Source organism: the organism of the source record quoted next, unplaced genomic scaffold, assembly GCF_019419815.1.
Source record: "Pyrus x bretschneideri cultivar Hongxiangsu unplaced genomic scaffold, Pyrus_bretschneideri_v1 Contig51, whole genome shotgun sequence".
NCBI lineage: Eukaryota > Viridiplantae > Streptophyta > Magnoliopsida > Rosales > Rosaceae > Pyrus > Pyrus x bretschneideri.
The window spans coordinates 895,816-1,037,324 of record NW_025999789.1 but is presented as its reverse complement, the minus strand read 5'-3'; the positions used below and the strand labels follow the sequence as shown (position 1 = coordinate 1,037,324).

At 36.6% G+C, this 141,509-nt stretch overlaps 13 protein-coding genes, 1 long non-coding RNA gene and 2 pseudogenes across 36 annotated transcripts; 9 read left to right on the top strand and 7 right to left on the bottom strand.

The window, feature by feature from the left end:
- The first annotated feature begins 3,075 nt into the window (after positions 1–3,075).
- Positions 3,076–5,637, top strand: LOC103940969 (non-structural maintenance of chromosomes element 4 homolog A). Its single transcript, XM_009351144.3, has 7 exons — positions 3,076–3,539; positions 3,641–3,721; positions 3,975–4,212; positions 4,328–4,418; positions 4,543–4,759; positions 4,877–4,968; positions 5,124–5,637. Exons 1-7 carry the CDS (start codon positions 3,338–3,340, stop codon positions 5,370–5,372), a joined length of 1,170 nt encoding a protein of 389 aa, XP_009349419.1. The 5' UTR covers positions 3,076–3,337; the 3' UTR covers positions 5,373–5,637.
- A 284-nt stretch (positions 5,638–5,921) lies between these two features.
- LOC103953997 (enoyl-[acyl-carrier-protein] reductase [NADH], chloroplastic) lies at positions 5,922–9,682 on the bottom strand. Its single transcript, XM_048570025.1, has 13 exons — positions 9,477–9,682; positions 8,626–8,939; positions 7,977–8,086; positions 7,827–7,882; positions 7,654–7,738; positions 7,521–7,568; positions 7,294–7,368; positions 7,112–7,223; positions 6,978–7,029; positions 6,840–6,891; positions 6,691–6,748; positions 6,471–6,569; positions 5,922–6,382 (listed from the first exon to the last, which is right to left on the bottom strand). The coding sequence occupies exons 2-13, from the start codon at positions 8,900–8,902 to the stop codon at positions 6,228–6,230; spliced, it is 1,179 nt and encodes a 392-aa protein (XP_048425982.1). The 5' UTR covers positions 8,903–8,939; positions 9,477–9,682; the 3' UTR covers positions 5,922–6,227.
- A 1,367-nt stretch (positions 9,683–11,049) lies between these two features.
- Positions 11,050–14,691, top strand: LOC103954070 (protein NRT1/ PTR FAMILY 7.1-like). Of its 2 annotated transcripts, XM_048570116.1 has the most exons (6): positions 11,050–11,227; positions 12,014–12,136; positions 12,256–12,391; positions 12,542–12,759; positions 12,857–13,416; positions 13,612–14,691. In XM_048570116.1, the coding sequence occupies exons 3-6, from the start codon at positions 12,256–12,258 to the stop codon at positions 14,561–14,563; spliced, it is 1,866 nt and encodes a 621-aa protein (XP_048426073.1). In that variant the 5' UTR covers positions 11,050–11,227; positions 12,014–12,136; the 3' UTR covers positions 14,564–14,691. The 2 variants fall into 2 exon arrangements, with proteins under 2 accessions (XP_048426073.1, XP_009364152.1); XM_009365877.2 differs by lacking the exon at positions 11,050–11,227 and having other exon boundaries at positions 11,322–12,136.
- Positions 14,692–15,280: 589 nt separating this feature from the next.
- On the bottom strand, positions 15,281–16,342 carry LOC103954071 (AP2/ERF and B3 domain-containing transcription factor At1g51120). The gene has a single exon (XM_009365878.1). It carries the CDS (start codon positions 16,340–16,342, stop codon positions 15,281–15,283), a length of 1,062 nt encoding a protein of 353 aa, XP_009364153.1.
- A 3,643-nt stretch (positions 16,343–19,985) lies between these two features.
- On the top strand, positions 19,986–23,609 carry LOC103940971 (zinc finger CCCH domain-containing protein 14-like). The gene is made up of 3 exons (XM_009351146.3): positions 19,986–20,217; positions 21,279–21,339; positions 22,528–23,609. The coding sequence occupies exons 1-3, from the start codon at positions 20,130–20,132 to the stop codon at positions 23,285–23,287; spliced, it is 909 nt and encodes a 302-aa protein (XP_009349421.1). The 5' UTR covers positions 19,986–20,129; the 3' UTR covers positions 23,288–23,609.
- Positions 23,610–30,528: 6,919 nt separating this feature from the next.
- Positions 30,529–37,403, top strand: LOC103965577. 21 transcript variants are annotated; one of them, XR_007252971.1, is made up of 13 exons: positions 30,552–30,940; positions 31,073–31,104; positions 31,254–31,380; positions 32,119–32,199; positions 32,357–32,449; positions 33,329–33,415; positions 34,119–34,286; positions 34,409–34,489; positions 35,189–35,273; positions 35,777–35,816; positions 36,230–36,276; positions 37,072–37,108; positions 37,221–37,403. It is a non-coding gene; the product is annotated as an uncharacterized LOC103965577 (long non-coding RNA). The 21 variants fall into 21 exon arrangements; XR_007252967.1 differs by having other exon boundaries at positions 30,539–30,940; positions 35,189–35,816; XR_007252962.1 differs by adding an exon at positions 34,622–34,696 and having other exon boundaries at positions 30,544–30,940; positions 35,777–36,276; positions 37,072–37,403.
- A 3,695-nt stretch (positions 37,404–41,098) lies between these two features.
- Positions 41,099–45,941, bottom strand: LOC103940972 (nucleolar complex-associated protein 2). The gene is made up of 12 exons (XM_048570093.1): positions 45,833–45,941; positions 45,668–45,716; positions 45,440–45,552; positions 44,955–45,026; positions 44,311–44,865; positions 43,578–43,880; positions 42,853–43,182; positions 42,556–42,762; positions 42,281–42,367; positions 41,842–41,936; positions 41,632–41,760; positions 41,099–41,541 (listed from the first exon to the last, which is right to left on the bottom strand). The coding sequence occupies exons 2-12, from the start codon at positions 45,684–45,686 to the stop codon at positions 41,262–41,264; spliced, it is 2,190 nt and encodes a 729-aa protein (XP_048426050.1). The 5' UTR covers positions 45,687–45,716; positions 45,833–45,941; the 3' UTR covers positions 41,099–41,261.
- Positions 45,942–68,202: 22,261 nt separating this feature from the next.
- On the bottom strand, positions 68,203–69,392 carry LOC125470704. Its single transcript, XM_048570126.1, has 3 exons — positions 69,137–69,392; positions 68,692–69,001; positions 68,203–68,472 (listed from the first exon to the last, which is right to left on the bottom strand). Exons 1-3 carry the CDS (start codon positions 69,377–69,379, stop codon positions 68,354–68,356), a joined length of 672 nt encoding a protein of 223 aa, XP_048426083.1. The 5' UTR covers positions 69,380–69,392; the 3' UTR covers positions 68,203–68,353.
- Positions 69,393–69,594: 202 nt separating this feature from the next.
- On the bottom strand, positions 69,595–73,764 carry LOC103954000 (putative E3 ubiquitin-protein ligase LIN). The gene is made up of 6 exons (XM_048569956.1): positions 71,902–73,764; positions 71,293–71,595; positions 71,181–71,208; positions 70,451–71,093; positions 69,973–70,117; positions 69,595–69,633 (listed from the first exon to the last, which is right to left on the bottom strand). The coding sequence occupies exons 1-6, from the start codon at positions 73,459–73,461 to the stop codon at positions 69,595–69,597; spliced, it is 2,718 nt and encodes a 905-aa protein (XP_048425913.1). The 5' UTR covers positions 73,462–73,764.
- A 3,667-nt stretch (positions 73,765–77,431) lies between these two features.
- On the top strand, positions 77,432–93,732 carry LOC103954001 (callose synthase 3). Its single transcript, XM_009365800.3, is given in 45 exon segments — positions 77,432–77,580; positions 77,699–77,735; positions 77,859–78,126; positions 78,843–78,943; positions 79,393–79,514; positions 79,615–79,708; positions 79,890–80,000; positions 80,074–80,190; positions 80,340–80,432; positions 81,206–81,297; positions 81,665–81,791; positions 82,063–82,200; positions 82,423–82,499; positions 82,625–82,721; positions 83,229–83,351; positions 83,435–83,552; positions 83,956–84,290; positions 84,391–84,443; positions 84,554–84,614; positions 84,834–84,915; positions 84,999–85,048; positions 85,142–85,228; positions 85,817–85,951; positions 86,042–86,136; positions 86,259–86,346; positions 86,420–86,580; positions 86,724–86,847; positions 86,931–87,028; positions 87,115–87,253; positions 87,342–87,493; positions 88,582–88,691; positions 88,805–88,930; positions 89,050–89,118; positions 89,246–89,435; positions 89,514–89,670; positions 90,503–90,622; positions 90,825–90,943; positions 91,035–91,118; positions 91,355–91,467; positions 91,550–91,779; positions 91,896–92,693; positions 92,794–92,844; positions 92,958–93,030; positions 93,033–93,142; positions 93,276–93,732. Coding segments are annotated over 43 exon segments (5,874 nt in total). The 5' UTR covers positions 77,432–77,580; positions 77,699–77,735; positions 77,859–77,921; the 3' UTR covers positions 93,525–93,732.
- Positions 93,733–94,850: 1,118 nt separating this feature from the next.
- Positions 94,851–115,835, top strand: LOC103954004 (callose synthase 9). Its single transcript, XM_009365807.3, is given in 53 exon segments — positions 94,851–95,009; positions 95,181–95,385; positions 96,181–96,278; positions 96,478–96,641; positions 97,233–97,329; positions 97,786–97,896; positions 97,977–98,102; positions 98,634–98,723; positions 98,935–99,032; positions 99,156–99,273; positions 99,890–100,015; positions 100,147–100,223; positions 100,296–100,374; positions 101,144–101,266; positions 101,619–101,721; positions 101,888–102,011; positions 102,130–102,319; positions 102,437–102,489; positions 102,805–102,865; positions 102,994–103,075; positions 103,513–103,562; positions 104,344–104,430; positions 104,531–104,616; positions 104,748–104,772; positions 104,939–105,033; positions 105,119–105,200; positions 105,330–105,490; positions 105,599–105,719; positions 106,537–106,634; positions 106,721–106,811; positions 106,913–107,073; positions 107,159–107,268; positions 107,784–107,918; positions 108,172–108,240; positions 108,467–108,653; positions 109,322–109,436; positions 109,913–110,032; positions 110,404–110,478; positions 110,480–110,520; positions 110,607–110,690; positions 110,781–110,893; positions 111,394–111,446; positions 111,523–111,699; positions 111,987–112,034; positions 112,460–112,618; positions 112,965–113,078; positions 113,160–113,248; positions 113,401–113,559; positions 113,640–113,742; positions 114,423–114,542; positions 114,743–114,793; positions 114,897–115,079; positions 115,332–115,835. Coding segments are annotated over 52 exon segments (5,721 nt in total). The 5' UTR covers positions 94,851–95,009; positions 95,181–95,183; the 3' UTR covers positions 115,569–115,835.
- Positions 115,836–118,206: 2,371 nt separating this feature from the next.
- On the top strand, positions 118,207–121,820 carry LOC103954003. 2 transcript variants are annotated; one of them, XM_048569993.1, is made up of 4 exons: positions 118,207–119,741; positions 120,684–120,876; positions 120,963–121,050; positions 121,397–121,820. In XM_048569993.1, exon 1 carries the CDS (start codon positions 118,268–118,270, stop codon positions 119,723–119,725), a length of 1,458 nt encoding a protein of 485 aa, XP_048425950.1. In that variant the 5' UTR covers positions 118,207–118,267; the 3' UTR covers positions 119,726–119,741; positions 120,684–120,876; positions 120,963–121,050; positions 121,397–121,820. The 2 variants fall into 2 exon arrangements, with proteins under 2 accessions (XP_048425950.1, XP_048425951.1); XM_048569994.1 differs by lacking the exon at positions 120,963–121,050.
- A 107-nt stretch (positions 121,821–121,927) lies between these two features.
- Positions 121,928–124,383, bottom strand: LOC103954072 (annotated as a pseudogene).
- Positions 124,384–126,185: 1,802 nt separating this feature from the next.
- LOC103954005 (probable plastid-lipid-associated protein 12, chloroplastic) lies at positions 126,186–129,226 on the bottom strand. The gene is given in 12 exon segments (XM_009365813.3): positions 126,186–126,433; positions 126,543–126,631; positions 126,633–126,651; positions 126,735–126,814; positions 126,910–126,963; positions 127,132–127,218; positions 127,313–127,396; positions 127,562–127,753; positions 127,933–128,052; positions 128,420–128,494; positions 128,803–128,856; positions 128,957–129,226. Coding segments are annotated over 12 exon segments (1,197 nt in total). The 5' UTR covers positions 129,212–129,226; the 3' UTR covers positions 126,186–126,345.
- Positions 129,227–130,426: 1,200 nt separating this feature from the next.
- On the top strand, positions 130,427–132,939 carry LOC103954073 (annotated as a pseudogene).
- A 4,033-nt stretch (positions 132,940–136,972) lies between these two features.
- On the top strand, positions 136,973–138,766 carry LOC103954074 (peroxidase N-like). The gene is made up of 4 exons (XM_009365881.2): positions 136,973–137,197; positions 137,335–137,517; positions 137,646–137,811; positions 138,342–138,766. The coding sequence occupies exons 1-4, from the start codon at positions 136,973–136,975 to the stop codon at positions 138,764–138,766; spliced, it is 999 nt and encodes a 332-aa protein (XP_009364156.1).
- Positions 138,767–141,509: the final 2,743 nt, after the last annotated feature.

Sequence of the window (141,509 nt, the reverse complement as noted above, 5' to 3'; positions counted from 1 at the left end):
GTTGTATACAGTTATTTGAAATTTATTACATATTACTAAATTGATCATTTTCATATCCACAATAGTCCAACTACATTAATTGGATTGACACACCCCGATCGAGATCAGGGCATGCTGGCCGTCACGTGGAAGTGACGTAACCATGTGCACAATGCGAAGCTAATAAAATAGTAATGTAAATAGTACGAAAAATTAAAAACTAGTGTTACACAAAGTAATAAAACAGGTGCAATGAGTGTAAAACCTAAGTTCAGAGTAAGAACGCCTAATGCAGTCCAAAAGGAAACAATACAACAAAAGCACACCCGAAGGTGGCCCTACACTGGTGGTCGTCTGTCAGATAAGCCGAAAAAGTCCTCTGGGAATCCACCAAACTTGCTAGCAACTAGAACCTGGAGGGGTGCAAAACAAAAGTGTGAGTGGGAAAAAACAAAGCTTTTCGAAAACCAATTCAAATAAATATATTCTAACCCCTCGCCGTAAAACCTGTATACTTTCCAGAAAATAGAATATATATATATATATATATATACATATACCAATCATGCCCAAGAATATGCCATGCCAAAACCTTAAAATGAAATGCAAGTGCTCAGGCATAAATCATATCAATAACATATAATCTGGCAGCCGGAGTCACCTAACGTGACCTGTACGGCTGAATCTAGAGCTCAAATCTCAATCTCACTAACTGGACCTGCACACGAGTCGGAACCACCTAAGGTGGTCTGTATGACAGGCCTGGGTGTAACACATATCTACGCTCAAGTGCTACGATCACGTGAAGGCTGGGCGAATGATCGCGGGTCACCTATGAGTCGGAACCACCTAAAGTGGTCTGTACGACATGACTGTGCACCTAACTTGGATCCAAGCTGAGCGTGTGGTGCGGGAGGTGAACATCACGTGAAGGACTGTGCCCTACTCTGGGCAGGAGCACTAACACCGGGGGTGCAGGTTATGAGCTCTCTAAGCGTCTCAAATCACTACTGGAAGTAACATGAATAACACTTACCTGGTACTTACCTGTGCGTCCACAGCACCCAAATATGCATATATATATATATATATATATATATATATATATATACGCCTAATAATGCAACCAACGATGCATAAACAACGGTAATATAATGCATGGCATATGGCAAATAACAATTCAAACCAATTTCTGGGAAAATATAAGTATATAGGTATATACGGAAAACCAAAAGCCCACTCACTGGTAAGTGGAAGGGTCATAGCCCCCCTGCCTCGAGTGACCACTCTCGTCCTCGGGATACGTCTCACCTATATGCGAAACAACTATAAAAACGTTAGTTTTAAAGTACATAACCAAACCTTAGAAATAACTTCTCATTCATTGCTCAAATGGGGTGTATGAATACACCAACGTGATCTACTCAACCTCAGGAACATCCCCATATTTTTAAAATAATTTTTCACCGCCGCACGCGCCCCCACGCGCCGGCCAAGGCACGGCCACACGCGCCGGCCACGCACAGGCACGTGCCTGGCACGCTGACGGCATCAACTGACGCCGTTAGGAATATTCCGTTATTCCTAACGGTAACCGTCAACGGCGTCAGAAATATTCCGTCAGACTTGACGGAATATTCCGTCGTCTTCTCCGGCGAGCCTCCGGCGCTATCGCCGGTGCCGGAAAACTGGGAATTTTTCAAACGTTGATATCTTCTTCATTTTTCATCCAAATTTCACAAAATTGGTACCAAAATGAAGCTTAAAACTAGAGGAACACAATCATACCACTTTTAAGTGCTAAAAACCACAAAATCTCACTTGAAAAATCAACCTAACTCCGGCCAACTTCGAAACTAGTGATCCCGACGTCCAAAACCATCAAACGAACCACCCCGAGCCTCCTAGAGACCTCACCAAGCTACCTACAAGCTTGAAATTCCCTAAAACGTGAGAAATCACGTGTGCATGAACAGTACCTCAAATCGGACATTGTGTATTCGACGTGAAAACGAAGGTATTCATACCTGAAATGGGTATGGTTGGACTCCTACAAGCCTCACGAGTCTGAATATATACTTGGATTCTTCGATCTGTGAAGGTTTGATGGGTGTGTGGGTGTGTCCGTACGTTTCAAAGGAAATGGAAATGGAATGGGGCTCGGGACAGGGTGCAGGAATAGGGAGGAAAGGTTGTGGTGTGTGGGAAGGTGTGTGTGGCTCAAAGCATGCCAACAAGGCCCAAACATAACACAAAACGTAAAGAAAATGCACTAGGGGCAAAACCGTCTTTTCACGCGTACGTTTTTAAAATTCCCGGGACGGGCTGTCACATGGATGCTACTACAATATCATAATTATATTGCTTCCTTAATAAGTACTTTTTTTTTAAGTAAAATTTATAATACTTGGTAATTCTTGGTGATTTATATTGCTTGGATTTCTCGACCTTGAGACATTGTTAGTATTTTTTTTCCTAGGCTCTTAACAATGTTTAAAAAAAATGAAAAATTAATATTGTACAAATTATACGTTTGTCTTTAGCATATACAAAAAATAAATTATCTAAACTACATATTATAAAACACTTATTATCAATTAAAATATGGGCAAAAAATGTACATGAATAAGAAATATGGGCAAAAATGTAATTCTACACAACCAAAATTTGGTTTTTTTTTTTTTAAGCCTCACCTACATGTAAGTCTAATATATCTCTAATTAAAAACTAAAAAAAATAAAATTCTCTCCCTACTCTCACATTTTCTATCACTCTCTTCCTTTGCCCTTCTACTTCAAAAACAAAAATAAAAAAATTTCACTCAGACTTTGTGTGTGCCATGCTCGTATCTAATGAAGTTTGGTTATTTTAGATACGATAAGGCTAAGAGAAGGAAGTGGCATTTAAACAGAAAAGCAAAATATTGGTTACATGGGGGTTAAAATGTATTTTTAATACACATCCATTTTTCAATTTTATCATCAATTACAATATGCATGGTTAAACTATGTTAAAGTATTGTAGTGATTTATTGTATTGTAGTGTCCTAATACTCATATAAATCCCAAACTCAAAAACGAAATCGAAATCAGCATTTGAGAATTGAGAGTGGAGCGGGAAAGGCACCACCGCCTTTTTAAAAACTGTTCCCAAAAATTCCCGTTTTCAAAAGCAACTCAACATCATTTCAATTTACTGTTCGCACTTTCCTTCCCTAATCTTTTTCAAAAATTTCCAAAGCCCCTCTTTCTCTCTCTCTCTCTCTCTCTCTCTCTCTCTCTCTCTCAACCGACCCTTCAAATTTAGGGTTTTTCTCAGAGCGTCGAAATCCGTTCGATTCTCCGTGGATTCCGGCGCGATGCCGAAGTCAGCGAAGCGCGAACGGATCGCGAGTCGAACCCGAGGCGTTGACGATGCCGCGCAGCTCAGAGCCGTGAAGCGCGAGAAGGTCAACGCCGGCGACCGAGTGGATGACGAGTCGTCTCGCCCGAGTGAGCAGGACGCCGTTCGGCGGCGGGCGCTCCGGTCCGACTACCTCGCCGTCAAGAACCTCATCAGTGGTATACAATTTGAGCTTATCGCAAATACAAATTATTCTGAATGTAATTAATTTTGAATTTTTAAATTTTAATACTTTTGAAATTTATTTATTTATTTGCAGAGAAAAGGGATGATTTGATGTGCCCGGATTCGGAGAAGTTCGGACTTCTCATCAATGAAGTCGAGAAATTGCATGAGCAAGGTATTTTATTTTATGTTTAATTTTCTGAGAATTCCAAATTTTGAATTTTGAATATCTTTAAAATATATGTTCCTTATAAGAAAAATTATTACTTTATTTTATTTTTATTATTTTCCATTTTTTTGTATTGCTGATTACTGAGAAGATTGACTATATTGTGAAGAAAAAAAAGAAATGAATTTTCTGTATTTTTTGTGCTATAATTTTGGTTTCTGATGATAAAATTTGGATTGCCCATTTGGGCATTTTTCAGTTCAGAAGCCAAGGGAACAAGTAGCAGATGCAGAGGCACTGCTGGACATAACTAACACATTGTGGACCTCTGTTAAGTCACAGTCCAGTGCCGGAATTAGCCCGTCCGACTTTGTTACTGCTTTGCTTAATGATTTTAGCCAACCGAGAGGAGGGGATGACCCTGTCTCAGTTAATTGGAAGGAAATTGGGTTGGCTGTTTTGCCCATTTTCAAGAATGCTCATGGGTGTTGCACTATGTGAGTTACTTGTTTCCAATGATTGCCCAGTTGTATAAGAATTTTTGTGTGTTGTCACATTGATTATACAAGAAATTCTAGTTCACTCATGGTTATGTTACTTTTTTTCTCTTAGGCTTGGACCCATGAGTACTGAGTTGAAGCAAAGGAAGGCAGTGGTTCGCAGTAAACGTGTAAAGCCTACCACAACGGATCGGCCTGATGAGGTAAAGCTCAAATGGTTGTACAGCTGATATAGTTTTGATTTTCATTTGTTTTAGGAACGTCTCCTTCAGGTTGTATGGGTGTTTCTGATGATATTACTCCTTTGTGGTTTATGCCATGGAACAGATAGATGATACTCAGACGGAAGAGAAAACTGATACTGACAAGAACATGTCAACGATATTTGACATTCTAAGAAGGAAAAAGCGGGTTCGACTTGAAGCTTTGATATTAAACAGAAACTCTTTTGCGCAGACGGTGGAGAACTTATTTGCTCTGTCGTTCTTAGTCAAAGATGGCCGGGTTGAATTATCTGTGGATGCAAATGGTTTTCATACTGTTTGTAAGTAGAATATAACAAAGCAAAGATGGCCGGAGTGAAATAACCATTCTCTAGTTTACATTTGTGTTTTAATTTCTATGCATTTGGCTTATTCAGTCATTCTTTCTCTTTTTTCAGCACCTAGGAATGCTCCTTCTGCTGAGGATGTGGCATCACGGAAGGTGACTTACCACCATTTTGTGTTCCGATTTGATTACAAGGACTGGAAGGTATGTCATAGTGATCGGAAGTTGAAATCATCTTGTCATATTATAACTATCAGTGGCCTTCTCTCGGGTCTTGTATTTTGTGTACTACTCTCGTATTTACATCCTTTTCATGCTCTATCTTGTGTCCTTAAAAGACATACTTTCTTGCTTTGCAGGTAATGATGGATAGTTTGCCTGTTGGTGAGGAGCTGATGCCTCATAGATCACCCGCAAACACCATACCTGCCTCTCAAGAGGAACAAGCAGCATACGATTCCCAAACAGCCTTACCCACAACCCCGATTCGAAAACTCTCCAGAAACCGTGGTCGTGTTGTGCAGGAAGAATCTATTGTAGAAGAATCCCCTGAAAATGATGATGCTACTGGATCTAACGTCTTTCGCAGGTCTAAGCGCAAGCTTTAATTCAGAAATAGATTTTGCCCCGATCACTGCCAGTTTTATGCAGGATTATTTTGTTCAGTTACATGCTGAATATCTGTTTGTGTCCAATATTGTATATTTTGGATAGGAAGATTAGAATTCGATTTAGAAATCTGTCGTGCAGTTGCACTAATTAAGTTAGGTTTTCACACTGCTGTGTGATCAATTATCAGTGTTGACATTCCGCTACATTCGGATTGTAGGAATGTATGGCTTCTTGTATAATATGTTCCGTAACATTTCGACAGAAGAAAAGAGTGATGGAATCAATTGTGCATGCGCGTGCGCGGTGATCTTGCGGTGATCTTGGTTGTTCTTGCGTTGCAAGTCTTACAAGTATGAATAACCAAGTGTGGTAATCTTGGTTGTTCTTGCGTTGTGAGTCTTACAAGCATGAATAACAAGATCGTGCCATATGCACGTGTTTATCCGTGTATTGTGCCTATCCCTAGTGGCACATGCTCAATGTAGATTATCGCTCTTAAAAGATAAAGTGGTGCATGCGTATTGAAAAATTTACACAATTGCATATGTAGTACAAAACCCCATGAATTTGAACTGCTCAAATACCAAAAGCGGGTTCGATTTATAGACAAGTACTAACAAGCGTAAACCAGTATCAAACACAATTTTAAGCTAAACACGTATCAAATCAAGGTTTTTGTTAACTGTTAACGTCCCTATGGTAAAATTTCTCTCATGCCAAAATCGGGCCGTTGGCCACGACATCGGTGATTCAGCGACTCGAGGAAGGGTAGCACAAGCTAACTGCATTTAGTAGCCCACGGTACGATGCGTCACTTGGGATTACCGCTCGGCCAGCCAGCCTAACCATCCTCAGTGCTGAGCCTTCGGAATGTTGAGGTTCTCAAAAATTGGGCTGTCAACTCCGACACCCATTGCATTCAAACCATTGTCTACGTATATAACACCGCCTGTAATGGCAGAGGCCAAAGGTGATGCCAAGAAAGCAGCTGTGTTTCCTACCTCCTCTGTTCAACGAGATTTGAGACTTCAGTATCTATAACCATGGAAAAAACGAAAAGGTACAACAAAACAAAGAGGAGACCGGCAAATTACCTGCAGATAGTTCTTTTTCTAGAGGTGCGTTGGCTGATGAGTAGTCGATCATCATATCGATGAATCCAATCGCTTTTGCAGCACGGCTTCTTAGTGGACCTGAAGTTAATAGAAACAGAACTTGAAGCTTAAATTGGTCATCTTAACAGTGTATGTAGACAAACGTCGTTGATCCAAATGCATTCCAGTATTAATGTAATCCAAAAGAAATGTATGGTACCAGCAGATATTGTGTTGACTCTAATTCCCTTTTTTCTTCCCGCTTCAAAAGCGAGCACCTGAGTAATGCCAAGTCATGTCATAACACTTCTTGGAAGGATATGAAAGTGGGATAAATTATATGTGCAAGTGCATGGAAGAAAAACTCACTCGAGTATCACTCTCAAGAGCAGCTTTTGCAGAGCTCATACCTCCACCATATCTGCAAAAGATAATTTAAGAATCCATCATCGTAAAATATTAGGAAATGTAACTCCATACAAACGGTGATATGCCTAGAAAAGATACCCGGGAATGATCCGCTCGGAAGCAATATATGTAAGAGAAATTGAAGAACCGCCTGTAACCAAAAAGATTATCTTAATTTGAGTAAAACACAAGTAAAAGAAAAAAAATAGTGGATAGGTGACATGGAAGCTTGCCTGGATTAATTATTGGGAGGAAATGCTTGAGTAAAGAAACATAGGAATAACTCGATGCAGAAATAGCGGCGAGATATCCTTTTCTGGATGTCTCCAATAGAGGTTTAACAACCTATTAACGAGATAACTTAGTACGTGTCAGAAGATAGAGAATAGAAATTCTATTATGGTTACTACTGTACCTCTGGTCCGTTTGCAAGCGAGTGCACAAGAACGTCAATGCTGCCAAAATCATTTTTCACACATTCAGCAGCTTCCTGCAAACATAAACGCCAGATTCAAGAAAAAACATGTCGTTTAAAAAAGTCTCTGATGTGTACATTAAGCTGAGAACTGGTCACAAGCTCCAACATGCACGTAAATTTTTTTCTACAAACATTTAGAAGCAAATATGAAATTTAATTTATACCTGGACAGTCCAATTACTGGATCCTGCGTAGCGCTTATTTGTTTTGATCTGCATGAAATTACGCCCAAAAACATTAAGTATATGAATCCAATTTTATTTTTCATTAATATTAACTATATATTTATCTCCTTACCTCCTCGGGGACATCCTCAGGGTTGTCAAACACAGCATCTAGGGGATATACTTTGGTAATCTCCATCAAAGAACCATCTGGTAATCTGTGGTATTAAATATCTTGTTAGAAACTTGGAAACTATTCGTCAATTTTACCAGCTAACAGGATTAAAACCAGATTAAACATCTTACACGCGTGATTCATCAAACTTTCCACGTCGCAGGCTGGACTCAAAAATGTTCAAAGCCTGCACATAGACTCATCATAGTCAGTAAAACATATCCAAAATGTAGAAGATAAAGGAAGATATAAAGTCCTAGCGATCGGGCCAATCAACTTACAGGCACCCATGTTCCCACAAGAATTTCAGCACCTGCAGCAGCTAGAGATTTTGCGATTGCCCAACCATACCCATTATCATCAGCTACACCGGCAATAAATGCCCTCTTTCCTGCACAAAGCACATCCATATTTAGTTGGAAAGGTATTTGCTCACCAAAACACAAGTATTTAATTGGCATATGGACCTGGGAATATATGCAATATTCCAGATGAGAAACAATCTAAAAGCTAACAATTAAAGGAAAATTTTCTGCATATAAACCATCACCGGTTAAATGTAGCTAAACAAAATCTAATACATCATCTTGAGAGTAATGTTATTCCTCCAAGTACACTGGCTATAGCTACAGTCAGCTATTCCAAGTGGATGCATCCGAGATTCCGAATCAAGAGTAATTATCTCAGTAGGGAACCAAAAGCTTCTTTATGATAAGTAGGTACTAACTTTCCGCTTTCTTTATTGCAAAACATTTTTCATTTGGAAAAAGTCCATTACCACAAAGTATGACATAAAAGTGAATTACAAGAGAGAAATCACCAATATGAGCTTCGACAACAAGAAAACACTAGTGAAGAGGAAGAAATTAACTCAAAACAAATAAATACTGAGCAAGCGTGTAGAATCAGATAGCTAGAAAGAATATTAACCTTTCAAATTGATTGGTAACCCCGAGACAGGTTTGTTGTCACTAACCCCAGCCATTGCCTTTGTAACAAACTTATCCAATTTCATAGATGATGAAGTAAAGCACCTCTGGAAAGATTGTACAGATGATATGTGGCATGCACACGAGAGTTTAGTCCATGAAGCCACCTTAAAATTGCCATTAAGCATTGCAGTGCTCAACCCGAAAGCTCTATGAGAAGAGGAAATGCAGGGTCTGGCAGTTGCCATTTGCAGGCTGGAAGCAGCAGTTGTTGCCATCTCCGATAAATGCAATCTCACGAAGGAGAACAGAGATCTACACATTACACTAAACCATAATTAACATCCATAAAACCGCGAAAGTAAAGTAACAATAGGTTCTCGAGAACACAATACTTTCGTACATTATAAAGGAATTCTCTTTTATCCTGATTTGGAGCAAACAACATTGATTTTCGACTTTTATCCAGCATTTCCACCAAATACTTATATTTTTACACTAAGATAAACAAAACCCTTTTGCGGGAACTCCCAACCCATGAAGGAAATCCCATAAATTTGCCTAAATTAAGCTGAACCCAGAAAATATAGACGCATATATCCGCCATTGAAGCTAAATCCAGAAACTTTGGGTAAAAAAAAAAAAATCATAAAACCAGAATAGTAAAACCCTTCTCCACCTTAAACCCCAGTAAATTTCAACACCATCATCTCACATCTGAGGGGGAAAATTTTCCAAACTTCAACTACATTTGACAAAAACCTCAGCACCCAAATAATTGATCTGAACCAGCAGCCCCAACAGCAATACCAGTAACAATTTGAAAAGATGAATGCAGCATAAATTTCTTACCTTTGTGCAATTGGGAGCGCCAATGTGGAGAGCGCAAACAGCAAAAGCTGTGTATTTTTTAATTGGGAAAGAGAAAGGGGAGTTGGAATTTGGAAAGATTCGTTCTTATCAGCTTTGCTCGTTAGAGAGAGAGAGAGGCGCTGACATCTATGATATGCTTCTCAGTGAGGGTGAGAAGTGAGAACCCTCGAGCGAAGAGGAAGTCGGTGGTGTCAATTGTCAAAGAGACCAGAAAAGGAGTTAATTGTAAATGTGGCCCTTGAGCTTTAATGGGTTTTCCACTTTGATCTCCAATTTTCTTTCTTCACAAATTGGTCTTTGAACTTTTCACTTTTCAGAGAAATGAATTGTCATAACCCCATTTTTGCCGCTTACACATTCTCTCTTTATTTTTCGATAAAGCATATCAAAGAAAAATCAACAAGCATAAGTTGGTATAGGAGCGTGCAAAAAGAAAAAACAGGTGTGTAAATTTATTTTCCCTTTTAAACATTTGTTAAATGAAGACAATCGTTACGTAAATTACAAAAAAATTAGCATAATCAATGGTCGGTGCATTTTGATTTGGTCGATTTTTGGTTGTTGGAACGCTGCGTGATGATTTTGGTGGCACGTTCCTTGCCCTGCAATTGGTCCATCTAGATGACTTCCTAGGTCCTATTTGTAGGACTAGGATCTCTAAGTGTTTCTTATCTGTCTAATTGATTGGAGTTTGTGTATCTAATTGTAAAATTGATTAGCCACTAGCACTATGCTTTAGTAGTATTACTGTTTTTTTGATAATGAGATCTCAAGTTCGACTTTCATGCATAACGAGTTCGGTACGTAATTATGATTGACACATATTATTTAGTCCAATTTCCACCCGAACATCTTTATATATAAAAGAAAATGTATAATCGGGCCTTGCTTCTGCAATGAATTGTTTTTTTTTTCAATTTTCTAAGAAAAAACTGTCACAAATTTTTGAAGACTTGTAATACTTTTTGTGATAATTATGTTACGTATAGTGATTAGTTACATTAAACATTTTAATCCTAGTTCTTCCAATTTAATCAATTTTATTGCCGATTAAAAAAGAGTTTGCACAATAGAAATGTTGTTATTTTATAACCGAAAACCAAATACCTGAAAATCATAAATCATATCAGCTAAGAGGGTTAGTTCACTCAATCTCTTTCCTTACTTCATCTATTTCTAAGTTCTCTAATTTTTTATCGCTCTCATTCCTGTTAAGTAAAATGTAAGAAATCGAAATCACAACAACTAAGATGCCCAACAAATTTCCTTATCGTGTTTTGTTTTTGGTCATTCAAAGGCCAACCAACTCTATGTCCATATGTTGGAGTTTCACATGTTCCATCTGGACACGATGAAAAGGTGATCAGCAACGTATAGTAAATTGTTCCGGACTTCCATGCAATCCAGACACGACTAGAATTGTCTGTAATTAATGCAGTTTGTGGCCAATTTGGAATCTCCAACCTCTGTGTGTGTGTGTGTGTGTATAATTGCTGTACACCTGTAAACAACCCAAATCAAAATCCTCCTTTTTCTCTTTCTTTTGGTGATCTTCTTGGAATGCATCTCTCAAAAGCTCAAAACTTCACATTATATATATATTGCTATACACCAGCCAGCCAGAGCTAGGTACGGAGCATCAGAGATAACTCAGATAAGCTTGATACATTTTGGTCCGGTGGTCCTAAGCTTTAAATTCTATCAGTTCCCTTGAAGAGAATGGTATTGAGGTACTGTTTCCTTCGTGAAATCAATTAACAAGAAAAAAAAGCATAAATTAAAATTTATTTTCTCCTCTATTTCTTAACTTTTATAGGTTTTTTTTTTAATATATTTTTCTTAAGTTTTGGTAAATAAATATATATATTTTTTTTAAGGAGGAAGAGAAGAATATGTGGAATAGAAGAGTTAGGGTGCCACCGAAATGTTGGGGATTTCACAATCATTTTGTGGTTTAGAATTTATAGTTGTGAAAATTCTCTTTTTGTTATACTAAACAGAAGCTGAGTCGTAATGAACCTGTACTTGTTCATGAACTTAATTAATAAAAAAATTAAGCATAATAAATCTCCTAATTTTTTGGTCTAAAATCTAAGATCCGAAACTTCAAACTAGTCAGAGATAAGAAATAAAAGCATCTGAATATTACTAGGGAAATTCGTAACTGAAGCCTGAATATGCGGCACTTGTCATCACCAAGCCTTCAAATATATAAGTCATTTGTTACACTCTCACATATCACATGCAAAAGCTTCGAGTCTTTTGATTCTCTTTGATCAAGAACTTTCTCTTTGTTTCTCTTGCGATCGATATATTTTCTCTGTTATACAGTCTCTCTATATAAGCTGCATTAGGGTTTCAGTCTGATTATGAGTTTTCGAGGTTTTTCGAGTAGTTTGGATTGAGATTTTGGGTTGAAAGAAGGGACTAATTAGCTAAAGGGCCATTGTTTGGGGTGAAATATTCTTGTTCAATTTTCCACCATAAATGACAAAAGGGTTTTTCGTGTTTTCTAGTTTTCCGGCAACTTTTGTGAACTGGCCTACTACATTGCTGTTTGTGATTACCGGTCCACGCTCTTCCTCATCACCGGAGTCCGGCTCAACAATTTCAAGAGCAGTGATTAAGTTTCGTAAAAGGTTGGTATATCCAACATATTTCAGCTAGCTTCATCATATATTGTGTAATAATGTAGCCTTAAAGTTAATTTGTTACTAGTAGCACAAAATTAACTTAGTCTCTCGTACAAAATCGGCAGATGATAAGCGAAGCCCCTAACCGAGACATTGAAGGAGCTGAAGTTGTGGATACAAACATCCATGAGATAACTCAGGAGTCCAAACCCACTGTCAAAAAGAGAGTAGGAGGATGGAAACTTGCACTTATCTTGCTAGGTACTCATCATCGATGATATTCACTTTTCCTAGCATATATAGATTTTTCAAATCAAGATTATTAATTTGCCATATCTCTCCAAATAGTATTAGGGAGAATGATATACATTTTTCTTCAGTTATATTCATGTTACGTCTTATTCGGTGCAGCGAACCAAGGCCTAGCAACACTAGCTTTCTTTGGTGTAGGAGTGAACTTGGTTTTGTTTCTGATCAGAGTTCTTGATCAAGAAAGTGCCACTGCGGCAAACAACGTTAGCATATGGACTGGAACTGTTTATTTGTTCTCTCTAGTTGGAGCATTCCTCAGTGACTCCTATTGGGGTCGTTACTTAACCTGCGCAATCTTTCAAGTCATCCTTGTTCTGGTATAGTATATACTTAGCTTTTTGAGATTTCCTAGTGAATTTTTTGAATTGTTCTTCAAAGATACATGTACAACAAAACTTAATGTTCGTTAATCAGGGCTTGGGGCTATTATCCTTGACGTCTTGGCTGTGGCTGATCCATCCGCATGGTTGCGGTGGTGTAGGCAATTACTGCCAGCCAACATCCAAAGTAGGTGTGGCTCTCTTTTACCTATCAATATATCTAATAGCACTTGGATACGGTGGCCACCAACCAACTATTGCAACATTTGGAGCAGACCAATTCGACGAGAGTGATCCCAAACAACAATTTTCGAAAGCAGCTTTCTTTGCTTACTTCTACTTTGCACTCAACGTTGGGTGTCTTTTCTCAAACACCATATTGGTTTACTATGAGGATAAAGGTTTATGGACTCTGGGGTTTCTGGTGTCATTAGGATCTGCTATCTTAGCCCTAGTGTCATATTTGGCAGCATCACCTGGGTATCGCTACATAAAACCATGTGGCAACCCGTTGCCACGCGTGGCTCAGGTATTCGTGGCTGCCTTTAGAAAATTGAGTGTTGCTCCAACCAGCCCGGATAATCTTTATGAGCTGGAAGGAACAAAATCTGCAATCAAAGGGAGTAGAAAGATTCTCCACAGTAATGAGATTTTGTAAGTAATATTGCACTTTAACTGTATATGAGTTAATTAAGTTTACTGTTGTTAGCTCTTAAACAATGTCATCCTGCACTTTTATCCTTTTTATTTTATCATGCCAGGAGTGCAAGATGGCATCTTAAGTGTAATAGAAGCTCTCTGGTTTAATAGTTTTATTGGTTTCCTAATATTTCAAGTTCTTTTTGTTAGGTTTTTGGACAAGGCAGCGACAATAACCGAGAAGGATCAAACTGCAGACGAAACGAATCCATGGAGGCTTTGTACTGTAACTCAAGTTGAGGAAGCGAAATGCGTACTAAAAATGCTACCTGTTTGGCTTTGCACCATAATTTACTCAGTGGTGTTTACACAGATGGCTTCACTTTTTGTGGAGCAAGGTGATGTGATGGAATCCCACATCGGAAAGTTTCACCTTCCGGCCGCCAGCATGTCTGTATTTGACATATGCAGTGTCTTTATCTGCACAGGACTTTATCGCAATTTCCTTGTGCCTTTAGCCGGAAGGTTAAGTGGGAACCCAAAAGGCTTATCCGAGCTTCAAAGAATGGGTGTAGGGCTTATTATTGGATTGTTGGCAATGGTTGCGGCCGGTGCCACGGAAATTGCTAGGCTCAGAGGTGTTACACCAGGTGAGAAGGTAAGCTCACTAAGCATATTTTGGCAAATCCCACAATATGTTCTTGTTGGTTCTTCAGAAGTTTTTATGTATGTGGGACAACTAGAGTTCTTCAATGGACAAGCCCCGGATGGGATTAAAAGCTTTGGAAGTTCATTGTGCATGGCGTCGATATCTCTCGGAAACTATGTGAGCAGCTTACTAGTTAACATAGTAACGCATATTACAGCTAGAGGTGGAGACCCTGGTTGGATCCCAAATAATCTGAATGAAGGTCATTTGGATAGATTCTACTTCCTCATTGCAATTCTAACAGCTTTGGATTTTGTGGTTTATTTGTTTTGCGCTAAGTGGTATAAGGGCATCAACCTCCAAGGCTCCGAGCAGGAGATTGAGATCATGGAAGATCAGAAGGGCAATGATCTCCAAGGTTCTGAGCAGAGAACTCAGATCACGGAAACTCAACATGGAAGTTCATCAAATCAGGAAAAATCACAAGATGAGGCAGCGCTCAACATAGTTTAGACCTTAAGTTTTATGTTCCTTATTTTATGTTCTTTTGTGGCAGTCTTTCCCTTGTTTTGTGTTTGAATGTAAGCTGAAGTTTTAAAATAAAGATATTGCAGAGTAGAGGATGACTTCTCCTTTTTTCACTTTAAACCCTAGCAATTTCAACACGAGATCGAGTCACACTTTGGAACATTTAGTAGTCAAGCTTCATAAAATGCTTTCCAATTAATGTGTTTCGAAAACAACTTGGTACAAGTGCTAAGTGCTTGTAGTTCTATGCTTAAAAACGTTTACCATGGGCCTGAAGTTCTGTATTCGAATTCTCCTTCTCTAGTATCGCTTGTCGGATACTAGAATGGTTAGAGTCCAACTCAAACTAATGACAATAAGATTGATGCCATCAAATGTTTTTTCTTGTGGGCTTTGTATACTTGATTTGAATTAGAAATGGACATTATGTAGGAGCAGAAAGCAACATCATGTATATATATTGATGAGAGTAATATATTACCGAGAGAGAGAGAGAGGTAGGGGTCTTGGCTGGGACAATATATATACACACACACAAGCTATAGCAACAATGAAACTTTTGATGGATCGTGATGAAACTTACATTCCAAATTGGTGAGTTGACAGCCTAAAATAATCAAAAGTATTAGGACCCAAGAAATTAAGGATAATTTGGAGGAAAGAAAAACCCTAATAAAATGATCATCTTCTTCTCCAAGACAGTTAATTAATATTCACACCAAATAGCCTAATTCCTTTTTCCTCGGCTATGGATGCCCTGTGATCTTCACTATATTTACCTTCACCTTTTTGAAACTTGTAGCTGCTACACTCGCCCAAATTTAGTTCCAATTTTACCTGCAAATCCTTACACTTATTGGCCTCCTCAACCAAACATAATCTCTTGCTTTCACCTTCACTGTGCATTACATCAATTAACCAAAATGTAGTACTTTCTCTATCTTCCTCTCTTATCACTTGACCATCACTCTCACATGCATAAAATGTGATCACATCATTTGCCTTCAAATTGTTTTCCTTCACAAACCTATTCCAACCCCTTGTGAACACAAAGCTTTGGCTACTCCTCCAATAGCAATACCTAAACTTCCAAACCCTCATGAGCTTGTCATAGAAAACTAGCTCAATGTCCTCAGTCACATTGTCTTCCACATTCTCACAAATACAAGGGAAATACTCGACTGCGTATTTCTTTGGAATCACAAGCCTATTGAGCTTACCCACATCACTTGGAGTAAGTTCTTTTTGGAAGAGTTGCCGACACAGAACTTGTCCATCGCCATGCACTCTTATTGGGTTGGTGCCCTTGCTCATTTCCTCAATTCGAGATTGTGTTTGGGACCTCACAAAGGCATCAAATTTGGATGGATAGGAACCATCCCTAATCATTTTTATTATTGCATCTGTTGTGTAATGGTTTTGGAAATCAGGCTCTTGAATGGTGAAGTTGGTCCAAGGAAAATTTCTATGCAAATCTTTACCATTTCGAAGCTTGACTGCCGCACTATCGTAAGCCATGGCAGCTTCCTTCTCAGATTTGAAGGTGCCAAGCCAAATTCTTTGGTGGTTTGCATATATTTGTGCACCCCAGTGACCATTTTGTTGTGGCACAACCCCTTTGAACTTTGCAAATGAGACATCATTGTCGTGCCTCGCGCGCTTATTCTGATGTAGCAGCGCAAAATCGGTTTCGTTTGAATCTGAAGTCTCCAAACCCACATTTCTTTGGGCACTTGAGATCATGATTGATGCATCTTCTGCCATTGTGAATGATCTCAAGGGACACGATAAGCACAATATTGACATGGATGTGAAGACTAATTGATCAAGTATTACAAAACTGCAAAGTGATCAATGGCATTCAAGAAAAGCACGATGAAGGAAACTTTTAACGTTGCAGACATGGTTAACTTTGGGAGAGTTTTTGAGGGAGAGAATCTGAAATCAGAGATTTGCATATGCTTCCGTTGCATGAACATGGTTTATATTTGAAAGGCTGAGGGTTCAAAATATTAAACTGAATTAGGCAAGTAACAACCAAATTAAGCACATTATTCTAGAAAAGATAAACCAAATTTTCGAGTGAAAAGCCAAGGATTAATCGAACAAAAAATGAATTGAAGCGGCTTTATCTTAATTTAGGAAAATTAATTAGGTGTCACAGCCTCAAACTAAATAACCCATTTTGTTAAGCATATGGTTAATTACAAGTTACAAGTAGATAGCTAGGTGTTTCTTATGGGGGTTGGATCGAACATATGGGATAGCTGGCTAACATCAGAGAGATGTTATAAGTTATCACACGAAGTTTCCGATTATAAAGTCATTAATTGGATAAAAAATAAAATTTAATTCATTAGTTAATCACAATTTATATAGCCGACCTTACTTAGTGAAAAAAAACTTTTGTTGTTGTTGTAGTTAATCACAATTTATCTGCTAATTATAGAAGAAAACTGATGATGTGTCAGATGCTGTTCATATGTATAGCTGGGATACATAAGAAAATAGAAGTGAAATGCAGATTGCAAACGCAAGCTGTTTGTTCCACTTTCATTAACAAAGGATCCCGAGTATCTGCATTTAGTTAACAGGAGTGTTCGATTTCAGTCGAGTAAATTTGCAATATATAAGAATAAGACACGCCACAGTGATAATTGCTTTCATTCTCAACAAACAAATATCCCTAAATAGGGATTATAGCTTCTAAAATTCCGCCTACTGTAACCACGCGTGATGAAATCCAACTTTGGAGATTTTTACCTCCTAGCTGCTAGCATGTCTGCTTTTGACATATGCAGCGTTCTCGTTTCATTTGCACCGGAATTTATCCCTCACTTCTCGTGCCGTAGTCAGAAAACTAAGGGGAAACCCTAAGGTAGCGTTTGGTACGCAGACGAGACAGGACGGGACGGAACGGGACGGGACGGGACGGGACGGAACGGGACGGAACAGATGTTCTGTGTTATGTTTGGTACGCGCAGGATGGAATAAGACGGTTGTTCTGTCCTGCGTTTGGTAGCACATGGACGGAACGGAACCAAAAGATTAAAATGACTAAAATACCCATGTCAAGGTTCTTCCTGATTCCCTTCAACATTCGATCCTGCAACGCTCTTACCCTCTTCTCATCATACTCCATTTCCTTCTTCGCAATTTCGCAAGCCGCACCAAACCCTACCACCAATGACGCCCTTGACAGAGATGTTGTTGCACTTGGTGGCGCCGGAGGTAAAGACGATTTCTTTGGGGGAGGCGCCGATTAAGTCGGCGACCTGGGCGCGGGCGGTCTCGACGGCGGAGTCGGACTCCCAGCCGTACATGTGGGTCCGGGAGTGGGGGTTTCCGTACCGGGTGAGGTAGTAAGGAAGCATGGCGTCGACGACCCTGGGGTCCACCGGCGACGTGGCCTGCATGTCCAGGTACAGAGGCCGGCCAGAAATTTTGACCCCTTTCATTGAAACTCCATCTGGGCCGTCGTAGGTTTCGGTGACGGCGGCGGCGGTGGAGAGGGTGCGGACGAAGTCGGAGGCGGTGGAGGCGGGTTTTGTGGTTAGGGTTTGGCGGCGGATGAGCAGGAAGGTTGCGAAGGGGAAAGGGATGCAGAGGTGAAGAGAAACGGCTGAGAAGAAGAGATTTTGTTTTTAGGGTTTGTTAACTGATTTTGAAGTTGTAAATTTTGAAAAAGACCAAGGGCATTTTTGTCTAAAAATATTGGAAATTTCTGTTCCACAGACATGGAACAACCCGTTCCAGGGTGGGGGTGTGGAACAAAAAATCATCCAAAATCTGTTCCGTGGAACAGCGCGTTCCACTCATTTTAGGCGCACCAAACGTGGGACGGAACGCCTCGTCCCACTCTGTTCCGTCCCGTCCTGCGTACCAAACGATACCTAAAGGTTTATCTGAGGTAAAAAGAATGGGATAGGTCTAATAATTGGAATGTTATCGATGATTGCAGCTGGTGTCACAAAGATTGCAAGGCCCAAGCATGTTCGGCTGGTGAGAAGATAAGCACTCTAAGCATACTTTGGCAAATTCTGCAGTATCGTTGGTGCTTCAGAAGTTTTTATGTATGTTGGTCAACTGGAGTTCTTCAATGGTCAAGCCCGAGATAGGATAAAAGCTTTGGAAGTTCACTGTGCATGGCTTCAATATCTCTTGGGAATTATGTGAGCAGCAAGCTGGTTAAAATGGTGATGGGAATCACAGATTCACAGCTAAAGGCCAAAGCCCTGGTTGGATCCCGATGATCTGAAAACATGTCACGTGGACAGATTCTACTTCCTAATTGCTGCCCTAACGACTTTCGATTTCATAATTTATGTGTTTTGCAAAGGGGTTACAAGGGAATTGACCTTGAGGGGTCTGAGATGGAAATTCCGATCATGGAATGTCGAGAAGATGTGGTGATTAGAAGAGTTTAGACCTAAGTAGCTGAAAGATGAATTTGGCATAAGTTTTTGAATAAGCTAGCTTATATCTTGCAGAAGATGAGAGCGATGGTCTCGTTTGGTATGGATAGAATTGGAATGGGCATGTTTTCATCTTGAGTAACCAATGTCTTGGTCTCTTAATTATTTTCATTTATTCCTCTACTACACTTTGAAAAGTAATTTACTGATTCCAATCCAATCATCTGTATCGAGTGAGCGCTACATTCTCCAACACCCAATTACTTTAAGGGATTTTTTTTTTTTTTTTTTTAAAAAAAAGTTAAAGTTAAAATTGTGTTTGGTAAATGAATTTTTTTTTTTTTTTCAAAATCATGAGTGTAAAATGGCAGGAAGCAGAAACAATTCTACTCATACTTCTAAAAAAGAAAATGCTTTTTTTTTTTTAGGGGGTAGGTGAACAGTACCAATTAATGAACTTTCATATTAACAATCCTACACCATCATTTTTTGCTAAAAACACTTTTAGCACTATAGTTTACCAAACACTTACCTGCTTTTTTCACAGTTGTTTATTCTCATAGCATAGCAGCAACAATTTAAAAAAAAAAAAAAATACAACAATCCCAAACAAGTCCTAAGAATATTAATTTACCTACAACATGTTGCATGTAAATTAACGGTGAGAAGAGAGAGAATCTGTCATAAGTCACCTCATTTTGTATATTAATCTGGCCCAGCCCAGGTTTAAATCAAACCCAAACCTATGAGCCCCTCTATAGTTTCAATGCAAAGCCCGTTACAAAATTGGTAAAAGCCCAATAATTGGATGCACTATGCCCCACCTGGGAGATTCGGATACCAATGATCAAATGATAACGTCACACGAGGCACACGTGACTATCTATGACGGTTTCACACATGACAGACAGACAGTCGTTGCAAAGATAAATCGCCAAAAAAAAATAAAATATATATATACACACTTGCAAATTATTAACCGCATTTAAATTGCCATTTCGAGTCCGCGTTTCCCCTCTTTCGCGAACCCTAGACAGCTCAATTCAATCTCCCTCTCTTTCTCTCTCTAACTTTCTCTCTCCTAGGGTTCCGTTTTCTACAACTTTCTCGTGGTTTCGGGCTCTCTGTGAGCGGTAATGGAGTTCGGAGGAGGTGGCCGGAAGAGAGGCAGGCCGGAAGCTGGGCACTTTAATGGCAATGGCGGCTTCAAGAAATCCAAGCCAGGTTCGTCTTCCCATTGCTTTCAAGCTTCAATCTTTTGTTCGTGTGTTTCCATATTTTTGTGTCATGTCGATATGCATATGCGTATGTATGTAAGTTGTATGCATTGAAGTTAGGGTTTGGTGCTTTGATGTGCTTGTTCTGCTTTCGTGCATTTAGCTTTTTTTTTTGTAGTCGATTTCGATAGTTCAGAAGGTTGGATAAAGTGGTTAAATTAAGTTAAGAAAGCTTCCAGCTTGTTAAGAATGAAGAAAAAATATTTAAAGAACATTGAATTTTGCTGTCAAGTTTGAAAATATTGGAATTTTAGTTCATTTGAGTTTACGGGATATTCGAAGAGCGCGGTCTCTTTGTTGCTATCTCATGTGGGCATTCATATTGGGTTACCCAACTGATGATCATACTGTTTCTTCAAAAGATTGTGATCTTTAATGTCTTCAAGAAAATTGTTTGCTTGTTGGGTGAAATGTAATTGAAAGTTAGTTATGAGTCTTTGTGGTATCTATTATCTTCGTTTTTCAAAGCAGGACTTTAGTTGTAGTATGATTTGTGTAAAAGACACCCTTAAGACAACATGTTAAAATTATGGAATTTTCTCTCAAGTTGTAAGCCACTTGCATTTTGCCCTCTTGGTTTTGGTTTTACTTGAGCTATCTGTTATTGCATTTTGGTGATGTTATTCAAGTCAAAGATGGAATCCGCTGTTTTAAATATTATTTGCTAATGACTGACGAGGAGAGAAGGAGATGAAGAATCCTCTGAGAATCGAAGCATCAACGTTTTGATTCAAAGTTAATAGATTGAAAACCATAATTTTAAACTATCTTTTTGTTTCCTCTTTGTTGGTTTAAAAAGTACAGGGTTTAGAGGTCTGTTTTTATTAGTCCGTATAATGGGGTTTGATCTTACACTACTTTGATTCTGCAATGAAATTGGTGTTTTATACATATTTTTTTTCTGCTAAAAATGGCAACATGGTGATGAATAATACATTGTTAAGGTTTTGAAGATTAATAATCCACTGTAAGTGTAACTGAGGGAAATTAATTAATGTTCTGCAACAGAAATGGAGTCCTTTCAACCTGGTATAGGAAGCAAATCGAAGCCATGCACAAAGTTTTTCAGGTTCTAATCTTAACTTATCTAAAATGAATAGCCTAAATGTAATCATGCATATTGACAAGTTTAAGAAAAAGTTTGTTCTTCAATTTTTGCTAGTAATTTGGACTAATGAAATGGGCCATCAAAGCTTTGATACAGGTTGAATCATCTGTTCTAATCATGATAACAAAGACTGAACAGATATCGTTGAATGACAACAGTTCGATTAAGTACTTACTGGATTCTATAACAAAGACTGAACAGATATTGTTGAATGACAACAGCTTGATTAAGTACTTGCCGGATTCTATCTAGTTTATCATGGTTATATGGGATGCAGAAGTTGTCCTTCATATCATGGTTATCTTTCTTTCTTGCTTTTGAAATCAAAGTTATCTTTCTTTCTTGCTTTTGAAATCAAAGTGACTGAAGCTACAGGACTGGTCGCAAAGTTTTGAAACGGTTTCTTTATGTTCAAACTATGCAAAAAGTAAAATGAATTAAGAATTATTAGCGCGATGAGGTCAAGGCATGTTTTCTTTCGAAACTGTCTGGGACTCCTTGTGCAAACTCAGGGGGATATGTAACTTCTTTTTCAATTGTGACTTCATTGATCGTTTTCAAAAAGTTCCTGGTTCTCTTTCAATTTTTGTATTGGGTGAGGTCTAAGTCATGGTGGCATTTTTATATTGTAAACAGAGCCTTATTGCGAATTATGTACGTTTCCAACCTCAGACTTAACTCTTAAGAGCTGTGATAGTCCTTTATGATAGTGAACCATATGCAGTGTTAGTATGTTATTATTTTCATTTTATTATCAGGTAAGGGTGGTAGTGATCTAGTTGGATAATAGAAGATTGGCCTCGCATCATCTTTTGGAAGAAAGCTATTCCATTGCTAATGAAACATGATTGCCTGAAATATAGTTGACTAAGCTTAAAAATTCCATTTAGTTTCACAACTTCTAGGATCTTGATACATTTCTAAGAAACCATATGTTTTTAGCCCGTTGGGCAGTGATTCTGGTGAAGAATCTATTTTAAGTTTCGTGTTTTTTGTTTTCCTATATGTTCCATAACACAACCTTTCTTCAACTGAGCTTATGTATGATATTTTCTCTTTGGCCCATTTCTGATATATAGTTTCAGGATTCTGTGACATTTTCTGTCTGTCATATTTGGGCTCAGGAATTTTTGTTTTATTTATATGCAGCACTTCTGGGTGCCCTTTTGGTGAGGGATGTCACTTCTTGCATTATGTTCCTGGTGGCATCAAAGCGGTGTCTCAGATGACTGGTAGCAACCCAACTCATCCTCCTCCTCCTAGAAATTCAGCAGCCCCACCATCATTTCCAGATGGTTCTTCTCCTCCAACTGTCAAGACACGGTTGTGTAACAAGTACAACACAGTTGAAGGTTGCAAGTTTGGGGATAAATGCCATTTTGCACATGGTGAGTGGGAGCTTGGTAGGCCCACTGCTCAATCCTATGAAGATCCTCGTGCAGGGGGAGGATTTTCAGGCAGGATGGGAGGTCGGATGGAGCCTCCCCCACCAGCACATGGAGCTGTAGCAAGTTTTGGGGCCACAGCCACAGCTAAGATCAGTGTTGACGCTTCACTTGCTGGAGCCATAATTGGGAAAAACGGTGTGCACTCAAAGCAAATTTGTCGCGTGACTGGAGCGAAGCTTTCTATAAGAGAGCATGAAACAGATCATAAGCTGAGGAACATTGAGCTTGAGGGAACCTTGGACCAGATTAAAGACGCCAGTGCCATGGTTCGTGAGCTTATTGGGAACGTGAGTTCAGGTGCTGGAGCTCACAACATGAGGAACCCTGCTATATCAGCCTCATCTCCGGCAAGCAACTTCAAGACTAAGCTTTGTGAGAACTTTACTAAAGGTACGTGCACCTTTGGGGATAGGTGCCACTTTGCACATGGACAAGAAGAGTTGCGCAGGTCGGCAATGTAATTTCTTTCAATACCTCTTTCGTGTTCTCTTACCGTTCTGTCGTAGGATACACTTATTACAGCATTAATTTTGTGTTTGTTAAATTTTTCCAACAATGCAGTTTCCTTAGTTTTCTAGGGTTTAATATTCGGAAAATTTAGTAGTTTTTCCACCTGTCTTTCGGAGTCAAGTCGAGATCTCTTGGTTGAACTAATCTAGTGAATAGTGATAAGTACAGGCTGCCGGTTAGCATCTGCAGTGGCAAATGCTGATCCTGGCTGCTTGAATGTGTTCATTTTGTTTTATCAAATTAAAGGAAAATGAGATGTTGATTTTGTGCTCACATCTGTTTGGGGTTATTATTTCAAATTTTTTTTAAGAATATTGTTGCACCTGCAAAAATGACTCGCCGAATTCACAAGAAAATATTTTCCTACACCTTTCAAACTGTAATATTTTTCTTTGTTGAATATAGAAAAGATGATAAGATTGGGGCAAAAGACCCTGTACTTGTCAACTAAATCTTTTAGGCCCAATAAAGTTGTTTGGTGGTGTATGTCAACTAGAAATTAGGAGGTTTTAGGGTTTTCTTCTTTAAATCATGATTTCAATACTAATTTATGACTCATTGTGCGGATTAACTAAAATCGCTAATCCCTACTATTGTTGCACAAATAAATATAAAACAAAGAAAGAAAAGAAAATGAAATAACACAAGGGAGCTGTATTGGCACTCTAAAGAATTCGTTGTGCACTCTTGTAGCAAAAATATTAAGGGTGGATTGAGTGCGTGATGACTTCCTTTCGTTAATAACAAATCCCTAAAGTGGATCGCATTAATAGTATTGCTCTTGGAGAAGAATTACTAGTATTTAGAGTAGATAAAAGAAGATTGCAAATATGCAAATATGGGATAAGTCAGTTGGTCAAGACGGCAGTGTTTCTTCTCCCTTGTAGCCAAGTTCAAATCTCTTTTTTAGAAAGATGAATGCACTCAACAGGTGACTCGGCCCTTTTTCTTTTTCTTCTTTTAGTCAATTGATTCAGCTCATGTCACTTCTATTTAATTAGAAATTCCTAGCTTATCGGTCGAAAGTTCAAATCGATGAGATCAAATCATCTGCACTAAAAAAGAGTTATGGCCTTTCAGTGACCTTCCGAAACACTTGTCCACGCAATTACTAACCGTAACTCTCTTCGTTAAGTCCTTTGCACTCTCACGGATTTCCCTTCTCGCTTTGGCTTCTGAGATTTTCGGCTCTCGTCCAGCCTCCATGTCCAAGCACTAAACCATAAAATCATAATCATTATGGATAACCAATTCATTTTCAAATATAGTTGGGAGACTCTACCCAAGAAATGGGTAAAAAAAAAAAAAGGAAAGATCAGGGAATAAGTTCTTCCAACTGCAGAGTTTGCCTATAAAAACGATGTGATTCGGCCAATGTATAGAAATGGACGACGTCACTTCGAAACCTCCACAAATCTCCGAAAGATTTCACAAATTTTCTCTGGCTTTCAAGACCAAAACTTTCGAGTTCTTCACCGAGGAGGAAGCCGACGACGCCGACAGCTTCGGGCTGAAGGATTCTGCCGAAGAGGTCATCATGGACCTGAAGGTCGTCGTCATCAAACCAAACACAGTGGCAGCGAACAAAACCAAAAATCAAAAATAATTATGTAACTAATCAGCAAATTAGTATCAGATATAGGAGAAACAAAACCAAAAATCCAAAATAATTAACCTTAACTCGAAAAGGGAAAATCCATTATCCATGGGTAAATTTACTAATCTCATCCCATATTATTAAACCCAAATTATTAAAGCTTAAACTGTCTTAAGCTCATCCATTATTTTTAACCCCAAACCCAAATTCTTAAGGCTTTCATCTCAGCTGCTCTCTTTCCTTCTTTTCCATCTCCTCTTTCATCTTCATTTTCCGGTAACGGATTCCGCAGCGGTTGCAGAGCGACTGCAATAAAAAATTTCCACTTAATTATAAACGCTTTTATATCAGTTAAGTTACCCATGAAGAAACGTTATGCATGCATGCATGTACGCATATAAAAAATATAAAGTTAAATTTTCTTTTCATAAACCTATCGGGCACGAAGTGCTAAATGGTGCTCTATGATCAATAGAGCAACGCCAACAAAGGAAACAGACAACCATTTACTGTGTGCAAATTTAGAGGTGGCAAATTAACCTAGTGAAATGTTAATGGGTATCCGTTAAGACCCGTTTAGTTTGACATCACCATAATATAGAAGTGAGAATGGTAGTGGTGATGATGATGTAAGGTGAAATCAAATTAAATAGGTCATAATGAGTACCATTAATTAACAACTCAATGGATTAATTTGTCACCTTTAGATCCAAAAGACACAACCCAATGCCTAATTGTTATAGTAAATGGTATTATATGGTATTATAGAGTTGTTTCTCTTAGTCGACATGCCGATAATGATATGCGTATTATATGGTATTTAAGAGTTGAATTATGAAATAGATTAATGATTCAAAAATGCTACTCTTATAATCTAATTGTATAACCATTTGTATCATCTCTTTAATAGAGATAGGATCCACATACGTCGACGGGTCATATTTCTTAGGGCCTAGAGAACCTTTGCGCCAGTCTAATAATTTTGAAAAACAAAAAAACAAAAACAAAAACAAAACTTGATAGAGTGGTGTGAACATACTTTAGGGCCCAGAGGACCTTTGCGCCACATTGGCGATTTGGTCACGCGGCAGTTAAAATTAGTGCATATTAGGTTTTCATCCGGCTGGACAGTGCGGACCTTCGTCAGGTTCCTTTTGCGGGAGCCGCCGGTTCTCGATGTTTTGTTGGTTATGTCGATGTCGCAGTAGTCATCGGGTTTTGGTGGCTTTGGGACATTGTATGCCTTTGAAGTAGTACCGACAGCAGGGTTGGTATGGTTAAACCTGAACTGGTTACTGGCCTGTCAAACAACAAATAAGATGGAGCAACGTTAGTATTAATTGACCATGCATACATGCTTGAACCCACGTAAATATATGAGCACTCGAAATAACAGAAAGAAAAAGAGGGGCAATCGAAAATTTTGGTGGTATTTATCACACTGTTACAATTATATATATGCACACATGCACACATACGTATATATAAACTAAGAACAGTGATATTGCAAGCCCCTTTAAGATGAAATTGCGTTCACCTTCTAAATTTCTATCTTTTCTTTTAGTCAATGAATTGAATAATCAAAGAAAAATTAAGTAATAAGCCGTGATGGTTTAATTCCCTTAAGCGCGGATAATCACGTTTGCTTTTGGGAGGATATATAGGGGTACTTTATAAATATTGGATTTTGCGGGTGACACTGACGACTATCTTTATTAAAGAATAGAAAAAATTTAGCGAGTTTTAACGAAAAGCCCACGGTATTGTTCATTTTAACGAAAAATCACATTTTTATTCTAAAAAGTCAATTCAAAAACCAATTTTTTCACTAAAAAGTCAATCATGGTACTATTCAATTTACCTTTTATTTTGTTATTATCATTAAAACTCAAAGTTTTCAAACTCTTTTCATTAGTTTTCCTAAAAATTTATACAATGGAAACACGTAAATGGGGGCATCATATGGAAATAGCACATTACTCTAATAGAACAGTATTTCTTTTGACGGATGTTCTTATCTGACATTTCAAGTGAGAATAACAAATATTTAATTCGGACTGATCCGTGGCACTATTTTTTTTTTTTCACAACTTTTGACACAAGGTTTATAAGGTCCATTTCGTAATATATTTCAACAATCTGAACTGTTTATATTTTAGGTCTTCTTTAACAAATTATATCTACAAAAAATCACTTAAATCTAAAACCATATATATGACCATTGGATTAAATTTAGTTTTTCTTTGTAGATCCGTATTCGTTAATTTCCCTCTCTATAAATGGATGTCTTAATGATTTTGAATTTGTTTAATTTTTTGCAAGGATGATCTAGAATGATGTTTTAAAAGATAGACGGTGATCAAATAGTTAAAGTACATTACATTACAAAATGAATCCTACAAAAACTTATATCCAAAATTGTGTTAAAAAAATAGTATCACAAATCCGTCTCCATATTTAATAGCATAAATAGTGTTATTATTAAGGTTCATAAGAGAGTGCTACCTACTACTACACTCTAATGCGAGAGAGTGTACTCTACTATTATACTTTATGAGAGAGTGCGAGCGAATAGCTCTCAAATAAAAACTTTGAAGCACTCATTTGATACTTTCATCAATTAAATGATGAATGGTTAGCACCCCTCAATCATATCTTAAACAAAAACAACGGGAGCGGAAAATTAAAAGCAAAATGATTATCAAATAAGAGATTGCACCTTACAAATATCGATATCAACTTTGACAATTAACAACCATTTCTACGTAAAATAACTGAATAATATATATATATATATGTATATATATATAGGTATATAGGAAACAATGAAAGGTGATTTACTCTATAGCTATTGCTAGAATAAAAGGGTAGAGAAATACCCGAGGCAGTGCTTCATTGAGGTATGGGCGAAAATGATCTCCACCATGGTTGTTGGACGATAATCCCAGTCGCAGGGTTAGGTCCAAGCCAGAACCCGTGCCTTCCATATTGAATTGATTTTGTGGAGCAAAGTTCATCAGTTGAGATCGGTGAACACCTCCGAAACCCATTTTTCTTCTCCTGGAAATTCTACATATCAGATATCAAAGTCAGTGATTATGGATACACATATGTAACAGTACAGAGAGAGAGAGAGAGATTCATGCATGAAATTTTTAAATGAAGAACATGAAGGCGGGATAACACAGAATCATCTGGAAGGTTGACAAACAACAAATAAACAACAATTTTCATACGTAGTTAAGAAGGGAAAAACATCACTGAGACTGCAGAGTTTGTGAGAGAGTGGTTGTGTGTGAGAGGGATCAAAGATCAAAACGATGATCTAAGATCTCTCAAACATCATGAGGGAAACCAACCATATATGTTGATCCGATCTTGTCCCAAATTATAAACACATACATACAAGATTAAAAGTTTATTTGACGGACATCTTTGTAGGGCTCACTAGATACTGTAGCTTAACGATCCGGATTGTTTAGGGCTTCTCTAAAATATCAACTGCGAGAAAAAATAATAAATTTAAAAACTTGAAGTAGAAAAACATTAACCATTTGAATAAATGGTAGTCGTTTTAGTGTTTTTCGGAAAACCGGTTTTGTCTATTTAATTCATTACAATTAAAAATCTCAATATATGATTTTTCAGTAAAAAAAAAAAATCAAGAATGTTCTATGAATGAAAACGCAGAAAATTGGACGGTTCAAACCATTGAAGCGAAATCTTAGCAAACCAACACAAATCGTTGATTGCCTTGATCAACGATTCAACCCGTGGATCATGAAAAACCAACATATACATAAATAAAAGTTAAAAAATAAAAAATAAAAGGGGACCAACAGGTAGTTTTGCCACGGCAATCCACTCTTCCGGTGGCCGGGAAGACTCACAGAGCATTTCAATCTCCCCTGCCACCATCATGTGATTCACCAGTGCCAGGAATCGAACTTAGGACATGCCATATAGAATACAGACGTGAAATTCGTCCCTATTTGACAAAAATAAACCAAAACTAACAAATAAAAAAAAAAAGAAAAATATAAAACATTTTCACAAATAAAAAAAATTAAGAAAAATACGCCAAAAACACAAGCTTTTCCAAAGGAGATTATCATGATCAAGATAAAAATAAATAAATAGATCTCCCCTTTTCCTTTTCGATCTTTATTTATGTATGAAACACATACACATAGATCTGATATTAATATAGATCTTTTCATACAACATAGAGAGAGAGAGAGAGAGAGAGAGAGAGAGAGAGAGAGAGGGATATGATCATGGGTAAATTGATCTCCTCTCTTCGACTCTCAAGATCATCAGTCATATATGGGTAGCTAGCTAGATAGCCGACATACACATGAAGAAAGACATTTGCACACCCAAGGAGAGATGAAAGATCAAAGTTTCGGGGATGGAAGAAAGGAGAGGAACTTACAAAGGGTAACTAGGGCACTGCTCAGGTAGTAACAAATGATGATTGAAAGATACACACACACATATATATATATGTTGGAATGACTATAGAACACTAAAAGGGAATAGGATAACTTTTATGGGAAGTCCAACAAAAATATTATTGGAAATTTATTATTTAAAATCTAGTAAGCTTCACACATATAATTCTACTATTTTTTTTTTTTTGGGGGGGGTTGCATATTTACCATAGATTAAGCTAGCATAGTACCCTACATATATCACCGTAATTTGGAATTTTGGACCCTTTTTTATGTGAAGTGTAATAAACCAAATGGCTTAATCCCTTCTAGACTGTATTGTGTGAGAGTTGGTGTGATTGTTCATTTCATATATGGAAAAAGGGCGGGACAATGTGCCCGTACATTGTACCTTCATCGTATGTAGACTGTTCTTATATATCTGGAGGTTCATACCTACCCTATTAAGTAATTGCCTTCATCCCTATATGGTAAATAATCCCGTGTAACACGCGATAGAGCGGTAGAATAATGTTAGGTAGAGTGCGTTGTAAAATTGTCAAATTTTAAGTGGTAGGACCCACCAATATAAATAGGTTTCACTTTTAATCAAGAGGTAATACAATGTAGTTGGACAATTTATCGATATGTTTTATTTATATTTATACACAAATATATAAACTAAATTGTACACATACATACATACATACATACATATATATATGAAGGATTCATTGTGAGACACTGAGACACGTATAAATTTTGCATGCAAAAATCACCTATTTTTCCTGAAATACGTTCACTCTATTTTAAATTAAAAATTAAAGAAGCCAATTGATAAGTTAAAAGAAGTCAGCTCTCAACTACAACTACACACGCACGCACGCACGCACGCGCGCCCACACACACACACACACACACTACAAGAAAAATGAGCTATGGGTACAAAATAAAGGACACCATTGAGAATTTTGTGCCTGTTTGACCATCAAAAGACTGAAACAGTTCCCATTTCATAGAGGGCACCATTGATTGTGCCTATTGTAAAACAAAATAGGCACAAATACATTTTCTGACAGCTTTATTAAAAAAAATGGACTCTAATATATTATTTGTGCCCATAATTAATTTATACATACTAAAACCCAAACTTCTGGTTACTGTTCTAGAGCAGTGTGCGGACCAAAATGGCCCTCAATTCGTTTGTTAAGTCAATTTTTTGCCATCTTTGCTACAGTGAAATGGCATCGCTACCCTCCTTTGCCACGCGTTTGTCGTCGATGATTTCAGAAGAGGGTATCCCTTCTTCGTGGACTTCAACTTTTCTCTTTTCTGGACTCTTCTTTCCAATTCTATCTCTGTCTCACAAACCTTCTCTCAATCCTGGCCTTGCTCTCCCATCTCGAGTTCTCTCTGTGTCTCGCCTTTTTCCAAAAAATGGTTAAGTCAGTAAAATTTGTTTAGATCCTTTTGTCGGAGGCTGCAGACGACAACCCTCGCTTGCTAAAAAATAGTCAGTTTGGTCTCGATTTGCAGAAAATTTGGAGCGGATCACGTTTCCTGCTGCCGATTTGGTATGGGCTTTGAATGTTATGTGCTTGGGAGTGTAAATTTGGATTTATAAACGGGTTTTTCATTTAAATTTTTTGGTTGTGATTTTGGGAATTTTGGCCTCAGATTTAATTTGGTTTTCTTTTTGGTTTCAGGAGATCCGGTTTTTCGGGTTTCTGACATTAAGGTGAGGAGTTTTGAAATTCTACGTTTTTTATTCGACTTCCAGCCTGAGATGTAATTTTAAAGCTGAAATTTCCGTCTTTTTTTTTATTAATCTTAAATCAGATTAGTTAATTATAGTTAAATAATTTTTTTTGTCTTTCTGTTACGCAGCTGAAGTAACTAGAGTTGAGAAATAACAATTGGAGCTTAGAGTCTTTGCATATGAAAGTTGAATATGAGCCTTTGAAAGGCTTTGTAAACGTGTTCTCAATTGTAGGGCATTGGATAGCAATTTTGGGTGAGTCTTGATTCCCCAGTGCACATAATTTTGTTTCAGTTCATTTGTCTACTTTTGCATTTCTGTGGAATTTTTTGGAAACCCCAATGATTCAGAATTGAAATTTATGTGTAAATTGATAATTGTGGGTATGTCTAACAGAGTAAGAGCAGTAATCCAGTTTTGTGATCAGTTCGATTTAGGGGTTTTGATTCAGTAAGGGGTATGGATAGTGTGTGGACAGAGATTAAGCTCTGTGGTGGGCAGAAACTATAGTGTGTCTCCTACGGGGTTGTCTTTTTTGGAATCTCATTGTTTAAATCAGTTGACAAAGTAATTATTGTCCTCACATGTCTTCGTAAACTACTCATGAAATTAACATTGGGACAATTATGGGATCCTCTACTTTACACCTCTACTTGCACATTTATTTATTCGTATTTAGAGTGTTGATGATTTAGTCAAAGAGTTAGTCAGTGCATGGTCTTAATATGCTTAAATTCTTTTTTTTTTTTTACAATAATTTTTGTTATTCTTTTCCGTTTAGTTCATTTGAATTCGTTTTTAAAGTCCATTTGATCAATAAGTGTAAAAACTGAACAGCTTTTCTGAATGTATTTTATTGGACTTTGGTGGACAAATGTATCTTTCTTGATCAATCTTATCTTTGTGTGGTCCTTCTCTTGATGTTATAAATATTCAAGGCTGCAATTTTTTTCTATCTTTGTGATATTAATTTTTTTTTGGTCATGATTGCAGGTTTTTATAAAAATTCACTTTCAAAGATTGAGTAAAAATATATAAAGGTTGTTGGTGATCGGTATAAAGACAATAAAAAAGGTATGAATAAAATGTTTGAGATTATATGATTTGATTTGATTTTGTAATGTACAAAATTCTTTTTATATTTTTCAGATTAAATAGGTTTAGGACTGTATTGGTTAAATCTAATTAAATTTTTGGAATTTTCTATGAACAATATTTTGTTTCATTACAGGGATTGGTGGTTCTACTTTGGGTTGAGAAAGGAAAAAAAAAAAAAAAAGAAGACCATTTTGTTGGCAATCAATATAAAGACATAATACAAAAGGTATTCTTTAATGATATCATTTGGTTTCAATTTGTGACCTATGATTTGCAATATGAATTAATAATCTGAACAAAATTTGTTCGCGCTTATTATCTATTCTCTTCTTTCCATATATATATTTTTTTCCATGTTTGATTTTGAATAAATTAACATTTGTTTCTGATGTAAGCGACAATTTATAATAGATCTTTATGTCCTGTGTTTCTTTTTAGGCTGAATTTTTGTTAATCATATAGTTGGTTTTCTTTATAATTGTCAAGATGATGATTTAATTTATTCATTGTTTTCAAGGCATGGTATACATATTTATATTCTTATTATCGATTTATTTCTATGTGTGTAGTTGCATGGGCTTATTTAGAGAAGCCTGTATTTATCATTTGACAATTTTTTATCAGTATTTATTTGCCCTGTATTAGACGTATTTTACAGCATCTGCGAGTTATTGTACAAAAATGGGGTCCATATGGTTTTGTTTTGTATGGAAATCTGAATAGTTTGATTCTAACATACTAATGCTGACTCATTTTTATTTTTACATTATATCTCTATATTACATAGAGACACCAAACCAAATATATCTGATCCATCTTTCTAGAACTTTCTTTTTTCGTTTTTTTGGCAAAAACAATGTTTTAGAACTAACTACCAATTGATAATATTAGATTACATTTGACCAAAGAAACAATAATATATTATCACTGTCAATGATATCCATTGTGAGTATCTTTAGGAGGAAAAGAGAAGAGGAGAAAACACGTACATATTCTTCCTTTTTCTTTCTATGTGTTTTTGCGTGGAGGATATGAGAGATTGTTGGTGTTTGGCTTCTGTGGCTATGTTTGACTGTTTTTGTATTGATATTGTTATTCCTTTCAGGGTTGAGAGATCAACACAGAAAGCGTAAGAAATAGATGAACAAAGCAGATTGAGCTGAATAATCTCAATCAAACAACAATCATAATTGTGAGCTCAAGAGTAACTGTTTTTGTGTTAGTTGCATGTCTTAGTAGTTAGCAATCCTTTCCTTTACATTTGATGAAATCATTTATGCATTACTGAAGCTTTGTTATGCACCTAGCTCTTTGCTTCTCTTGCCTACTATCGTTTTCTACTATTGAAATACAACTTTATACATGTTTTATAAACTTTTAAAACCCGCAGCAACGCGCGGGCTCTATTACTAGTATATACTAAAACTCAAACTCCCTGGTACTGTTCTAGAGCAGTAAAATGGCGAAACAGCCCCTCAAAATTTTTCGTCCTCTCCATTTTGGTGTTGCCTTTCTACAGTAACAAGACCGTTTTGCCCTTATGTTTCTACGTGTCTTTCATCACTGGGTGCTTTGGCTTCGGTTGTTCTAGATATTTCTTTCCGTTTTCCTCTCTTGCATACCTCGAGTTAGTTTGTTTGTCGCCGCCTATTTCTCTTCGCCTGGGATTCTATTTTCTGTCGTTGTGCTGCTTCGTTGATTTTGTTGTTCTTCGATTACTTATCAGAATTGTTAATTTCGGCCTTTTTATGGTTCGATTGGAATTATTTTTTGGCTGATTTGATCACTGTTTGCAAGTAAGTGTTGTATGTTTCTCACCGAACTAGGTTTCAATTTTCTACGTTTTCTTAGATGGTTTTTTAGAATATCTGATGTGGTTTGGTTTTTGGTTTCAGAAATTTGTACCAATTTGGTTTCGATTGGAATTTCTGGGCTCCTCTAATCCAACATTTCCAGGTGAGAAAGTTGCTTAAATTTTGATCTTTATTGAACTCAGGTAAGCATCTTCAGTATTTCAGATTGATTTGAAGGAATTTTTTGCCCAGAAAAGCTAGGGTTTTCTGGTAAGTTTTTCAAGTCTTACATCTTGGGGGTTTTGTTTTGTTCAAATATGGGGTTTTGTGATTTTGGATTTATAAACGGATTGAAATTTCTTTTTTTTTTTTTTATTTCTCCTCCCACTCAGAACCTGATACTCGGTGACCTTTAGAGCAGCTTCATTCTCTCTTCTTCTCCGACCATGGTTGCTGATCCACAGGGCATCAAGGTGAGTTTGATATTGGCCATATTTTTTAGCTTTGTCAGTGCATCTAATTTATTTTTTTGGATTGGTGGTTTTCAATTTGGGGATGAATATTGTGTTTAAAGCACATGTCGTTCTGACCTTTTCGTTTATGAGGAACAAACACGCTTGCTTATTTAAGAGCCAAACTGTTTAAGTTGCTGAAGGTGCTGACCAAGTGGTGTTAAAAAGGTCTTCCATTATAATTCCCGCCTGATTAATCTTATTCCATCTTGAGATTGGATGTCCTGTTGTAATGTCCATGAGATTGAGTCAAAAGCTCCACCATTTCAAATTATTTCCCATGTAAATATTGAGAAGAAAAGAAAACAAGTTAGAAATTTTGTTGTAATAATTGGTGAGAAAATGATATTAGAAAGTGTGTAATTTGGGAGAGAGGTCGCAGTTGGTAGGAATAAAAGGAGATAAAAAGAGGTTGTAGTTGGTAGGAATAAAAGGAGATAAAAAGATTAAACTTGATGATATTTACAGTGTAAAAAAAGAATTGGTTTTGCTTACAAATGAGGAACTTAGTCCACTGGTGTCAAATGCAGTAAAAATGTTTTTGATGGGAATTAGCAAAATGGTTAGGCTAAATCTAGAGAAAATTTGAATTTTTTTTGGTATTTGGCAGACATTTTTAAGTGATTTTTATGGATTTTTTTATTGTTGCTGCAATTACAGATCATTTGATGAGTATGAAGGGTAGAAGTTGCGTAGAACCAGTTCAAGCTCTAATCATTTAGCAATCAAATATCTTCAGTCATAGGTTTGGGCCTTACCATCTGTATTTTAATGTTTGTTTTATACCATTTCCTACATTGTTTTGTTGTTTTAGGTTGTAGATGAAATGTAAAGTGTTATTTATTCCAAGTAAAATTAAAAAGGAAACTAGGTCCCCTTCAAAATGCATGGAATAAGCCTATGGGTTATTTATTATTGTTTATTTTCTGTGTGCACGTCACTGTTTACTCACTTGGAGACTCGCTCCTATCGTACACAATTTTCATGTACCTCCCTGTCTCTCTTCTATCAATTTTTGTAGTTCTACATTTGTGTGTTCTGTTTGTTGATCAAATTTAATGAATTAGATCGATGGTTTTAATTTTTTAATACTAGTCATGACTTTGGCAATGAGAGGTCCAAATGTTGCATATATCATCCAGATTAGTTCGTCTGTGGAGCTAATGGAAAGATAATGTCATAACAATGTTGTATTGTTTTCTTGGATGGAGAGTTGATTGCCCTGTTTTTATGTGTTTGGTAATGCAGATATGAGAATGTAATTGTGGTGGAGAATATAGAGAAGATGGTAGGATCTTATTTTCCAACAGATAAGGGCAGTTTTTGGTTTTGGCATTTAAGATATTTAATTAGGGTTTCTCTTGCAATTGTAGAATTTGTTAATTTTGGAAGCATGAATTAAATGTTTGGGATTAACTTACAATGCTTCCTATCAAAACCAATCAAAACCATTTTCTGAATCTAATGTTACAATGTTGTGCACTCTCATTGATAAGCAGATTTTCATTATGATGAATTTTCAGTCTTTCTCAAAATCTCCATAACTAAAATTCATGTGGCATTCGGTGTGAATTTTGTCGGATTTGTCTCATTGCATTGTATTGATTTCTTGTATTGTTACCATGCCCATCAATTTTTCCTTTTTATTCCTAACTGTTTTCACTTTCAAGGAAAAGAGGTTTCTTGTTTGATGCCTTGCAGGAAAGCTGTGGTTTTGACAATTAGGGCAAATAAACGTCACTTATGAAGTATGTTTGTTACTTGTTTCATTATTAGCAAATGAACATAAATTTAATTTGTTATCTTCATTTAACTTCTTGATGATCACATTATGTTGATAATAAAAGGTCAAGATCGGATTTGAGTTTCCACTCCCTAAAACACTACGATGTCTAATAAGGAGTACATTTCTTACTGGATGATTTTATTGTTAGAAATGAACATATGCTATTGTTATGTTGTAGCTTCTTAACTGTTTATACACAACTAATAGTGGGGAAGGATTTTAGAGGGATGGACTATATATTACATTGGTACAGCCTACAAGTACCCACTTGAGGGCTTTGTTGCAAGTTTTTAGTTGTAGTTAAGTGTTTAGGTTGCTCTTAGGAGAGACCGAACAGTGAGGAAACATACAGTCTTAAGAAACTAAACAGCTCCATGAATCTTATCTTTCCGTATGGAAACATGGAAGACTTCACTAAAGCTAAAAATTAGATTTGAAAATACTTATTTATTAGCTTGTGCGTTGTAGAGCCTATAAGGTTCTTAGCAGTTTCTATCTTTCTTAGAAATTAATGTCATAACAATGATTGTCCAAACTTTTATTGTTTTGTACATCTTGTTTGCTGGTAATGATGGTTTAGCTGCTTAATTTAGTTGCATATTTTGTTCACTGTAATTTGGTATAACAAAGTAGCAATGCATCACTGCTATTGAGTTCTTAATGCCGATTGAAAGTTTTGGTCCTTGAACATGACTGGAAATAGGTCCTTTCTTTGTTTATTTTTTTAATTTCATTTTCACTTTCATTTGGATTTCAGGAGGATGATTGCACCATCCACCAAGTTGGAAAAGGAGGTGAATCTTTGATATGGCAGATCTGGAACTTTTACGTATTGATTTTAACCAACTCCTTTTTAGGTGTAATTTTGGACTTATTTTGTTTTGAAGTCGACTATATTTGTTTTAGCTTCTGATGAGGTGCAAGGCTTGCTAGGGAAGATGCATTTGTCCAAAAATGTCTGCTTTCAAGTTCTTTTTGCATTAGAGATGAAATATGTAACATTACAATATATGTTTCTGAGATTGAGAATGTGTTGTAGGCTTTCTACATTTTATGAAAATTAAAAAAAAAAAATAATAATTACCTCAATTCAGTTTCAGTTTTTTCAATTTTGATTTTTTTTTTAATATTTAATTCTTGTTGGCACAATTATAATATAAGTGTCAATATGGCTGGAAAAGGTCTTTTAATAAAGTTGTCAGAAACAGGCACAAATAATGGTCCATTTGTGTCTGCCTCTTTGAGCACCAAACAGTGAATTGTGCCCTTTTAGCAATGGTGACGCCCATAGAGGGCACAGATACAAACTTAGTAGCTGCACTGTTGCTATTGGTCTATGGGCACATGTCTTGGTGCTCTTTGGCCTCAAAGGGCACATATAATTTATTGTGCGCAGTGCCCATATTTTTTGTAGTGACACACACATATATATATATAAACAACATTTTATACCTATTAATTTGGTGGTTTATTTGTTAAATTGTCGAATTTTAAGAGGAAATTAATATTGCCACTTGTAGAACTCAAAACTCATTAGTGCAATTTATAAATAGAAAAGCTATTAGAAAAAACAAAAAAAAACTGAACTAAAAAAGTAACTAATTTACTGCCTCTGTCTTATTTTGGAAGAATATTTAATCGCTTAGATGTAGTCTTAGAGACAATACACCATTTCCAAATTTGCTTAAAGATGGTTATCCAATTAATAAATTTCATTTATTTTTTAAAAGAATAATTAATATTTTCTATAATTACTTATTACTATAACAGTCTTTTTTTTTTCTTTTTTGCTTTAATAATTACTATAACATTTGGTGAAATTAAGCTATCCAATGTCATAGTTTTAAGGGTGTGCTATTTACACATATTTTTTTACTTCTTACACACCCTTCTCTATTTTTAAACGTCAAATCAAATAAATTGAGAAGATCAAATGACATAAATTAATACAACAATATTTACACTAAGACAAAGGACTGGGCAAAGCTATAAACAGTGTAAAGTTACTATTTTGCTTCTTTTGAATTTAATAAGTTCAATAGTATAATAGAATTTGAAATGTAATACAATCACTATCTATTTTTTCACAGATAATAATTAGGTACTCACCGGTGATATCTCATACATATACTTGCTTTTTGATTTGGCTCAATCAAAAGATGTCACGTGTACCTTATTTTTTAAAGTTCAAAAAAAATTACATAACATTTGTTAAAATATCATTAAACCAAACTAAAATGTGGCTATATAAAATACTCACTAGTAAGTACGCTCCCACATCCATAATTTACAGTTTTTACAAGCAATATATTTATTTTTTTAACTCGTACCACATGCATCACATGTGGTACTTTCCTAATCTAAACGATTTATTAACAAAATTCTCTATGTCAACCACAAAGAAGTGAAAATACCAAATTAATCTTGCCAACCAAATTAAAGAAAAATAACTAAAAAGTTATGGTTGATATAGTAAATTAAACGCAAAATATATATATATATATATTTTTTTTTCAAAAGCCTTACAAGCATGTATCCATATCAGTTGTCTCGTTATTTTCTTCCATATTTTTCTTTCAAATAAAATAAACTTTTAGTTACAAGATTAGCTAAAGATATGATTGGCCTATTCAGCAATGAAAAATTGTTTAAAGGTCGTCACCTAAAAGATTTATCGACCCTTTTATGATTCCTCTTTTTGAAAATATGTTAGGGTAAATCATACAAAATTACCTCAAATATTGGTCGAACTACAATCTCATACATCATGTTTTAAACATTACAATGTCATATCTCAACTTATGAATTCGTTGCTATGTCAGACTTCCGTTAAATATTCTGTCAATTTGGCTGTTAATTTCTGACGTGGCAAGCAGTTGGCCCACACATTCATCCTTCACAACTCTGGCGAAGTCCTCTTCTTCTCCGGCCACCTGATTGGGGGTTAACTCAGCAACCCACACCTTGAACTACAAAAATCGATCACACTCACCCACAGCTGCAACTCGCAGCAACCTCAGAGCTTGAAAAAAAAAAAAAAGGAGTCATGTCCTATGCAACCATGGATTCAAAATCTTTGCCGTATGATCCTTCCCGCCACCAGAGCTTCAAATCAACGCTTGCCACTCAACCACGAAACTAGCCACTCACGATGTCTCTCTCTTCGCTCTTCCCCTCCAAAAATGTCGTCTTCTTCAATATTTGCAGATCTGCAACAGCAGCCACCACGAAGTCCTGGGCTTCAGCAAGGCCTGAATTTTGATGAACGTTGGTCCTCTTCACGACCGGCTTGCAACTCGTGTCCTGACCTGCGACGCCCCACCTCTCCGCAGCAGCGATAGCTACAGATCCCCACCTGCAGATCGAGACCGAATTCCTGCAGCAACCCATGCAAATCAAGAAGCTCAAAACCTTCAATATCTTCAGTCCCCACATGCCCATTACCACTGCAGACCCGACCCAGCACCTCTCTCTCCTCCATGCCTAGTCAACTCGCCTAGCACCTCCTTCTCTCTCCTCCATAACCTTCAAATTTCATAATTAGACGAGCCCAGAGAGAGAAGAAATTTCAGAAATAATCGCCAGCGGGGAAAATCCAGTGGCCGGAGAAGAAGATGACTTCGCCAGAGTTATGAAGGTGAGGTTGGCGCCTGGCCTCGATGGGGAGGAATGACTAAGCTTAGTGGTGGGACCCTCTTTATTACTTTAGTTTTGTTGTTACCAAAAAAAAAAAATCTTAATTTTTTAATAAATTATTGATTTTTTAATGTTTTATTAATTTATCAATTCAATTGAGTGAGTTGGTGGGCCAGTTGCCTACTACATCAACAGTTAACAGCTAAATTGATAGAAAATTCAACGGAGATCTGACATTGCAACGAATTTATCAGTTGAGGTATGTCATTATATTGTTTAAAACATAAGGTATGTGATTGTAGTTCGATCAATAATTATGATAGTTTTGTGTAATTTACCTAGTATTTTACTTTAAATTTTTAAGAAGCACATATATAGCCATGTGTGCAATTACTAGTATCAATTATTCGAACTAGATATCTACTTTGCGGTTGCTTTGGCTCTAGACTTCACCAAAACAATAATAATTGAGTGGCGTTATTAGAACTCACACTCAAAATACAGTTAGCATGCATTTCTCATTAAGGGAATATTGTCTTTGGACCCCATGACCTATAACACCAGGTGAAATTGACGCTCTAAACTAGTTTTTTAGTCAATTTAAGGACTTAAAACTTTTGAAAACTAGCCAATTCACCCCTTGTTTTTAGATTCCATCCATGTCTAACTTAAGGGGTCAGCTTAAGTTCTTAATTCAACTGGTGTTACAGTTCAGAGAGTTAAAAGACAAAACTTGAGAAAACAAAAAAGGAATATATCTCTGAGAAATCTCATTCAATTAGATAGGGTAATTAAAAAATAGGACACCAAGAGAATTTGACCGTTGAGCCGTATGAGGTCGGAAACTCACAAAAGGATTCGGGGCATGTCAAGCCTTGGTAAGGTTCTTCACTTTGCGTCGAATTAAACCACATGCTGCACCGCTTGTGCAGGTTCCTGTCAATTCCTTTGAGTTATTCATCCATAAACAGAACTAATTGTGACGTCGACATCTAACTTGAACAAATTAATCTTTCCATTTAGGAAACACGCTTGGTAGTAGTAGCAGCTTAGGTTAAAGTCTAAGTTGAAATTCGATCCCTCCATAAAATGTTGAGATTTGTCTAACAAATATTTCTTGCAATTCTACTTATATAAGAGGGAAGAAAAAACACAAAATAATATCTTGACATTGATCAAAAATGAATTTCATGCATAACTTTCAAGAAAGCTGGTTTTCACAAGCTCTTCAATACACCATTAGGAAAAGGAAAAAGATCGACAAAACAATGGAGACTGTCGGACGGGCACGCACGAGATACTTGTGTCACTTCAGTTAGCCGCCTTGCTCTTCTTTGATCTTTTTGCTTGAGGTTTTGAAGAATTCTTTGATTTATTTGTTGAGCGTTTCGGCTTCTTGCTTTCCAGCTTTGAAGGAGCTTGTTTCTCCTCTTCATCTTCTTCAGCAGAAAAGGTGTCGCTTAAAGACCCATCTTCTTCATCAGAACTGAGTACCAACTCCTGAACAATATCTTCATCCATGGCTACTTGGTCCTGGCGCTCGGTCCTTCGCTTCCTTTTCTTCTTTTTCACATCTTTGGGTGGCTCAGCTCTGCAAAACCAATAATGTTTCAACACGAATACCAAAAACAAAATTGCAAAGAAAACTAGAGAGAGAGAGAGAGAGAGAGAGTGACCATACTTGGAATCCTTTCCTGGTAACCAGGATGAACTAAAGACAGCAGTGCCTTCCTCGTCCCTGGTGTCATCTTCTTCATCACTTTCTCGTCCTTTACTTCCAAAGACAGATGAATGCTCGCCCACAAGAACACTGGAACCCTTTTGCATGTTAGAAAATGGAACACTAAACAAGATGTGTGAATATGAACTCAAAAGACAACACGATACAGACCTGGTTTCCGATAACGAAGCATTTCTTTGTTTTGCTACTTCACGTAGAGTTGCAACGTACTTCGACAGAGGGCTAGCCCCTGACTTTTTCTCCTCCTATGACAATAACAAGGAATTCAGGTTCTCCAGATGATATCAAAATGAAACAAATTGTAGGAAAAGCATTCGAGATATCTCACGTAACCAACGAATTACATCACAAATATCATTCGTGCAGGCTTGTCAATGAAATACATCACAATAGACCTTTATTCAGATTAAAGAAAAGTTTGATAGTTCAGTCAGGAAACATCTTTCCAGATTTGGTTTAGTAGCTTTCACCGTCCAAGAAATAAACTCTTATGGTTATTGGCTGGTGGCAATATGGTAAAGTACACAGACATACAATACATTGATGGCAAAATCACATAAGAAAAAAGATAAATTATGGAAGTGCAGACCTCAAGGAAAGACGCAGCTGCAGGATCATTTGGCAGAAAAGAAATTGACATACGCCTTTCATTTGTAAACTGACAATTAGCCTCGACCTGGGACATAGAAGAGCTTAAACATTAGCTATGTACAACAGGGCTTTCCCACATTTAGATGTAATTATTAAAACACTAGACAATAAAATTAAAAACTTCTTTCAATCAATCAATAGTCCACACATCTCAAGCTCAGGCATGGAAGCAGAGCACATATGGTCACTAGACTTGCCACTCTAACCACATACCTGACGAATGAGCTCCCTCATTGCTTTCCGAAACCTCTCAACCTTGGTGGATTTGCAGAAGGTACGCAACCGTACAGCTGGAATAAAAGACAACTCGGGGAAAGCAACAGAATAGCTCCACTGAGCTAAATGTTCAGCAAGCTCATCTACAACAGATAACACACACGCCTCCTGAAATGCTCTGGTCTTCAGGGTTGGCTTGCTAACCTGAAAGAAAAATTATCCTCAAACTCCTACAAACAATAACAATGTAGTATTGAATTTGAAGCAGAGAAGAATGTCCCAACTAAAAAATACCTTCAGTACAGTGCGCAAATCTATAGCTTTGCCAACACCACCCGTGGTGGGTCTGTTCAACTCCTTCATCTCAAGCATGTCCAAAAGCAGCATAGAAACGGGAGTGAAAGTACCAGTTGAAGCAGCAATGCGATTAAGCATTCTAATACACCTCAACCTAAGGGGAAAATATCTAGCAGTTGGAACTAGACGGGCTACCCCATAAATTACTTGGGCCAGGGGATACGCAACAGGCCTAAACTCAGGTTCTGAGCCATAGGCAGAGACGGCTCCAGTCCAGAGCTCAAGACAGTTCATGAACTTCCACTCATAAACCTTTCGGAATGCTTCCTGCAAATGCAAAACCACATAAGTGAAATGCCACATATATAGGGCATCTGACGCGTTTTAGACTAAATACAACTTCTAGAGTTAAAAAAGAAATTGAGAAACTAGAATTTGCAACAGGGAGGCAAAAGCTAACATTTGTAGTCAAAGATACCAAAAAAAAAATCCAATTTTTTCAAAGTAATCAATGATGTAAAAAAACTTTTACGGGCAGTTTATCTAGCCGCTCTTGCCACAAGTACAACTAATTCATCTAGGTTAATCTCTCTCAGTTGGGTAGCTAGTGTCATTGGCTTTTGTGATCATCCTTAAGTTTTACAAAGATGCATGTTAGCCTACAAGAGACAATGCAATAACTAAACAAAAGGTAAACATTCATATTTCAAGGATAATAGTACCTTAGTTTTTGAACTAAGTGCTTCTCGCAGAATCATTGCTAACTGTCGAATGAAAACGAAGGCCTGTTGATATGCAGTGGGAAGGTCTACTCCGTAAAGTTCAATTACACAATTTGCACGAAATTGAACATGTTGTAATTTCGCTGCAGTTATAAACTGGCAGTTCAAGACATAGGCTTTGTATATTCCCTTGAAGGATTCATCTAAGCAATCAGATCCAAGCCGAACGCATAAATCTCTCAGAAATAGAAGGGAGACAAGAGGGAGGGAACCTCCCCCTAAACCCCATAAGTCCAAGGCAGTCTGTGAAAAGTAATACAAATTATTAGTTCCCAAGTAACCAACATAAAAAAGAGAACAAAACTTTGTAAAGAGAGATGCAAGGTAAAAGTGTAAAACCCAATAACAGATATCTATTATGAATATAATCACCACGGCTTCATCTAAACTGTTAAAATAGGATTTATGGCCTTCAAACTTGCAACGAACAGTCATCATGCTCTATATTGGCATACTATAAATGAAGTTAATTTCGGAACAGGAAATATATAGGATTTATTGATTGCAGTGCAAACAACCCAAATTTCGGAACAGGAAATATATAGGATTTATTGATTGCAGTGCAAACAACCCAAGGTAAAACCAGAATACAAGCAGTAGAGTATTAAAGAATAACTGCAAAGAATAAGGAATTTTAAACAGAATATATAATTACGTGTATCTCTGCATTTACCTTAATGTACTTCCTTAAGAGAACTGGAAAAGCAGTCAAAAATATGGATGAATATTGAAGATGCCGTAAAGTAAACGATATCATTTCAGTGTCAGTCATTTGACGCAAGACGTGCAAGGCATTTCCAAGATATGACTTCACTAAATGGTTGTAGTTCTTCCATCGTTTTGTGTTCATCAGATCTAATATGGTCTCTTTCTTCCCACCAAAAGCAGGGAGCTCCAACAATTTCCGCATTATTCCATCCATTTCCTTAAGTACAAATATCATCACTTTGTTAAAGACACTGCTAGACATAACACTAAAGTCTAACAAAGACTCATCCTCCTTATCATCACCATAGTGGCAGGCAGTGCGGAAAGCTTTCATTAGAGAATGAATAGCACTCAACTTCCCATGTTCTTTAATAGCGTTGCACCAAGAATCAACCATTTCACTAGTAACAACTTTTTTAGATTGTTTCCTTTTCTTTTGTGCAACATCATCATCGTCTTCATCTGCTTCTATCTCATCATCTTGTGTCTCAGATTCTTTCAAGTCAGCATCTGAATCTTCCTGTGTTAAATAGGGACAGACTTAATTTTAATATTAATACATAGCTTCGCTGAGTAATATTGAAAAGTTAATAGCTTTTGCATACTCACTTCGATGTCCTCATCATCAAACTGTAGAAGTTCCTGGTCATGCTCTTTCAAGAAACCATAAAACTCAGGGTCCTGCAGGTTAAGAATTATGAATAACTTCATTACTTAAACTCCGATACCAGAATGAAACACAGATATAAAGTCAGAAAAATCAATAAGTTATACACCATCTCACTTTACATAGTTGACGGAAAATGCAAGTTTTTCAAAATCATCAAATTTGAAGATCACATTCAGCATTTTAAATTCGGGCTGAAGCAATCCATCGTCGAGCCAATCGACCACAAAATCCAGAAACACAGTTGTTTGGGAACCACAACCAAGAAAAAAAAAAAGACAGCGAATTACGAAATGTAGATATTATCGCATATATCAAATCCAACCAGCTGAAAGTTTCTAATCCAACAACCGCTGCAAACTACGAATAAAATTCGTACTTTACCAGTGTAAAATCCATATAATTGCACAAATATCAAAGTTCTAACCTTTTCGCGAAGTCTTTCAAGTTGGTCCTTATGCTCTTTCGCCTGACCCGGAGACTTGGAGCTTTTCCCAATTTTCCTTTCACCTTTGTTTTTTCGACTTTTCGAAGTTTTCACTGAGATTGCAATCAAAGCAATGAAATTTGAAAAATTAAAACTAAAATTCAGCTTAATTATCTATCAAAGCACAAACCCAGATGGAATTAGAAAACAATTAGAGAGAGAGAGAACCTGGGCGTTGTTCTTCCATTGCGAGAAAAGATTGGCTAAGGAGGTGTTCCTGTAAATGAAAAAAAAAAATGGCAGCTGAGAAGGTTAATTCAACCTTCGATTGAGAACCTGAGCGTTGAAAACATACCAATCCAAAAGCGGCCTTATAGAATTTGAGGAATTTACCTTAACCACTTCGCTTCGCTCCAACTCTCTGAGAAAAAGCGACAACCAAAAACCCTAACGTTCAGTTGTGAGGTTTTGACTAATGCTTTGACTTTCTTTTTTCTGTTCTTTTTTGTTTTGGGCTTATGTCTAATCTTAAGCCCACCCAAATGGGCTTAGCTCTTAGCTACATACTTCTAACATCACACCCTTGGTTGTTTTTACATTGTATGATGTTATGAGTTTGATTTCTGACGTTGGTGAACTGCACGATGATAGTTAATAGGAGACTAAAATACTTGTGAGGATTCTCGGCCACAAAAGGGTAGACTGTAGTGACAAAGCCACCAGTTGGTTCTTTTTTTTTTTTTCAAAAAAAAAAAAAACTTTATATTCTTCCTCGATGACAAATATTGTAGTTTAGTGGTATTTCATTCATATGTACGTGGGAGGTCTGAGATTTGACTTTAATTGGGGCATAGTTCAATACTCAATATTAATTGATTCATTATGGGACTCAGCCCACAATTCACACTACCTATATCGTTGCACAACAAAAAAGCCTATATGTTCCGATCGTTTGACCACTTTGTCATTCATTAATTCGATGACTTGATATGTGTAACACCTACTTCTGGATTGACGTGAAAGTCACGCTTGGCAGACAAAGACTAATCAGTGTGGGGCTTCAGTTTCTTCTCAATCATGTTTTCTATCCTACACGAAAATCAAGTAGTTTGATCTCGGTGATTCTCGATGATGCAAGTGTGGCTTCTACGTCATGCCAAAAAACAGATTCAACACATGCCACACCATCAATTTAACAGAAAACTAGATAATCTAAATAAAATGTAGGCCATTTTCTTCCTCCATTCACTTATTTGGGTTTCAGCCTAGAAAAAAGAACTTATTTGGGTTTGGGCTTTTTGAGTAACAAGATTTTGGGCTGCTGGGCTCCAAGTTTAGTTCCCGGTTAATGCAAGGGGTACACGTGAGAATCGCGTGCGTAACGCCCGCAACAGAGTAGAGCCAACTTGCTGACTTCCCTGTGGGTCCCACGCTCTGTTGAGCGGCCGGAGTGCTTGACGAGTGTATGGAGTTAGGGGTGGGCATAAAAACCGTCAAACCGCATCGAACCGTAAGAAAAAAAACCGAAAAAAACCGTGTTGACCGGAAAAGTCAACTTTGAGTGAAAAACCGAACCAAACCGTTCAAACCGGTTCCGGTTCCGGTTTCGAATGACCAAGAACCGGCCGAACCGAACCGAACCGTTTTATTAATAATAAATAAATAAATTATATATACACACACATGTCATGGTATAATAGGTTGAAAAATTGTGTACAGGAGCTGCTGCTTCTTGCTTGCTCTCTGAAGTCTGAAAACCTGCAATTTGTTTCATCATTTTTTTGTTTGTTGACTGTTTGACCAGTGCATATGTATTTTAGTTGTCTCTTTTTGTTGACTTGGTGCCACTACCAAAGACATTTGCATTAAAAAAGATGTGTTGTATGCAACTTTATGTAATCAGTTTTAGAAGATGTATTTGAATGCATAATGATTTGGTGTTCAAATAATTTATTATTAGGAACCGTAAACCGGCAAGAACCGAATCGGAACCGGTGTAGACCGAACCGTAATGTTCTAGTCATAAATTTAAGTGGAACCGCACCGAATCGAACCGTTAATATATTTCGGTTCCGGTTCCAGTTTAAGGGTGGAACCGCACCGAACCGCACCGTGCCTACCCCTATATGGAGTGGTTTCACTACACAACACAAATCCCATGCAATGCATGCAGCCCGCCGACCTTCGCCCTTCAATTGTAACCGAAAAAGGAAAATCGTCCTTTTAATACAACTTTATCTTATTAAGTGAGATTAATTGTATGAATTCTAAAATATTATTGTGCTTGATTTTACGATAAGTATTCCTACAAAGTGGGGTCCCCTTGATGCCAAGTTGATTTAATTATTTCACACACACTTTAACGTATGGAGAATCAAAAATAAAAAATAAAAAGTTAACTTCAAGCATTTAGTTTCACTTATTAATGTGGTTTAACGGTATTTCTCTTCATTTATAAATGAAAGACTTTAAGTGTAAATCTTGTAAATGATAAATTAGCTATTAATCAGTTCCCCCACTCCTTATTATAAATATACACAACAAGGACCACGATTTAAATATTATAAATATGAGATCTTATGTTAAGATCTCGTAAATGACGAGTTCGATACATAATATATGACGATAAACATGAATATTCATGTACTACATTAAGAAATACATCTATAGGACAATATTAACCTAGGTAGCGTAGAGAACTTATCAGAGAGGGACACAAATATTGTAACACTTTTTCTTCAATAAGTCAAAATTAAAATAGCAACATAAATACATTGTTTTACATAAATACATTATTTTGCTGCTTTTCGTGGATACATACAATAAGAATCACGAGTCTCTTTCGATTACTCTTTTACTTTATCCATTCAAAATGCTCAAATTTGATCTTATCAAGACATTACTGGCATCTCCTTTTTTGACATCTTCTGGGGATACGGTCCACATCCTCTGTGGCAAACTTAAAATTACCCTTGCACCCAAATTCCCATTTCCGTCAACCTTCATCCCACTTTCAATTTCCTCTCATCATCCTCACTTTTCAAACTCCTCCTTGTATGATGATGCTTAGATCTCACACGCAAACTCCTCCTTGTATGATGATGCTTAAATCACACACACAAAATATACATAGGTTTACCCAAGTCAGGCTACACGGACATATCTCATTTAATAAGGAAGAACGTTATCTCTCAAGTTGTCTTTCTTCGATGTGAGACAAATTCCCGTTTGTAAACTTCACGTGAAATTACTTTCTGTAATCTCATTCGATGTGGGATTCTTGGGAACCAACACGGTACAAATACATAAAATTAAGAAAGAATTTTTTTTAATTTTTTTTACAAATAATTAACAAAAACTGAATTTAGTAAACCATCACGTGGAACAAAATGATAAACAAGAAAAATGCATCAATAGGGGCACTATTAATAAATCTAGTTTACTAAGGAATGATCAATTTATGAAAATGACACAAATATATTCACAATTTTTCTTCTATAGGAGCGCCCCCATAAGTAAAAAATAAAATCAAAACATAAATACATTGTTTCTGGCCATTGGTTTTTTAGGAAATGCATTTATTTTTTGTTTTTTGTGAATACGCACAATAATGTCCATCAGTATTTTTCAGATACTCTTTTACCATATGCATTCAAAATGCTTAGATTTGATCTTATCGAAATATAATGACATTTCCTCTTTTGACATCTTTTGTGGATCCAATCTCTATCATCCGTGACAAACTTGAGGTCATATACGTTTTTACAACTGTTATAACGTCGTAAACAAGTGTACATCCATGCACAGCCTTAAACGTCGTACCACCAATAATCACCTCGAAATCTCAAGTCAATGGACTGTTCCCACTTACACATTGTGTCATGAAACTCATTCCCTTTCTAAGAGTGGTTTTTCAATGTGCCGGAGCGTGGGGGCAGAATACCAAATTTTATTATACAATTCTTATTTTTTTCTTTCAAGTCCCTCCAATTATATAATATCATGTAATGATATGCTCCATGTTCCGTAGACACTAAAAAATCTTTTGTTTTCAAAGAAAAAAGTCATTACCTTTTCAAACCACATTTTGTAAACGGTTATGTTATTGGCTCCATCGGGTGAACGAGATATATATATTGGGCTCGATTAAGCATACCTACAATATGAAAATGTTAGCATGGTAACTAGTTAAGTGCAAAAACATTTTCAGAAACTAAATCAGATTATTAGCTAAAGAAATAAAGCAATGTATATTAAAAGCAACAAAATTTAAGCTTCAATTTAAATTCCCACCATCATAAAGAGTTGTCTTGAAACATCTGTACTTAATTATTCCACTTTTGTAAGAGAAAATTTTAAATTATAGTGGTAAACACGAACTATCATCTACTTATTCACTTTTTTTAATAAGAAAAAGTCGTATGTATGAAGGTAAAACGAACTAACATCTACATCATTAGAAATCATACATTGTAGGAGTAACAATAGCACAAAATAAGCTAGATTTAGAGAAATAGTCGACTTATGAAGATGGCCCAACTATTTTCACAACTTTCATTGGAGCACACAAAGAAGCCACAAATAATATTAAAACGTACATACATTGTATTTGCCATCACTTCTTTTTAGAAATGCATGTAATTTTTGCTCCTCTTTGGAGATACTCATCATGAGAGCAAATTTGATCTTATTGAAATATAATGGTCTCTTTTCTTTTGGCATCTTTTGTTGGTACAATATGTATTGTCGTAACAAAACGCATTGTTCTTCAGTGTAGTGATATTTATCTTTATTTGTAAGTTTAAGATCTTATATTCGAATCTCATTAATGACAAATTCGATATCAATTTATTCTCTCACCTTTTAGTGTGAATAGTTGACCAATAATATTGGCACCCTTGCAAAACTTGACCTGAATTAAATGGCAAGTGTGGAATATGCCATATATGAAGCTATCAACATGGTAACTAGTCAAGTACTAAAATGAATACACTTCAATTCCCATATGGCGCTTCATTGCAGTAACGGAAAACAATCATGTCTATGCATTCTAATGCAGGTTCGATCCCCCTTGATTTCATTTTCCCCTAACAACTAACGATTTAACTCACTAACGCTATCGTTTTTCTCAAAAAAAAAAGACTTCAACTCACGCATGCCTATCCAATGAAAGATTTTAACAATAATTAAGTTTATTTGATAAAAATTATAATAAAAGCACAAATTTAGGCTTCCATTCAATATATATGGCATTGTCATGAAATATTTGTACTTAATTATCCTATTTTTTAGAATAAAGTCTCAGCGAAATATGATAAACACCAACAATCATGTAAACATATTCCACTTTTTCTAGAGAAAGTAATACAATAGAAAAATACATCAATAGGGGCAATATTAATTAACCCAGCTAGCAGAGAAATGATTAGAAAATTATGACACAAATATGTTCCTTCTATTGGAGCACCCCAATAGGTTAAAGATAAAATCGAACCATAAATACATTGTTTTTTGGTCGTTGGTCTTTTTAGAAACGCATTTTATTTTAAAAAAATTAATGAAAAGGGCTTGAAAACTTTAAATTTTAATGAAAATGACAAAATAAAGGGTAAAGTAAATAGTATCATAATTGACTTTTTAGTGTAAAAATATGATTTTTCGTTAAAATGAACAATACCGGAGATTTTTTCGTTAAAACTCCCTTTTATTTTTGCTCCTTTTTGGGGACACACACGATAAGGATTATGGGTCTCTCTCAGTTACTCTTTTACCCAATGCATCCAAAACGCCCAGATTTTATCGAAAGCATAATGACATCTCCTCTTTTGGCATCTTTTGCGAGTCCAATCTACATCTTCTGTGGCAAACTTGAAATTACTGTTACCCCAACTTCTCTATATATCCTAACAGAACATAGAGTTTGAGAGCGTTTCAATTAATAATTGTAGAGTCTACAAATCTCGTTTAATAAGGACGAACGTTAACTCTCAAGTTTCTTGGATGTGGGACAAATTCCCGTTTATAAACCTCATGTGAAACTGTTTTTGTGATCTCATCTGATGTGGGGTTTTAGTGGGACCAACATGGTACAACCTCATTGAATTTAGATTTTTTTTATTTTTTATTTACAAATAATTAACAAAAAGTGAATTTATTACTAAACTATCATATGAAACAAAATGAAAAACACGAACAATTGTCTACACATATTCCACTATTATTAGAGAAAGTCGTAATATATGATCGTAAATCTGAATAATCATGTAGTACATAAGAAAAATACATCAATATGGGCACTATTAATTAATCTACCTAGGAGAGGAATGTGTTGTGGCCTATATTTAACTGATAGAAAAAGGACGGCCGACGGCACAAAGAGAAAATATAGAGAGACATGTTTGTAGGGTTGTGCAGAGAAATGTATATTTCCCCCTAAGCAATGCCTTTATTTACAATAATAAGAGAGAATAAATCATTCTCTTTCATAGAATACAAGTCATAATATGAAAGAATAACTAGAATCAAATCTAATTTAGAATTTACACAATCACACTTAAAAAAAAAAAATTTACAACAAAATGATCATTTTATGAAAATGACACAATATATTCACAATTTTTCTTCTCTTGGATCACCCTCACCCTTGTAAGTCAAAAATAAAATCAAAACATAAATACATTGCTTTTGGCCATCAATTTTTTTAAGAAATGCATTTAATTTTTGCTTTTTTTTTTTTTTTGTGGATATACACAATAATGACCACGAATCTATTTCAGATGCTCTGTTACCATATGAATTCAAAACGCTTAGACTTGATATTATCGAAACATAATGACATTTCCTCTTTTGGCATATGTTGTGGGTCCAATTTCCGTCGTCCGGGATACGCTTGAAATTTCTCTTTTACCCCAACCTTTAGCCAACTTCCCTATATTTTCTAAGTTCCTATTAACAGAAACTCACAGAACAAAAAAGAAAAGAAAAGGAAAGCAGTCGCGCTTCACCAAAATTCCAATTCCCGTCAACGTTTATCCGACCTTGAAATTCCTCTCCTCATCCTCAGTTCCCAACTCCATTTCCGTCAAGAAAAACGATGGATCCGGCGAACCTATCTACGGCGCCACCACAACCAGCAGCAGCAAGCCATCCAGTTCACTCGGCTGATCCACTACTCAGCTTTCACTGAGAACCTCCACCACGTCCTAGGTGCCTGCTGATAACGACGCCGTCCAGGAGGGGCTTCAGCCGCTTGATGTGGAAATTCTCTCTCATCTGGGAGCTGATGGGCCGATACACAGCAAGACCCGACGAGTGGTACGAATGTCCGATATGCCACAAAGTGTACGAGTCGGCACAGGTCTTCTTTGCTCACACCGGCATTCACTACAGGGCCCTGAGCACTGCAGCGAACGTAATATGACTCCGTCGGAAGCATGATAAGGAGCTTCAAAATAACAAACTCCAGCTCCTGGAATTTGACGACGGCAGCTCCTGCCAGCCTTCGCCCTTCAATTGTAACCAAAAAAAAGAAAACCGTCTCGTTAATCCAAATTCCCATTTCCGTCAACCTTCATCCCACCTTCGATTTCCTCTCGTCATCCTAATTTTCCAAACTCCACCTTGTATGATAATGCTTAGATCTCACACATACTCACTCACAAGATATACATGGGTTAATTACTCAAGTTAGGCTACACACACAGTTAGAGTGTATTTAATAATTGTAGACTTCACAAACCTCGTTTAATAATGGAGAATGCTAGCTATCAAGTTGTCTTTCTTCGATGTGGGACAAATTTCCGTTTATAAACTTCATGTGAAACTATTTCTGTGATCTCATCCGATGTGGGATTCCTATAAGACCAACACAGTACAAACACACAAAATTAAGATTTTTTTTTTTTTTTTTTTTTTTTTTTTTTTTTTTTACAAATAATTAAAAAAAAAAACTAAATTCATTAGTAAACTATCATATGTAACAAAATGAAAAACACGAACAATCATCTACACACGTTCCGCTATTATTGGAGAAAGCCAAAATATATGACCATAAACCCCGAATAATCATGTAGTACGTAAGAAAAATACAGCAATAGCGGCATATTAATTAACCTAACTAGCAGAGGAATGATCAATTTTTGAAAATGACACAAATAGATTCACATTTTTTCTTCTATTGGAGCACCCACATAAGTTAAAAACAAGGGTAAATATCAGTTTACTACCTTCAAGTTTTGTGGTTTTCAACATTTGGTACGTAAAGTTTTTTTCGTTCCAAAATCATACCTAAAGTGTTAATTTTGAGACAGTCTCATACATCCGTTAGTCTGGTTGTTAAATCTCCCGTTAATTGATGACGTGGCGTCTATATGAACAATGACTGAGTGCTACGTGTCATTAAAGGGTCCACGTGCAAATTAAAATTTCAATTTTTTTTTTTTGGTCTTCTTCTTCCTCCATTATCCCTCCATTCTCTCCTCAAAACAAGTCCAGATCCCGCAGCGAGTCCGTAGCTGAGAACCCAGATATGCACTAACCCACCAAACTCTTAGCTCCGATTCAACTCCTGCAAGGTGTGGATATATGCACCAACCCACCAAATCCCCACAGAACCCAGATCCCGCAACCGCCAGACTCATTCAATTCAACTCTCAGCTCTGATCCACCATCGTTGACTGATTAACGACCATGGTTTGGACCAATTGAAGAACCAGAAGGAGATGAACGTGAGCCATGGGTCGTTCACCCAGTTGAAAATGTACCCACCATAGAAGGGGCCGGCCCGAACCCGTTCCAGGTCCGAATGAAGGATCTTCCTGGCATGCACGGCAGCCCGGGTGGCCTCGTCTTGCGGTTGGGCCAGTTTTTCTTCTCCGCCGCCGTGCTCGTCCTCATGGCCACCACCTCTGAGTTACCCTCTGTCATCGCGTTTGGTGGGTAGCCACCACAACTGAACCCATATCTTTTTTTTCAACTTATTTTTTGTTAATTCTTTTAATTATGCTTAAATTTCAATTTGATAACAATTGGGGTTTTTGAGGAGGGTTTGGTGGGTTGGTGCAGAGGAGAGAGTGGAAGGATAAGGAAGGAAGGGAAGGTTGGGGATCTGGAGAGCTTGGAACGGGTGTGGCGAAGGAAGGACTGGAGGGCGGCAACAGAGGATCATACAGTGGAGAGGGCAAAAAGCTGGGCGTGGTGGAGGGAAGACAGATGGGCAAGGAGGTTGGAGTGGCGGGGAAGACCTTTGAGCGGAGAGAATAAAGGGTACCGGTTGCAGAAGGGAGGGGGTTGGGGGAGGTAGAAGACAGACGGATGGGTTTTGTTTTTGTTTTTTGAATTTTTTTGAATTTTTGATTCCCACGTAGACCCTTAGGGGGCGTTTGTTTGCCCTCACTAAGTTGGACTGGATTGGACTGGACTAGCTATTAATCCAATACTGTGTTTGTTCCATGCTAGGACTAACATTAATGAGACTAAAGGGGACTAGCATGGACAAAACCCTTTACTAAGAGGTATTAGCGAGACCCCCCAATAACCATGGGACTAGCTAAGACTATCCTCTCTTTCTCGTCCTCGTCATGCTCAACGACCACTCCCGACAGACTCCTCGTCATCTCCGGTCACCTAAATCAATCATTAACTTTCCGACTCTCTTTTAGATCCATTTCACAACCAACTTTCATATAAAATATACCAAATTGAAGTTGGGAGTGACAAGATTACGACTTTACCTGAATCGAGGCTAAAATGTGGTCGAATGTGACCGGAAAATGGCCTGGAAGTCTCGGCCTGTTTGGGCTTCTTCAAATCCATGACAGATTCGAGCATTCAAAGCTAAGATATTGGTCCATGGATGGTGATGAATTTTTTGGCAGTGCTAACTTCATCCAATTTAACGAGGGTTGGCCAGAAAACACATCGGGAAACCTGCAACTCGTCGGGAAAATTGAAGCCGTGAGGTTCCGTTCGAACAACGCATAGCTAGAGAGGGAGGGAGGACAGAGAAATAGAGACTGGAATCAATAAGGAGTTTGACCAGGAATGAGAAAGAGACATGAATTGAGAGGTCTAAGAGGAAAAAAAGAGGGAGAGGGTGGGACGATGAGAGAAGAGGAAAAGAGTGGGACGGAAATGGTAGGAAAAGATGGAGAAAAGATAAGATCATAATAAAATATTAATAATTTATATATTAAATAATATAATATTAGAATTTGTTATTATCCAGCTTCTTAGTCCAATACTGCACCAAACGCTTCACTAAGTTAGTCCAGTTTAGTCTAGTCTAAGCCAGTCCAGCTTAGTCCTTGAAGCTAATCCAGTCCGAGATAGTCCGACGCAACAAACGCCCCCAATGACACGTGGTGCCCAATCATTGTCCACATGGGCGTCATGTCATCAGTTAATGGAAGACTTAACAGCTAGACTAACAGATGTATGAGACTGTCCCAAAATTAACACTTTAGATCTAAGACGAAAAAAATTTTATTTACCAAATGTTGAAAACCACGAAACTTAAGGGTAGTAAACTGATATTTACCCAAATAAAATCGAAACATAATATTATTGTTTTTGGCCATCGGTTTTTTTAAGAAACGCATTTATTTTTCACTCCTTTTTGTGGATATGCCCAATATTGACTACGGGTCTCTTTCAGATACTCTGTTACCATATGTGTTCAAAACACTTAGATATGATCTTATCGAAACATAATAACATTTCCTCTTTTGGCATCTTTTGTGGACTTAGATTTGATCTTATCGAAACATAATAACATTTCCTCTTTTGGCATCTTTTGTGGGTCCAATTTTCATCCTTCTTGGCAAACTTGAAATTACTCTTTTACCCCAACCTTCAGCCAACTTCTCTTTATATTCTAAACTCCTATCAACGGAACTCGCAGAACAAAAAAAGAAGAAAAGGAAAACAGTCGTGCTTCACCAAAATTCCGACTCCCGTCAACATTTACCCGATCTTGAAATTCCTCTCCTCTCCTCATTTCCCAACTCCTTTTCCGTCAAGAAAAACGATGGATCTGGCAAACCCATCAACGGCGCCACCACAAGCAGCAGCAGCAAGCCATCCAGTTCACTTGGCTGATCCACCACTCAGCTTTCACCGAATGTCCCCACCACGTCCTATGGTGCATGTTGACAACGACGCCGTCCAGGAGGGGCTTCAGCCGCTTGATGTGGAAATTCTCTCTCATCTGGGAGCTGATGGGCGGATACACAGCCTGCACCGAAGCAGACCTGACGAGTGGTACGAATGTCCGATATGCCACGAAGTGTACGAGTCGGCACAGGTCTTCTCGGCTCACACCGGCGTTCACTACAGGGCCCTGAGCACTGCAGCGAACGTAATACGGCTCCATCGGAAGCACAATAAGGAGCTTCAAAATAACAAACTCCAGCTCCTGAAATTTGACGATGGCAGCGTCGCTCTGGTGCCTGCAAATCCTACAAGCACCGAAGTGAAGAAGAAGAAGATCAATCTTCTTGATGGTCGGGATGATGCACTCGGTGGAGAATCAGATCACCGGAATGAAACCGATCTGGTGGTGGGTCGGCATGATCACCATGCGAGCACTTCCTGTCAATGCCACGAGTCGATGAGAGATAAGAAAAAGAGATCTCGGGCATTGGGTGTTGGTGGTATTGGTGCGCCACAGTCAGGAAGGGGACGTGATGACAATGTCAAGTCGTCTCCAGTGGTGGCTCCTCAAGAGCACTCAGGCTGCCCATGAATCCATATAAGAGCCAAGAAGAAAAGAGCTCATGCAATGTCGTCAAGTTAATTTGTAACAAAACTGACGCGATATTTACCATTGTATAGAAGTTTAAGTGTAATTTAAATTGTTGATAAAATGACCGTTTATGTAGAAATGAATTGAGTCATAATAAAATTGGCGCGCAATGTTGATATATTAAAAGTTCGTTATAATTTAAGTAGTGCGCGCAATAATCGTTCTAATTTAAATTACCGACAATGTATGTTGTATATTTCACAGAACTTCATTATAGTAAAATTGATACGTTATTCATATCATTATTTACCCTTTGACCGAAATTAAGTACAAAACTATTATTAACTTCCATGTATCATTTTCTTTGTTAGGGCTAAATGATAATTTGCACCAAACTAGTATTAAATACAAAATGATGGCTGCTAATGACCAAGACTAGCAAGAGCTTTCGGCATAAAAGTTCGGCTCTCATAATACATGTGACTAGCCACGTAAAAGCATTAAATACGTTCCAACTGAAGTCATTTACGTTTTTTACGACAGTTATAACGTCGTCTTTATCCTAAACACGTTTATCCTAAACACGTGTAAATCCATGCACGACTTTAAACATCGTCTCACCAATACATGGATCAGGATCCTCTCCCAAGCAAATGGTGAGGATCCTTCTGGCCAGACCCATCAGGCAGTTCAAATTTTATCCAATGGTTATAAATAGGGAGTTCCTCTAAAAGTTATAATAATTGTAACTGTTGAATAAAATTTGAACGGCCCGATGAGCCTGGTCAGGAGGATCCTCACCATTTGCTTAGGAGAGGATCATGATCTCCAATAAATGACTTCGAAATCTAATGCCGTACCACCAATAAATGACTTCGAAATTTGAAGGCAATGAATTTGAGAAGACCAAAATTTTATATTAAATTTGCAAAATATTTGACATTATTGTTAATGATTGAATTATTACTTAATATTGATTAATGTATTTATTTGTTATTGTTGACACTTCATTTGGTTTGCAACTTGGTTCATTTGGTCACCCTAGCATTATCTCCACTTAAGGTCATCTCCAATCGAAGGCTGATCAGAGGGCTCATTTTAACCATTTGGCCCTCCAAGATATTAATATTTTAATGAACAGTACATGACCATATTTTCCTCTATATCCAACCGAGGGTCATAGGGCTCATTTTAGCCATGTCACAAAAAACCATCTCCAACCAAAGGCCATAGGGCCAAACATAATTTATTATTTTAAAACTATAACTTAAATTCAAATCCAACGGCTAAGTTATAGAAAAAAAAATAGAATTTAAAAAATATATGAAACAAATTTTGTAAAATAGAAGTTATAGGGAAAAAAATAGAATTTAAAAAAAAATTATGAAACAAATTTTATAAAATATAAGTTATAGGAAAAAATATATATAATTTAGAAAAAATATCAAACAAATTTTGTAAAATAGAAGTTATAGGAAGTTATAGAAAAAAATAGAAGTTATAGGAAAAAATTGTGTAAAAAAATAAATAAAATTGTAAAAAAATAAAAAATAACGGCTAGTTGACGTTAGCTAGTCGTTGCATTTGAAATTTGGCCTATAATTCCTGTCGGTTATATCCGACAGGAATGCTAAAATTTCTGGCCAGCCTGGGGCTGGCTGGCTGGATTGGGCCAGCCCTTTGGCCCTTTCAGTAACTATTGAACTCACGAGCCCTCTGGCCTAGCCCTTGGTTGGAGACGGTTTTCAAGCTATTTTCGGCCCTCTGTACCCTTCGGTTGGAGATGGCCTAACATTGTGTCATGAAACTCCTTTCTTTTCTAGGAGCATTCTTGAGTGTGCCAGGAACATAGGACGGACTACCAAATGTTATTATACAATCGAAGAAAAGTTCTTTTCTTCAAGCCCCTCTAATTAAATAATGACATGATATTTCGTTCAGTGTTCCAAGAACATTGAAAAATCTCTCAGTTTCAAGATCAAGAAGAATGTCTTTACCTATTCAAACCACATTTTGTAAAGGGTTATCTTATTATTTGGCTCCATTGGGTGAATGAGAAATATATTGGGCTCCATTGGGCCTACCCTACAATATGAAAATGTTAGCATGGTAACTGGTTAAGTGCAAAAACATTTTTTTAGAAAAGAAATCAGATTATTAGCTAAAAAATAAAACAAATTATATTAAAAACAACAAAATTTAAGCTTCAATTTAAATACCACACCATCATAAAGAACTGTCGTGAAACATTTGTACTTAATTATCCCACCGTTTTAAGAGAAAATTTTAAGTAATTATAACAATAAATACGAACAATCATTTATCTATCTCACTTTTTTCAACGAGAAAAATTTGTACGTACGATGATAAAACGAACAATCATCTATCTCATTAGAAGTAATATATTTGTAGGGGAAACAATAACACAAAATAAGCTAGATTTAGAGAAATGGTCGACTTACGAAGATGGCACAATTATTTGTACAATTTTCATTGGAGCACACACAGAAGCCACAAATAATATTGAAATGCACTTACATACATTATATTTGCCATCGCTTCTTTTTAGGAATGCATTTAATTTTTGCTTCTCTTTAAGGAAACTCATCATGTGAAGAGGATATTCGCTGGATTCTCTTTGTGAGGATTTAAGGGATCTTTCAATCATATATGTTTATCGTATATCGTGTGGTCAGTTTTTGTCAAGTACTGTTTGTATTAAATTTAAATAAAAAAATTACAATGATTTCTGGCCACATGATGTACCATAAACGGATGTGATTTGAGGATCCCTGATCTCCCTCAATTCCCCTTCCCCCTAACAACTAATAATTTAACTCACTAGCGTTATCGTTTGTCCAAAGAAAAAAAGAAACAAGACTTCAAATCACGCATACCTATACAATGAAAGATTTTAAAAAATAATTAAGATTATTTGATAAAAATAATAATACAAATTATATTAAAAACAACAAATTTAGGCTTCCATTCAATTTATATTGGCATTGTCATGAAATATTTGTACTTAACTATCCTATTTTCAGAATAAAGTCAGAACGAATTATGATAAACACGAACATACATCTAAACATATTCCACTTTTATTAGAGAAAGTCGTAATATATGACAATAAACACAAATAACCTTGTAATACATTAGAAAAATACATCAATAGGGGCAATATTAATTAACCCAGCTAGCAGAGAAATAATTAGAAAATTATGACACAAATATACACAATTTTTCTTCTATTGGAGCACCCAATAAGTTAAAAATAAAATCGAAATAAATACTTCTTTTTTTTTGGCCATCGGTCTTTTTAGAAATGCATTTAATTTTTGCTCCTTTTTGTGGATACGCACAAAAGGATTATAAGTCTCTTTCAGTTACTCTTTTACCATATGCATTCAAAACGCCCAGATTTGATCTTATCGAAGCATAGTGACATCTCCTCTTTTGGCATCTTTTGCGGGTCCAATCTACATCCTCTGTGGCAAACTTGAAATTACCGTTGTACCCCAGTTTCTCTGTATATCCTAACAGAACAAGGTGAAAGCTAAGACAACCAAATAAAAAAAAAAAAATTAGAAAACAATCGTCTGTTACCTGAATTCCCATTTCCGTCAATCTTCATCCCGCCTTCTTTTCCTCTCGTCATCCTCATTTCTCAAACTCCACCTTGTATGGTGGTGTTCAGATCTCACACACAAACTCGACCTTGTATGTTGATGCTTAGATCTCACACACACAGTCACTCGCAAGATCTACGTGATTCACCCAAATCAAGCTACGCTCTCAAAATTAAAGAGTGTTCTAATAAGGAAGAACGTTAGCTCTTAAGTTGTCCTTCTTCGATGTGGGACAAATTCTCGTTCATAGACTTCAAGTGAAACTACTTTCTGTGATCACATCCGATGTGGGATTCATGCGAGACCAACACAGTACAAATAGATAAAATTAACAAAGTTTTTTTTTTCTACAAATAATTAACCAAAAAACATAATTAATTAGTAAACCGTCATGTGGAACAAAATGGTAATTTCGTTCTTTTTTATAAAGGATTTCACTTTTAATCTATACGATAAATAGGAGTTGGATCAATTAAGTTGGTTGTGAGTATATATGTCTTCGGAATTTAGTGGAAACTCTTGTTTTTAATTCATAATTTGCTCTCGATGGTGCAGATGATGTCACTGATGGAGTTCGTGGTGTTGGCGCTATTGTGTGGAATGAACAAGGATAGATGGTTGGTGCATTTGCTGTGAGAGCTTCAAGCTTAATTTTTGCCTTCGCTACGGACTTGTATGCTCTCAACGTTGGGATTGAGTTTGCCTTGGACCCCAATTTTGTTCCACTAGTCTGAAGCACGGTGGTATCATATGGCACGGCACGATAATATGAAAAGTCTTTAAATACTAGGATACGATACACCATAAACACGATAATATAACTAGGGTAAATTACATTTTGCACTCTTAATTTAGGTGCAATTGCAACCTTATACAACATTTTAAAAACATTTCAATCACTTGCATTTTCTTTTATTTCATTCAATTTCATACCACCGAAAATTTGTTAAGTTAACGGTTAAGTGATATTGTGGCAAATATGGGGACCACATTTGTACTAACATGCCAGCCAATTTTGCACCATGTGAATAAAAAAGAAATAAAAAAATTAATTAATAAAAAACAGTTTTTTGTATAATTAAAATTTTGAAAAATATAAAAATAAAATAAAACTCTTTCCTCTCTCCCATCCAACGCCCCTCCGTCCTTCATCCCCTGTCCTACCATCGCTACCTTCATATCAAAACCCAGAACATCATCTGCATAGTCGAAACCCATTCGCAAACCCATCTCGAAACTTATCTCGGAAATCCCTTCCCTCACAACCTAGATTCGGTGAGACGCCACTCACAATCCCCAACACTCGCAACCTCATATCTAATCTAGAATCTAAAACCTAAAACCCTTCGTCTCTCTCGGCATCTCCACCATGGCGACCAATGGAGTCATACATCCTCCAAACTGCACCACTGCTATTCTTTCAAACCGCACCACTTTTAGACTATTGAATTGATAGAAAAGAACCCGAAATACAGATTTTCGAATGAATATGATTAATAAAAACATCATCCCACTAATGGGTCTACGAGTTATGTTTTGAAAATTCAATTGTACATCTCATAGATCATCCCTTAAACATCATCACTGCGAAAAATAAAAAGAATACGAAACTTTTAAACTGTTGAATTAAACGAAAATAGCCCAAAATACAGATTTTCCAATGAATACAAGTAATGAGAACATCATCCCACTTTATGAGCCTATGGGTTATGTTTCAAAAATCCAACTGGACAACTCATACATTATCCCTTAAAGATCATCTTTGCCAAAAATAGAAAGAATATAAAATTTGTAGACTGTTGAATTGAAAGAAAAGAGCCCGAAACACAGATTTTCGAATGAATACGAATACTAAGAACATTATCCCACTTTATGGGTCTACAAGTTATGTTTTGAAAATCCAATTGTACATCTCATAGATCATTCCTTAAATATCATCTCTGCTGAAAATGAAAAGAATACGAAACTTTAGATTGCTGAATTGGAAGAAAATAGCCCAAAATACAGATTTTCGAATGAATACGGATAATGAAAACATCATCCCACTTTATAGGTCTATGAGTTATGTTTCAAAAATCCAACTATACATCTCATAGGTCCCCCAAAGATCATCTCTACAAGAAAAAAAAAAATACGAAACTTTTTTATTGAATAGGGGTAATGAGAACATCTTCCCACTTTATGGGTTTACAAGTTATGTTTGAAAATTCAACCATAAATTTCATAGGTCATCCCTTAAAGATAATTTCTACCAAAAATAAAAAGAATATGAAACTTTTAGACTATTTAATTGAAAGAAAAGATGCTGAAATACAGATTTTTGAATGAATACGAGTAAAAAGAACATCATCTCACTTTATGGGTTTACGAGTTATGTTTCAAAAATCTAACTGTACGTCCCAAAAGTCATCCATAGGTCAAAATCCCTTAAAGATAATCTCTGCCAAAAATAAAAAAATACGAAACTTTTAGACTATTTAATGCAAAGAAAAGATGTTGAAATACAGATTTTCAAATGCATACGGGTCATGAGAACATCATCTCACTTTATGGTTCTACGAGCAATGCTAAAAAAATCTAATGGTACATCTCATAGGTCATTCCTTAAATATCATCTCTGCCATAAATAAAAAGAATACGATACTTTTAGACTGTTGAATTGAAAGAAAAGAGCTTGAAATATAGATTTTCGAATGAATATGGGTACTGAGAACATCATCCCACTTTATGGGTCTACAAGTTATATTTCGAAAATCCAACTGTACATCTCATAGATCATCCCTTGTTGTGCTTGACCCTCTGCGAATCCTCCTTCACTTTGGTTCCTACATGGCTGTCACTCCGGTAGTTGCTGGTGAGAGTTTGGCGACGGCGGGCTGCTTCTCCGGGATGGATGTTCCATTTTTTGTCTTTGTTGTCTATTTTCAGTTTTTAGGCTTTCGTTGTTATGGTTTTGGTCCTCCCACTGTTTGTCTTGGGCCGCTTTGTATTTTGCGTTAAAATTTTAATGAACTCTAACTTTTCATCCGAAAGAAAGAAAAAAAAAACCTAAACCTTTGTTTCTTACTTATTTTTTTCCTCTTAATTTTCAATGTAAAAGTATTCTAAAAGCTAGATACTTCCATCCCAAATGTTGGATACGTGTTCCATCAAGCGAAATCAATATTCGTTGATATGCATGTTACATATCTGACAAATATCTGACAAGTATCATGACCAATAGATATCTGATGCGATACAGGACCAAACTAAAATATATGTGCTTCATCGATGCAAGACCTTGAACAACCTCACAACAATGAATGACTTTGAAATTTGAATTCTATGGATGGTTCCCGCTTAAACATTGGCTCATGAAAGTTCTTCCTGGCTTTAAGCAAGAAAAGAAAACTTCTTCCTTTTCAAACAACACTCTTTAGAGGATTGTATTATTAGTTGGCTACGTCAGATTATTAAGAAATGAATAAACACGAACAATAATATTCTAAATTTAGTACTACTGTTTAGGGATATTCTTCTTTATTTATCCCCTCAACTGACCTATAATATTGGCTCCCTTGCAAAACTCGATCAGAATTAAATGATATTGCAAGCATGAAATGTGCCTTAAGCTATCAACATGGTAACTTGTTAAGTACTAGATTTTTTTTGCCATTTAGTACTAGGGTTTAGTGGTATTTCTCTTTACTTGTAAGTGAGAGGTCTTAGGTACGATTCTCGCCAAAGGTAAATATGAATCACATTATTGCTAACACATTGTGAGGTTATGCCAACATTCTCATCTTAGTGTAAATAATATCGTTTGTCAAAAAGTAAAAAATAAAAAAATTAACTACAATCAATATCCAATCATAATCAGCTGGCTTCTTACCCTTTAATCCTTCTATCCTCATCCTTTATGTCTTTTTGCGAATTTGGGTTACATTCTAGACCTCGTGTTACCTTTTTGCGTCCAATCTATCATTGTTATATATATTTTAAGGTATTTATTGGTCCTTTTATATATGGACAAACTTGGAATTAAAAATTTCATCAAAAGTGGATAGAGAGATAAGACACTGACATTTTCTTTTGTTGCAGCAGCCAATTAAGTCAAAAATAAAATCAAAGCATAAATACATTGTTTTTGCCTATCGGTTTTTTTTTAAGAAACGTATTTAATTTTTGCTCCTATTTGTGGATACACATAATAAGTACTATGAGTCTCTTTCAGATACTCTTTTACCATATGCATTAAAAAGGCCCAGATTTAATCTTATCGAAACATAGTGACATCTCCTCCTTTGGCATCTTTTGTGAGTCCAATTTCCATCTTCCGTGGCAAACTTGAAATTACAGGTTTACCCCAACCTTCACCCAACTTCGGTATATATTCTTAACACCTAACAGAACACTACGACAGAACAAAAACTCCCATATTCTAGTCAAATTAGGATTTGACAGGATTTTAAAATTAAAGGGTAATCAATTAGGATTTTAGAAGAGGATTTTAAAAAACTTTGAAATCATGCTGTAGTCAAATTAAGATTTAAGAGAATTTAAAAAATACATCCAAATCCAGAGGTAGTCAAGTGAGAAATTAAAAGACATTTTTAGAATGATTCTAAATCTATCGGCATTCAAAAAATAAAGATTTGATAGGATTCCATGAAGAATTGGATTTTGTTGGATTTGAGAACTTGAAGTGAATATACCCAACACCAAATACAATCCCACCTCATCCCCTAGGATTTCTTTCAAGCTTATGTTTCATGCACCTAAAAATTCAATTGATTCACTCGTCGATGCCCCAAATTGAATTTGAAATAAAACCAATCATTCTTCGAGAAGACAGAAAATGGATAAGAAAATCTACAAATAAAATCCATACAAATTCATAAAAACTCATAGTATAAATCCATATAAATTTGTCAAAATCCATATATAATTATAAGTCCGTTAAATTTTTTTGAAATATGTCACTTAAAAATAGTCTATTAAAATTCTTTAAAATCTAAATTGACTGCATCCTTAAGTTCCTAAGAGTAGTTCCACCGGGGTGAGAAAGGCCAGCACCTAGCCAAAAAACCAGCCCGGCACCCAGTGAAACCACTCCAGCCTCGCATTTTGACCGGCACCCAGCCCAAACTGGTCTCCAGGCTAGCCCAAAATCGACAGAGGCATGAGCCGGCCCGTATGATGCCATGCTGACGCTAGCGTGATGTTGTGTGCCTTTTTTGATTTTTTTTTTCTGCAATCTCGACCTCCATCACTCTCCGTCGCGCCTCCAACGCCTCCCGATCCCTGGAACCCCATCTGATACACCCATATGCCTTCTTCATCTACACCCCATCTCAAATCCCTCCTTCCTCTTCCCGATTTCCACTCCGCCAATCCTGGGGCTCCGGTTGCTCCGCGCAGAGATAGATCTCTCTGATTCGAGGAATAAGAAGAAAAACCTACTGGTCTTTCGATCCAAATGAAATTAGGTGCATAATCAACTTCCTCATTTGAAGAAGAAAACATGGAGAAAAAGGGGAGAAAAAAAGAGTGGGGAAAGAGACGTTGGTCGGAGAAATAAGGGGAGAAGGGACCAGAGAAGGAATGGAAGCAGTGGGAAGAAAACAAAAATGCTAGACCTTTCGAGAGAAAGGGAGAAAAAAGAACAAATAAATTAAATGATAAAATATTAATTGATATGAATAAAATAATATAATATTAGATGGGCTGGGTGCTAGCGGATTTTTAGGGATGGAGATGCATTTGGCTTATTACTGTTTATTGGGTCTATCACTGTTCACGGAGTGGATAAATGTGTGCTGAAGCATTTGTGTTAGGAGTGGAACTGCTCTAACAGAACGTTTCTAAGTTCTTTACCCGAACTCCCATTTCCGTCGACCTTCATCCCTCCTCCAAATTCCTCTGGTCATCCTCGTTTCCCAAACTCCATTTCCGTCAAGCAAAACAATATATCCGGCAAACCCATCAACGGCACCACCACAACCAGCAGCAGCAGCAGCAAGCCAGCTTGGTCGCTCGGCTGATCCATTCAGCTATCACCGAGAAGCTCAAACCACACCCTCACCCCGTCCCGAGGAGGAGGGACTGCAGCCGCTTGATGTGGAAATTATTTCTCATCTGGGGGCTGATGGGCGGATACACAGCCTGCACCGCAGCTGACCCGACGAGTGGTGCAAATGTCTGATATGCCACGGACTGTACGAGTCGGCACATGTCTTCTCGGCTCACACCGGCGTTCACTACAGGGTCCTGAGCACTGCAGCGAACTCATTAAGACTCCGTCAGAAGCACGATAAGGAGCTTCAAAATAACAAACTCCAGCTCCTGGAATTTGACAAGGGCAGCGTTGCAGCTGTGGTGCGGTGGTGCCTGTTAATCCTACAAGCACCGTGGCAAAGAAGAGAGGGCGGAAGAGGAAGATCAATCTTCCTGATGATGCGGCTGCAGAGCTCTGTGGAGTAGCGGATCACCAGAATGGAACCGATCTGGTGGTTGGTCGGCATGATCACGAGGCGAATACTTCCGGCCACCAATGCCACGAGTCGGTGAGAGCTAAGAAAAAGAGAGCTCGGGCATTGGGTGTTGGTGGTGTTGCTGATCCACCGTACGGATGGGTGCATGACCATGTGATGTCGTCTGATGATCACCAGAACCAAACCGCTGCGGTGGTGGCTCCTCAAGAGCACTCAGGCTATGTTCGTCAAGTTAATTTGTAACAAAACTGACGCGCCATATTCACCGTTGTATAGAAGTTTTAGTGTAATTTAAATTGTCGATAATGCATACTGTTTGTGTAGAAATGAACTGATTTATAATAAAATTGGCGCGCAACATTGATATATTGAAAGTTCGGTATAATTTAAATAGTTAGTGCAATGATCGTTATAATTTAAATTGTCGGTATTGTAGACTGTTAGTTTAGTAATATTGGTGCGCTACTCAAACCATTATTTACCACTCGACCATAATTACCTTTCGAACGATATATCATTAAGTACCAAACTATTATTAACTTCCACGTAGCATTTTCTTTGTTAGGGCTAAATAATCATTTCAATTAAGATGAACTTGCATTCTTCTTCCAATAATATAATATCGAATTTCCTTAAAACAACGAAAAAAGCACAGTGAGATTTGTCAATTTTTTGTTAATTTTAGTCAGTTTGTATCTCTCTTTTTTTAGTTTCACTCCAGAAAAAATTCTAAAATTTAACTAAAGATGTTTAAAGAACACAGCATATATCCAAAGACACATTTATCGATCGATTTTTGTTCTTAATTAACCCTTAAAATATACAATTCACAAGTACAAACTTGCTTTGGATGACCAGAAGTTACAATTAAGTTTATATAACAAAACATTTATATGCAAAAATTTCTTGTACCAGAAGTTACAATACATCACTCGCTACAGCAGTCTAAAAATTCCTGGCCAAATCAAGACTTAAGGAAAGCTTCAGATTTGCTCCAAGAAAACGTAAACACCTGCACAATTGTGAAAATTACAGAGGAATAATACCGGTAAACGTCTTTCGTGCTAGATTAATGATTTTCTTCAGAAATAATGTCATGTAATAGTTTTGCACTCCAAGTTACTTCAGCAAGGTTTTCTAGAGGAACTGCAATGTCTTCTGTGTTTTCTCTTAAAAGCACCCTGCATTCTGCAACAAACAAGGAAAAATAGTAAATAAAACTTAGCATCCACGCATTAGTAAAATCATAGAAACTCAATTGTGCACGTCCGTCTGATAATGCACCGCTGAGATCCTTTTGAGTTCACAAATGGAAACTTTGTAGGTTGAATATAATGTTAAACGCCGTCTGTTATTCATTTGTTATGTAAAATGTAGGGAAAATACGTTTGTGCTGAAGTTGCTAACCGGATATTTTGCTGAAGTTGAGCATGGACATTGAAGCAAGGATCTTCTGCTCAACCAGCTCGCTGGTCTTCAGACATTGTTTTAGTGGAAAAATGAGAGATGAGAAGGCGGATAGCTGAAACTCAGAACCAGACAATGAAGAAAGTGCGCGGCTCAACCATTCCACGGTGATTAGGCACATTCTAATCAATTCCAAGTTTTCGGATCCTAAACACTTTGAAAGGGTTTCTACAAAAGACTTCTTTCCATAACCGAGTAGTGACACTGTCAAGTTCCTCAACCAATCTTCACTGGAATTTTCTCCCTCATCCTATATATTGCAGCATTAACACATTTGATAATAAATTTTCAGTTTCTTGTCACTCAATTTAGAAGGAAAAATGAACACAATAAATTATTTTTGGAGATGCTAGAGATATAAGTGAGTATGGGGATAAAAATGTACCAATGGAGACATGTCATCAGCTAGTGAAATGTCTTCTTCGTTGTCGAGTGAATTCACTTCAGAATTGCCACTACAATCTTCTTGCTTTAAGATCCAACTTTGTGATGATTTTCTGGAGCAAGAGAAAAACCTTCCCAAGATAAGAAGTGCAGTGCAACAATTCTTCTGGACGTTCTCATCAGTTAGGCTGCAATCAAGAGCCTCTGTAATGGCGTCGACAGCTTCTTCTCTATGTAATGGCATTGACAACTTCCTCTCTACCTGTAAAGCATGGGTGTCTTAGCCAAACATACATTTTGATCATGCAGAATCAAGATGGAGACGTTTTCTTCTAACAACGGAAATGGAATTTCAAAATATTACTGAATCATCAAATGTAAAGTACCAATCAAATACAGATAAGCCACCACCGGCAACCAAAACAGATTTTTTTTTATAATTTTTTTATTTAAATGAAGTTATTCACCTCCAACCCAGCAGCAACCAGTTCTTTTGAACTGCGCATCCGTAGAACATATGAATACAGATACATTATACAGAATTTACATGAGCAACAATCACTAAATTTCTAACGTTACCAGCATTCACAACATTAAGCATGTAGGAATACTATTTCTACAAATCAGAAACTACAATTCACCAAGTAAAAAGAAATCAAGTTGTCGAAAATTCTCTTTTCATACAGCATAGATGCCTTTCGTTTTAATTTTAGGTGGCATCGCTGATGCAAGAAACGGTCGAGCAAAGTAGCATGGCATCAAGAATAAAGGAAGATATTTTGGACGGAACCATTAAAAGTTTCTGTAAACTCTTAAATTTATGCTTAATGAGTATACCAGAAGATCTACGTGCAACAAAAGCACGGCAACCAGGGGTCTGTGGTTTGCTGGAGAACTCTGGAGACACGCAAGCAGAACATCCATTGTATCCACCATCCCCTCAATCTGCAAGCCACTGAGAAATGTTGTGACGTCTTTCTTCCTGCAATGGGAAAGAAAACAACATGGAATTAGTGATGAAAAATAGGTAACATTTATACGGTTATACGGTCCCTCATTTTTCAATAGACATTTATCATTTGCTTCAAGAAGAAAAATAGGTAACGTATAAATTGTTTCTACATAACCCTATAACAGTATGTTTATGCACATTTCCGGAGGCAAGGTTCTCACGGGGACATAGAGTTGATGATGAATCACTCACACGCACGATCAATGAAGATAAAAAAGACGATATGATGGGGAATGTTGACAGGCTCATTAAGTAGTGCAACTCCCATGGAACTTTTTTCACGAATAAGTAAACTTTACGCACCTCTTGAGGCAAATCAATTCCGTCAACAACAACACTGCATTTGTTCTTATTTTAAATTGCTGGCTTTGGAGCATCTCCATAACATACTGTTTGTTAATGTCTCTTGCTATTTGATTCCTACAATCTGCATCTGCTTCTATGCAACACAACAGTAATGCTGCCGCACGCGATTTCTCTTCAACTTTTCCGTAATGAAACCGCTGAAGAAGAAACTGCAAGCCTCCAAGAGAGATCAGGTGCTTGGCATTTTCTGTCCTTTCGTCATTACTGAAACAAGTGAGAAGCTGCTCTAGTACGGAAATAGCAGTCTCGTCGCAGTGACTGGACACATCTCTCACCAAGGTCCCCACTACATGAGAGGCAAAAGCTAAGAGTTTCCGACAATGTTCAGATTTCCAACTACGAATCACACGCTTTAAGATAGAGTTAGGAAGAGGCAACACTAGACATTCCAAAGCTTTTCCTGTCACCGGACATGTTCTGTTTCCCTGATCAAGCCACGTCTTGATGGCCAAACGCTCAAAGGTTTGACCCGTCTCTAGGGTCACTGGATCATCAAACAACCGTCCATTTAGAGGGCAAATGAAGTCCTGAGGAATGCCCGAGAAAGTGACTCCTTCTTCAAAATAATTTCCATGTAAATCTGTGCCAAGGAAATGTAAATATGAGCAACAGATCCAGATGTGCACTACCAAACTATATAAAACCTCAGACGTTCCTTTTGACTCACCATCGAACGAAGACCTTGCTTTGATTGGCTGCACAAGAAGAGAAAAAACATAAGTATCATAAACTAGAACTGACATTTTACAAAGTTAAAGATTTTAGAGAGGGTGCAGTACGTTTACAATAGAACTGGCAATCGAAGGTTCACTGAAATTCGATATAGTAGATAAATTGTGATCGCGGGAATCCTCCATGGGCTTCTGTTCAAAAACGGAGTTTACATGGATTTTGAGGGTGAGCTTATTCTCCTGTGCATGCAGCATATGGGGGCTTTCTGAGTTTTCTCCAGACATGTTACCGAACTGATGATTTAGGTTGCCTTCTGGCAGATCATTCACTCCAAGATAACCCCATTTTTGCTCTTCTGTCGTGATGAGTCCATTTTCCTTCAAAAATGTTTTAGAGCATGACAATGACACCTAGCAGAACAACGAAAATCTCATATCAATTTGTATGCCATACAACAAATAACCAGATACAATATCAAAGCTTGATAAAAGCTTGCAAAGATGCTAACTGTATTCTGTACAATACTTCGTGTTTGTGTGATAAACTATTATGTTGAATCAAATTGCAAATAAAAACTTAATTGCAGTAAACCAGTGCTAATTACTAAAGAAGCTATTCATAAGATTGTCCCAGCATAGAATACAAAAACGTCTATTGAATCTAGATATTGCTAGATGTGCTCAGAAAAAGAATTAATTAACAAAAAAGTCACTTACAGAAAGGGATCCATCTCCCGGCGCACTCTTAGAGTAATCATCTTCAGTGTCGTGGTACTGATATTGAACTGTTTCGGCAGAGTCCTGAGTTATTTGTTTCACAACAAATGAACCATCAGAACTTCTCGTAAAAGTATCCAAGTTTTCCATCTCTCCGTCATCCTCGGTATCATTAGGATCAGGTTTACTTGCACGGCTAAACACAGAATCGTATAGTTTTTTGCTGACCATTAGCTGTGGACCGCCTGGACTACCAGCTTCCGAAGAATGACTTTCAGAACTTCCCTGCTGAGCTTCCTGAAGAGATATTACAGTTGGGATATGGATAGCAGGAGTGGGAGGAGATTCAACTCCTTCGGTGAGCCAGTCCTTATAGTAAACGGCAAATTGGTAAGTCCCAGAATCCAACATTTCATTGTACATTTTTCCTAAAAGCTTCAGCTTCCTCGGCTTGTTTTGTCTATCCGCTATTGAATCAGCTTCCTGATCATACCACGTCTTTAAATGTGTCAAATGTGGAAGAAATAGTCGATCCCATAATTCAGGCAACAATGTCATTCGTGCGTGAAAGGGCGTATCACAAAAAACTTGCAAAAGATGCTTTGCTGATACACGGTCTTTCTTCAGTAACTTGTACACCACACTGAGATAGAGATGAGCACAGGCTGACAGTTTGTAATTAGGAACTCCGGCTGTCAATCCATCTGTCAAATCGGCATTGTTCAACCCGGTTATAACACTAAACTGCAATGAAGCTCGTTTTAAATCCCATTCGCTTGCTGACTCCTCTGTAGCCTTTTCCACTGTTTCGATTGCCTGTTCAAATCTGGCAATGATTCTGCTCTCGGCATTCCCTTCTTCCGGATCAACAAAGTTTAGGAAGGAGATACATTTGTCTCTGAGTTCATGCCGGAAATTCTCATCTTTGAGAAACTGCTTAATGCATCCACTCAGAATGGAAACAATGGCTTGGATAGCAATTTCATCAAGAGCAGGTTCAGGAACTCCCTGTAAAACTTTATCACGCTTTTGTCTGCGAACATCTTCCGAAGTTTTGTCATATGATGAATCTCTCCTTGATCTGTCATGTGAGGCCTCTGGCAGTTTCCTGCTTTGTCTATTGCTGTCGCTAAAACTCGTACGTCCAGGAACATATTTGTTTGAACTGTGGCCATTCCTCCTATCAAACTCCATGTCCTTCTTTGACCTCTCTTCAAGTCCATCGTCTTCCATACTTCCGATCAAATACTTATCCTTTCTTTTTTCTGAGCTATACAATTCGTTCGAATATATATCCTTGTATCTCTCAAAATCTTCACCTTCAACCTCAACTATCTCATTTCGTGGCAGACTCCGCGGAAAAATTCTATTCAAACTTCTAGCTTCCCTCAACCTAGTAGCACCTGTTTCTCTGAGTCCATCCCTAACTTCTTTCTTTGATCCTCCATCAACGGATGGTCTCCTACCTGCAACACCATCACCCGTTGGAAGATCATTATTCACAGCAAACCGAGACACATCAGACCTTGTTTTCTCTGTCCTAATTCTATCCCCTGACATGGAACGTCTCTTGTGTGGATCCGAATTAGCCAAATGACGCGTAGTTGAACCTGAGTGGAAGGAGGAAGCCTTTGATTTGCTCAACAATTTTTTCCCCTAAATCCAGTCTTCTGCTAAAAGATCCTGCAAAGACGACGCCATTTGTGTTTGTGCTGAACTGCTGATACCAAATCCTTTCCTTGCACTGAATCATATGCAAAGAACGAAAAACCAAGTTTAATAGTAGAAGCTGAATTTTAGATGCAAAACCATGTAATAAAATACAAGCAAGTTAAAAGCAGTGCACACTATACTACAAGAAAGCACAAAAGCACAGTATCCTCTTCAAATTTCCTCTGAATTGGATGTAAATTTTGATCAATGGGTTGCTACAAATAATTCGAAACATATGTAGAACAAACTATGATCTCGTTCGTATAGTCGTGTAAACTATGTTTGTTTCTTAAATCCTACAGATCACAACGCAAGTTAAAAATCTTTTTCTTCAAATAATGGTGAAAAATGAACAGTAATTAAGAGGCTATTCATCCAATGGGATCGAATTTCGTTTCGTAAAAGATAGAAAACTTGTTAGGCTGGGATTCATTAAGCTTGAAGACATGATTCAATTTCCTTCACTCAGAAACCATAAAAATTGGAATATAAATTGAACCCAAGACAAAAATAAAGCATTATTTGGAAGCAATAATCTAATTTACAGAAATTTTCCTCCCATCAGGAATCAGAATGGATATTTGCACTCGTAAACTACGACAGGAAAATTGATGCAGTCGACGAAAATGACTAGTACTGCAACGCGGACTATAAGTTTATAATTCAAGGACCGTTGCCACAATTAAGCCCATTAAACTTACATTCCGTCCCACAACACAGAGCCTCGTACTCAAAGGCACAAGACTTTCCCGCCCTCATGAACCAAAACTGGATATCTGGAATCATAAACTATGAAAGTAATCAAATTGTGAACACATTCGTGTTTTCGGTCAGTCCAAAAGCACAATCAGCTTCGTGCAACGATATGCTTATCAAATGGGCCCTTATATATTCTAGTACAAGGACATTTGAATCATAAACTTGCAACATCAGGCAAATTGTAAACAGATGGAGGTGGATTGTGGTAAGATTTTAAGAAAAACCATAACAGAAACTGTGCAACTTAAAACCATGTGATATGCATAAAAGTTAAAACGCAAAACTCGTCAACTCCCTTTACTAACCATTTAAACGCCAAAAAGCGCGTAAAGCCTAGTGGAAGCGAAATAATTATCAAACGGACCATCATAAATTCTGTAAAGACATAATTTTTCTCACCTCAAAGCTCTTTTCGGCGAACTCAGGGCAATCCCGAAACTTCAGGCAAAACCCAGTTGCTGAAATGCCAAATAGCACATTAACTATTGAATGCCTGCAACTCAAAACTCCTGTCAGTTGGCAACTGGCACAGGAGGAATACAATCCAAGAAGAAGAAAAAGGTATGGTTTTCAATGTTTGACGAGGAAGGCGAAGGGTATGGAGGGAATCTGAAGAAGGAAGAGGGAGGAGGGAATGAAAGAGATGCTGGTTAAAGAAAAACTAGGACTGCAAGACAGAGTAAAAAACAAAAAGAAAAGGAGAGAAGAAAGTGATGGAGAATTAGAGCAATATACAACGAGGCAATCAATCAGAGGAGGCTGACATATGGAAGCTGACAGATATGAGAGAGAGAGAGAGAGAGAGAGAGAGAGAGAGAGAGAGAGGGAGAGAGGGAGAGAGTATGAGGTGTGTGTGTTGTGACTCTTTCAACACAACCATGTATCTGCAGGCTAACTGATGTTTTCAAACTCTTTCAACTGCCGCCCTCTTGTACTTAGTCACTTATTGATCATTGGTTTCAATCAACATCTACACAAAAAAAAGTACATGGAGTTTGTGACTCATCAAGGACATTTATTCTTGCCTTCGAAATTCTATGTTCGATTTTGCTCGCAGGTCTTCTTTAAGCAATAACCGAGTGTAGATAGAAACTTCAGACATCTTTTAGAGTTAAGAAGAGAAATATCTTTTATACTAAAAACTAATATGTTTGGACTTGAAATGACCAAGTTAATCCCAATAACTTGTATTTTCTTTCAATAATCTTTGCTTAGTCTAATAGTGGATTTAATTGAGTTGAGAATCACGGCAACAGGTTGAAACAAGTGATTGAATATACGGTTGTTTCGCTCCCTCCATATGTAATACACGATAACAAAAAAGACATAACTTCAACACTATCGACGATAGGGACCTTAGCCGAAGGATGTCAGCAGGTCTACTGTCCCCAAAATAGTGTCCCTTATGTGTCTCCTCCTTCATTTTTTTTTTTTTTTGACACATGTCACCACTTAAACTCAAATTTATTAAAAATTAACAGACATTAAGTAGTACGACATATGTCAAAAAATAAAAAAAGAGACATAAAGGAGACACCATTTTAGAGGACATTAGATTATGGACTCAAGGGTCACCGCACTTGAGCAACACCGAAAAACAAAAGACGTGCTCTTAAAACCCAACCCAGTGAATTTGAACTGGGCTTCCTTTTCATCTCTCAATCCATAAGAAGGGACCCTTGGGCTAAAGTTTCCACGAGGCCCATAGCAAAAACCTTCCACATCTGAAGATGGAACAAAAAAATTATATAAACCTTGGACCCACCAAAAATCTAAAACAATTTTACATGTTACATCGTACGGAAGCAGATCCTTTCCGGACTAACACCTCCGAGCCTACCAATCAAATAATTCTGATCTTTAAAATTTGATCTGTGGCAAAAAATTATTGTAGCTTTCAAAAACAGTAATAATTTTGACCTCATGATTAAATTAAGGAGTAGAATTATTTGATCCTAGACTCCGAATGTGTAAATCAGGAAAGGATCTGCTCTCACAGAACTGGATCCCCTCTGAACTTAAAGGAACTGAGCTCACTTATCAAATGATTCGGGCCAGTTAAGTTTGATCAAACGGTTACAAATAAGAGTTTTTAAGAGTTATAATAATTATAACCGTTGAATCAAATTTCAATGGTTTAAATCATTTGATTATTAGATTCAGTTTTTTTGAATTCGAAAGGGATCCAATTCCTACTCCCACATCGTACTACTTATATATATTTCATTATCCATGTGACGTGGACCATACCAAAAAGTGTACTTATTTTCCTAATTAAACACAGAATAATAATTTTCTTTTCTTTAATATTTTGTGGTCAAATAATTAATACTTTTTTTCTTTTTCCACCGCTTTTCAAACTTGCTGAGTAAGTTCAATCGCTCATTGGTCGTTCCGGGTCCGCTGCGGAGAGCGGTCTCCATCCCCTCGCAGATCGTGTCATTTGTCAGTCACGGTCGCTGGTGCGGTCCCGCGCTGCTAAATTCGGCACTAGAGACAAAAAACATACCGACATTTCATCTCATATCCCATTACAATTTGACTGTGTCAAAAAGTCCTAATTGACCTTACGCCTTTCCTATTTGGTATGAATTTTTTTTTCTTTTCAGCACATTCATATTTTTATATTAAAAGATAAGAAGTTCGGTTAAATTGCATAATAAGTAACTTAATTTGGTATTGAATTTATCATTTACGAGAATCGAACTTAAAAATTTTTATTTTCAAGTTAAAAAAAAAAATATTACTAGATTAAGTCAATAACTCTTATTTAATGTGATTTGATAAGGCAGAAAAGCAGTGGAGTAAAATCTGAACGGATGACCAAAATTACCTGTTCAGGCTTTGAAAGGGCTGCTTTTTTACTCGATTACAAATTTGACCCCCGAAGAAGCGCAGAGGAGTAAATATCCAAGGGTATAGCGGTAATTCTGAACCTACAAGATGGCACGACGCAAGGGCCATGCATTTGGGCCCACAAGTGGAAAAAGTAGGGAATTTTTCACTCTCCTCTCTCTAGGATTAGAGCACTACAGCAGCAGTGGGAGAGTATCACTACTACTGTCCTCTAACCTTATGCTTTCCCTTCGTTTATAGCTTGCCGTTTCTCTCTCTCTCTCTCTCTCTCTGCTTTGCCGTTTCTCTCTCCTAGGGTTTCTCCTCCGCTGGAAACCCTCACTGTAAAGCACTCGTCTTTCTGCTGCTTCTGTAAAGCTCTCTCCTTTCCCACATTGTGTTTCCACTCACATTCTCCCTTTTTTTCCTTAGTTTTTTTCAATTTTTTAAAATAATTATTAGCATTTAATCTCTCTCTCGCATGTTTCAGATGCCGGATTTCAAAGCTTAGCTTCTCTGCTCCGCCGGTAATCGCTTTCTCTTTATTTATTAATTTATTCGAGTTTTAAGCTTTATTTTTCTATTTTTAGTTCAAAATTTGATTTATTATTGCTTTTGGATTTTTTTTTATTGAAATTTTGTGTTTTTAGTAGGAAATAGGAAGAACCGGTAGTGTGATTGAGCTCTGAGGTTTTGATAGGAAGTGAAGGAGAATGGCGTCGTCGTCGAGAGGGGGTGGTTCGGATCAGCCACCTCAGCAGCCACTGCAGAGGCGGATAACTCGAACACAGACCGCCGGGAACATCGGGGAGACGGCTTTCGACAGTGAGATCGTGCCGTCGTCCCTTGTCGAAATCGCCCCCATTCTTCGTGTTGCCAATGAAGTCGAAACCAACAATCCTAGAGTTGCTTATCTCTGTAAGTTTTCACGGCGGTAACTTTTTACTTGCAAGTGTTTGTTAGTGAGTTGCTTGTTTGGAATTGCATTGAATTAATGAGCATTAAGAATTTATTTGCATCTGGGTCTGTTTCTTTATATGCATTTCGGAGATTATTTGAATTTTTGTATGCAGTTGGTACTTGGTACCTATGTCAAAGAAATTAGCGTTATGTTTTCGCTTGCTCATGTATGCATTTTGTGCTCGGTTTAATTGCACATGTACATGCGGTTGCTTCTGTGTTTTTCCCATCTAATATTTTCGAATAGAAGGATTCATCCATGTATTGATGATTTGGAGTTTGTCTACTTATGTTAGAAGTCTGTTATATTTTTCAGAAATTATTTCTTTGCATGTTATACGGGCATGAGTTGAGTTATGTTGTCTGATATGTGGTTCATTGTCTCACTAAAGGAAAGGATTTATAGTAACTCGCCTTTTCTTACTCCCATTGTGGCAATTAGAAATCGGTCTGAGAAACAAGGGCTCACTGATAAATTGATAATATTGTGGTTCTTTCTCGATATACACCACCTTTGAATTATTCCACTAAGACAATCTTGTTTCTTTCATTTAAATGTTCCGGGTCTTGTTCTCACTTCTCATTTCATCTAAATTTCTTAAATCAGTTTGTTATGATATCCACTTTATTTGTTGGCCATATGAGATATAATTTCGTGCTGGATGTTGTTATAGGTCGATTTTATGCCTTCGAGAAGGCTCATAGGCTGGATCCTACTTCTAGTGGACGTGGCGTTCGTCAGTTTAAAACTGCCCTTCTTCAACGTCTTGAAAGGGTATGCTGTATTATTTAGTTATCTTTGAATAAAGCTCATAATTGTATATTTTTCTAGCTATAATGCTTAAGACCTTAACATGAAAAAGTACTAATGAATTTACGTCAATAATACGTAAAATTTCATACGGACTTGAACTTCTCTATGTTTTTTAGGTAACTAACCATGGACTGTGATGGTGTTTTGTGTTTATCTGAGTTCTACTGTTCAATAACCACACACACATACAATGCCAGGAAAATCTTGGTTTGAGAAAAGTGAGCCTGTTCTATGACCAAGTTGTTAAATCCATGAACCGCTCCACCCAAAACTAGAAGCAAAAGTTGCTTTTCTGCAATGTTGATATCCTCCCTAATGAGATTAACATGGGATCTTAAAAACCTTATCTAAGTTAGTTGTTTCTGGTTAGTGTTAACTGTTCTCTAAGCAAAGTTTTCTCTATTTTTCAGGAGAATGATCCAACACTCATGGGAAGGGTTAAAAAAAGTGATGCACGTGAAATGCAGAGCTTCTACCATCATTACTACAAAAAATATATTCAAGCTTTGTCAAATACTCATAAAGCTGACCGGTGGGTTTCATTGGCAGATTATTGGCCTTGTTAGGTGGAGTGCTTAGTATAATTGCTCCTATTGTTCCTCTGTCTGATAGTGGGTTTTCCTTCTATGCAGTGCACAACTTACCAAGGCATACCAGACTGCCAATGTTCTCTTTGAGGTTTTAAAGGCTGTTAATATGACACAATCTATGGAAGTTGATCGTGAGGTACAACTCTGTTACTCTTCCCATTTCTGATATGTAAAGCTTTTCTTTTCCCCCTTTCCCTCAGCACTTTATGTGATGGTGATTATTTTTGCAATGTCAAGATTTAGCCACTGTTGTACTGTACTAGTTTCCTGTGTGTTTGAGTGTTCTTTGACAATGGACTTATGTTTGACACTTGCAGATTTTGGAAGCTCATCATAAAGTTGCAGAAAAGACACAGCTCTTGGTCCCTTACAATATCCTTCCACTTGATCCTGATAGTGCAAATCAAGCAATTATGAAATATCCAGAGGTCTATTCTTATTATTCTTATTTGTTTGTCTAGCTCCGTTTTCAAATTTACTCAAATGGTATGTTGTTTGCAGGTACAAGCTGCTGTTTTTGCCCTTCGTAACACCAGGGGTCTTCCTTGGCCAAAGGAATACAAAAAGAAAAATGAAGAAGACGTTCTGGATTGGCTTCAGTCAATGTTTGGGTTTCAGGTAACGTAATCAGACAGCTTATGCACTTCGAGAGTTTAGCTAAGTCCCTTGTGACTGTATTTATTAATGCAATTCTTCTTCAGTTGGAGCACAATGCATTTTTTATTTTTTGTAACCAATGTTTATTGACTATCCTAATCAATTTTCAGAAGGATAATGTGGCAAATCAACGGGAGCATCTGATACTATTGCTTGCAAATGTGCATATAAGGCAGTTTCCAAAGCCTGATCAACAACCCAAGGTATGTATCTGGCATGGATGTTTGGTGGATGACAAGAATATTAGCTAGCATATGTGTTAGTGTAAAATTTGTAAATCAGTTTTGCCGTTTCACATTTTCCCAAAACAATGTGAGGCTATGTTCACCTCATTGCCGATAATGCTACTACCGAGTTTCCTTCAATGAACTATTTTGAGAGTCCCGATGAGTGTTGCCAGTGGTCGACAGTATAACCAAGAGTATTATTTTTTTGCTCAACTAGAGAAATAAAAAAGTAAAAGTTTTGGGTGCAAATCTATGAGGTACCCACCTTTCTTGAATTGGGGAGGTGGTGCTTCTCAGAAACGTTGGTGGTTTAACTGATGAAACTCTCAAAAGCTTATTTTAGAATGCCACGATTCTTGCACTAATGTTGTTGCACTTAAATAAGGGGGACTTTCTTCTTAAAGGAAAAAATTGGTGGCTTTCTGAACCATGTTATCTTAGAGATATGTCATAACTAAATTTTGGTGGGAAATGTTTAGTATCTTCTATCTTCTGAATGGGGTGGGGAATGCGAACGTTTCATTCAATTTTAGTGTTACTAAGCCTCACAGAGAGACAATTCATAGCTTGATTGAAACAGAATTTGTTTGACATATGAGATAACTAATTTGTGAAATTACAGTATATTAATGTATCCTGTCTAAATCTGAGAAGAGCTGCAGGTAAAACTTTTAAGTTGTGCTTTCTTGGAATTAGCAGAGATCTTTTCTTCCTTGTTTGTGTCATAATTTTGTGCTTTTTCTTGTTAGTTGGATGACCGTGCATTGACAGAAGTGATGAAGAAGCTTTTCAAGAACTACAAAAAATGGTGCAAGTATTTGGGCCGGAAAAGTAGCCTTTGGTGAGATGTCTAATACGAATGTCAGTTGACTGATAATAGTTGCTTAGTTATCTTATTGAGCATGTAACCAGGAATTCAAATAGGACTGCCTATATTCCACAGTATAGTTGTGTGGGCATGTTGCTGGTTGGGTGTGTGTGTTCAGGGGGTACAACTGATACAAGTCACAAATAAAGTGGCGCTGCTCTATTTTATGTGTGGTGATTGGCACAGAAATGGGTTATCATTTAAAAAATTAGGAAATTTCATGTCGGTGTCTTAAACTTTAATGTGAATGGGAGCGTGTATATTCTGCTTCTATCACTTCCCCCGCACCAAGAAATTCAACTTTATTTAATTTGATGCTATTTTGGTTCTTTTTTTTCAGGTTACCAACAATACAGCAAGAGGTGCAACAGCGCAAACTACTATACATGGGTCTATATCTTCTGATATGGGGAGAAGCTGCAAATTTGAGATTCATGCCAGAGTGCCTTTGCTATATCTATCACCACGTATGTTCAGTTGTAGTCTATTGTTCATTACAAGTGCAACAACTCTATGGCATTTTTTTCATTACCAATAGTTGTATTTGTAGGATTGTATGGTTGTTAATATTTTTATGTGAAAATTGTCTCTTTATCAACCAAAAAAAAATTGATTGATAGCATTCAAGTTGTAATAGCATGCTATACTATTTTTTGTGGATATGCTTTCATAGGCTCACAGAAGTTTTTACTCTAGTGCACAGGAATGGATGTTTATTTGTTTCATTTGTTTCTGTAGATGGCATTTGAATTGTATGGTATGCTCGCTGGGAATGTCAGTCCAATGACGGGAGAGAATGTGAAGCCTGCCTATGGAGGCGAAGAAGAGGCTTTCTTGAGAAAAGTTGTGACTCCTATTTATTTAGTGATTGCAAAGGTATTTATTTTATTTTTACGTATTTTTTTTTTTTAAACTTCAATAAGTTTAAGAGTGGTACCTCAGTCCTAAACAATGGCTTACATCCTTGCCTTTCTTAAATCCTGCATGGGCAGGTGGAGAGAGCATCATGTTTTAGGGTGTCCTTCTAAACTAAAAGATGAATTTTTAGTGTTGCATATTGCTTATATCTCATCATGTTTCTGTGGTTTTTGTCGACAGGAGGCTGAAAGGAGTAAACGAGGGAAATCAAAGCATTCCCAGTGGAGAAATTATGATGATTTAAATGAATACTTCTGGTACAAACATATAATTTCTCTGTCTCTGTCCCTTTCTCTCCCCCTTTCTCTCTTTCTCTCCTTTTGCCTGCCCCCTCCCATTCATTTGTATATCTCTAGTTCTTATGCACTTTGTTAAACTGTAGGTCGGTGGATTGTTTCCGGTTAGGCTGGCCGATGCGTGCAGGTGCTGATTTCTTTTGCATGCCTATTGATCAGCGTCATTCTGATATAAGTAATGAGGTAGGTCATGTTTGTTTTACTCTTTCTTCTTGCTTTCCCTTTCCATGAGGCTATTCTAGCCCTTTCTAAGTCGAAATCAAAAAGAGAATCTATATTTTTGGGAATTTACACTTTTCTTTTGTGGAAGTTTAATTTGAAGTTAGTTCCGATTGAATGGAACTGCCATTCTAATACATAGAATGGAAACATTAAAATCAGCAACTGATAGTATTAATGCAGTTAAGTGTTAAGTGAGTTTCTAAACTGCTTTTAATTTCTCTGTTGCCTGTTGGTGATAGATGGGCATCCATGTGGCTGACCGTAACAGTTGAGATCATGACTGAGATTGATAAGATTGTTATTTAATAGACCGTATTTGGAAATTTGTTTAGACGGTATTCTTGATAAGAGTGATGATCATATGTGAAAAAAAAATCATATTTTTGTTCTGCTGGTGATACAACTGCTGTTCAATTTGAGAAAGGCTTTTCTCACCTGATGCATAACTTTGCTTGATATAATATTCAGGATAAAAAGCCAGCCAGTGGAGATCGATGGGTGGGGAAGGTTAATTTCGTTGAGATACGGTCATTTTGGCATATTTTTAGAAGCTTTGACCGCATGTGGAGCTTCTTTATTCTATGTTTACAGGTTCTGTCTTTCCTTCCATCTAATCTTCTGTGAGCTGTACTTAATTCTATGACACTGCTGAAATTGACTTTTGTTTTTATAAGGTTATGATAATTGTTGCTTGGAATGGCTCGGGGCAACCTACTGCATTATTTGATGGTGAAGTATTCACGAAAGCATTGTCTGTCTTCATAACTGCTGCAGTATTGAAGCTGGGGCAAGGTAATTAAATTTGTTATAGGTGTTTGTAGCTGCAAGTTCATTATTGTTTTCTCTGTTTTCTAGGCCTCAGTATGCTACTGCTTCCCTTTTATGTAATACCTATGTGAGATTTTACTATGTTGAATTAGAATTAGAATTTGATAGTTTCTTGTCCTTGTTTTTGAATCCCACCACTCTCTTTGTTAATCAAGAAGTCTAATGTTCCACCATAAAACCAATTGGCAATATGGGAAGAAGCCTAACCTACGTATAAGCCCATGTAAGGTCCATCCTCCTATCAATGTGGGATTCATTCTCAACACGGGTGTAAATAGATCTAATGTTGCTATCTTGAAATTCAGTGTTCATTGTACGAAGTTGAATTTGTTAAATAATGATTGCTTGTTTTTCTTGGCTTGTGCAGCTTTTCTGGATGTAATTCTTAGCTGGAAGGGTAGGCGGAGTATGTCATTCCATGTTAAGTTGAGATACATTTTGAAGGTCATTACAGCTGCTATGTGGGTGGTAATTCTACCGATTACATATGCATATAGTTGGAAAAACCCTCCTGCGTTTGCTCAAACTATCAAAAGTTGGTTTGGCAATGATGGACATCAACCAACCTTGTTTATCTTGGCTGTTGTTATCTACTTGTCACCAAACATGCTGGCTGCGGTGCTGTTTCTGTTCCCATTTATTCGTAGATTCCTTGAGAGATCAAATTATAAGATTGTGATGTTTATGATGTGGTGGTCACAGGTAAGTGAAACAAGTTCTGATATTTGTATACGTATTTTGCATTTATTTTAATCACCTAACGTGCGCTGAATAGCCTGAATTTATTATTATTTGTCTGTAGCCTCGACTTTATGTTGGGAGGGGAATGCATGAGAGCACATTTTCCCTTTTCAAGTAAGAATCCATTAGTCCAAAGAGAAAAAGAAGATATATGGGATTGGTTCTTATCTGTTATCATTCTCTTCTATGTATAACCTTTGTTTCTATCTGTTGAAACTTTTCAGGTACACAATGTTTTGGGTTCTTCTTATAATTACCAAGCTGGCTTTCAGTTACTATATAGAGGTGTCTCCCTTAACCACATTGGACTTTTCTTGTTTCTCTTACGTGTTATATGTTAGTACACGAATCATCAAAACAATAAATGGTGGAATGGGAAAACTGGGTGGGTATAAAACGTAGCCCAATGCTCTCCATAGGATATAAATCAATAAATGGGAAAAATGTATTTTCTGCTTCTGTTCAGTCCATTTCTTTATTTCTAATTATTCTGTTACTTTCCAGATAAAACCTTTAGTTGGTCCAACAAAGGCCATCATGAGTGTACGTATAACCAATTTTCAGTGGCACGAGTTTTTTCCCCGTGGTAATGTATCAAATGCCTTCTTTGTGTTTAATGTTATCTTGTTCCACAACATGTTGTTTATCATGTATTTATTTTCCTTGCAGCAAAGAACAATATCGGTGTTGTGATTGCACTCTGGGCTCCAATTATCCTTGTATGGTTTATGTTGTTTTCATAGCTATTGTTTTCTTGTCATTCGGTCCAGTATATTGTAGATTCTTTCTTTCTTATGCTCAAATCTTTTCAGGTCTATTTTATGGATACCCAGATTTGGTACGCCATTTTCTCCACAATATTTGGAGGAATTTATGGTGCGTTCCGTCGCCTTGGAGAGGTTAGTGAATTATTGATCAAAATAGCTCTTTAATTCTACTTTTTCAAATTAGCTCATTTTTAAGCTTCATATGTTTATTACTGATCAAACGAACCACCCCATATGTTTATTACTGATCAACCGGGCCCCGTGCCGGCGGTCCCTTTTTTTCCTGTTGCAAGTGTTGTTGAGGTATTCAATGTCTATACAAACTGCATGAAGTTCTGAAGTCTTACATGATTTGCAGTTCTGATGGTTTGTCTATACAAACTGCAAGTAAGACTTCATTTAAGACTTAATGAAGTTCCGAAGAGTAGAATTTAAATTTCACAAAGACTTCACGAAGTTCTGAAGAGTAGAATTTACATTTCACCTTTCACATTTAAATGGGATATATGTATAATTTGTAGCTCTTTCTTTTGCTATACCTATATCCCCGTATTTATATTCTTTCCAGGGGCTTAAACATGACAACTCACTGCTGCATTTAATATTATTCTTTATGATTTTTGAACTAATTCTTCTCAATTTTTTCTTAGATCTGTATAAAAAAATTATGTTTGTAGTGACTTTGTACAATATTAGTGCTTATTCTCAAATTGGTCGCAGATTCGAACATTAGGAATGCTGAGATCTCGTTTTCAATCACTTCCTGGTGCTTTTAATGCCCGTTTGATTCCGGCGGAAAAGAGTGAACCAAAGAAGAAAGGACTGAAGGCTACTTTGTCTCGCACCTTTGTTCAGGTTAACTTTGTTTTCTCTATGTAAAACTTGTAACTGTTATTTTCCCCTTCCATTAGTTGTATTAATTTATTAATGCTTCAATTCTTCCAGGTTGAAGTCAACAAAGAGAAAGAGGCAGCAAGATTTGCTCAATTATGGAACAAGATAATAAGTAGTTTCCGAGAGGAGGATCTTATAAGCAATAGGTGATCTGGCAATGGATATATTTTTATTTGCAGTAGTTCAATGCTATGTTGCTGCTTCTTTTCCAGGTTCTTTCCATAGTGTTCGTTCTTTTGGTTGTGCGCTAAGGTTTTTTAATTCTCAGGGAAATGAACCTTTTGCTTGTTCCTTATTGGGCTGATCGTGATTTAGGCTCCCTTACGCAGTGGCCTCCATTTTTGCTTGCTAGCAAGGTTAGTTTTAGCATACATTTTTGGGATGTTTTGAACCCCTATATGCACATAGTGATTGTGTGTTGCTCATCAGATCCCGATAGCATTAGACATGGCCAAGGACAGCAATGGCAAGGATAAAGAGTTGAAAAAGAGGATTGAGGCTGACAATTACATGTCTTGTGCTGTTTTGGAATGCTATGCTTCATTTAGGAACATAATTAAGTTCCTGGTTCAGGGAGAACGTGAGAAAGAGTAGGTTTTTGTTTATTGTAAGAAGCATTCCATTATAACATTGGAGAAAATAAAACTTCATCTAAGATTTGTGCCACAGTTTTCAACTAGTAAGAATTAATTTTTTGTATACCACTTGCTAAGCTAAATTAATTGGGGTTCAGGGTTATAGATGATATATTTTCTGAGGTTGACAAGCACATAGAAGAGGGTGACCTGATGGTCGAATACAATATGAGTGCTCTTCCTAGCCTCTATGGCTATTTCGTTAAGCTCATCAAACATCTGGTAAGATTTTAGATTGGTTTAGCATGTGATTTTCTCAGCCAGTTTGATGAATGATCATAACCAAGTTTGCTTGATTTTTGCAGATGGACAATAATAAGGATGAAAGGGATCAAGTTGTGATTCTGTTCCAGGACATGCTGGAGGTAGTGACAAGAGACATAATGGAGGACCATATGTCCAGGTATCATACCGTTGATGTGATTGCATACTAATTTTTTATTTACATATACAAGCGTTACTTAAGACGATGTCATTTTTGTTGTGTAGTTTGGTAGATTCAAGCCATGGTGTGTCTGGCCATGAAGGGATGATGCCCCTTGATCAACCTCAACAGTATCAGTTGTTTGCGTCTTCTGGGGCTATCAGGTTTCCTATTCCACAAGTAACTGAGGCTTGGAGGGAGAAGGTGTGTCATTGGTACTGTTAGAGATATGATTACAAATTTTAATCTTCAATATGTCCTATAATCCTCATTAATTACCTTTCTTTGGCAGATTAAACGTCTTGATCTTTTGCTTACAACAAAGGAGTCTGCCATGGATGTACCGTCCAACTTAGAAGCTAGAAGGCGGATTTCCTTTTTCTCAAATTCATTGTTTATGGACATGCCTCCAGCACCAAAAGTTCGCAATATGCTTTCTTTCTCGTAAGTTATCTTGCCTCATTCGTCTTTTATTTATTTTTGAAATTTCATTTATAAACTGGCTCGAGGCATTTTCTCTACCCCTTCTTACCCTGAAAAATCAGGGGCACCTTGCGTCCTTGAACCAATAACCATCTTTCGGCTAACCTAGCCCTCCTCCGTCCCTCGGAACCAATGTGTTAAAAGCGTGAGGCATGGGCAAGGCGTTTGAGGGATAGCCCGGCCTTCGCCTCATGGGACCTAAATTTTTTAATATATACACTGAGCGTACACATATATTATATTAAAAAAAAAAAAAGATTATTAATTAATAATCACCCTGAGCACACACATATATTATAAATATATACACATATATATACATATATTATAAATATATACACATATATATACATATATTTTAATATATACATATATATATTATATATATATATATATAAAATAGAGGATGAAAAGCACAATGAGCACACATATACCAATGCATGCAGACAGCACACATCCATTGTATAAAAAAATAAAAATCAGAAGAAAAAGGCAGAGAGACGATAGTGCAAGGAAGAGGTATGAAGCAGTTAAAACCCTACCCAAAATTTGGGTTTGGGAGTTTGGAAAAAAAATAAAAAACCCTGAGGCGTGCCTAGGCAGCTCCGGCGAAGCCTTTCGCCCACTCCAGCAAAACAGAGGCGTTAGCCTTAGTGCCCAGCCTCAAGGCGCCCTAGGTGCGGCCCAAGGATAATTTTTTAAAACATTGCTCGGAACCAACACTTTTTGCGAAATTTACAATGATGTAATCTGGTTTGTACTTTTAGGACATTGTAAAAATGAAAAAAAAAGGGGGGGGGGGACATTGAGTCTTGAGAATTTAGAAGACTAGGACTATGGTAAAGTCATATCTGCGAGCTGAGCTCTAAGGAGGATACATGGTTGGTCAGAAGTTTTATACGAAAGGTTTCCGTGAACTAAGAAACTTGCTGAAACCTGGCAAATTAGATGGTGTGCAGGACTTGATATATTCTTAAGTGTTTGTGTGCCATATAATAGTTACTCTCCTTTGGTTGTACTTGCTTCTAAAGTAATAATTTTTCTTGTAGTGTTTTAACTCCTTACTACACCGAGGAGGTTCTCTTTTCGTTGGGTGATTTGGAAGTGCCAAATGAAGATGGGGTTTCAATTCTCTTCTACTTGCAAAAAATTTTCCCAGGTTTGTTTTGGTTAATAAAATTTCCCAGGTTTATTACTCTCTGATATTTCAAGCTAATGTATTTGTATCTCATATAGTACTTTATCCTCTACTGATTCTATGTTGGCAAACAGATGAGTGGAACAACTTTCTTGAGCGTGTGAATTGCAGCAGTGAAGAGGAGCTTAAAGGATCAGACGAATTGGAAGAAGATCTTCGCCTTTGGGCATCATATAGAGGGCAAACTTTGACTCGTACTGGTATCTCTCCACCTATGTGCTGATATTTTACACGCGTTTTCAAAGCATAATGATGGCAATATATTTTTTATGGACATTGTTCGACTCTGGTATTTACTAAATTTCATAACTGATGATAGTAAGGGGAATGATGTACTACCGAAAAGCTTTGGAGCTTCAGTCTTTTCTAGATATGGCCCAAGATGAAGGTACCTAATTTTATATCTTTTATTTTAAATAAATTTCCTAATGTTCACACTTCTTTTGAAGTGAGATATAAAGAAAACTAAGAAAGTATTGTTTGCTTTGTACACATGGCTTAATATCACCTTCCAGATTTAATGGAAGGCTATAAGGCCATAGAATTGAATTCTGAAGATCAATCAAAGGAAGGAAGGTCACTGTGGGCGCAATGTCAAGCAGTAGCTGATTTGAAATTCACATATGTGGTATCATGCCAACTATATGGGATACACAAGCGATCTGGTGATGCTCGTGCGCAAGACATTCTGAGGCTTATGACAACGTATGTTTCCGATAGTATTCTAGTAGTATTTTCTGATTGTCATAACTTTTAATTGGTGGTGTTATTGTTGTGCAACAGATATCCATCACTACGTGTGGCATATATTGATGAGGTTGAGGAACCTAGCAAAGATAGTTCCAAGAAGATCAACCAAAAAGTTTATTACTCTACTTTAGTCAAGGCTGCTCTGCCTAAGTCAATTGATTCTTCAGAGCCCGTTCAAAATCTGGATCAAGTAATGCTATAATCTACATTTGTGAATTTTAGTCTATGAAAGTAAAATGTGTTTATGAATTATATTGTATTGTAAGACTTGTTTTGTTGAATGTTTGATCCTCAATGGCCATACTGATAATCAAACCTGTGTGTTAAGAAAATTAGGATACCACCTGGCTTAGAATCCTGATATCTGTATATGTTTGTGACATTGCTAGTCTGTGAGGCAAATAAGTTATAGTGTCATAAACAGATTATGGTTATGTATCCGTCTCAAAGGTAGATTAATTCATTTTTGTTCTCACATTTATTGTGAACATTGGCAAGACGTATTATTTACAAGGGCAATTGCCTTAAGGTAAATAATGACTAAGATTTGTAGCTTGTGAAGGGTGAGGAGGTGGTATACTTGTGAAAAAGGCTTCTATTTCTTATTTATGGGCATCTGTTGATTTGGAATTTAGGCTGTTCTTTTCTATTATTTTATCAGATTGGTCACCGGCTGTTTTTACTTTTATTGAGCTGCTGTTCGTGTTTTAGAGTGAATTTTGTAGATTCCATGTTTTGGTTTTGTTTTAGAAGTGGACTCCTTGTTCACTTAATTTGTACCTTTTTTAGTATGTGACAGTTTTGTTTCGTATTTAAACGTAAATTGTGGAACAGATTTGTAATTCTTAAGTGGTTAGTCCACTCTTTGAACCTTGTTTATATAAGTATTTTGAATTTTTGAACTGTTATCCTTAAGCAGGCCATGTCACATATAATTGTATGCTATTTGCTTTTTAGGTTTTATCATATTTAAACTCTTTAACATCCTTTGCTAAATTGTAGTGGTATCTATCTATACACAGGTAATTTATCGCATAAAGCTTCCAGGACCTGCTATTTTGGGTGAAGGAAAACCAGAAAATCAAAATCATGCCATTATTTTCACACGTGGAGAAGGATTGCAAACAATTGATATGAACCAGGTATGGTGGTTGTTATCAAAAGACTCTGGAATCCAGGATTTTACTTTCCTAAGTAGCAAGTTTAGACAATGATGATTGGCTGGACTGAATAAGTTTTTGAAGTACAAAGTTAAAATGTTGGTGGATAATATATTAGTTCAATACTTTTGCAATGTGCGTGTATCCCAATGTGCAATGTTAATTAATCTGACCCATCTTGTAGGATAACTACATGGAAGAAGCCTTGAAAATGAGGAATTTGCTGCAAGAATTTCTCGAGAAGCATGATGGGGTTAGGTATCCTACAATTCTTGGGCTTAGGGAGCATATATTCACTGGAAGGTAGGTGTTGTGTTGTTACCAAGGGTGTATTGCTGTATTGCAAACTGATGATTGCGAGTTATCAGTAACATTATTTCCTGATCCTATGCAGTGTTTCTTCTCTAGCATGGTTCATGTCAAATCAGGAAAACAGTTTTGTCACTATTGGTCAGAGACTGTTGGCCAATCCGCTCAAGTAAGTTATATTACCTCATAATGTCCACTTTAAATTTTGGGAAAAGAAAATCTTGAAACCAAAACTTATGGCAGCCAAATATTGAGTACTGGGTTATTAGCGTGTGCACAAGTGTGTGCTTGCATTTGTTTAATTTCTTTACCTTTTTCATTTTTTTTTTCAGTTTGCTAACTTTTCTGCTTTTTATGATTCGACTATTCTTAAGTTTTTCTAATTTAATGTTTCTGCTCATCCAGGGTTCGATTTCATTATGGTCATCCCGATGTGTTTGATAGGCTCTTTCACCTTACCAGAGGAGGTGTCAGTAAAGCATCCAAGGTTATTAATTTGAGTGAAGACATATTTGCCGGTAAGCTGGAGGCATTTGAGTGAACATTATCTGTTATCATTATGAGTGGGCAATTATAATATAACTATGGGATGGGATGCAGGCTTTAATTCCACACTCCGTGAAGGCAATGTAACTCATCACGAGTACATACAAGTTGGGAAGGGAAGAGATGTGGGCCTTAACCAGATCTCTATGTTCGAAGCAAAAATAGCTAATGGAAACGGGGAGCAGACACTCAGTCGAGATATATACCGACTTGGACACCGTTTTGACTTTTTCCGAATGATGTCTTGCTATTTCACCACAATTGGTTTCTACTACAGTACTCTGGTACGTTGCCCTTAAGTTTCAATTTCAACTTTTATGTACTTGGGTCTTTAAGAATTAAGAATAAAATTAGGTATTTTGTCAAAAGTTCTGAACAAGGAAGTATGTTTTTCTGGCAGATCACTGTGCTTACTGTGTACGTCTTCCTTTATGGACGCCTTTATCTGGTTCTTAGTGGACTTGAAGAGGGTATGAGCACGGAACGGGCAATTAGAGACAACAAGCCTCTGCAAGTGGCCCTTGCTTCTCAATCATTTGTTCAAATAGGATTTTTGATGGCGTTGCCTATGTTGATGGAAATTGGTTTGGAGAAGGGTTTCCGAACTGCACTAAGTGAATTCGTATTGATGCAATTACAATTGGCCCCAGTATTTTTCACATTTTCACTTGGAACGAAGACCCACTATTATGGAAGGACATTACTTCATGGTGGTGCGAAATATAGATCTACAGGCCGAGGTTTTGTGGTTTTCCATGCCAAATTTGCTGACAACTATAGGCTTTACTCCCGCAGCCACTTCGTTAAGGGCATTGAGCTCTTAATTTTACTCGTTGTGTACCAGATCTTTGGTCATACTTATAGAAGTGCTGTTGCGTACATTTTGATTACTGTATCTATGTGGTTTATGGTGGGCACCTGGCTGTTTGCTCCCTTTCTGTTCAATCCATCTGGCTTTGAGTGGCAAAAGATTGTTGATGATTGGACGGATTGGAATAAGTGGATAAGCAACCGTGGGGGTATAGGTGTTCCACCTGAAAAAAGCTGGGAATCATGGTGGGAGGAGGAACAAGAGCATCTCCAATATTCTGGAAAACGCGGTATTGTAGCTGAGATACTGTTATCCTTACGGTTCTTTGTTTATCAGTATGGGCTCGTGTATCACTTGAACATCGCAAAGAACAACAAGAGTGTTCTGGTAAATAATTAACCTGGTCACTCTCTCAATTCCTCTTTCTTTTCTTCTAGGGATTTGGCAATTGTGAACTTATCATTATATTGTATTTACTTGTTAACAGGTCTATGGCATTTCGTGGCTGGTGATCGTCCTCATTTTGTTCGTTATGAAGGTGAGTGTCAAGTTTGCATAATTATTAATATTTACATAAAGGCCACAAGATAAGGTCGATTCACGAAATTGTATTCCCATTAATTGTATTTAATTGTTTATGTTTCTCTGCAGACTGTATCTGTTGGGAGGCGAAAGTTCAGTGCAGAATTCCAACTTGTGTTCCGGCTGATCAAGGGACTGATATTCATACTTTTGTGTCCATTTTGGTCACTTTGATTGTGCTGCCTCACATGACCCTGCAGGATATCCTCGTCTGCATTCTTGCCTTCATGCCAACTGGCTGGGGAATGCTTCTGGTGAGTGAATGCTCCCGTCTTGCCTTAATTTAATTCAGTATATGTATCCACTCCGATATAGCGACAGTGCTTTTGTGCATCTCTTTGTCCTTGAATTTCCTAATGCGATTTTGTGCTCCCCGTCTCTTGTCAGATTGCACAAGCTTGCAAGCCTGTCGTGCACAAAGCTGGTTTATGGCCATCGGTTCGGACTCTTGCTCGCGGCTTTGAGATAGTTATGGGCCTGCTTCTATTCACCCCGGTTGCATTCTTGGCCTGGTTTCCTTTTGTTTCTGAATTCCAGACTCGTATGCTCTTCAACCAAGCGTTCAGCAGAGGCTTGCAGATTTCTCGTATTCTTGGCGGGCAACGCAAGGATCGCTCATCCCGGAACAAGGAGTAACCTTACTAGTAACAAGAGCGAAATTCGAGCGAATATTTCGATTGCCTCACCACTGCCAGCCTCAGCTAAACAATATCTTGTTCATATGCGTTGTAATTATTTGTGTTTGGGTTGCATTTTTGTTAGGTCCGCTTGACTGACTGCAACCCCGTCAGTTTTCAGATCTTAAGATGCATGTATCTAATTTATGAAAGACTTCTTCGCTGAATCATCAATCTACTTGCACCCTTGCATATTTTTGATATGGTATTCCGTTTTAACTCATTACGTTTCGGGTTCAAATGCGGTATGATCAAGCAGATGGAAGACCGTATCCCCTAGCAATGTGATCTGGAGACCCTCATGTGGGCTAGCATGCAAGTCAGATTTGCTCTGTATTTTAGTGGACGATTAGATGTCCCAAAAAGTTGACTCCGTAAATTGCCGCAATTTTCAAATTTTAAACTTCTAGGCACAGTGCAAAATATATAACTTCCTGACGCATTTTGAAAATCGTAACCACTTGCATACATGGAAATCTCGATAAATGAGCGCTTAATAAACCGGTAACCTCAGTTAAATAATAAAAAAATTGTCTTTTTAACTAAAATCATCTTTAAAATTTGTATAACTTATCACTTTGGTTATTGAGATTTAAAATCAATAAAAATGGTTCCTGAGTCTTTCCTTGGAAAATTAAGGACCAGATGACAAAAAAAACCTCTATTTAATAAATAATGGGCCAAAATGATTTAACAAAAATTGAAGGTGTTTTATCATTTTATCTTTATTTAATGGAGATTTTTCAAGGAATGACCAAAATAATTGATGGTGGACAACTCAATGACCACTTCTATTGATTTCAGATCTCAGGGACCAAAATGAGAAGTTATGTAAATCTCAAGGACCATTTTGGCTAAAAAGCTAAAAAATTTTAATCCTAACTTGAGCAGCGTAATGCGATGATAACCTCGTTAAATGCATAAGATAATACTTTCCTCAAAAAAAACCAACAATAACGATGACTACCGATTGCAAGTGACCTTTTATCAAATAAGTGTTGTTCTTACATCACGACGTGAGTCCGAAACGATGACTACCGATTTTCCTTATCTTCGAAGGTGGTAATTACGTTGTTAATGCAAATTAATCTTTTGGGCCGTTGACAATATGGATAGGTGAGTCTCTAGATGAATACATGGATTGGGTCACGCGTCCACGGGAGATTTCTTCTCCGCGTCAATTCGAGAACCGGCCGCGACCAGTCACCAAACCCAAAACCCATACTCTCTCACCGGATGTACCCGGTCAAACCGGTTACCCGTCAGATCCATTTTTCTTCCTCCCTTATTCCTTTTGCCCTTTCCGCTTTCCCTTTTCATTTTTCAAAACCCACATTTCCTCCCACCACCTTCAAACAACGTCGTCCGAGCTGGAGACCGATTCAACTCTTCATCGACTCGGCCTTCTAGGGTTTCCTATGAACTGATTGATTTCCCAAATCTGGTACGCCGATTCTCCATGAATTTTGCTTCACTTTAGCTACTACTGTATATCTATCTCTGTATATATATATGTATGTATGTATGTATGTATGTATATCTGTCTGTTTGGTTGCCGAGAAAATCAGTGCAACGCCATTGGAATTTTCTCGAGATTTTACTCGCTGTTTTGCAGAAAATGTCTCGAGTTGAGCAGCGATGGGAGCATCTAGTCCGTGCCGTATTGAGCAGGGAGAGGATGGGGGCTGATGCGTATGGCCGGCATGCTACTGGAATTGCTGGAAATGTTCCTTCCTCACTTGCAAACAATAGGGATATTGATGAAATTCTGAGAGCTGCTGATGAAATCCAAGCCGAAGATCCCAATATCTCCAGAATCTGTATGTTACCCACTTCTTTTTTGTACTTTTTACTTCGGATTTTGATTTATATTTTGTAGCTTGCTTGGGTTGTGGAAATTAAGTTTGTTTTCCTAAATGTGACATAAGAATCAGCGAGGATACTTTGGTAGCTGGGGTGGGGGATTGAGTACTTGGTTTCTTTGGGCCAAAAGTATGATCGTCTGAGTTGATGAGAAGCAAAGTAACCCACCTTGTACATTTCCGCTACTGCTGTGGCCTTTCTCATGGTCTTAAAAGTTCATAATTGTTTTAGTTTTTAGCTTATTCCTACTAGAGTTGTGGCTTTTTGCATGACATGTAGTTATGCAAGATTTTAAGCTACTAAGAACCAAGATATATTCAAAATTGCATTACGCATAAAACTGATTGAGCATGCTTACCCATCCACATATGAGATGAGAAATAAAAAAATCAACTCAATATTTTCCTCAGTTGTTGTGAGTTACACTAGGAGGCCATTCCTGAAGTGCATAACTGCTTTTAGAAAGAAGCTCAAACAGCTCACTTGGAATTTCTTACACAAAAGGAAACAAGATCTACATGAAAAAAATACCTTTTAAATCTCTAAAATAGTGCCCCTCATTTTGTCAGACCAGATTGGCTGATGGCAGTTCTGTTCTGGTTCGTTTAGCTTAAAAAAATATTTGAACATGGGGAATCATCTAAAACTCAGTTGTTGCTGTAATTTGGTGGTGAAAAACCTGTATATCTTGCAAAATAATTAATTCTATGGTTGCAACTCACAATTTGAATGCGTTGATTGTCCCCCTGCAGTATGTGAGCATGCTTATTCTCTGGCTCAGAATCTGGATCCCAATAGTGAAGGAAGGGGAGTTTTACAGTTCAAGACTGGATTGATGTCTGTCATTAAGGTATATTTTCATATGAAGGCAGAATTATTTTTTTTTTTTTGGGGTTTGGGGGGGGGGGAGTTTGGAGCTGTTAAATGTGTATTTACTTTTCGTAAGCCTTATAAATGTACTTATCATCTCTTTATCAAAAAGAATTTATGTGCTTATGTTTTGTAATCTATTAAATTGAAATTGTTTGTCCCCTTGTGCAAATTTCCAGCAAAAGCTAGCAAAGAAGGAAAGTGGAACCATAGATAGAAGCCAGGACATTGCTCGCTTGCAAGAGTTCTACAAACTGTACAGACAGAAGAATAATGTAGAAAAGCTGCGGGAGGAAGAAATGAAGTTGAGGGAGTCTAGTGCTTTCAGCGGGAACCTGGGCGAGTAAGTTTCTCCGTTCCCAATATGACTCCAAAGATGTGTTTTATTTGTTTGCTTATTTTCTGTTCATTACACTGTGATGTCTTTACTCTGGTATCTAATAAGTTCTGCCTATAATTTTTTCTACTATTAAATGGATTTCCAATGTTGATACACGAGGCTTTAAGTTTAGATGCATGTATTCGTTCATGATTATCTGTAAGATTATATTAAGAATATTTTCAATAGCCTTCATTTAACAACTGTCACTTATCATGTTTTCCTTGGATGGGTATTGTTATTGTTTGGGTTACATGGTAGAAAGAAATTAACGGATATTTGAAGTTGTTAGTGGGACGGAAGCTGAGGAGGTGTGGGAAGAGGTCAAATATTGGGCAGTGCTTTTTATCTCCTATTTTTAGGAATATATCTCTATTGAGCAATATACTATACTGAAAGGCTGTAGTGTCTTGATTAGTCTTTGCCTTCATATTGATTTAGCTTCCTGTATTAATGTGCTTTTTATTTCTGCTACTGGTGAATTACTTGCCCACCCTACTCTTCAGACTTCTATGAAATAAAACTTGATTTGGTCACCTTTATTTGTTTAAACAGGTTAGAGAAAACAACAGTGAAGCGGAAAAGAGTTTTTGCAACTCTAAGAGTTTTAGGGATAGTTTTGGAGCAGCTGACTGAGGAAATTCCTGAAGAGGTTGGTCTTATAGTGTTACATATGTTTAATGCAAACTTATTCTTTATGGACCATGCTTGCATCATAGATTCATAATCATATTATTTAGTCTCCAACCCACACAATCACTATAGCCCCTGAACGGTTACTTGTCATTCCTAATGAGGTGTTTTGTTGGTTGCTTTAAATTAATGTTTTTTAATGGTTTTTTTTTTTTTTTTCTCGAGTTGTGTGTGCTCTCTTCAGCCAACTAGTGCTTATCAAAGCCATAATGTTCAGCCCTTGTTGACTAAACAAAGCACAAAGCACAAAACACAAAGTTGTTGAAAAAAAATACTCACTTCAATCTTAACAAGTGTCAAATTTACTATTTCATTTTTTATGTTCCTGTCTGGCGCATGATTGTTATATTTCCACCTGTTGTATCTATCTCCTACGTCTAGTTGCAGAATTGATTATATCTATTTTATATTGCAGTTGAAACGGGTAATGGAATCAGATGCGGCAATGACCGAGGACCTAATTGCCTACAATATTATTCCTCTGGATGCTCCCAACATTACAAATTCTATTGTTTCTTTGCCTGAGGTAATTGGTTTATTACTTACATGATTTAAGTTAACATCTTATGGTTAGTGTTTACTTTAATCAAAGAAAATAATGGCCAGGTACAAGCAGCAGTGTCAGCGTTAAAGTACTTCAGTAACCTACCAAAATTGCCATCAGATTTTCCAATCCCTGCTACAAGAGATCCAGACATGTTTGATTTTCTGCATTATACTTTTGGATTTCAGGTAATTGCATGCCTGATCACACTTTTTCTCTGAATCCAAATGTTGTCTTTGTCTTCCTTAGGTTTCAAGTTTCGACCAAGTTCTTAATTTGAATTTTACTTTCTCTATTTCAAGAAATCTTATGGGACATATTGACAATTTGGTTAGTGGCCTGAGTTAAGTAAATGCTACCATCTCAACACTCCACTGCCACTTACCCAGGACATCCTTGCTTCCATGAATGATTTTATTCACAATTATGTTGCACTGTGGAGAAGTGGACATCTGGTCTTCTGTTTTATGTGAACTTTTTGTGTCGGTCTTCTGCATAAAAATTGTTGCTTCTTTGAACAAAAAAGAAAAACATTCAATTTTGTTTCTTCTATAAAATTATAAGAACTGTGTTAAGCTGTTAACGTTATTATTAGTTACTGTTCCTTTTACTTTGGAACTGAATTTTCGTTCCATATTTAATCTGATAGTCTGATTTAGTTCCAAAGCACTATGATGCCAGTAATTTTCTGAGACTTGATGTTTCTTGTTGTGTGCCAGAAAGATAATGTCTCTAACCAGCGCGAACATATTGTTCACCTTCTCGCAAATGAGCAATCTCGGCTTCGTATTCCTGAAGTAATTGAAGCTGTAAGTTAAATATCTGTATTGTACTTAAGTTAAATATCTGTATTGTATGCTAGTCCATTCTGGGCTGACAAGGCATATGTCATCGTCATATGCACTTTCACCATTTTCTGTTGATAAAACTTCATTTCATATGAAAAGATTACTTAAATTTTTTACAATACTTGGGAAGATTTACATTCAGTCCATATGTTGTGCCTTTACATTGCTGCAGAAATTGGACGAGGCTGCAGCACAAAGTGTATTTCTGAAGTCCCTCGAGAACTATATTAAATGGTGTGACTACTTATGCATTCAGCCAGTTTGGAGCAAGTATGGACCTAGACCTGATTTAACACCCTTTCTGATTGTTCCTTGATTTTCTTATTGTTGTAAATTATGTTATAGAAAGGAGTTTGATGATAGAGACTCATTGAATAAGTCATTTTTGTGCAGTTTGGAGGCAGTTACCAAGGAAAAAAAATTGCTATTTGTTTCTCTGTACTTTCTGATCTGGGGTGAATCAGGCAATATTAGATTCCTTCCTGAATGCTTGTGCTACATATTTCATCATGTGAGTTAGTTACTTGATGCTATGAAGTTTGGTGGTGGACTTGGTTGTTGGTCTGCTTGTTCCTGTCTGTAGTTTTTTTCTTTGTCCACAGTTCCATGCAATTTTATTGTGGTTGGTGGAGCAAATCAATTGCAATATACGATCACTATTTCTGACGTGTCCTTTGTTTTCACGTATAAAAGTGTGTTATGAATTTTGTCTTCTTTTCCTCACTGAATTAAAGTTTGTCCAAACGTGATATGCATGCTAAGAGATGCAATGACTTTTATAATGTGATTGCATATCCCATTTTCATGGGATTGTGCTATTTCTCCTATTGGTTGTGTCATTGTGGAGTTTACTTTTCTCTTCTACTTTCAGAAGTTCTTAGGAATAACCCTAGTTTGAAAAAGCTTGGTGTCAAATTTGAAAAGCTTGTTCATCCTTTTGACCTTTATAAACTTTCTGAAACTTTATTTTTTTAATTGTTTCCTGATTTTTTTTCTGGCATTTGAATTTTAGTTTTTTATCACTGCTTAGCATGCTCTGTTATTGTGTGGGTCTTTCCAACTTTCTAATTGTATTTTGTTTCTGAAAATTATTCTTTCTCTTTTGAACCCTAAATTGTAATGTGCAGATGGTAAGGGAAATGGATGAAATTCTAAGGCAGCAGATTGCACAGCCAGCAAACAGTTGTACTTCTGACAAAGAAGTTTCTTTTCTTGACCAAGTTATCTATCCTCTCTATGAGGTTGTGGCTGCGGTACGTCTCTGGGAGGTCTTATTGGGATGTTCTTCTTTTTCATCCTTACTGTCTTCTCATTGATCTATCAGTTACTAACAAGATTATGGTGATTATTTCAAAATGGTCTCCTAATCTACAACTATGTGCAGGAAGCTGCAAACAATGATAATGGAAAAGCACCACATTCTGCCTGGCGCAATTATGATGATTTCAATGAGTACTTCTGGTAAGATATTTGCATGATTGTGCCATGTAACATATGTTCACACCTTGAAGGCTAACCAACTTTTATATGCAGGTCACTTCATTGCTTTGAACTTAGTTGGCCGTGGCGCAGAGTGTCATCTTTTTTTCAAAAGCCAGTACGAAGGTCAAAGGTGGGTTTCTTGCCTGATAATATATAATTTTACTTGTTGGAACATGGTTGATTATTTTCTCTCATTATATGTATGTACTTAATGCATGTTGAAACAAGTGCATTGATTTAATGAGTTAGTCAAGACCTTGGAATCATATTGTTTTCTTCAGTGGGCAGCTTAAGAACTGAATTTTTAGAAAATACTCTGTTAGAAATTTTGACATTGAAAATAATTAAAAATTATTACCTATCTTGACATAAGAAAGTCTTAAGTGTTCTAAATTAAAAAATAAATAAAAAAATGAAAATTTAGAATCATAAGAATATATGGTAATCTTACATTTAGTAATTGAAAGGCATTTGGAGTCCCTAAACCCTATCTTGACATAGAAAGTCTTAAATGTTCTAAATTTTCAAAAAAGAAGAAAAAAAAGAAAAAAAAAAGAAAAAAAAAATTTAGAATCATAAGAATTTATAGTAATCTTACATTTAGTAATTGAAAGGCATTTGGAGTCCCTAAACCCTATCTTGACATAGAAAGTCTTAAATGTTCTAAATTTTCAAAAAAGAAAAAAAAAGAAAAAAAAAGAAAAAAAGAAAATTTAGAATCATAAGAATTTATAGTAATCTTACATTTAGTAATTGAAAGCCATTTGGAGTCCCTAAAATTTTCAGCTATGCCTGAATATCCCTACCTCTGAATTGGCCAAAATGAAAGCCTGTTTTGTTGTTTTGTATATTACATATTGCTATACATGTGGTTAACATACACACCATATTTGTTACAGAATATACTTAAATCTGGCAGAAGTCAACATCGAGGAAAAACTTCATTTGTTGAGCACAGGACATTTCTCCATCTATACCATAGTTTCCACCGTCTTTGGATATTCCTTGTGATGATGTTTCAGGTTTGCATGCCTTATTTCATTTCTCTTATAAATTATCTTTATGTGGCCTTGTTTTCCTTACCCCATTGGTTATACCCATGCCACTTGCTGGCTACCCAAAAGGAAAAAATGAAAGCAAAGAACAGTGAATAATCCTTCATAATTTCCTCTTGTTCAGAAATTATTTTTGTCTGTCTAGTAAATGTCGTTCTCCAGTGTTTCTGTGGTCTGGGTTTCCCTTCTTTTATAATTGTAACTTTTCTTTAATACCAGTTATGTTTTGTTTTGCAATGTTTTTTGTCGCGATTTGTTAAAATTCCTTGTGCTTTATGATTGCTGTTGTAATAAATATGCTTTATCTGTGAACCTTCAGGGATTGACCATAATTGCATTCAATAATGGAAAGCTTGATTCGAAGTGTATTCGGGAAGTTCTCAGCCTTGGTCCAACATTTGTGGCAATGAAATTTCTTGAGAGTAGGGTTTCTCTTCTTAATGGGCTGATGTTGCTTCTTTACTGTCTCAGTCTCGTAAAAATTTATAATATTTAAGTGTTGTAGCCAAATATAGTCAGAAAAGGCATTTCTTTTTGTTGCACAGTACTAGAGTTCCTTCAGTATCTGAGAAAATACTTCTTGTGTAGGTGTTCTTGACATACGCATGATGTATGGTGCATATTCTACAACAAGGCGCCTAGCAGTTTCTCGAATTTTTCTCCGATTTGTTTGGTTTAGCGCTGCATCAGTGGTCATAACTTTTCTTTATGTGTAATTTCCTAACCACGTCTATTATTTAACATGTTTTACATGCTTTTATTTCTTATCTTTGAAGCTTTGTTTTAATGATTTTTAATCATTGGTAACATTCTATCTCTGTGCCTTTCAGGAAAGCTCTCCAGGAAGAGAGTAAACCAAATGGAAACTCAGTTATTTATAGACTGTATGTGATCATTATAGGCACATATGCTGGTATCCAGTTCTTCATTAGCTTTTTTATGAGAATACCAGCCTGCCACAATCTGACTAATCAATGTGATCGCTTTCCTCTGATTCGTTTTTTCAAGTGGATGCGCCAGGTTTTAATCTCACAACTTTCCCTTTTTGTTCTTTATGCCTTGATTTTTGTGTTCCCATCATATGATGATCTGCTTTACTGATCCATTTGTTTATTGTTTCCTATGTTGATTTTCAAGGAACGGCATTATGTTGGACGTGGGATGTATGAGAGGACCACTGATTTTATCAAGTACTCCCAAAATCACAATTCTCTCTTAAGTTTAATTTTTTTTGGAAACTTTGTATGAACATAATAACAAGTGTTGTCTCTTATTGAATGCTGTATGCTCACTATGCTTACTTACCAAAAGTATAAAAAAAGAATTATATTAAGTATTTAAACATATAATGGTGTTGATTAAAAAGCTCAAGGGTTTTAAAGTCAGGATCCTTCTGGTGTTCTTTGTTCTCTTTTTACAGGTATTCAAATTCAAATAGCATTGGTAATTTGATGTTTAAACCCACTTGTGTGCTGCTAAGATTTTTTATTCTTGTTTTGTTGCAGGTATATGCTTTTCTGGCTTGTGATTTTGAGTGGAAAATTTTCATTTGCTTATTTTCTTCAGGTTTGTTATGTTGAACATTTTTCCGTGGCAGTGTTGTTCGTGAATTAGTTATTTAAATGATTGTGAATCAACTTCTTTTTCCCTTTTGTGCTAAATATTGCTTTCTAAAAGTTCTCTTTGGTTTACAGATCAAGCCATTAGTGAAACCAACTAAGACAATTGTGACAATGTCTCCTATACGCTATACTTGGCATGACTTAGTTTCTGAAAGTAAGCAACTGGTCTCTCATTCGATGGATATTTTATTTAAAGTTTGATACTTTGAAATATACTTTATTTCTAATTTGTTTTGTAACTGCACTGAATTAATACATTTAAAAACTTCAATAGTTAAGTTTAAAGCAAAATGGAGAATCTTATGGTTTTTTTATTTATATGTAAATGTGTCTTCTGTAAACTGATGCCTTTTAAAGCAGGATTCTGAATGCAAGTGAAATTTGGAACGATGTTATGATTCTTGTTTTCCATTAAGCTGTCTAATGTGTTATTTTATCTTTAATTTTATAATAGCATATATGCGGAAGATGGATTGTAGTTAGAAAACATTTATTTTGGTAATTAGATCTCTTGGTTATAATCTTAATCTTAGTGAAAACACTAATTTTTCCCAATCATACTTCAAACTGATTAATTTTGTATGCTTGCAGACAATCATAATGCCTTGACAATTGCTAGTTTATGGGCTCCTGTGATACTTGTAAGTTGGAATTCTATTATCAACATTATTATTTTGATTTTTTATTCACTCAAGTCTGCAGTCCTGCACTTTTGTGCTTACTAAACAATGTTTTAAAAGGCTTGCCTCAGGGTGCGCCTAGGCGTCCTCTGAGGCTGGGCGTGAGGGTTGCCGCCCCTGTTTTGAGGGAGTGGGCAGAAGGCGGCAGAAGGCGCTGCCGGAGCGGCCTAGGCATACCTTAGGGTTTTTTTTTTTGTTTTTTATATAATGGATGTGTGTGCTGTCTGCGTGCATTGTTATGTGTGCTCATTGTGCTTTTCATCCTCTATTATATATATATATATAATATAATATAATATAATATAATATGTGTATATATATATGTGTGTGTGCTCAGGGTGATTATTGATTAATAATCTTCCTTTTTTTAATATAATATATGTGTATGCTCAGTGTTTTTATTAAAAAATTTAGGTCCCGTGAGGCTTCACCCCACGCCTCATGCGTAGGTTGGGCTGTCCCTCGGACGCCTTGCCCACGCCTCACGCTTTTAATAACTATGGAGTTTATGAGATCAGGGTTGAGTTAACGTGTGATTCATTCCAAATTAAAGCAGCTTTTGAAGTTTCTCATTAGGGGCTTAAAGTAGTTTTAATGGCAGCTACAAGTTAAAAGTAAACTAGACTTCTGTTCTGAGGCCTTTATATATTCTTTAGATCAGAGGAATAACTCAATTCCGATTTACTAGTGCGTGTTAGTTTTCCTTTCTTTCACCTGACCATGATCCGGTCTATTCGTGCAGATTTATCTTTTAGATATCCATGTATTTTACACCATTATATCTGGTGTGTGGGGATTCTTGCTTGGAGCAAGAGATCGACTTGGAGAGGTCAGATGTTGTTGTTATTTCAGCTGGCACTAGAGCAGTATCCTGTTGAGTTCTTATTAATTCTTGCTGAAATGTTTAATATCTGTATTATAATCTCCAGATTAGATCACTGGAAGCACTTCATCAACTTTTTGAGCAATTTCCTGGAGCTTTTATGAACAATCTTCATGTGCCTCTTCCTGACAGGTTATATATATGTATTTCATTCAATTGATTGATTTTTTTCATATAATCAGCAATACCACAATTTTTTTATTATCTTATCTCAAGTCTTTAAAACTAAAAGATTTTTTTTTTTCTTTTTTTTTTTCTGGCAGGACTTCCCAACAGCCTTCCAGTGAGGTGAGCCTGTAAAATTGGGGAAAAGAAGTCACCTATTACTAGTTGATAAATTTAACTAATCATTGTTTACTTTTACCTAGCTGAAATATGTTGAATCAATTATGACTTACTTTAATGGTTTATTTAAGTCCATTGCAAAATTTACCTATACGGTGTGTGTTTCAAGGACCTTGAGAAGAACAAGGTTGATGCTGGTAGATTCTCTCCGTTTTGGAATGAGATTATAAGAAATTTGAGGGAAGAAGATTATATCACCAACTTGTGAGTATTGAAATTATTCCTGTGATTTTACTGTACTTTTGCACATTCTTTCGATTACTCAGTCAGTTATTTTACTTTCTTCCAGAGAAATGGAGTTGCTTGCCATGCCTAAAAACTCTGGAAATCTTCCCTTGGTTCAGTGGCCCCTTTTTCTTCTCTCTAGCAAGGTCACCAGTTCTTTAATTTTTAACGTGCACTCAGTTTCAAGACATTCTAATTGTACATTCAATTTTTTTTTTTTTTGGGGTAAAATACTACTTCAAAATTTTTATTGTATTTAATATTTGGTTATGTAGATATTTGTGGCCAAGGATATTGCTGTTGAGAGCAGAGATTCACAAGATGAACTTTGGGAGAGAATTTCAAGAGATGACTATATGAAGTATGCCGTCCAGGAGTGCTTCCACATCATTAAGCTAATCTTAGATGAAATATTGGAAGGCGAAGGAGGGAAGTGGTAAGTTTATGTTTGAAGATAAGAATGCTTCTAATATGAGCTCCCATTTAATGAGCACATGTTTTGAGTGTAGGGAAAAATTTATATAATTCTATCCCATCTTATCAGGATTGAACAGGTGTACAAGGATATTCATGCAAGCATAGAGAAGAAGACTGTTCATGTTGATTATCAACTGACTAAGCTGCCACTTGTGATATCAAGAGTTACTGCATTAATGGGAATTCTGGTTTGTATTTCTTTATTGGTTCCTTGATGTAATTCTGGTTTTTATAAATGGATATGTTGTTTCAATCTCATTACTAATATAGTGAATAGAGTCATGTTGCCTGTCCATGGAACATCTAGGTTGCTGAGGCGGACTCTTTTTTTCCCATTTCTTTTGTACTGGCTGATGTCTTGGGTAGCTAGATAGGTTCTTTGCTACCTTGTCAGATGATGTCTCCTAATTTCCGTAGCCTTATTCTATTGTTCTAGATGTGTTGTTTATAATTATATAGATATGTTTTCAAGCTACATATATGTATCAGGGCACTTCTTTTCTATTTTTGTTAATGTTTCTTATGATCAACCCCTTCTTGCTTGGATGTGGTACTTGTTTTTATAAAAGTATATATTTGATATTAAGTTTCCAGTTGTGAGGACAATGCTGCCAAGTGGTTTAAGTTATGTCTTTTCATTGTATGTGTGTACATGTGTGCATATGACAATTCATTTAACTGTTATACCTAACCTTTGCATTTAGGAACATAAAAGGGAAATGGGGTGGAAGGTTTTTTTCTTCAAATGGGTTTAGACTTTTGGTCTGAAAGTAAGAAATACCTTCGATGGGAATCTTGAACAGGGTTTTGTCCTCTTTGTTTGGGCGAGTGATAGTTGTGTAACGTTTGGGAAGGCAACTTTCTACAATTTAAATTATCTTTCTGAGTTTTCTTTTCTTCTAATTACAAAAAAATTGGTATCGTCGTATAGTTATTTGTTTGTGCTTTATTCTGGTATATCGATTTCTTTTTACTCAAATACCACTTCGTTTATATAATGCACAGAAAGAAGGGGGAACACCTGAACTGGAGAAAGGTGCAGTTAAGGCTGTTCAAGATCTTTATGATGTTGTGCACCATGACATCCTTTCTATGGACCTGAGGTCAGTTAAACATGTATGTGTACGGATAGTGTTTCCATTGCTTGATTCTAGTCTACTTATATCACTTTATTGGCTGCCAATTTTAGGGGAAACTATGAGACATGGAAATTGTTGTTAAATGCAAGGACAGAAGGTCGTCTGTTTGCAAAGTTGAAGTGGCCTAAGGACCCTGAGTTGGTATGTTTGAGTAGATTACCTGACCTCCTTAGTTGGGTTTACGTTTAATGTTCAGTAGTATGTTGTGCTTCTGCTTCTTTTTAATTATCGAGGATATGCAGAGATCGCAAGTCAAAAGATTGTATTCACTGTTAACCATTAAAGATTCGGCTGCCAATGTACCTAAAAATCTGGAGGCAAGACGCAGGCTCGAGTTCTTCACAAATTCCCTTTTTATGGAGATGCCTGCAGCAAAGCCAGTCCGTGAGATGTTATCGTTCAGGTAATACATTCTTCATCTCCTTTTCTGTAAGATTGGTGTGCTTCATATGCCTGCCTTTCTCATCTTTTTCTTCATGTGCATGCAGTGTGTTTACTCCATACTATGCTGAGATTGTGCTGTATAGTATGGCTGAGCTCCAGAAGAAAAATGAGGATGGAATATCAATATTATTTTACCTTCAAAAAATTTATCCAGGTAGTTTTTTGATTCCTTTACTGAGGATCTTATTCTTGTTTCTTTGTGCTTTATGATGTAGTTGATGTGCTTATGTGCACAATTAAGTGTCCTAAGTTGGGGTTAATGGTTTCTTCTTCTCACAGTCTGCTCAGGTGATATTTTAGAGTTTATTTGTTAGATTTACAAGAGGTTGAATTACTGAAACAGTCATCCTGGCCAGCTTTGTCTTAGACTCTTAGGTTATTGTGTTTCTTCCTTTCCCTGTTTCAAACCATATGCGTTTTATGCAGTATTTTATTTTCTCAATTTTTTCATCTACTGAGCCTAGTGCTCCATCTCGGGGGTTGACATCCACCCCTCCTCACCCCTGTTCTTGTTCTTTTTCTGTTTCTATCTCTTTTATACATCCTTGTTTGTTTCATTTAGATGTGTATTTCATTTGCACAGTTGCACTATGGGTAAAGTTTATGGTTTTGATAGTAGATGTTGTCTTCCGGCCTTGCCTGATATTTTGACATCATTTTTCTTGGCAGATGAGTGGAAGAACTTTCTTGCCCGAATTGGCCGTGACGAAAATGCTCTTGACTCTGAACTCTTTGACAATTCCACTGATATCCTTGAGCTTCGTTTTTGGGCCTCTTACCGAGGTCAAACATTAGCCAGAACAGGTAAATATTTTTCATAATCAATGTCCATGGTTTCTTGTCTCTCCCCCCCCTCTCCTTCTCTCCCTCCCTCCCTCCCTCTCGCTCTCCTTCTTTCCCTCCCTCCCACAGATACATTTTTATTTTGTGAGTTCCATTTAATTCATTTCTTTCTTTCATTGTTTATTTTATATATTTAATACCCCTGAACGCGTGTGTGCTTGTCTTAGTGAATTCATGGGTTTGCCGCTAAATATCTAAGTTCTGTGATCTGCAGTTCGTGGAATGATGTATTATAGGAAAGCTCTTATGCTTCAGACCTATTTGGAGAGAATAAATTCTGGAGGTTGGCAGCATATTTGTTATTATTATTTGTTCTCATTCAGTTATTATTACTAGTACTACTACTTAGCTGCTACTTATACTGTTTCATTTTATCGTATTTTGTATATTTGTTATTATTATTTGTTCTCATTCAGTTATTATTACTACTACTACTACTTAGCTGCTACTTCTACTGTTTCATTTTTCATATTTTGTCCTGCTGTTTGATCCATTTCTTTATCTGTTAGAAGGAGCAGATGTGGAGGGTGCAATTTCCAGTAATGACGCAACTGATACTCGAGCGTTTGAGTTATCTCCTGAAGCACGTGCTCATGCTGACTTAAAGTTTACATATGTTGTAACATGTCAAATATATGGAAAACAGAAAGAAGGCCAAAAACCTGAGGCTGCAGATATAGCAATGCTTATGCAAAGGTGAATTGTTATATGAACTAATTATCAATGGAACAGTCACCTTTCATTCTTTTTCACATTGCCCAATTCCATGTGTATGGCTTCTGCATTCCTATGGGGTGTATTTTGTGCGTTTTTTGTGGGATGGGGATGGTAATGGTATTATGGTTTGTTTATGCTAGTTTGCACAGTGCTCAATTAACTTGGGTCTAACATCAGGGGATAGGTTGGTCAGTGTTAGATTGGATTAGTTTGTTTTCTTCTCTTCTCTTCTTTGAAGAGTCTCTTATGGTTTGACAGGAGTGTTAGGATACAGTTAGACCATCCTCCATTTCCTTCGCATAAGAAACCCATTTTATGATTAATAAACATTTGTTTTTGAACAATTTTTTTTTTTGTCATTAATAATAAACATTAAACAGTAAGGATGGTTGAGAATTAGATTCCTTCAATCTCATTGGTCATTACTGTCTAACCATTTTCGGGTATCCCTTTTTTGTTGATTGTTTTTGGAGTTTTGCTTCTATTGTTCTTGTACATATTATGCATCTGTAATTTGCTTGTCCTTATCCTAACATTTTGGTTATTCTTTCCAATGAAGTTGTTTGTATTTTTGTTGGGTGTATGCTTAAAAAATTCTACCTGACATAATCTTCTTTACATAATTTTTCTATTTAATTTGTTGTTAGATATGAGGCTCTTCGGGTTGCTTTTATTGATGAAGTTGAGACTTTGAAGGATGGTAAAGTGCACAGAGAGTTCTATTCAAAACTCGTAAAGGCTGATATCAATGGGAAGGACAAGGTTCAAAATTTTTTATTTTGCCTTATAATTTATGTAGCATAGACCCTCTTTTAGGATTTGAAGGGTTCAGTTATTTTTTGCCTCTCTTTCTTTGGTTTTATTATTATTATCATTTTTTTTTCTCTTTTGGATTTATTGACTAGTTTTACCGTATGCATACATAAAAGCTTAATCCCATATCTTCTAACTCTGGCACCTTGAAAGAAGAAATCTAGAATTAGAGATCGAAGTGTCATTGTCTTCCAAGATCTATCTGTTTAGTTTGACTTTTAATGGATAAACTACTAATACTACATAGTTTTATGTCTTACATGCATGGAGTAAAAGCTCGTTTAATTATCCCTACTAATTTTTCTATATTTAGTAGTTCTAGGTTCGAGGGATGCTAGAATAGATATGCTTTAGAAAACATGTTACCTTTTCACTCTTGTTGACATTATGTTTCTTTTATGTTAACAATTGCTTGGATTTCACAGGAAATCTACTCCATAAAACTGCCTGGAAATCCGAAACTTGGTGAAGGAAAACCGGAGAATCAAAACCATGCAATTGTATTTACTCGTGGAAATGCAATTCAGACAATCGACATGAATCAGGTAACCAATTGTTTTTTTTTTTTTCCTGCTATTTCATATCTGATATTTTGTGTTGTGTTGCTCTGCTAGAGATTTTTGGGTTAATGCTAAGAAACTCATACCATGCTTGTGTTGACTACTGGTTTACGTGATATATTATGTGCCTTCCATCTTGGTTGGTAAAAGTTAGAATTCATAACAGAAGTGCCGTTAACTCTGATTGTGGAAACGTATTGTCGATTGTAATTGCTTATTTGGAAAACAGAAGTGTTTTGAACTCTGGTTGTGGACGAGTATTGTCAGGATCTTTAAGAAGTTTGTAGTCCAGGTTGTTCATTATGTTCTATTGTTTTTCTAATTAACTACAGTGTATAATCTTTGTCCTCTTGTAGGATAACTATTTTGAGGAAGCTTTGAAGATGAGAAACCTACTTGAAGAATTCCATACTGATCATGGTATCCGTACGCCCTACAATTCTTGGCGTTAGAGAGCATGTCTTTACAGGAAGGTGAATTTAAATTGTATCCTCTGGGTTTTATCTTAATAGAGCAAAATTTGTTATTTGTTTTAAATAGTAGTGTATATTTTGTGCAGTGTTTCTTCTTTAGCATCATTCATGTCCAATCAGGAAGCAAGCTTTGTAACTCTAGCTCAGCGTGTTCTTGCAAATCCTCTGAAGTAAGTCCATTGTGTGATGCCAATGTATTTATCAGCGTCCCTGGGTCTATAAAATCTAGACTTGAAACTGACATAATAGGCCATGTACAGGGTCCGTATGCATTATGGTCACCCTGATGTGTTTGATAGAGTGTTCCACCTAACTCGAGGTGGTATTAGCAAGGCTTCTCGTGTAATTAACATTAGTGAAGATATCTTTGCAGGTACGACTCTTGGTTGATAAATTGCTGTTGTACTTTTTTCCCCCATGTACTGTCTTCCTGCACGCTGTATACCTTAGTGAAACACCCCCTGAAAACTTAATATTGTTTGTTAAAAAACCCAGAAAACTGAGTTTTTTTCTTAGGCCCTAAATGGGGATTATTGATAAAGTTTGGGGCTTGAATTAAGGATTAATAAACAATAAATTAAGGGCTTCAATAATTAGAACAAAATTGGCAATTTATTGCCAGCAAGTGTTTGATGTTATGCTTTCTGCTAAATCCCCTAAATTTTTTAATTTGAATGACAAAAACCATCTTTTCATTTTCTCATTTTTGTTTCTAAAGTTTTAGACTAACCCCAGGGCATTGTTTGATCTCTTGGATTGCTTCTAGAGTGCTAATTGAGATGCTAGCTAGTTGACGGCGTATGTGTCAATATAGGCATTCAAATTGTTTTTAAAAAGGATTTAATTCAAACTTCATTTGGTTTTGTTGTGCAGGATTCAACTCAACTTTACGCCAAGGAAATGTGACTCACCACGAGTATATTCAGGTAGGTTTCTTTTGTTTTTCTTTTTCTCATTTGAGAGTTGAGACCGAGGATGTGAGATTCTAATAACAATTTTCAGGTTGGCAAGGGACGAGATGTTGGGCTCAATCAAATTGCTGTATTTGAGGGGAAGGTTTCTGGTGGTAACGGTGAACAAGTTCTAAGTCGAGACGTATACAGGCTTGGGCAGCAATTTGATTTTTTCCGGATGCTGTCATTTTATTATACCACCGTTGGCTACTATTTTTGTACAATGGTATGTACTTATATAATCTTATTATCAAACAAGTTCTTCCTAACAGTTATCTTAGTTATTCCAAATGGAGCTTTCTTTAAATATTGTTGTCTCTAGTTTGGCTTCAATAATCAATCATAATGCTTTTTCCATGTATTAAGATCCCAAGTTGTTTTTATTTTTACTGCTTCATACTCACATGTTTACTGCCTTTAACCAATAGAATTGTTTTCCATTGATATATATAAATTGGTCATTAAGCTACTTGATTTTATATCTAACTAGTCTTGTTTTCTTTGCTTGTGCAGTTAACAGTGCTGATGGTATATGTTTTTCTTTATGGAAAAATATATTTGGTAGGTTTTGTTTTTGCTGACCTCATGCTACATTTTCTATGCATATGTGGTTAATAGTAGTAATCATCAGTCTGTGCTGATATATGCATGCATGTTTACTTCTACCCTTGCATGTCTGTTTAAGCAAATTTTTAAGCTTATATGCCATTGATGGTGGAGATTTGGTACTGTAGGAATCATTTTAGGTTAAATCTGCTTAATCTTCAATTGTGATGTATTTGGTTTTGGTTATATTATATATGTAAAAGAATGACACAGGTTTCACGAAAAATAAAAAATAAAAAATAAAAGCATGGCATAGTTAAGTTTCCTTTTTTCTTTTCTCCTCTTGTTTTATGCTTACCTTTGAGTGTGTGCGTGCTTGTGGGTCACATGAACAATGTACATTCTAAATTATTCTCATGGCAAGCGTGTTCTTGTTTTAGGCATTATCTGGTGTTGAGTCAAGGTTGACGGACATAGCTTTGGTGACAAAGAATACAGCGCTGACTGCTGCTCTTAATACCCAATTTCTCATCCAAATTGGTATCTTCACTGCAGTCCCAATGATTCTAGGCTTCATCTTGGAACAAGGTTTCCTGAGGGTAATCACACTATTCTAATTGGTCTAAGTGATCTAGCTTGCTTATTCATATTAATCTGTTGACTTTAGGCATGCAGTTTAATCTGTTTTCTTAAATCCATAACTGTGATACTAATTTTAGTAGTATGAGCAACGATGTTGTCACTACTGTTGTGATCCACTACTCTTAAATGAAAGTCATTATTAGCAGTACACATTTACTTAAAACCCATTACATTTGGGAACTTGGTGGAGGTCCTATTTTTCTATTTTCAGTATATTCTGGTATGGTAATAATATGTTTCGAAGAAAGTTTAGTTTCCCCCTTCTTGACTATTTTCCAATTTTTCCATTGACTCCTGCTGCAGGCCATAGTCAGTTTTCTCACAATGCAGCTGCAGCTTTGTTCTGTCTACTTCACATTCTCTTTGGGTACAAAAACTCATTATTTTGGCCGGACTATTCTTCATGGTGGTGCAAAGGTTTGATTTCCTGCTTTCCTTTTCATGCTTCATTAATTTCTTTGGTAGATGACATATCAATTTATGCTTATTTCTTTACAGTATCAAGCAACAGGCAGGGGATTTGTAGTTCGTCACATTAAATTTTCAGAGAACTACAGGCTCTACTCTCGCAGTCATTTTGTTAAAGGGTATGGTTCCTTGTCACTTTCTTTGTTTTATCTCTCCTCTGTTTTAATAATATTTTGATTCCATGTTTATAAGGCAAATGCTACCAATCTCAAAAATAACGCAGTTTTCAGATTTTGTGTTCTATTTAACTTGTTTACTTTGTTCTTCTCAGATTGGAAGTAGTGCTTTTGTTGGTCGTGTACCTTGCCTATGGCGATAATGATGGGAGTGCTCTAACATATATTCTTCTCACAGTGACCAGTTGGTTTATGGCACTTTCTTGGCTCTTTGCTCCATATTTGTTCAATCCGTCTGGTTTTGAGTGGCAGAAGTAAGTTCTGTTTCATTTACATTCTTTAAATTTGTTATTCTATTGTACTTCATTGGTTAACCCATTATATGTCCTTATAGGATTGTAGAGGATTTTCGAGATTGGACAAATTGGCTTCTTTACAGAGGTGGAATTGGAGTTAAGGGTGAAGAAAGCTGGGAAGCTTGGTGGGAGGAAGAACTGGTAATACCCATGATGCAAGATTCCTCCTAGTTATCTTCACTCTTTTACCCCTTCAATTGCTTTACTTGTTAAAGTTAATTTCTAGTGACAACTTCTGTTTAAGCACTGTCTAGACAATAATTAATTTTTCAGTCTAATGGTGACCCTATAAAATAAGAATGCTTGTGATGGGGAGTTCTTGAAAGAATCTGGTGGATGCCTGCCCCACCCCAGGAGCATATGCTTCAAAAAATTACCATAGGGTAGATTGATAACAATTGGTAACTCTGGAAAAATGTCCACTCGTATAACCCAGGAGATAAAATACTTTACAAAGGAGGATTGGTAAGTTACCAGTTCAGTAAGTCTGGTACCAGATACTTTTGAAATAGGAACTGTACTAATGAAAGTACCAGGTTGTTAGGGGTTGGGGTTCCCAAAGCAGCTTGGTAAACGCTCAAGTTGCGTAAGCAGCCCCTCTTAAACAAGGGTGTGGTATGTCTTCCTTATCTAGACCCTTCTTATACTGGGTCATCATCTTGTGGAACCGTTATGTTACAATGTTGTAGCCTTTTGTCCTTGTTTACCTCCTCAATCACTGTCTCAGTGAAATTGTGTGCTTTCATTGTTTGTTTTTTGGTTGCTCTATTGTGTTAGTTTTTTATATTCCCTTGTTTATGTTCCTGAGATTTCATCTGCAGGCACATATTCGGACTTTTGGTGGTAGGATTGCGGAGACAATTTTGAGTCTGAGATTCTTTATCTTTCAGTATGGCATTGTCTACAAGCTAAATGTGAAAGGAGACAGTACGTCATTGACGGTAATAGTTTATTTTATATTAATATGGGCTTTCCTTCCCATTCCTTCAAAATGCATCCTATTTTCCTATGCTTGTAACTGTTGCACTTTGTTGTCTATCCCGGGTTCAGCAATTTCTGGGTCTGTATATAAGCTGATGCGTTTAATATTTTCTGATCCTTCATGCATTTTCTTGCCCTAATATTTCATGTCTTACTGTAGGTGTATGCCATCTCATGGGTGGTTCTGGCAGTGCTTATACTCCTTTTCAAGGTGAAGTTGAAACTACTGAGCGATAACATCTATTTCGGCCTAAATTATGTGATGCAAGTCCTGTTTCTATGTAATTCATAATTTTTTTGCTTTGGTTTCACAGGTGTTTACCTTCAGCCAGAAGATATCTGTTAACTTCCAGCTTGTGCTGCGTTTCATTCAAGGTGTATCCTTCTTGTTGGCACTTGCCGGTTTAGCAGTTGCAGTTAAATTTACAGATTTGTCAATTGCAGACGTTTTTGCTTCGATTTTAGCCTTTATACCCACTGGGTGGGGAATCCTTTCTGTAAGTCTTTTCATTTCCTATTCTTTTATTTCTTTTCTTACCACTCCACACTCGTTTATGTTAAGTTGTAGGAAAATTAAATTGGAACAATTTGTGTTTTGTGTTACGCATATACAATTTCCGTTCGTTATATTTTAGCCTGACCAAATTACTTTGGGAACCGATTGTGTAATTGAAAATTAGTTGAGTATGTATCAGTAATGCCCTCTTCCTCCCGTTTATATTGACGTTAATCTGTGTGATGTTTTCCAGATTGCTATAGCTTGGAAACCGTTGATGAAAAAACTTCACCTGTGGAAGTCCATTCGTTCCATTGCCCTTCTATATGACGCCGGGATGGGGATGATCATATTCATACCCATTGCATTATTCTCATGGTTCCCATTTGTATCGACATTCCAAACGCGGCTCATGTTCAACCAGGCTTTCAGCCGAGGGTTGGAGATCTCTCTCGTCCTTGCCGGAAACAACCCCAACACCGGAATATAGTCACCGAGTTTTTGTTCCCTTTGTGTATCATTTTAAGTAGCTTATGTTCCCCGGTAAACGTATGGGTAGCGTGTAATCTTTTTGGTTCTTTGATCTAGCTTGTCCACTAATCGTTGTAAATACTAGTGTATATCATTGATCGTGTCGCATTTCGCCATTCGGTTTAGTCGCTTGTGTGCCGCTTTGTGTACGAGGAATGTATACTGATAATATATACAGTTTTTAGCGACCAAACTATCAATGATTTTCGAGATTTTGTGGCTTGAAGCACTTCGTGAACACTTTCTTTCTGAATCTTTACTGGTTCGTTTCTTTTGATACTCGGGTATGCATGAATGAACTCGAAATTGTGTCTACCGAGCTAATAATTTAGACCAATTGTTCTTGCTATATTAAGTTCGAATCTCGTAGTTCTATCGATCAAAATTGAAGGCTAGAAAAGACCCAATTGAAATTTCATCCTAATTGGACCCAAAGTTGCCCGTGTGGTTGCCAAACGCTCAAGGCAGTCAAATTTTAATGTTAAGTTAACCATGCATGTAAATGACATTTGCAAGACGCGTGATCGCGCAGAGATCAACAAGATTTAGATTGAAACTTTGATTTGGATTAAAATTGATAACGAGTTTAATTGCAAAGGTATTATTGAAAGTTTTTTTTAATAACAACTGGTATCAGAAAGTTTAGATTAAATAAGGTTGTGTGGAAGGCTAGAAAATGACGTAAAAGTTGAATTTCTTAACCGTTTTCCTTCCTTGACAAAGAAGTTGATGGTGTTTTCCTTCCTCGGGGGGCTTTTGTGAATTGTGACAGATGGAGAGAGATGAGTGCTTGCCAAAGCTTTTGTGATAAAAAGAAGGTAAACATCACGGAATTGGATCCCATCGGATCCACTTTGTGGGATCTCTACATTTTAATCATTCATTGTGTATCGTACGGTTAGAAATTATTTGACTTTTTATTTAAAATTAAACACAAATAATATTTGACGAAAACTGATTACACGATATAAAATAAATGGTTAGAATGTAGAAATCTCGAGAATTCCTACAAAGTGAATCCGAAAGGAATCCTCTTTCAAACATCACAAGGACTCAGAGTAGGATTCTCTCCCCTATTTTTTTTTCTCCTCTTCCATCGTCTCCTATTTGAACAGGTCACGGTTAAGTCATGTCAACATCTTATATTAATATTTTTTATAACAAGAGAGATATAAAATAAGAGAATATGAGAGGAGGGGATGGAAGAGGAGGGTAGAGAACCCTACTCCCAATGACTCAACCGGAGCCACAAATGTAAAATAAATATTCGTCCCAAAAAAGATGCACTAAAAGTTGGGGCGTGATGTGATGCAAGCAAGCCCTTTGTAATTCCAAGTTTACACACGAGATTAGTTTAGAAGTTTTTATTTTATTTTATTATTATTATTATTATTATTATTTTAAATGACTGAAATCATTTTTAGAAAAAATGTTTTTATGTTTCGAAAAGTACTTAAAGTTCTTTATGGTAGAAGTACATAAATAATGCTTCTTACATAAAGAATTTAAGTATTTTTTTTATAGTATTTACTTACATTTTATTAAGAATTGATTTAAAAAATATTTTCACAAAAACTGTATCAATCATTTTAAAATGACTTCTAAACAAGCTTACAATCTCATTATTCATCACCAAGAAAATGTTATATTACACTTATTTCTCACGTAAAATCATTGAAAAAGACATGAGTACCGAATGAATATTTCCGAGTGACAACGTTCAATAATATTTTATATTTAGACAATTATACTATATAAAGAAGTCACAAGGTCGACAATCACGTCCCGGGATTTTCAAAATTAAAATATTTATACAACCTGTTTTTGAAAAATTGAATAAGCGAAACGCTAACGAAAATAAGTAAAAAAGTATAAATATACAGAATGAGAATGCTTGAAATTAAAAGATTTTAGGACAGTCTATCCAAATCAATCTTAGATAAGTAGTAATAATTCATATGCAATTGTATGTGATCCAATATCGTAATGCATAAACTGTTGAGTTTATATTTATGCATCTAAAGTTCTATACTCTTTTGAATTTCTACCTTACGTTCTAGTTCGAAGCTCACCCCTCCGTTGTAGTAAATTTTATAAATAAATAAAAAATCCTATATTTGGTCTTTCATTGTTTACCAAATTATACTATTTGTTGTAAAAGAAAAATGCCGCTCTCAGAATAATGTCCAACTGACACGTACCAGTCCATCTCCATATCTAAAATTCGGATCCAACGATCCACAGGCTGCAATCACCCCCTACATATACATCCCCACGGTCACAGCTCGGCCTCCTGACAACGGCTTCGATTCGATCGAGAGCTCTCGAAATTGCTAGAGAGAGAAACAGAAATCAAATCGTAATCAAGAAAAATTAGAAAATCAAGTTCTTCGAATTTTCCTCCTGAATTATTTTTAATTTAATTTTTTTTAAAAGGAAAATTTTCAATCATTTCTGTGTGGGAGGTTTAAGATCGAGACATTGGATTGGAATTAATCGGATTTTGAGGGTTTCGATCTTGAAATTTGGGGGTTTTTGTGCGATCTGATTGGCGGTTTTGATTGATCGGAATTGGATTGGAAACGGACGAGTTTGTTTGAATTTGTGAGATTTGGGAATTTAGGGTTTGTGGAGTTTCCTTCGAAATTGGGGGAAACGATGAACGATCAGTCACAGCTGATGAATCAAGCGCCACCGATGATGAGTTTGAGCCAAGCTCAAGTGATCAGCCAGCCGCCCCCGCAGATGATGAGTCAGACGCTGCAGCAGATGATGGCGCCGTCTTCTCAATCCGTGGCGGTTCAGCAGCAACAGCAGCAGCAGCAATCTCAGTTGATGATGATGAACAGTCAGTCTCAGCCTATGATGATGAATCGGAACTACAAGGCTTGGCCTCAGCCGCAGCCTCAGTTCGCCGCCCAAAAGCCGCCGCCGTCGAATGTTGGACGCAACAATTGGAAGGGAAAGAAAGGCGGAGATAAGAGGAGAATGGACAAGAATGTCCCCAATTTGCCATTGAGTGGTCAGACAAGCGGAGGAGGAGGAGGATACATACCCCCGACGCTTCATGAGTTACAGTCTCAGAATCGAATGAAAGCCCGGAAATTTTATCCGAAAAAGAAGTTTAACAATAGGTTTGCGCCTTACGCCCCAAGGAACACGACATCGTATATTATTCGTGCGAAGAAGGCCGGCGGTATAGCCTCACTAGTTTCGCCTTATCCGGTGACTCCGGCTGTTCTGCCCACACCCATGTTCTCGCCTTCACGGGAAGTCTTGGGGGATATGGCGAAAGAGGAGTGGGGTGTTGATGGGTATGGGTCGATGAAAGGGTTGATTCGGCTTCGGTCGCCTGGAAATGATGATGATGAGGGTGGTGGTGGATCGAGCGAGAGTGATGTGGAGGAGCATGTGGAGGTGGAGAGGAGGTTGGACCATGATTTGAGTAGGTTTGAGATGGTGTACCCGAATTACAGTGGGGTTGAGTATAACAATGCTTTGGAGAATAGAGTGGATGATCAGGATACGCATATAGCTCAATTGGAGGAGGAGAATCTGACATTGAAGGAGAGGCTTTTCTTGATGGAGAGGGAGTTGGCAGATTTGAGGAGGCGGATGCAGTTCATTGAGAGGAGGTGCCATGTGATGGGGGAGGTCAATGAAGAGGTGGTGGAAAATGCATTTGAAAATGATAGTGATGGAGGGTCGGACGCGCCCCATATGGGTATGGAGGGTGAGAACAATCCTGAGATGGTAGATTATGTGTTGAGAGATGGAGGAAGTAGAAGTGTTGGTGCATTGGCCGAGAATGAAAGTGTTAGGGATGTTGATGTAGGTATGGAAGAATATGTACCCAAAGAAATGATTCTAAAGGAAAATGAGGTGAAAGATGAAACAAGAAATGAGTTTGTAGGTAACGAAGAGATTGAGGAATTTAAGAGCGAGCTTACTCCAGAAAAAGAAATTGGAAATAAAAATGAGCTTGAAGATAAGATGGTGAAAGATGAAGTTGAGATCAAGAATGAGACTGAGATAATGCAGGGTGAGATGAATGCAAAGAAGGATGAGGAAATGGGAATTACGTGCCTGGAAAAGAGCATTGGCGACGGTGACTGATCTGTCCCGCGTTAATGTAAGTTGTTACTGAACAGATAAACAGTACCCTTTCAGTCATCGGTTGTGAAACATCTGGATATATGCACTCTATGTAGATTCGCATTATATTTCATTTCTTTCTTTGTATTTTCATTTTCAGTGTGTTGGTGGGAAAGAGAGGATGAACTGTTGGTGTTCTCAATTTTCTGCCCCATCCCGACCTAATAATATCTGTAGGGATTAGGGTGTAGGTTTTATGTCTCCTTGGGTTGGGGTGTTAGAGTTAGTTGTAAGGTTCATTCATGTTAAAAGGATATGTCTCTGTATCGCTGCATGTACTCGCTATAAAGTTTGAAATGAACCTATGCATTTGTTAGGGTTGATCTAAATCCTATTATGTATCTAATGTTCAATTTCCTAATGTCAAGCAAACCTTTTTTTGTTAGATGATTTTGCTTATGGTTTCATAAAATATCTGTTATTTTAAGTGTTAATATGAGTACTTAAAGCTTACTGAAATATTTGCACTTCTGTTTAATCAGCTGCATTCTCGGTTATATGATAAGTAGTCTTCTTCTACTAGATTACACTGACGTAGTCGAATGTGTCAACTGACGTGTAGCAACTATGACTTGGTGAATTTTAATTCTGTATTTGCAATTCTTGACAGTGATCCAAAGAGAATTTTTTTATATTCATCCTATACAGGCAAGACTGCTGATTATGTAATTGTAAATGTTCACCTACACTTGAAATTTTATGATTTAAGACAGGGTTGTCTCAAAATTGATTTTAGATTGTGTGCATGCGCGCGTGCGAGTGTGTGTACATGGAACAGTTTTTCGTTGTCAAAACTTAGCATCTGTGGGCTGCTGGTTAGTAGCTTTCCTTGTGGTTCACTTGTATGTTCATTTGAAGTGACTTACACTCCTTGCTTCAATCTTCTATATCGCCTGTGAGGGTGGTTCCAAATGCGCAGTTTGAAATCTCTAGCATCTTCGAAGAAGGCATATGTGCACTTTTGCCAATTTTGGGAAGCATTGATGCCGAAAACCAATACAAGTGGACGTCTGCTAGAGAAAAGGCTTGATTGTTAGTTTTGATAAAGCTGCTTTATTGCTGTTCTTTTCAGTGCATGCATTACTTCGAAATCAACAGTGCTGCTCATTCAGGTTTCTCTAATTCCCTCAATTTTTCTTCAACAGATTGCTCTGTTCTTTTTGCATCATGTTAGTAGTCATGCAACTTCTTTTGTTAGGCAATGTTCTGCAAATGGTTCTAATGTACGAGAGGATGGCTTCTCTGAGCAATGCTCTTCGTTACTTAAAACATCTTTGAGGGTACAGGTACAGATGTAATGCATTTATGAAAAGTTTTCACTAATCTGACGTGATGGTCAAACTTAGGGTTGCATCTAGCTTATTGATGGTAAGCCAATTTGCTAGTATTTTTTGGCACCTCATAAGTCATATGGATGGAAAATGCTCAATTCCTTTTACTATTCTTTGTATTTGAGGAACTCTTTTTTCCTCAGTAAACTTTTAATCTGACATTATAAATGGTCCTCTGTCGCTCCTATTTGGATGTTGAATATTTTCATTATCTCCATTAAATGAGTTCCATGAAAGCTTAGAATCTGCAGGCAGTTACTCATTTAGTCGTGTTTTGGTTGGTCGTATTGGTCCTACGTAGGAACAATAGCTTCAGGAAGCTGATGGAATTGCTTACGGTGAAATAATGGTCTGGTGAAAGCTCGTGGAATTGCTTACGGCGAAATAACGGTCTGTTGTGAAAGATGTTCTGCTCCTTGTGTCACCGGCAACATTGTTTTCTTGATGCACGCTATGTTTGGTGGGAGTGCAAATGTGAAGCTCAAATGGACTGACTGCCTTGCATCCACACATCAAAGCTGTCTTTGGTTCGGTCGAAAACTCCTTGGAGCGGCTCTTCTCAGCCTCAGTAGATTTCCCGGTGGTTCATTTTCTTAGTTTTTACATTCCCATGCCTCCACGTCAATAACGTTTATTAGGACTAAACCAGAAAATGTAATGTAGTTGTACTGTTTGCCAGAAAATTACAGGTTATAATGTCAAGAATTCGTCTTTTGTTCTTCGTAGTTTCACGAGTTTATTCGAATAAGCGATTGACATATTTTCTTTCTCATTCGGGCAACAACAATATAAAGCTAAATCTGTTTAAACTTGTTTAGAAATGATCGACGCGAGGCCGAGCCAAGGCCTTGCGGACGATTAGATTCTAACACAGGAACATTAGCACATGAAAGAAGTACAGATATGAAACAAAAACCAAGCAAGAAATTGGAACAATTGTTTGCAAAGTAGGTTCGGAAGTTTTCCGTCTCAAGCTCCTCAGACAAAGATATCCGTCTTCGCCGGCATCCTTCTGAGCAAGTTCTGGGGGTACACAGGGAATCTGGTGCGGAAAATTGGCGGCAATAACACGTACCCTCCGGCAAGAAAAACAATAGCATCAAAACGAACAACGGAAAGTATGAAGACAGCAATAACACAGGAGATAACAAACATAGATGTGGCTCTTGGATCCCTCCAACTAAGCAAAGATTGCACCCTCTCCCCTTGAGTTGCTATGTCACCGAGCAGTGTCTGGATATTCAATCCAATACTTCGAAGCCGATCATATCTTCTTCTCAGAGTCTCGACGTCGGTCCTTCTTGTTGGAAACGGATCCAACTCTTCATCCAGAACATCTGGAAGAGCTGTATGGAGATGAGACAATTCGATGTTTATGTGAGGAATTTGTTTAGGCCTATTCGGGTAACTTCGAATCCCTGCGAAAACGCAGTAGACCAATGCTCCGATTAGAGTATAGATAAGCGTCTGAGGCCAAACAACCAAGATAGTGAACGCAACGAGAACCGGTATAGATATCCACAGGTTAGTCCAACTGCGTGCTTGATCAAACTTTTTGATGAGCCAAAAGAAAACATCCAAAACTTTGACGATCCTCTCGAAATTGATTCTGGCTCTTCGAAGGCTCCACGAACGGGCCTTCACATCCAACACATAATCCACAACCTCTCTCCTTATGGGCGGCTCAGACTTGCTCAACTTCAACGCAATAGCATCAGCCGCCTGTTGCAATAATATAGACATCTGATCCACAGAGAGTGGCTGAAGGTAATGCATTTTCGGCATCAGAGGCTGCGTATAGGTCCACAGCGTGTTAAGCATACTGTCAACCGAAAATCTCACCACCAATTGGATTTCACCCTTCTTGTCCAATCCAGAAGGCATGCAGAACCATTAGTGGAAAAGAGTTTTTGTATATCTTACCAGCTTCGAGAGTTGATAGCCGAATCTTTACCTTCCCAATGGGTAAATCCATAGCCCTGCCAGCTTTATCCAGCTTTCCAAATGATTGTTGTCGAAAACTGCAACAGTAATGACAGTACATGCATCATAGACATCCCAATTGTATTGTTCATTCCACTTTGGATCACGGCTATCAACAACCGTCCTTGTTTTCACCCACTTCGGCCCATATTTTGCCACGCAGTACGCATCAACGCGATTCTTAGGCTGCACTGGTTTCAGTGTAGAAGCGCTTATGATTCCCAGTTCTAGAACCCCAATTTTCGGCTTCCACAATGCCTTTGCTGATGGCCTATAATCACTAATAGAGTGAGCAGGCTCATCAAGAACATGGTATCCGCCGTCCAAAGAGACCCTCATCTGAATCTTACTAGCAAACTTCACCTTCCCCTCCAGTTTTTCCATCATCTCAAGGTTATATTTCACAGCAGTAGCCGCTGCAGCATTATTCCTCTTCGCGATATTCCCTAAAGGAATCTTGCAACTACCTAACGTAAAACTTCCTCCCATACTATCCGCCTTCTCCTCCACGCTCACAATCAAATCGTCCTCAAACTTTTCTGCCACAACAAACATTAAATCTTCATTCCACATAGGATTATCGGTCTTAGTTTGCGAAGCCTTAGTTCTCAAAACCCACCTCCCAACACTAGCTTTCACAAAAATCTCCCGTGGCTTTCCGTTATTCATGTCTCTGAATACCAGATCTTCAGCTTGAATCACATTAACTCTAAGGTACCAAAGCTTATAATAAAAGTCATACATTTTGGGATGCGTTTCCGAAACACCATAACCGCTTACTACTGAGGCCGTGTCAGCATAATACGGTTCGTTAAATGCACCATCAGCCTGTGCCCCCATCCAGTAGGCAAGCAACAATTCTGCTCCCTTTAACTCCTTTTCGTCCTTCAGCCTAACCCACTGCGACGCGAATGGACTATTAGGAAGAATTCTCATCTGAGCTTCGTTAACAGCGAAATCAAACTTGCCAATGGTTCCATCTCCAACCACAGCAGCCTTGTCCTTCACCAAAATATCTACTTTGTTGCTCTGAAGTTTGTCTCTTTTGAAAGCAAACACTTGGTTATTGTTCTCCAAGTGCTGTGTGGTTGCCTTGTAGTTCCCAATGTTCACTTCAATGTACGGGTGACATGCTGGCGGCAAACCTCTGACTTTCTCAAACTTCACATACAGATACTGCATTTGCTCCACCAAGTCGAAGGTGGTTGACGGGCCTGAGGCATTGGCTGCCTTGCCAGTGATTTTTGGCTTAATCTCCTTGAGGGAAAAATCTTCCTTTTTTGGCGCATTTTGCGGAGCCAACATTGTTCACACTTCACACTGCAAAAACCGTAAACTGGTTTAATCAATTATTCACGCGATTAAAGGAAGCTGTTATTGATATTTCAAAAACATCACCAACATTCCTTCGTAGTGAAATAAACGACGGAAAAGCGCATGATGATTTTTAGTGCTAATAAAAATTCCTCATATGTTTGTGGCACATGAGTTGGACAAGCTACATCATTTAATTTCAATTTTTTTTATATCTTAGGTGGAAGAGGGAGACTCCTCATATACCACAATCATCATTTAATTAACAATATTTTTAGGGAAGTGTAATTGGCACTCCAAAAATCTCATTCTAAACTCCTCACATGTGTATTTTTCTTTTCAAATATAGAAAGTTTGAAGTGTAGAATGAGATTTTTGAAGTGCTAATAACAATTAACTATTTTTATTAATTATTGATTAACATTTTGAAATTAAATGCTAATTAATTTAGATGATGTGGCTGTCTACAGTCAGATACCACCTAAGGTGGTATACAATTGTGGTACAAAACTATGGTAAGAATAGCATTATTGGTATTCAAATGTTTGGAATATAACCACATATCGATTTCATAACAGATAAATATATTGCACGTGACTCATTTACCACAGTGATGGAAATGTGTTGTATCCTTATATGACGGCATGAGTTTGAACCCCGTCAATAACTAATCTAATATTTAACTTACCAAAGCTTATCGTTTCACTAAAAAAAAAAAACAGATAAATATAAATTCTCAATACAGTCGAAGACAATAAGAAGGAAAAAAATCAACCTTTAGTGACAAATAAATTTTCCGAATTTATCAGAAATATGAGCAGAACGTTATTACTTTCTCCAGTTTAATCAAACCCTTCAAGCAGTGTTAGAAATCAAAACTAAACAAGTGCAAAACAAACGCGTACCGATTTGTGGATGAAAACAATTGTGAAAAAGGTTTGTTTAAGCAAATAGGACACTTACCAGGTGCTCGAAGAACCCTCCGAATTGTGGTTTTAAGAAAAAAGTGAGCAAAAGAAGTACAGCCTTTGAATTTAAAGAGAACCAAAACAATCTAGGGTTTCAGAAGACATTAAAGTCCAAATCTAGGTTGATTAAGAACCAAAACAATCTAGGGTTTCAGAAGACATTGAAGTCCAAATCTAGGTTGATTGAATGTGGAAGGTTTTGCAACGAGAATGAATGAATTCAGGCAAGTTTTTTTTTCTTGATTACCTGGGATCCAAGTAATCAAATAATTAATTGCTTCTAAGACACTTTCATGAGGGGTGGGGGTGGAAGAGTATATGATGACCGGTTTTTCTATAAAGTTGGGTTTTTATTGTGCCATGATATTTGGTGGGGGATTCTATTGACGAGATATATTTCTTTTTAGTACCCCTTTTTGTGAGAGAATTTTGCTGATTTGTTTAGAACATAGAAGTACTGAATAAGTAATCCAAGCCCTAGCGTATAAATACCAAAATACCAAGCTCGATAGTAAAGAACGAGGGAAGTGATTTATGCACAACTATTTTCTCCTCATGCACACTTCTATTTATTTTTTGCTTTTAAATTGAATAAGTCAAAACAGACAAAAATAAAGTTTAAAAGGAGAAAATTAGGCGTGCTCGAAATCATTCCTCATAAAACTTTTTCACTGTAACATAAATGAATTCTTACCAGAGAGTAGAACATATTTGGGATACGATTAATTTCGATTCTTACCAGAGTAGAAAATATCAGGGATACGATTAATTTCATAGTTACATTTGATGTTACGATAAGGCAAAAAATAGCCAAGAATACATGTCAAGACATTAATGCTAATATGTATGTATTTTTTCTCAGAGTTACAATCAAACATTTAAAATAATCTGGATGTGCTTACTATATTTACCAACACAAGGAACTACAAGAAGCAAATTTGCATCGCTTGAAACTTAGATCTTATATCTGTTCGGTTAGACCAGCTTAGTTCTGTTCAACACCATCTGTTCGTAAATACACGAAAACGATTTTTCTATACCCTCGTGTAATTCTGATCTTGTCATCGCTATACCTGCAGCATACAGTGTGAGTAGATATATGCATAGAAAAGGGATTCCAGATAATCAAAATCTGGAGGAAATAAGTACATGAATTATGAATAACAAAATGAGATATCTTACAGTATCTCAAGTTCGAACTTGCTCTCTAGCTCTACAGGATACCCAAACTGACCACCGATGATGGCTGCGTCATCCATTGTAAGATCATAATGTTCTGCTGCCAGTTTTCCTGTCAACGTGATGGAGAATGTAGAAATCAGGCTTTCACAATACAGCAGTACAACCATAAATTCCAAGTAATGAGAAACTTACACGAATGTGCCAGTTATGGAGAATTTGAGTCCAAGTAAGGTATCAACCACAAACTTTATTTGTCCATCTTTCTTGACAATCTATAATCACAGCATTACATTTTTTTTAGAAGAAGAAAATAGTAAAGAGAATGAAAGAAATCTGTCGAAAATAGAAGCTATAAAGTTTCGCTTACTTGCTTTCCCATTAGACCATTGGCTGCATTCTCTAACCAACTATCTGTCTCTTCCTGCCACATATGAGAGGCGAGTGAAAATTGTATGCAAAAAAAATTCTAAGTGGTTTAGTCACACCAAATTTAAGTCTCTCAGTGTCTTTTCCACTTCCCACGCCGCTAGGATATCTGTAAAAGGCAACGTAAAAGCACTCTATGGCCAATTTATAAGCATGAGATTACCTGTGAACTCCATATCATTTCCCACTCCCCGTCTTGGAGCTCTAGATCACCCATGTTCTGATTTAACGAGATAAACTCATCGATTGCCTGCGATAGAAGAAATGGGGTTGCGGGAGACCATATCAACAAGGCAAAATTTTCTTAGGCATGCAACTTGAGAAAATTGAATTGGAAACATCACCTCTTTAACTCCTGTACCCGTGGAGATGGTTGACAGCAATCTTTGCCTAGGTTCGGTTTTCTTTTGCAGCACAAATGTAGTTCCCTGCACTACAAATATATTTATGGATATCCTTAGCTATAAGCAACTCATTTTTAAGATTTAAGCAATTAATTGAAAGTCTCCGACTATGTATTAATATTACTGATCTGAAATACAGCACAGAATGTATTAAAATCTTATACTACTAAGCAACAATGTGCCGATTACCTTATTTCCTCTTGAGATACGAAGGTTTCCAGATTCGGACAAGTATGTGGTATCCAACCAGCCCTTTGCCTCATCTCCAAGAAGTCTGAATGGAACTGGATATGGAACCTTAAACGGTAAAAATTTAAGAGAAAATGCTGCTTTGTCAAACCGAAAGAGGATTCGTTTCCCATCTTTTATTGATGCTGCTGCCTGCGTGAAAAGAAAATAGAGAATGCATAAGTGAAAAGAAAATATTATGACAACATTTTTTACTAGAATTAAAGGAGGTTAAAGATAACAACTGAATGGAACTATGGTAGTAACTCTTTTGTGCTTTTGAGAAGATATGTGTGATGATATTTAGGAGTTGGAGAGATAGCAGGGCGTACCTCTACTTTTAGTTCACCTACTGCATCAGAGAATTTGACGATATTCGATACGCGTGGATCACTTGTCCTAAGATATACCTCTTGAAATACGCTAAAGAAGTCAACCCCCACAAACGTCCTCTGCAAAATTTTAGAAGCATGATTCAAACTAAATGCCACTTTCAAATTGTTTAGAGTATCAGCCAGACCAATTGTCTTAAGAAAAATTGGTTTCAATAAAAGATCCATACCTTTACATATACAATGGATTACCTGTGTTCATCTGTCACATAGCTAGGGTGGATGATTAGAAACCAAGTTTTTTGCAATTTTCAAATTTGTGATAGCAGTTTACAGGAATGCACAACAAATAACAATTCGATTCTTCGGATGAATGATTTGAAAGAAATTAAACAGATCATATTCCTTTATAATTTCTTAATTTTATAAGAAAGAAAAATTATAATCATTTACAGGGGGGGAAAAGCTTTAGTTGATAAGGTCATACTTGGATTGGAGAGGCAGTTCCAGGTCTTGTAGTAAACATCAATTGCCAGCGCCCTTCAATTAAACTAGAACTTGTCTGCATACATAACAAAACATACAAATTCAATACTCCTATAAATATATTTAATGAGACCCTTTATAAATTAAGCATAGACGGAAATATGCACAAATATAACCGATTATAAACTTTACATAAAAAATAAAACCCAAGAGAAACGAAAAAGAAACTAAACCTGAATTTGTATGTATATGACTTATTATCAGTTTTGCGTCTCTTAGTTCTACTTTTGATTAAAACTTTGTGGCCGGTATTTTATTGCGCGTATTTCACAAAAACACATATATGCATCTGTTTGGAATTTTAATATAACAACGATGACGAACCGGGTCAGGAACGCCTTGTAAACCTTCAAGAACATTCACAGCATTTTGAACATCCTGCAAAAGCATTAGCAATTCTCGTTCAATCAATTTTCTTCAATAAAATTTAAAAAATATTACAGGATATTTTAAAAGGTGAAGCAGAGAGAAGTGCTACGGTGAGTTGCTGAGGAGAAGCAGAGCGGCCTCGGCCTTGGATTCCGATGAGGGCTTCGACGAGAGAGTTCTCTTGCTCCGTAAACGAAACTTCTTCTTGAGTCAACACTTTCGTCAACGTCTTTGTACGGCCTGCACTTGAAGCTGAAGAGTTTCTGTAGAAGGGAAGAGTTGGTGGCGATGGTGAGAATGTGGGTTTTTGGCGCCAATAATGGAAGCTTCTCAGGTTTGTTAGATTTGCTGCTGCTGCCGCCATTGGTGACCAAAGATTGAAGAAGCAGAGGCTGAGAGGCTCATGAGTGTAACCAGACTAATATCTTCGGTCTTAGCCACGTGGCAAGTTATCCATCAGACACGTCCAAACTGATATACTGTGGATATATCTACATGTGTCTGCTGTTACTTTTGTTTGATGAATTGGCGCCATATATTACATTTTCTTTTTATTTTTTTAAGATCTTTTTCTACTTTTCCTTTCTAATTCTTAAATGTTTTGGTTGAAAATCTGGCCTTAACCTAGAAATTATGTTTAATTGGATTAGTGTTGGATGCTTTAACAGTATAAAAGGTACAATTGATCACAATTTGATTGCAATATATTTTGGATATAACAGCCACACTGTCATGGAAGATTATTACTTCTAGTTCAAGTATAATAATATGGGTAGATATTAATGTTGATATTTCGCGTACATTATTATATGTTATAACAAGCTGGATTAGTAATACAATGTGACATGTGACGATAGTAATACAGTGTGACATGTGACAATTAATCACACCAAAAAAATTATCTGCATTTGATTGTTTGCATAATCTTATCCTGTGAATAGTTGAGTACTCTATAATGTCAATACTAACTTGATCCTGACTATGTCTTTAGTCCTTTATGGTGTGTTTGGACAAGAGAATTCAAATTTTAAAGTACGATAGAACTTGTGCTAAAATATGTTTCGAATATATGTAGTGTTCTAATAGCAGCTTTATAGTTTTAGTTTATTGCTAATGTTTTTGTTGTACATTTTTAACAATCGAATCTAAAATCCCTCTGTACTTTAAAGCCACTCCTCCAAACACAACATTAGAGAATTCTAACTATTCAACATTCTTGGTGCATCGGCAACTTAATGATTGTATCATGGAATTCTGGCAAAGTTCCTTGAATTATTGAACCCTTATTGCTTTCCAAATGTTTTACTTTGATTCATTGTCTCACATTTTCCATGGTACAAGTTTATATGATTGCAACCCAATAATCAGAAATCTTACAGCTTTGTCACTTTTTGATTGGCAAAACATTTAGTTCACTAATTCATCTATGGATTGGGGTTTATGCAATTTCAATTTAGCTGCTTGAACTTTGGCTACTAATAGAACTTCAAATTTATCTCTTCATTCTTGGCCTTCACTAAACAACCATGAAAAATTGATCTATGGACTATAATAGCTTATTTTTGCTCATAAATGTTTCATGTTATGTTTAGCTGTGAAGTCTGATCTTTCTGCAGATTTCTATAAGCAGACATGTCCAGATCGTTATAAAATAGTCAGGAAGGAGGTTATAGATGCTGTAAAGAACGAAATGCGAATGGCAGCTTCGTTGCTTCGGCTTCACTTTCTTGATTGCTTTGTGAAGGTGAGTTCAGAAATTTCTGACAATTTTTTTTTTTTTTACAGGCCTTTATGATTTCATCCGAATCATATTTTCACGTAATTTGACCTTAATTAGGGCTGTGATGCATCCATTCTATTGGATGGACGTAACAGTGAGAAATTTGCCACTTCAAATTTGAACTCAACAAGAGGATTTGAAGTGGTAGACAAAGTCAAAAATGCTGTGGAGTGCATGTAGTGGAGTTGTATCTTGTGCTGATATATTAGCCCTGATCGCCCGAGATTCTGTACTCTTGGTAAGTTTTCATCTTTGGTTTCTCAAATTAATAAGGTAGTGGGTTAGATTCTGACCCAACATGCCAAAGAGAAGGTATGAAACCCATTATTTTGCAGGAATCTATTAGAGAAATGAGGAAACCTCAAACATACCCCTAGCACCCTAAAGATGTTTATATTATGCCTCTTGGTACTAGAAGGTCTAGGAGTTCAAATAGAAAACGAATTAGAGAAACAAAATATAAAAAATATCTTAATATCTTAAAGGGAATTGTTATTGGTATTAAAAAATTTAACTGTGCACTCTAAACTTTCTAGTTTTAGAAAGAAAAGTACTCTTATGAGGAGGGTGCATAATTAGATTTTTGAAGTGTCAATAGTTTCTTATCTTAAATTGCCAATGCAACATAGTAAATGACAAAATTAGGTGAGTCATGAGCCCAAATCGAATAGGAAGTCAAATTTGAACATGGGATGACTTTCGATTCCCTCCAACATCTGACTAACCCACATTAGATGTTGTGAAGAATGAATCCCACATTGATGGGAGGAGGAACCTTGTCATATTGACTTATAAGTAAATTGGGCTACTACCCATATAACCAATTGGTTTTATAGTGGATCCCCGTCTTTCTTTATGGTATCAGAGCAGGTTGTCTTGCATGTGAAGCCAATGGCCGCACTTGCTCTACATCACCCGCTTTGTGTTGTCTATGTGCTAAACTTATAAGTAAGTTGGGCTACTCTCTATATAGCCAATTAGTTTTGTAGTGGAACCCTAACTTTCTTCAAACAACTGAAAAACAACTAGTTAGCTGTTGTTTTGTCAGAAAAGAGCTCAAGTAAGTAATTACAATATATTACATCACATTTAATTTAATGTGGCAAATATGAATTTAAACTACATTATTGTTAACCCATTGTGAGGCTGAGCTCACTCCCCACCCTTTTAGTGTAGATAATATCATTAAACTTGGCAAAGGTCATTAGGCAGCATGTAGCGAAAACGGCCTCTAAATGTAGAGGTTCGACATTCATATAATTAGTATATGGAAGAACGGACGCGATGGATGAATCTAAGGGCATGACAATGTGCAGAGTGGAGGCCCGTCGTGGAAAGTTTTACTGGGAAGAAGGGATGGACTGGTGCCAAATCAAAGAGGAGCTAATCTTGCTATTCCTTCTCAATATGGCACATTGGCGACAATAATTTCAAAATTTGGCAATGTTGGACTGATCAATGTCACAGATGTGGTCTCCTTGTCAGGTACATAACAAAAAAGCCTATAATTATAGGAATGGTTGCAATTTCTATCTTTGCTAATATATTAGAAACGACTGAGATTCTTGTTTCGTTTTGTGTTGGCGTGCTTGTATGCATTTTGCATTTGAGAGTCAAACTTGATTGGTAGTGGGGTTTCACTAAGGAATTGGGGAGTCCTAAAAATGAAATTATATTGGGTCAAACTCTCTAGTAGTGTATATATATAGATGTATATATAATATAATAGGTGTGTGTGTGTGTGTGTGTGTGTGTGTGTGTAAACTTATCCCTATATATATCTAAAATGTAGTGCCCTATCCTCCTTTGTGTACTCATTCCCTTTGCTCATCATGCGTGTACATAGGTGCCCATACAATTGGAAGAGCAAGGTGTGCCACTTTCAGCAAAAGACTCTGGAACTTCTCGAACACTGGAGGTCCAGATAGTACAATGGAAAAAACCATGCTATCTGATTTGAAACATGTATGTCTTGTGAATGGCGATGGCAACGAAGTAATGGCGCTTGATCAAAATTCGAATGATCTATTTGACAACCACTACTTCCAGAGCTTACTCGATGGAAAGGGTCTTCTTCGTTCTGACCAAATTCTATTAATTAGTAGTGATGAATCCGTTTCAATGATGACCAGAACTCTTGTTGACAGCTACAGAAGAAACCCTAAGCTTTTCTTTGATGACTTTGTTAAGTCCATGATCAAGATGGGAAATATTAGGCCACTTAATGGTCTGAGTGGACAAATTCGGAAGAATTGTAGAGCGGTTAATTCATAGATGCGGTAAGCTCCATTTAGTATCAATATAGAGTACTCTTCGTCCATAAATTAGTATCTCAAACATCATAAATATACTATGTGACCTCTGCTTGTTGATAAATAAGAGAAGTGGAGCATGAATGATCATGCATTTGGTACTCTTGCTATACAATCCTTTTGCTATTTGAAATAATTAACTTAATATAAATGACAAGAAAGGATACCCAGCTCTCACTCAAGATATCTGAGTTCCAAGTCCAGACAAGAGGCTACGTAACCAAATTGTTGTGCAACGGCGTGAGCCCACTACTTAGTACTGATATTGTGCTCAATCACCGAAGTCCAAATATTGGGTTCATTAGCGCTAATATTATAATTCTACGTCGGTGTTGAGTTTTATCTTAAAAGGTATCGGTACTATTAGTAGCTAGTGAACCAATTCTTCTATATTGTAGATTGTTGTAATGCATCCACGACTTGTAAATAGGTTTCATATCAAGCTACATGCCACCCAAATAATTATTAGCGCATATCACGGTTTCTAGGCGATTTTACAAATTTATACAAAAAAAATGTCGTGAAATCTATTTGTTTTCACCTTCACCGCATCGTGACGTTTTGCATATTCATATAAGACTTTTTGTTAATATTCTTGTAGATGCAATGTCGTTTCGCCAATGTTTTAGGCCTTACTACAATTTTTGTCCATTTATTTTTAAGTTTTGGGCTTGAATATTCTCCAAAAAATACATTTGTGGCTCAATAAATGGTAAAACCATTTCTAATTGCCTTATAAAGTTACTCTTAATCATGACGGAATATATTTCACAAAATAAAAAATTTGCATTTTTCTCAAAAAAAAAGTTGGGCTAACCATCACGATTAATTGGCGATTTTGCAAATTTTTATAAAAATTGTCGTCAAATCTATTTACTTTCATCTTCACCACACCTTGAGGATTAGAATATTTGTGCAAGATTTTTTGTTAATATTCTTGTAGATGGAATCCCGTTTCGCCAATGTTTTGAGCATCACTGCCTTTTTATGTCCATTATTTTTAAGTTTTCGGCTTAAATATTCTAATAAAAATTCATTTGTGGCTCAAGAAATAGTAAAACCAATTTAAATTGCCATATTCGACAAAGAAAAAAAATTCAATTGCTTTATAAAGTTACTCTTAATCATGACGGAAAATATTTGCAAAAACAAAAAATTTACATTTTCCCCAAAATAACGTGGGCTAACTATCACAGTTTGTAGGCAATTTTGCAAATTTGTACAAAAATCATCGTAAAATCTATTTTTTATCATTGCTCCATGAGTTTTTGAAATTTTTGTAAGACTTTTATTAATATTCTTGTGGATAAGTCCTGTTTCGGTAATGTTTTGGGCCCCACTACAATTTTGTCAATCTATTTTTAGTTTTCAACTTAAATATTCTATCAAAAATACATTTTTGGCTCACAAAAATATAAGAATGACATTTTCTAAAAATAAAAAAAAAAATATGGGCTAACTATCACGGTTTCTAGGTGAATTTGCAAATTTGTACAAAACTTGTTGTAAGGTCTACTTGCTTTCATCTTCACTGCTCCGTGATGTTTTGAAAATTTATTTAAGATTTTTTTATTGATATTCTTGTGCATGGAGTCCAACTTTGGCACTGTTTGGGCCTTATTACTAGTGTTGTCAATTTATTTTTCAATTTTCGTCTGAAATATTCAATTCAAAATATATTTGTAGCTTAGTAAATAGTAAAACTACTTTCAATTGCACTATAAAGTTACTCTTAATCATGAGGAAAATATATTTTGCAAAAATAAAAATTTTCTTGTTTCGAAAAAAACATGGGCTAACCATCACATTTTCTAGGCGATTTTGTAAATTTGTACAAAAATCGTCGTAAAATCTACTTGCTTTCACTTCACAGCACCATGAGGTTTCAAGAATCCATATAGGACTTATTATTGATATTATTGTAGATGCAATCCCGTTTAGGCAATGTTTTGGGCTCCACTACTATTTTTGTCCATTCATTTTTCAGTTTTTCGTCTTAAATATTCTATTAAAAATAGATTTGTGGATTAATAAATGGTAAATCCTCTTTCAATTGCCTTATAAAGTTAATATTAATCTAACAGAATATATTTCGCATAATACAAATTTTTGCATTTTTCTAAAATAATGTGGGCTAACCTTCACTATTTCCAAGCTATTTTGCAAATTTAAGAATCATCGTAAAATCTATTTTCTTTAACCTTAACCGTACCGTGAGGTTTTGAATATTCATGTAAGACTTTTTGTTAATATTCTTGTTGATAGAGTTCTGTTTCAGCAATGTTTTGGGCCCCACTACAATTTTCAATTTATTTTTAAGTTTTTGGCTTACATATTCTATTAAAAATATATTTGTGGCTCAATAAATGGTAAAATCGTTTTCCATTGGCTTTCAAATTGACTCTTAATCATCATCGAAAAATTTCGCAAAAATAACAATATTGTATTTTTCTCAAAAAAAATGTGGACATTATCACGGTTTCCAAGGGATTTTACAAATTTGTACAAAACTCGTTGTAAAACTTGTTTGCTTTCACCTTCACCACACTGTGAGGTTTTTAAAATTCATGCAAGACTTTCTGTTTATATTCTTGTAGCTGTAGTCCCGTTTCAGCAATGCTATTGAGCCCTACTACTATTTTTGTCCATTTATTTTTTAGTTTAAGGCTTAAATATTCTATTAAAAATACATTTGTAAGTCAACAAATGCTAAAATCTCTTTCAATTGCCTTTTAATGTTACTCTTAATCACTATGGAAAATATTTTGCTAAAAAAAAAGTTGCATTTATAAAAATGTGGGCTAACCATCACAGTTTTTAGGGGGTTTTGCAAAATTATTTAGAAATTGTTATAAAATCTATATGTTTTCACCGTCACTACACCGTGGCGTTGAAAATTTATGTAAGACCTTTTGTAGATATTCTTGTGGATGGAGTCCTATTTCAACAAAGTTTTGGGCCCCACTATTAATTTTGTCCATTTATTTTTTGCTTTCATTTTAATATTATATATATATATATATATTTTTTTTTTTTGCAGCTCAATAAATGATAAAACCACTATTAAGTACCTTGTAAAAAATTCTTAATCATGATAGAAAATATTTTGCAAAAATAAAAAATTTGTAAATTTCACAACAAAACGTGGGCTTACCTGTACCGATAACGATAATTAAACGTCGAAAAAACTTGGTGCTCAACCAATTAATGTTTAATTTCGTGAAGTTGCTATTAGTCTCTAAAATGTTGGTCTTTTGCATTCATTGGAGGAAACAGGGGTAGGAAAAGAAGAAGAGACAAAATGGCGCAATGTAGTGCCCTCAGACATGGCACTCTGTGAGTTGCATGCTACCCCAAAATGTCAACTCTTATCAACAGGGATAAAGATGCTTTCAATTCCAACTTAACATTTTTACAGACCATTACTAAGAAATCACTATGATCAAGTGAAAATAATTTTAATTTTAAGATGGTCATATTGCATGCTCAGCTTTATTTTATTGTTAAAAAATTCCTAATGCAAGCATAATTTAATCATGTGCGCGCCAAAGTGGAAGCAAAAAACCATTTGGCTTTCTGTAGGTATGCACTATATTGTATATAGTATGCTGTGCCAATCTTCTGTCGTTCATGAACTTGCATATAGAAATCAAATTCTTATATTATATGCGTACAACTGAGAGCAATTAGGCCACCACTCTTTCAGTTATCCGCATTGTCGGCAATATTAAATGCACTAATCTCTTGAGATTATGCTAATTAATATCAGTCTCACACTCTCAGTGCCGTTTTCTGAGTTCATGAAGGCAACTAAGCGGTGAAGCACTGAGTGCTGCCGCCATACATCATAAGCACTAGTAGCTAGTTTTCACATAGATAAACAAAATTATACACTACTGTATAGTTAATTAAAAATTTGTTGTTTTACGCATTATCGTGGCTATAAATGGAGTTCAAGGAATGCCTGATCATACAACTTAAGTAGCCCTTAACCATATTGATTAGCATTGAGTGTGTCATCTCTTTAGTAACCATGACAAGGTCATCGATTAATTTTAGCCGTCGTTACTCTTTGGCAATGATCACGTTCTTTGCCTTGTGTTTTGTCGCGAAAGCCCAGTTAAGTACAGATTTCTACAACGCAACATGTCCGGATGTTCTGAAAATTGTCCGAAGAGAGGTTCTGAATGCTGTCAAGTCTGAAATGCGAATGGCTGCTTCTTTGCTTCGGCTTCACTTCCATGACTGCTTTGTCAATGTGAGTTCTTAAGGATCCCGTAGATAGTGATTTTAGTTTTCATATACCGATTTCTGTTTATGCATGCATCACAGTTTTTATTTGCAGCTCATAGGCCTCCCAATTTTAAATGATCTCCCTTTCATGTACACGTGTAGGGTTGTGATGCGTCACTGTTACTGGATGGTAATGATAGTGAGAAGAATGCCCGCCCAAATTTGAATTCAGCAAGAGGGTTTGAAGTCGTTGACAGAATCAAGAGCTCTGTGGAGAGCTCATGTAGCGGAGTAGTGTCGTGTGCTGATATACTAGCCATAGCTGCTAGAGATTCTGTGCTCTTAGTAAGTTAATTAACTTTGCTAATTATGTTTATTAATATCCACTATCATGCATGCCATTATTATTTAGATCCTTAATTCATAATTAAACATGTTATGTTGTATTATACTAATATTGCCACATTTTGCAGAGTGGAGGAACTTCATGGAAAGTTCTACTTGGAAGAAGAGATGGTCTAGTGGCAAATCAGACAGGAGCAAACAGTGCACTTCCTGCGCCAACTGAAGCCCTAGATATCATCATTTCCAAGTTTGCCGCTGTGGGCCTAAATATCAGAGACGTTGTGTCCTTATCAGGTACATGTGTAATTGCTATAGTGATTTCAACATCCTTTATTTAAGTCACATGTGCTTCTCTTGTGTGCATGCAGAGAGGACAATATAAAATATTTATTTCTGAGCATGTAATTAGAGAGTAATATCTTTAGCGGTTTTAGTCTTTAATCTCGTTTTATGGCCGGAACTAGAAAAGATTGGACTGGGTCGGACCCATCAAATAAAACATTGGGAAGGAGAATTTTTTTTTCTTTTCTCTCTAGTCGTAAAATTATTCAATTTAATCGATCACTTACATTAATTGTTCATCAAACATGAGACACGGTCCTTTCTATTTTGAAAGGGAGGGTAAGTATCTGAGACACTTAATCCATTCTAATTGATCAAAGTGAGGGAAACTATGTTGATGTTTTATCTAATGGCCAAATACTGAATAAGGTTCTTCAGATTTTGTCATGTTCTTCACTGCTGTTTAATTAAGAGCGAATACATCATTAGTTGATATAATCTACCAGTTGATTAATGTGTTAAAGGGGTTTAATTATGTGTAGGAGCTCATACAATTGGGTTGGCACGGTGTGCCACTTTCAGCAATAGACTCTTCAACTTCTCAGGAACAGGTGCTCCTGATAGTACAATGGAACAAAGCATGCAAACTGATCTACAGAATCGGTGTCCGCAGACCAGTGATGGAAACAATACCGCACCTTTAGATCGGAATTCAACTGATCTATTTGACAACCATTACTTTCAGAACTTGATTAACGGGAAGGGCCTCCTAGGTTCAGATCAAATTCTATTTTCTAGTGATGAAGCTGTGACAACAGGGACTAAAAGTTTGGTCCAAAGCTATAACTCAAATCTTAATCTGTTCCTCGCTGATTTTGCTAATTCTATGATCAAGATGGGGAATATTAGTCCTCTTACTGGGTCTGCTGGAGAGATCAGAAAGAACTGCAGGGCTGTTAATGCATGAAATATGTCTAGCTAACAGTGGACTTGCATTCCGCAAGATTATTGTCCTAGCTCCTAATTGCTTTAATGCCTTGGGGGAATCTTTTATGTAGACTGTATGTGGAATAAACTCCTTTTATTTTCTTTTGAGATATATATGAAGTTCCTACGTGTAGTAACCCTTGTATGACTTTAATTTCGTAAACCCAATTAAAAGTCGTGATTTTATTGTTCGCAATTTTTGTCAAAAATGAGAGTATTTTTGCCTGCGCATTAAGGTATACTTAAAAGCCGTTCACCAAGTGGACTTACCATTTGTAAGTCAAGTGTTTCTCACTAAAGTTTAAGCTGGAAAACATAAAATCAATAAGAAAATGTCGGCGGACCAAGGAGTTCCGTTGGCGAGTACATCTCCTGATTGTCCTGTGTGAATTTTAAGAATCTCAAGGTTCAGTGAGAAAACCACGAAAATAGGTTTTATGTTAGTTTTGCAAAATTTTGAAAAACTAATTAAAAACTGTGAGTTATACTTCATATTATTTTGTGAAAAATGTGATTGTTGAGTTATTGAAAACGCTTTTGCATTGCAAGGAATTTTTTTAAAGTCTTTTGGAAGTGACCTTAGCATTTATTGAGTCAAACAGAATTTTTTGATTTATATCTAAACCAATTTGTGAACATTGTAAGAAAAATAGTATAAGTAATTTAGAAGAGCTAACATATAGAAGTGCCTTGTATTAAACTTTTAAGCTTGAAAATTAAGAAATAAAATAAAATTCAAGCAGGGCCCAGACACATGGCTAGTGAGAAGGGAGTTTCGTTGATCATGACACTTTTGTAACGTCCGATCATGATCATATATGAAGCTTTGATTAGGGCGAAGGTAACAAAAAAAAAAGGTTTTATGATGGCATTTTGTAGATAGTCGCAAAACGGATTAAAACCTGTGAGTTTCCAGCTAAAATATTTGTGAAATAAGAATCCCTTTAGTTTTGACAAGATCTTTTCATTATATTGATAATGCACATGAACACCTTCTACTTGAGAAATTTCTCAAAAATTTCTATATTGGAGAATAGAAACCTTCCCTAGCTATTAGTTTGAAAACTTATGGTCATGTCCCTCGTTTTGTTAATTGATTTTGAATTAAATGTTCACATTCAAATGTAAATATTCACATATTTAGTCCAAAAAAGAAATATTTTTGTCATTTTCTTTAAACTTGTGGATGCATGCATGCTAGTATTTCATCATGTATATCATGAATTACTATTGGCTTGTATCTTGCTTAGATGAAAATTCAGCTGAAACGCTCATCAAATATGCTCAGAATATTCAACTAGGCAACTAATTAAAGTTTTTTTTATAACCTTATATTATCCTTATATAAAGAATAAGGCTAAATTTTTTTCTTGATCCCTACGGTGAGACACTACTTTTAAATTGACCCCTGTGGTGAAAAAAATGTTAATCTTAACCCTGTGGTAAAGTTCATTATCAATCGTAATCCAAATTGAAATTTCTGTCAAAAACTCATCCACATGCAGGGGTAAAAAGGTCGTTCCATTTTTTTTCTTTTCTTTTGGTAATTCCAATTTTTTACAATCAACAAAAATAGAAGGAAAAAAAAATCCCTCCCCAATCCCTACCCTTGTCAGCCACAGCCACATCGACCACCCACCGTCTTCCCCCCTCTCTCACATAACCCTAGTCATCCCGTCCACCACTGTTCTTCTTAAAATGTAACTAAATTCAATGTTTGCATGATAACTTATATTCTAATCTAAATGCGGCGAGGTACTTTATGATTTTTTAAATCTTGAATTTGGACTCTTGACTCTCTTGCAATGAGAAAGTCTGATAATATGAACCTTGTAATTTTATTGTTTATTTATTCTTTTATTGTAGCTCTAAAAGTTTTAAAAATAAGAAAAATTTATATCCACATGGTGCTTTATGATTGGTTAATGGAATCAATAAAAACGAAAATAACAATTTTGCCCCTACAAATGACAGAAGAATGAGGAAAAATCCAATTTGGACTATGATTGATAACGAATTTCACCACATGATTATAATTAATAGCTTTTTCACCACATGGGTCTATTTAAAAATAGAGTATCACCACAAGGATCACCAAAAAAATTTGGCCAAAGAATAATATAAATTTATAAAAAAGGAGGAAATTTTCAACAAATAAATAAAGGAGCCGAATTTTTTTTCAAAATAAAATACAATAAACGAGCCGATTGGATAGCACTGCTGACTCTTGTTTTTGTTTATTTTCAAGCTCAATTAGATGTTTTCTGCATTTCACAAAAACATACCTAACAATATTCCACCCTATTCAAATCTTCTATATGTCACTACCCTAGTTAATTGATATGATATTAACTTATACATAAGGTCAAAGTTATAAGCAGTAAATGACACAGTAAATTAACTTCAAAGTTACTTGACCGTTGAAGAGATTGAATTTAGGCAACTTTCTTAAATTTAATTTAATATATTGGAATGACCAAAAAACAATGATTTAAAATGTTGGAGGTCAAAATGTAGGAGACCGTTGAGAGTGTACCGTCGGAATATAAAGTAGTACATTCCGTGTTATAATTAGGAGAGATTTTTTTCTTGTACATACTAGAAAACAAGCTGGTACATGCCATAATATAAGTAGAGTTATGATATTGTTGAGAATAAGATTCTCGCATCAGAAAAAGAATGGACTTTGCATGTACTTAATTATATTGTGCTACACCTTATAT

Bases quoted from the DNA above. Each gene is read 5' to 3' on its own strand.
- LOC103940969 (XM_009351144.3), top strand. From the start codon at position 3,338: ATGCCGAAGTCAGCGAAGCGCGAACGGATCGCGAGTCGAACCCGAGGC. The intron at 3,540-3,640 runs GTATACAATTTG...ATTTATTTGCAG, and splicing joins CGTCAAGAACCTCATCAGTG to AGAAAAGGGATGATTTGATG. The intron at 4,419-4,542 runs GTAAAGCTCAAA...GCCATGGAACAG, and splicing joins CAACGGATCGGCCTGATGAG to ATAGATGATACTCAGACGGA.
- LOC103953997 (XM_048570025.1), bottom strand. From the start codon at position 8,902: ATGGCAACAACTGCTGCTTCCAGCCTGCAAATGGCAACTGCCAGACCC. The intron at 7,739-7,826 runs GTAAGATGTTTA...TTAATACCACAG, and splicing joins AAGTTTGATGAATCACGCGT to ATTACCAGATGGTTCTTTGA. The intron at 6,570-6,690 runs GTACCATACATT...TATTAACTTCAG, and splicing joins AGTCAACACAATATCTGCTG to GTCCACTAAGAAGCCGTGCT.
- LOC103954070 (XM_048570116.1), top strand. From the start codon at position 12,256: ATGATAAGCGAAGCCCCTAACCGAGACATTGAAGGAGCTGAAGTTGTG. The intron at 12,392-12,541 runs GTACTCATCATC...TATTCGGTGCAG, and splicing joins ACTTGCACTTATCTTGCTAG to CGAACCAAGGCCTAGCAACA. The intron at 13,417-13,611 runs GTAAGTAATATT...TCTTTTTGTTAG, and splicing joins CTCCACAGTAATGAGATTTT to GTTTTTGGACAAGGCAGCGA.
- LOC103954071 (XM_009365878.1), bottom strand. From the start codon at position 16,342: ATGGCAGAAGATGCATCAATCATGATCTCAAGTGCCCAAAGAAATGTG.
- LOC103940971 (XM_009351146.3), top strand. From the start codon at position 20,130: ATGGAGTTCGGAGGAGGTGGCCGGAAGAGAGGCAGGCCGGAAGCTGGG. The intron at 20,218-21,278 runs GTTCGTCTTCCC...GTTCTGCAACAG, and splicing joins CTTCAAGAAATCCAAGCCAG to AAATGGAGTCCTTTCAACCT. The intron at 21,340-22,527 runs GTTCTAATCTTA...ATTTATATGCAG, and splicing joins CCATGCACAAAGTTTTTCAG to CACTTCTGGGTGCCCTTTTG.
- LOC103940972 (XM_048570093.1), bottom strand. The intron at 44,866-44,954 runs GTGAGTATGCAA...TATTTAACACAG, and splicing joins TTGATGATGAGGACATCGAA to GAAGATTCAGATGCTGACTT. The intron at 43,183-43,577 runs GTACTATTATCC...TTGCATTTGCAG, and splicing joins CACTTAGTTCAAAAACTAAG to GAAGCATTCCGAAAGGTTTA.
- LOC125470704 (XM_048570126.1), bottom strand. From the start codon at position 69,379: ATGCCATTACATAGAGAAGAAGCTGTCGACGCCATTACAGAGGCTCTT. The intron at 69,002-69,136 runs GTACATTTTTAT...TGCAATATATAG, and splicing joins CTGATGACATGTCTCCATTG to GATGAGGGAGAAAATTCCAG. The intron at 68,473-68,691 runs GTTAGCAACTTC...TGTTTGTTGCAG, and splicing joins CAACTTCAGCAAAATATCCG to AATGCAGGGTGCTTTTAAGA.
- LOC103954000 (XM_048569956.1), bottom strand. From the start codon at position 73,461: ATGTCAGGGGATAGAATTAGGACAGAGAAAACAAGGTCTGATGTGTCT. The intron at 71,209-71,292 runs GTACTGCACCCT...CTTCTTGTGCAG, and splicing joins TTGCCAGTTCTATTGTAAAC to CCAATCAAAGCAAGGTCTTC. The intron at 71,094-71,180 runs GTGAGTCAAAAG...TCCTTGGCACAG, and splicing joins AGCAAGGTCTTCGTTCGATG to ATTTACATGGAAATTATTTT.
- LOC103954003 (XM_048569994.1), top strand. From the start codon at position 118,268: ATGAACGATCAGTCACAGCTGATGAATCAAGCGCCACCGATGATGAGT.
- LOC103954074 (XM_009365881.2), top strand. From the start codon at position 136,973: ATGACAAGGTCATCGATTAATTTTAGCCGTCGTTACTCTTTGGCAATG. The intron at 137,198-137,334 runs GTGAGTTCTTAA...GTACACGTGTAG, and splicing joins TCCATGACTGCTTTGTCAAT to GGTTGTGATGCGTCACTGTT. The intron at 137,812-138,341 runs GTACATGTGTAA...AATTATGTGTAG, and splicing joins AGACGTTGTGTCCTTATCAG to GAGCTCATACAATTGGGTTG.